At 34.2% G+C, this 143,099-nt stretch overlaps 11 protein-coding genes across 29 annotated transcripts; 8 read left to right on the top strand and 3 right to left on the bottom strand.

Annotated features, from left to right (window-relative positions):
* Window positions 1-227: 227 nt before the first annotated feature.
* Window positions 228-13,114, top strand: LOC132280063 (uncharacterized). Of its 5 annotated transcripts, none has more exons than XM_059782177.1 (10): window positions 228-558; window positions 1,780-1,845; window positions 2,109-2,168; window positions 5,674-5,768; window positions 6,914-6,974; window positions 8,476-8,603; window positions 8,742-9,365; window positions 10,090-10,169; window positions 11,037-11,289; window positions 12,434-13,114. In XM_059782177.1, the coding sequence occupies exons 2-7, from the start codon at window positions 1,827-1,829 to the stop codon at window positions 8,943-8,945; spliced, it is 567 nt and encodes a 188-aa protein (XP_059638160.1). In that variant the 5' UTR covers window positions 228-558; window positions 1,780-1,826; the 3' UTR covers window positions 8,946-9,365; window positions 10,090-10,169; window positions 11,037-11,289; window positions 12,434-13,114. The 5 variants fall into 5 exon arrangements, with proteins under 5 accessions (XP_059638160.1, XP_059638157.1, XP_059638159.1 ...); XM_059782174.1 differs by having other exon boundaries at window positions 11,030-11,289; window positions 12,434-13,112; XM_059782176.1 differs by having other exon boundaries at window positions 228-562; window positions 11,030-11,289; window positions 12,434-13,112.
* A 1,711-nt stretch (window positions 13,115-14,825) lies between these two features.
* Window positions 14,826-17,625, top strand: LOC132280062 (cyclin-dependent kinase F-1-like). 2 transcript variants are annotated; one of them, XM_059782173.1, is made up of 3 exons: window positions 14,826-15,492; window positions 16,370-16,967; window positions 17,067-17,625. In XM_059782173.1, exons 1-3 carry the CDS (start codon window positions 15,004-15,006, stop codon window positions 17,294-17,296), a joined length of 1,317 nt encoding a protein of 438 aa, XP_059638156.1. In that variant the 5' UTR covers window positions 14,826-15,003; the 3' UTR covers window positions 17,297-17,625. The 2 variants fall into 2 exon arrangements, with proteins under 2 accessions (XP_059638156.1, XP_059638155.1); XM_059782172.1 differs by having other exon boundaries at window positions 14,827-15,492; window positions 16,370-17,625.
* Window positions 17,626-26,386: 8,761 nt separating this feature from the next.
* LOC132280061 (probable plastidic glucose transporter 2) lies at window positions 26,387-35,645 on the bottom strand. Of its 5 annotated transcripts, none has more exons than XM_059782171.1 (14): window positions 35,339-35,645; window positions 34,469-34,618; window positions 33,853-33,964; window positions 33,645-33,712; window positions 33,397-33,529; window positions 31,442-31,541; window positions 31,211-31,323; window positions 30,941-31,034; window positions 29,908-30,061; window positions 29,100-29,120; window positions 28,950-29,023; window positions 28,363-28,439; window positions 27,421-27,535; window positions 26,387-27,102 (listed from the first exon to the last, which is right to left on the bottom strand). In XM_059782171.1, the coding sequence occupies exons 2-14, from the start codon at window positions 34,557-34,559 to the stop codon at window positions 26,923-26,925; spliced, it is 1,332 nt and encodes a 443-aa protein (XP_059638154.1). In that variant the 5' UTR covers window positions 34,560-34,618; window positions 35,339-35,645; the 3' UTR covers window positions 26,387-26,922. The 5 variants fall into 5 exon arrangements, with proteins under 5 accessions (XP_059638154.1, XP_059638150.1, XP_059638151.1 ...); XM_059782167.1 differs by lacking the exon at window positions 29,100-29,120 and adding an exon at window positions 29,160-29,303 and having other exon boundaries at window positions 35,339-35,643; XM_059782168.1 differs by lacking the exons at window positions 29,100-29,120; window positions 34,469-34,618 and adding an exon at window positions 29,160-29,303 and having other exon boundaries at window positions 35,339-35,643.
* Window positions 35,646-69,802: 34,157 nt separating this feature from the next.
* Window positions 69,803-80,656, top strand: LOC132280054 (protein tesmin/TSO1-like CXC 5). The gene is made up of 8 exons (XM_059782162.1): window positions 69,803-70,546; window positions 71,833-71,940; window positions 73,356-73,533; window positions 76,164-76,523; window positions 76,870-76,961; window positions 77,072-77,166; window positions 79,592-80,005; window positions 80,204-80,656. Exons 1-8 carry the CDS (start codon window positions 70,236-70,238, stop codon window positions 80,467-80,469), a joined length of 1,824 nt encoding a protein of 607 aa, XP_059638145.1. The 5' UTR covers window positions 69,803-70,235; the 3' UTR covers window positions 80,470-80,656.
* A 1,122-nt stretch (window positions 80,657-81,778) lies between these two features.
* On the bottom strand, window positions 81,779-85,633 carry LOC132280053 (protein PEROXIN-4-like). The gene is made up of 6 exons (XM_059782161.1): window positions 85,549-85,633; window positions 85,221-85,277; window positions 84,409-84,528; window positions 84,192-84,320; window positions 82,596-82,725; window positions 81,779-82,156 (listed from the first exon to the last, which is right to left on the bottom strand). The coding sequence occupies exons 2-6, from the start codon at window positions 85,224-85,226 to the stop codon at window positions 82,068-82,070; spliced, it is 474 nt and encodes a 157-aa protein (XP_059638144.1). The 5' UTR covers window positions 85,227-85,277; window positions 85,549-85,633; the 3' UTR covers window positions 81,779-82,067.
* A 215-nt stretch (window positions 85,634-85,848) lies between these two features.
* Window positions 85,849-89,179, top strand: LOC132280052 (protein NUCLEAR FUSION DEFECTIVE 6, mitochondrial-like). Its single transcript, XM_059782160.1, has 3 exons — window positions 85,849-86,023; window positions 86,136-86,254; window positions 88,845-89,179. The coding sequence occupies exons 1-3, from the start codon at window positions 85,872-85,874 to the stop codon at window positions 88,862-88,864; spliced, it is 291 nt and encodes a 96-aa protein (XP_059638143.1). The 5' UTR covers window positions 85,849-85,871; the 3' UTR covers window positions 88,865-89,179.
* A 2,457-nt stretch (window positions 89,180-91,636) lies between these two features.
* On the top strand, window positions 91,637-98,316 carry LOC132280051 (aspartate aminotransferase, cytoplasmic). The gene is made up of 12 exons (XM_059782159.1): window positions 91,637-92,208; window positions 93,232-93,303; window positions 93,461-93,522; window positions 93,600-93,683; window positions 94,344-94,443; window positions 94,611-94,731; window positions 95,097-95,260; window positions 95,337-95,474; window positions 96,029-96,150; window positions 96,807-96,901; window positions 97,279-97,399; window positions 98,071-98,316. The coding sequence occupies exons 1-12, from the start codon at window positions 92,149-92,151 to the stop codon at window positions 98,150-98,152; spliced, it is 1,221 nt and encodes a 406-aa protein (XP_059638142.1). The 5' UTR covers window positions 91,637-92,148; the 3' UTR covers window positions 98,153-98,316.
* A 157-nt stretch (window positions 98,317-98,473) lies between these two features.
* Window positions 98,474-101,392, bottom strand: LOC132280050 (rho guanine nucleotide exchange factor 8-like). Its single transcript, XM_059782158.1, has 7 exons — window positions 100,923-101,392; window positions 100,520-100,636; window positions 100,214-100,368; window positions 99,999-100,073; window positions 99,623-99,889; window positions 99,209-99,529; window positions 98,474-99,112 (listed from the first exon to the last, which is right to left on the bottom strand). Exons 1-7 carry the CDS (start codon window positions 101,143-101,145, stop codon window positions 98,747-98,749), a joined length of 1,524 nt encoding a protein of 507 aa, XP_059638141.1. The 5' UTR covers window positions 101,146-101,392; the 3' UTR covers window positions 98,474-98,746.
* A 4,200-nt stretch (window positions 101,393-105,592) lies between these two features.
* On the top strand, window positions 105,593-110,336 carry LOC132280049 (uncharacterized). Of its 2 annotated transcripts, none has more exons than XM_059782157.1 (5): window positions 105,593-105,876; window positions 105,979-106,056; window positions 106,564-108,316; window positions 108,420-108,539; window positions 109,159-109,493. In XM_059782157.1, exons 3-5 carry the CDS (start codon window positions 106,595-106,597, stop codon window positions 109,345-109,347), a joined length of 2,031 nt encoding a protein of 676 aa, XP_059638140.1. In that variant the 5' UTR covers window positions 105,593-105,876; window positions 105,979-106,056; window positions 106,564-106,594; the 3' UTR covers window positions 109,348-109,493. The 2 variants fall into 2 exon arrangements, with proteins under 2 accessions (XP_059638140.1, XP_059638139.1); XM_059782156.1 differs by having other exon boundaries at window positions 105,598-105,876; window positions 108,420-108,546; window positions 109,159-110,336.
* A 5,307-nt stretch (window positions 110,337-115,643) lies between these two features.
* LOC132278860 (uncharacterized) lies at window positions 115,644-116,721 on the top strand. Its single transcript, XM_059780760.1, has 2 exons — window positions 115,644-116,514; window positions 116,702-116,721. Exon 1 carries the CDS (start codon window positions 115,857-115,859, stop codon window positions 116,463-116,465), a length of 609 nt encoding a protein of 202 aa, XP_059636743.1. The 5' UTR covers window positions 115,644-115,856; the 3' UTR covers window positions 116,466-116,514; window positions 116,702-116,721.
* Window positions 116,722-117,074: 353 nt separating this feature from the next.
* Window positions 117,075-126,456, top strand: LOC132280048 (uncharacterized). 9 transcript variants are annotated; one of them, XM_059782153.1, is made up of 10 exons: window positions 117,075-117,295; window positions 118,383-118,501; window positions 118,596-118,757; window positions 119,086-119,151; window positions 119,861-119,904; window positions 120,028-120,118; window positions 123,951-123,995; window positions 124,146-124,265; window positions 126,015-126,074; window positions 126,161-126,456. In XM_059782153.1, the coding sequence occupies exons 4-10, from the start codon at window positions 119,093-119,095 to the stop codon at window positions 126,267-126,269; spliced, it is 528 nt and encodes a 175-aa protein (XP_059638136.1). In that variant the 5' UTR covers window positions 117,075-117,295; window positions 118,383-118,501; window positions 118,596-118,757; window positions 119,086-119,092; the 3' UTR covers window positions 126,270-126,456. The 9 variants fall into 9 exon arrangements, 3 of the variants coding, with proteins under 3 accessions (XP_059638136.1, XP_059638137.1, XP_059638138.1); XM_059782154.1 differs by lacking the exon at window positions 117,075-117,295 and adding an exon at window positions 117,941-118,255; XR_009471445.1 differs by lacking the exon at window positions 117,075-117,295 and adding an exon at window positions 119,367-119,429 and having other exon boundaries at window positions 117,319-118,501; window positions 120,040-120,118; window positions 123,946-123,995; window positions 124,081-124,265; window positions 126,015-126,456.
* The last annotated feature ends 16,643 nt before the right edge of the window (window positions 126,457-143,099 follow it).

The following is a 143,099-nucleotide window of genomic DNA, read 5'->3' as shown; positions in this document are numbered from 1 at the left end:
GGATAGGGGGTACATTTAGCTGGGCGAGTAATGGTATTGTGGTGGCATGGTTGGTGTCCTTGAATTGTATGGAATATGTGGTTATATGTGTGTGTCGGATGCTTTTTTGACTGTCCACTGCAATTGACAACTGGAACAGCTGTAGCCATCAACGTGTCGAACAACCATTGGATAGGATCTGCTTCTCATCCTTTTCTAGGGCAAATCATTTCAGCCTCCCCCATCGCCTCCATCGCTATTCTCGTTCTCAAGTCTGAACTTGCCCCCTCTCTCTCTCTCTGCAACTGCAAACTGCAAACTGCAAAATCTACAAGAATCAGAAGTTCAAAGCCCATATATTTCAGTTTATCTATCTGTCTGCAAGAATCAAAACCTATTACCTATATCAAAACCCATATCGGCATATCATTTCAGATTGTTCAAAAAATCAAAACCCATATCTTTCAGTTCCCATCGCCTGCTGTTCCAGTTCGGGTTCGCCGTTCGCAAGCTTCAGCCGCTGTCCCGCTGTCTCTCAACTCTCAAGCTTGCCCCCTCCCTCTCTGCAACTGCTAACTCGTATGTATGGGTTTTGTATTAAATTTTTTTCTAAAATCAACTGATCAAGGTCTGTAATTCTTGTTTTGCAGACTAAATCCTTTTTAGTGAAATTTTTTATGATCTTTTTTATATAATTTTTATTTTTTACAATATAAAGTAACAAAATTTGCATTCTATTTTGAGGTAATCATTGCATTGTATTTTGAGGTAATCACCGTAATCTACATTTTTGTTTTGCTAATCTACATTTTATTTCAGCAAAACAAATATATTTTTTAATTTCTATAACTTCTATTTTTTTTTTTGTCAAGAAAATCTGAATCTGGGCATGAAAAAAGAAAAAAAAATCTGAATTGGATTAGAAATCTGCAAAACAATTTTTATCAAACATGCCAAGGCTTTTTGAATATGGAAATCTTTTCAGAACTAAAAAAAATAAAATCATAACAAGAACTTTGACAAGCAAAAGTACTTAATATAGGGTAAAGCGCTAAAGTTACTTATTGAAAATTAAAATACTTGCAAAAAGCATGCTTTTGAGTGAATTCCATAGTGTTGGGAGGGGCTTGCCATGAACTACCTCACGCTCTGCTTCCACTAGTAGATTCTCAAATAGGATTAGTAAATTGGTGAAAAGAAGAGATAGGGTATTGAGTTTTGAATTGTTCAGAAATAAATTGGTAATTTTTTTTGTTAATTACCCAAATAGGATTTTCTATGCCTTAATCAGTCAATTGTCTAAAGAAACATTGTTAGTTAACTAAAATTGATTTAAACAACAGTTGATTTTGGTTGAGATATTTTGATTTAGCCCACAACATCGAGAAATCCTGGATGTTTTGTTTCACATAGAAATACAATCGGTGTAATCCACGAAGGATATATTCAATCTTTCTGCCATATTTTTATTTTCAAATTTTGGTTTTTGATTTTCTTTTGTTATTAGAATGCAGAATATCAGGATATTGATTTGTTAATTTTGAAGATTATTCCTAAACTGATGCATTGTACTTTGTTATTAGATTAATTTAACATAAGAGCTGAGTATAATATGTGCTGATCACACCTATCCGTAATCACACCTCTTTCTACGGATAGGTGTCCAACATTTTGACTAGAAGCATAATTGGGTTGTGTTAGATACATGATACAGATAGTACTTAGATGGTGGTGTTTTAATTGTTATGAATGAGATTGTGAAACCTCTTCCTTACAACTTGAGCGTTTTCTTATTTTTAGGGTTAACATCAGGCCTTAACATTTAGCAAGAACAAGGTTCAAGAAACATGCCTCCTCAGTCATCGGGTAACAAACTTACTTTTTTTAAAATTTTAATTGACATTTTTAGCTATTGGTTATGTTTATTTATTCATGTTTTACATACTGATTTTTTTTTTTTTTTTTTTTTGTTTCTACATACATATATATAATATTGTTATGATGTGATGCTTGAACAATTTATTAATGGGAATTAAAGACTTGGAAGTTTAGTTTTCAATTTTAGAATATATGTTTTACAAGTTTGTTAACGCTTTTAAAACTTTTCCTCTTTTGTTCTAATAATATAGGTCTCTTTTCTGAAAGAAGAGAGTTGATGGGAATGGGTGGTGTGGGCAAAAAGAAAGTAGGTATGTTTTTTTTGCCTAACTAATTGAATTATATAAATCCCCTTACCATTGTAGCAGTGATGTTGGTTTTATAGGAAGTCTCTTTTCAATTTATCTTAATCAAATGTATATCTATGCAAGAGGATTATGTGATTCTAGATGAGTTAATGTTAACGATATGAGGATGTTGATGTCAATGTTGACTCTACTGATGATGTTGATAATATGTTAATGCACTCAAATTAAGTCAAAACACTTAGAATTGAAGGAAATTTAGAGTTGAAGACCTACTATTGAGCATAGCGTCTAATTCTTTTAGTTACAAGAATCTTTGGTCACTTTACACACGATTTTTCAGTTATTGAAATTTTGAAACAATGGTGTGTAATATGATTCATCTACTTGGGCTCTCTTCTTTTTCATCTCTCTAAATTCTAATTTTATCTGCGAAAAAAGAAAAAGAAGAGACTATGCAATTTTAATTTAACCATAGGGAGATCCTTCTCTTTTGACACTCTCAAACTCCATCGTCTTTCCCTCTATAGCATTCTGATCTGAAATTCTAGGGACAAGACGGAGAACACCATAGGGAGATCCTTTTCTTTTGACTCTCTCGACACCATCATGAAGGGTCAAAATAGCTTGATCTCCCTATGGTTCTCAGTTTTGTCCCTAGGGAGATCCTTCTCATTTATTTAGTGATTGGCCGGGGCCATGTAGATGGTCAAGTTATTTTTCCAGCACAGCTTCAGGCATATAGCGTATTCCCCAAGTTAGCAAGTGAGTTCTCTAACAATTTTTTTTTTTTAACTAAAAATCTTAAAAACAATAAAAAGAATACCAAAATGCAGCAAAACAAAATCTCAGTTTAACTAGGACAAATGGGTTCATCAGCTATGTACGGTAAAATTTTACGATATATAGTCTAAACGTTTACTATATATAGTCTCTACTCAGCTTTTTCTTACGTTTACGGTCGCTACTCATTCTTTAGGGTTCTAAGAGAGTCCTCATCTTCTTGGGTTCTAGGGTTCTGAAATTTTCGCAGCAATGGTTATATTTTCCAATTCTTTTGTCCGCAACTTCAATATAGTAACAAAACAGGCAAGTTTTTCTTCAAATATTCAATATATATGGTGAATTTCTTTACAATTTTAATGTTTTTCTAGATGCCATTAATCTATATGGTGAATTTATTTGCAGTACAAAGAGTACAAAGGGGCTAGCCGTACTGTGGACATTCAGTGATGGCGACAAGAATATCTACCCCTTTCAAGCGTCATGTTGGCAAGACGTAAGTTCTTTCACTTAATTTTTTTTTTTTTACTATTTCATCCTGTTTTCTATGTCACTCACATCTAACATTATTTTCTAGCTATTGAACATTTTTTGTTTTTTGAAAATTGAAAAATCTTTTTGAGAACTTTTCTAGTCATTGATTTCTGTTTATTCTTGCTTCACAATGCTTAAAGAAAGAAACCAGAGACAAATAATGAGTTTAGGGTTTGTTCTGGAGGTGATTGATTCTGTGTTTTCTTTTTCTGTTGGGAACTCAGCTGGGTTGGATTTTTTTTTTTTACTATTTCATCCTGTTTTCTATGTCACTCACATCTAACATATTCAAGTTATTGAACATTTTTTGTTTTTTGAAAATTGAAAAATCTTTTTGTGATCTTTTCTAGTCATTGATTTCTGTTTATTCTCTTGCTTCACAATTTTGGAAATGCTTAAAGAAAGAAACTGGAGACAAATAATGACTTTTGGGTTTGTTCTGGAGGTGATTGATTCTGTGTTTTAGTTTCTTTTGGCTCGGGATGTGTTGTTGGACAAATGGTCTTAATTATTCTCTATCTATGTGAACCACCTTTTAGAGAATGGGATGGCCTGGCTTCACAAAATAGTCAATTAAAATGGCATAAAATGACCTTGGGAAATGGTGCAAAATCTTTTTTCTTTTTTTCATTTTTTAGATGAGGTTTGGAATTGGATAACTGTGTAATCTTGGATCCCAGAGGAACCTTATCAATAAGGAATAGCTAGAGTGACCAGAGCACTTCGTTACAAGCTTCATGGCGAGTCTGCCTGTGCTTTAACGATCAGAGATCTTACGCCTGGATCCACCCTGCTACTCCCACCACTTTGTGCTCCCCCAATGATAAAGACCGGCCCTTAACCAGCCCAGCCATTGCCGCAGCAACCTTACTGATGAGTTGCTTTTTTTACCAAGCTGCTTGAGTTGGAATAATCTCAGGTTGGTGGCTCAAGGCATGATAAGTAGTTATAAACAAGAAAACAGAGAAGTACTCTCTTATTGGGATTTGCTCTGCTCACATTCCAGGCTTGCTGCTTCCATCTTTTTAATGTCGAGTTGTTCTTTGAGCTCCATTTCTTGTAAGCTCTTAACGGCCACTGCATCCCTATTATTATGGGTTCTAAGCGGAAATGACACGCCATAAGTTCCTCGATGGGATGGTGAAGGAAAAGTGGCTCTGTTGAATGAAAATAACTTGCTCTCTGTTAGGTGGTATGAAAGGAATGGCATCGTCCCGTTAGTACTATCTAAAATGGTAAGAGGGAATGACAAGAAGCCCCATACGGCCACTTATCAAAAAAAAGAAGAAGAAGCCCCATACGGCCATCAGACGAAAGAGAACTTGTTTAATTTATTATTATTAATAAGAAAGAGGAAGAAGCTGAATAGCCATATAGGTAAACAAGAGGCGGTTTAAGACAAGCTTCTTGATTCGAAAGTGAGTAGGAGAGCTAAAATCCGCCTATCTTATGCATTTTCTTTCCCTGTCGAACACAAAACCGGTTGAGGTTGTTGACGAGAAAAAGATTTCAATTGCTCTATCTCAGAGTCCCCCGGGCTTGGCAATCGTTTTCGTTTTGAAGCCTGTATTTCATTCCCAGTCCCTCACACAACTGGATTTTGAAATCTGCCTCTTTTTTGAGGGTTTTCTTGTTTGATCAAATATAGTATTAGCTAAGTGGAAAAGGAATGGTGACGAGTCCCCCTTCCCTTAACGTTGTTAAAAGCCTTGCTTTTTGTAGAAGTGAGCCTCTTGGTTGGATATGCACAACTCTCTACCAGCCAAAATGATCACAAGGAATATCTATTGAAAAGGCAATCTAAAAAAGAAAAGTAAATCACGTCCAACAACATAGGTCGAACTCTTAAACTAACAAAAGGATATTGGTCCCAAACACCCCAAGGTTAAAAGAAAGTGAGAACTAATATACAAAGAAGGAAGGCCGAAATATAGTCAAGGTCTAAAGGTGCTTGAGGCTTCGTAAGGCAAGGTTTGTAATAAGGGCTTCACTTATTGAGGGTATTTCAGGTCAGGAAGAATTCATTTTTTCTACCACTCAGACAAGAATGCTGCCACACACACACGGTAAATCAACAAAGAGAGTTATTTTTGATTAAAGTTGATTAACTAATAGGATGATGTGAACATGTTTAATTAAAGTGATAACGATCTTTAAATCTTCATGTTTTAGTAAATGTTTAGATTTGTGACAGATGACGTGAAGGATAATGTGCTGAACCTTCCTATGATCTGCTTCATGGGCTTCACGCTCATTGACTTTGGTTTGCTCCTAAGGTCAATGACTCAGGTATGGCTTTCAGAATATGCATCTAACTTTTTGTATAAAGTTTTGATGATGTTAATTCTCTTTTTTAGACTTTATTTTTTCTTTTTTGGGTAAATAACATGTATGTATTGATGATAACAATAATTTTTTTATTAGACTATTTTGGTTGCATTCGTGATCTTTTAATTTGTTATGTTGGCATATTAGATGACAATCATGATACATTCCACCTTCTAAGAATTATAACTTAATAATTATAACAACTGATTTTTGTTTGGAAGACCCTACTTACTTCCATAATAGATAATTAATAATTCTGTGTTTTACCAGTTGATGAATTTTTAAAATTATTTTTTATTATTATTAACAATTGTAATAAAAAAATATACCTATGGGATATAGACACATATGAATGAAAATTTGATAATAGTCTCACATGTCTTATTTTGAATAGTGATACTTTTAACTAATGAAGAATTAGTTGCCTATTAATCTAATATTTTAATTCAGGATTTGTCATTCGCTTCTGTTTCAAAGTCTATTTAGTATAATTAAAAAATATATTGGGAATGAAATTTTGGAATGTTTCGAACAAGGTATACCTGCTTTCTTTTTCATCCTGGAAGTTAAAACACAATTTCACTAATAATAATTGAAATTTTCACTAATTATGATTAAATGGTTACTTTGAAAAATGAGATTCACCAAAACGGCTTTTTGTTTATAAAGTCATTTCTCCTTTCTATTTAAATTGGTCAACACCTTAGTATGTTTGACACTACTGGCAGTGATTTAATTAAATTGGTCAACACTTTTCCCACCCAAGTTATGAGTTGAAATTTTTTAATGAACTTACCTGTTTTTTGCTTTTATATCTATTGCTCGAATCATTTCGTGAAATGAGTTGATAAAACATAATTCAAATTTCTAAAACAATAATATGGGCGACAAGTGCACATTATGAGACCAGCTCATGCAATTTATATCACGTGTTCTTGCTCTCGACAACTACTTTATCTAATATATATCTATAGTTTTTGCTAAATCCTCTCCATTCAAATAAAATGTTTGTGAATAATTGGGCTGGTGTAAATTTACTTTCATCCATGTCTTCTTTGGTTGAAATTATGCATGGATAGTTTATTTGATGTACTTAAATTTTACAAAGGGAGCCCTCTCCAGCAGAAATGAAGATTTATGCCATTCACAATATAGTCAAGGAGAGAGGTAGGCTTATTTTTGTCATTGAATTCCTTAGTTGAACTTCACTCGTTGATTTAACAAATAATTCTACTTGATTTTGTTTTCACTTGTTGTACCTAGGATAGATAATACAATACTAAACGATGGAGAGATAGATATCGTTTTGATTAGAAGTGGCTTGGGTTGGACAAAATGCAGGGCAATCTAGCGTGACTCCTTTTATTAGATTAAGCAAGGGATGAGGATGATTTCCATTCTCAAATATTGTCATGCTACACATCCATCCACTTTGATCACTTTGATTAAGTTAAGGCTATGCGTCAGTAAAAGACCTGTTTTACAACATAAGAAGCATGGATATGGGCACGGGCCCTGACACTATACAACACTGATGGGTCGATACGTCCAGTTCAGGAAAAAAGTTGTTGAAAATAAATATAAATCTGTAAATATCTATTCTTTTTATACATTGTTTACACAACTAATATATATATATACTCTCACATTTATATATTTTTTGTGTTAGACAATTATAGATCTTTAATTTATTTATAATTTCTATACTAATGTTACATAAGTTAGAAGATAAATCTATTTGGATATCAAAAAGGAATACATTATAATAAATATGATGTTACTATCCTATTTACTTAGTAAAATTATGTTTTACGTCATTAAATGTCATTTTATTAAAGAAAAATAGGTTTGGTATGGTCATAATGTTGTTTTGAGACGAACAGTGTGGGATGTGCTATTAAGTATCTGAAATTTGTTGACCGAGTGTTCGATATGTGTCGTTTTGGTGTAAAAGATTTGTTGGCCAATTGCCTGAAATAAATTTAAAAAAAAATTAAATTATGGACACATCCTTAAATTGTTGTAATGATAATCTTCTTTGTTTGATTGATTGATTGTAATTTGAACCATATATTTAGTATCTTCTAAGGGATGTGTTCCCCTTTTGAAAGCTTCTTTTATACAATTTTACTTGTCAAAAAAAAATTTGTACAATATATTTATTGTTTTGTCTGCCATAATTTTGTTCTGTTATTTTCGAATTTGTTGCATTGAGCCTTATTATATGATTCCCCTCTGTAATGATAAAGTAGTTAGTTTCTTCTTAGGAGATATTGCAAATTAACAATTAAAATATCATTAAAGTTTCTGTTAATATTTCTGTATTCTAACTGAATATTTCTGTATTCTAACTGAATATTTCTGTATTCTAACTGAATTGGGATGACTCTATATAGAGTTGAATTTCACCAATGAATGACATTTGTATAATCGGCTAATTTTGCAAATTTGTTGTTACTTTTGTTACTTATTTCGTCTTCTGTTCACCATATATCTATATCAATGTTAAAACCACTTTTTAAGCTAGGTGAAATGTCAAGTAGAAACCTGTTCTAACAAACCAATGCTGCTTACTTCTTCTCAAAAATGCTTTTCAATTTTTTTTGGCATTCTGTATTTGGATATTTGCTGTCGTTGCCAGGGTAAATGACTTTCTATTCCAACTCAGATGAGACCGCGGGTCAACAAATTAAAACCTGTTTTAACATACCATTGCTGAATGGTTCTCAAAGGTGGTCTGGTTTTGGAAATCCATCCTCAGGATTTTCTTTTGCTGTTTCTCCTATGTTAACACAGGTACCTTGTGTTTCATTTAGATGGAGTTAGTTGCTTGACATATCACTATTCTGCTTAATTATTTAATGTGGAGTATGGTTATGTTCTGTTTTATGATTTGCTTTTGCTTAATTTCTTTGAATCTGTTTGTTAATGCAGCTTTTGATTGCGAAATGTTATCACGGTGATGGCAGCTTTTTTGACCGAAGCAAGCTTTTTCCTCTACAACTCAAGCAAAAATTGCTTGATTTGAAATGTTTTTTATGTGAAGACTATGGCGATCTTCGAGCTTGGGGTGTAGTGAATAGAAATAACAATTATGCATCAGTTCCTGATTTTGTCAGGTTGTTGAATAAATTTTGACGTGCGAGAGACGGACAAGGTTTTTCAATTCTTTGACAATAGGAAGCAGCAGCAGAAGGATGTGAAATCATTTGTCGTAGAATTTTCTTGCGACACTCTTCTGAAACGACCCATAATAACCCCCTCTGGAGAGAACCATAAAAATTAATGTTGATGCGTCCTACGTGCATGGGATGCACCGTGCTGGTTTTGGAGCATCCTACCGCAATTTCATGGGTTGCTTGGTTAATAAAAAATATTGGTCGATGAGGGGTGTTCATTCAGCGTACGAGGCTGAATTATATGCAGTATACCATGTCCTTCTATATGCCAAGTGGTTGAATTACGAACATGTTATCTTGGAATCTGACCCTTGAATGCGGTTGTTGCAGTTAATGGGGGAAGTCACCCAAATGACTCCAACTTCATAATCAAGCATAGGTATGATTTCTATTTTTATTTCAACTTTTTTATTCCAGCCAAATTGTTCACTTCTCGGTAGACGTGCCTCACAACACAGGATTTGAAAGAATTCTTCAATTCTTTTACTTTGCTACAAAGTAATTCATTCATCAGTTTCAAACAGTTAGAAGGAATAAAAAAGTTGAAATAAAAATAGATATCATACCTATGCTTGATTCTGAAGTTGGAGTCATTGGGGTGACTTCCCCCATTAATAGCAACAACCGCATTCAAGGGGTCAGATTCCAAGATAACATGTTCGTAATTCAACCACTTGGCATATAGAAGGCCATGGTATACTGCATATAATTCAGCCTCGTACGCTGAATGAACACCCCTCATCGACCAATATTTTTTATCAACCAAGCAACCCATGAAATCGTAGTAGGATGCTCCAAAACCACAGCACGATGCATGCCAAGTGGTTGAATTACGAACATGTTATCTTGGAATCTAACTCCTTGAATGCGGTGCGATTGTTGCTATTAATGGGGAAGTCACCCAAATGACTCCAACTTCAGAATCAAGCATGGGTATGATATCTATTGTTGCTATTAATGGGGGAAGTCACCCAGATGACTCCAACTTCAGAATCAAGCATGGGTATGATATCTATTTTTATTTCAACTTTTTTATTCCTTCTTTCAGAATTTTTTTCCCATTACACTTGTCTAATTTTGTTATGTTTTCTTTTACACCAAAGGGAGAACAACATTTGGGTCTCATTCAAAGGATCTCTACATGCCACTTGACTCACTGTCTAGCAGTTTTCCCAAGGATAAGGTTAGAAAAATAGCAGTAATATGTCCTTAATGTTTTTCTCATTGGTGATGGTAGATGCATCTTTTGGTGCACTATTAGGAATTATATTTATAGATACGCGAGCAACTCATATCTCTCTCATCCACGCTTCATTCCTCCCAACCTTGCAGACACTCGTTCTTTGTTTGGAGTAGATGATATTTGAAGAACCCTGAATAGTATTTAATATGAAAGAGCTAATGCTGTAGTAACTCCATATTGTTATGCATTTATTCAGTCTTTTGTGTTTTCTCACATGAGGATGCTATGTCGGATGATAGGAGTAACTAGAAGAGATAGATAAATATGAATGTGTAAGGGGTACATTAGTTATAGTGCCTATAAAAAATAAAATTAGGGAAATTAGACATAGGTGGTATGGCTATATTCAACGTAGACTCGATGATGCATCTATTAAAAGAGGAAGAGTTGTTTTCCTCCATAGCAATCGACAATGAGGCCGACCAAAGCTTACGTGAGATGAAGGAATTAAAAACGATTTCAAAAAAATTAGGAGAAGGCATGGTGTATAAAGGGAAAGAATGAAAAAAGAGAATTCATGTGGCCAACTCACCCATATGGGATTAAGATAAAGGCAATGATGATGATGTATGCCGATGAAAGGATTTATGCACATCAATTTACCTAATCCTCTTAGTTTGATATATCAAGAATCTCATTTTTAGAGATTTTTATATTAATTGTTTTGCATATCTTGAATTGTTCCAAATGTACTTTTGATTTTTTCATATTGCACAGTGTACTTGGGCTCCAGAGGACCTTTGGCGCATTAGTGCACCTTGAGGCTTTAATAACTAAATTTTTTCTGTATTTTTTAACAGAGTTCAGTTCCAAACGGAATAAGGCGATTGAGGTCTGTTCAAACATTCCTCTCAGATGGACACTTCGTTTTTCAACATCCGCTCCAGCCTTACACGTCATCTCCATCATTCTTGGGTGATGCTTATTCTGTGGGTTCTGGTAGACCCAAAGCAATGAGAGTGTCTGGAGGATATCTTCTATCAATAAATCAATTTACCTCCTTCACATTAGCAATCAAGAAAGGGATAACTCGCATTTGATTGTTTAATAATCTTTGAAGGTACTGATGATTGCTTTTCCTGCCTTTTAAGTCTTTATCTATATATTTCAACTTTATTCCTTGAGTTTAATTTCTTAATCAGTATATTCTACTTGTTGCAAGATTGATAACTCAATTGTGGCATATCATCTTGCTGTATCTTCAGCGCTTACAAATAATTATGGTGCAATATGTTTTGATTTTGATTAATGCAAATAATTTTTTCATGTGCGTGTGGAACTTTTGGAGATTAAATTATTGCCTGTTCTGATTGGATCTTTATGTATAATAAAATTATAGTGTCTTACTGTACACAATTGAACTCATCTTTGTATGATTGCATTCGGGATTGACTTGGCCGCTATTTGGACTGTAAATGGAAGCGATTGTAAGAGCAGTAAAGGCCATGCATTTTCTTCATAAAATTTTGTCCCCCTTTTTATTTTTTTTTTCAATTTTGTTACATTTTGTATTTTGCTTCTTTGTTCTTCTCTTCTTGTATTTGATCAGTAATGGAACAAATGTTGCTGTCCGGTTATTGAGCGAGCTGTAAGAAACCCTCGTGTTTCATTGAAAACCTCTAATGACTTAATGGAAATGCGATTTATGAAGATTTTGTTAAAAAATAAAAAAAATAAAAAAAAAATCCTAGTAGTGTTTAATTGAATTGAAGAATAATGGCCAGGTTCAAATTTTTATCTTTAGATAGCTTTGTATTGGGCATTTGATCATATCAGTTGGTCCATCTTATGCTGAAAGTAATTTTCTCCGTGATGAATAAGAATAAGGAATCTGCAACCATCTGAAAGTTCCATCTCCATGGCATGAATGAGTGGTTCATTGTTGGGTCTCTTAGTAACATCATTGGTATGGTTTTTTGACTTTACTAAATTGAATTTTTTTTTTTAAAAAAAAAAAAAAATTCAAATGTCAAATCTGTGGCACCATTATTTATTTTGTTGCTTGTTTGGCATCTTGATAAACGGCAAAATCTCTTGTTTGTTGATTGTTTCTTTTCCTACTAGGCTGTCTAGCTCATTCCCATCATTTTCAGGTCACAATTCACACAGTAGCAAATAATACAACCTATCACTTCGACAGTGATATGCACTGACATTCTACTATTGTGTGCTAAACATAGAAGTATTTTTTTATTTTATTTCAGGAGGGGCGTGGTATGTGGAGGTTGTGTTGTTCAGGACGTCCCTAACACCATAGCTGATCAGAATCGCCACTTCTGATCATTTTGCAAGTGCTTTTGGTGCTCAACAAGTGCTGGATTGTTGACGGTTTGAATTCACCTATCTATATGGCTATGCATGTATTATAGCTGCAGCGACATGGTTTGATGATCTAGAGAATTTTGTTCTACAGACTGACCAGAAGAAGAGCATAGAATTGTGTTGATTTCATTTTTCTGCACTGTGATTTATGTTCTTCATCCGATTCTCTAATTCTTTTGTAAGCTTTGAAGAAATATTCTGAATTCTTCTTGTTTAAGAAATTCATGGGTCGTTATACTTGTTACCGTTTGACGTATAAGAATTCCAAGTTTTTTAAGTCTTAGAATGCGCTTGATTGATCTCTGACATTGGGGGTTCTTTGTTCACAGTGGAGAAATTTTTAGGAAAGGCAATTTGCAACTAGTACTTTGAAGCAGGGGGCGGAGGGAAGGGGGCTGGGGGTGGCCATGGGCCCCCCTGATTTTTTGATTTTTTTGTTTTTGATTTATTTATTTTTGTATAGGTAAAAAGTAAAAATAGTATACCTATGGTATAAAATCTATACTAGGCCTCCCAAGAAAAAATAAATTTTTTTTCTTTAATTAGCATTTAACAAAAGATAGTTTATATATAATGGAAAATAATTTAATAATGTTTATCTTAAAATTTTAAGCTTAAACATAGTTCTTTTCATAATGTGATTATTTAAAAATTCATTCAACTCAAGCACGATTTTTTTAATAACCTTATTATTTTAAATTTCGTCTCATACATGACTTTCCATCACTTTTTATTTATTTTTATTGGAATGTTTTTATAAGAATTCTATAAGAAAATAATTTTATAAAATCTAAAACAAAAATTTCATTTGAAGTTTTGAATATCAACAAAAATTGAAGATTGAAGAATCTAAATTCTTATTTTATTAATTTTTTTTGTGTTTTTTTTTTGTCCTAATTATTGTTTTGTTAAATTTTCAATTGTTGTTTTTTTTAATTAATTTATTTTTTTCTTATAGGCAACTTAAGAGAATTATTTTTGTTAATTTATTTTTGGAGAGTTTCTTTTTTTAAAGGCATTTTACATTTTGGTTTTAAATTACCTATTTTTACACTGTAAGTCGGTGAAGTATGGTTTTGTATTTATCGGGCGAAATAACACTACTCTAATCTAAATTAGTTTATATATTATGCGTAAGCCATTAACATTTTATGATTTTTCTAAATTATTTATTTATTATAACGTTTTTTTGTTTTTTTTTTAATGATTTTCATCCACACTTTTGACCTTTTTTGTTTTCTATTGTTCCCTACTTAAATTTATTTTGGCCGTTTTTCTCTAGAGAGTCTAGAGAGACAAGTTATACACACAAAGAAAGAAAATTATATCCTTACAATTCCTTATTTTAATGTATCTCTGAAAAAAATAAAAATAAATAAATAAATAAATTCCCTTATTGAGTTATTTCACTGCACACATCCATGATTTGACCTAAAAGAATCACTTTTTTCTCATCAACATAGATGATTTTTATGCATACTGTAATCCAGGTTAATCTCAAATTTCTTTTTTTTTTTTCCTCTCTTAATAATATTATTTATAATTTTGACTCTTTCAACCTCAAAATCCCCGCGCGGCCGTTTGAAGCCTCTGGTAGTGGCAGGCTACAAAGAAAGCAAAGAACTACAATTTAATCCAACCCAAACAATTACAAGTTACAATCATAAAATCAGTAATCAATAGTTTCCCACACAGTCTGTTGTTGGCCAACAAAGTACACAATAAACAGAAGATCTGGTTTTAAAGATTTTAGGATTCTTGTTACATATTCCAAAAGTTGAATTTATGGACAGGGTTTGTTGAACCCTCGGATGGAAAACTTTTTGGTGAAGTTGGCACTAGATAACCACTTTCTAATTCTTTTTCCTCTCTTTGCTTCTAATTCTCTGCTGTAGTGGTGGTGTAATTTCTCTAACACATTGATTTTATTTTTTAACACATTTATTTATATTTTTTAACACATTAAATTTAATTAAAATAGGTAAATTTAATAAGTTCAGCCAAGCAGTTAAGTTCTTCATCTATGTTCTGGTACTAAGCACAAATGTAAAATGAGTAAACATTACTTATATATAAGTAAGTGAGGCAAAAAAATTAAAAAGGAATTTTTTTTTTAAAAAAAAAAACAATAGTTGAGAACTCGAGATAATTGTAAAATGTGAGTGTTTAAGAAAAATTAAGTTATTTTATTTTATTATTATTATTTTTAGAAACATTAGAAGGAAAAAAATAAAGTGGAATGGAACAGAACAAAGGGTAGTAGCACGGAATTTGGGAAAAAAATAAAAAATCTGGCCACTTGGCTAGTGGGATTAGAATGGTATATCGGTCATTTAAGCAGAATCACGTCCTTTTCTTCTCAGTAAACAATCAGACAAACCCTAAACCCTAGAATACCACTATCACCATTTCTGACCCTTTCTCTACCTCCCAAATTGATCAGCAAATGTAAATGGATCCACCACCGTCGAAGAGCTGGAGCATACACACTCGCCGTGAGATCACCGACAAATACGAGATCTTAGAGCGAGTGGGGTCGGGCGCGTACTCCGACGTCTACAGAGCTCGCCGTCGCTCCGATTCACTCATAGTCGCCCTCAAGGAGGTTCATGACTACCAGTCCGCTTTCCGGGAAATCGAGGCCCTCCAGACCCTCCACAACACCCCTAATGTCGTCGTTTTGCTCGAATACTTCTGGCGCGAAGATGAGGACGCGGTGCTCGTCCTCGAGTTCCTGCCGACCGATCTGGCGTCGGTGATCAGGACCGCCAAGAGGGAGTGGGAGGGTGGGATCACCGTCGGCGAAATCAAACAGTGGATCGTTCAGATTTTGTGTGGAGTCGACGCGTGTCATCGGAATTCGATCGTGCATCGGGATTTGAAACCCTCGAATCTGTTGATATCGGCAGATGGTGTTCTCAAGTTGGCTGATTTCGGACAGGTGATGATCTTCAAGCTCTTCTTTATATATAATCGTGATTGTATATAAATATACACTCTTGTGCATTAACACATTATGGCGTTTTGTTCATATATTTTTATATATAGCATGTGTAGAAGCCCACTTTAGGTGGAATAAATTAGATTTTGAGTTGGAAAAGATAAAAACAAGCGAATAAAAACGTTTAGTTTTGCGCCATAGCATGTTTAGGGGCTAATTTTAGTGATAGAGTGGTGCTTTCTCACCTCACAACTTAGACTATAGGATTATTGAAAACGAATTTTATTTGTACAAACTGACCAAGAAGTGATTTCAGATTGAACTTGAAAATTTAAGTTAATATATTTTTTTTCTCAAAAGCAATTATATCTCTCATTCTAACCTAGGCATCCCGCAGCTTCTGCCGGATGCTTGAAGTGGGATTCACATGACCCCATCCTTGCTGGCTTTCGATCCTCTGGTTTCAGAGGAAACCAGAGGACCTATCATTGCTATTACTTATTAAATAATGTTGAAGGGTGAAGATGATACCGGTTTCGGATGACCTATAAATTAATATATCTCTCAATATAAACCTTGATAAACATAGTTCCCATAACGATTATTGATGTTTATTGTATGAATAATCCATCTAATTTAATTGGCGTAAATTATGGATCTTCCCTTCAAACTTAGCAATGAAAGTCCTTGATAACTTGGAGAAAATTTTTGTTAGTTCTCAGTAAATGGGAGTTATGAAATTATCGAATGGATAAATGAGGGAACTCCTTTCTTTGCTTGATTAGAGTGGAGACTGGAAACAAATCCCAAGAATGAATTTTGTTTCTACATTATTTGTTCAGAACTGAATATATTTGGCGTGATTGTTTCCTTACAGGCAAGGATACTTCTAGAACCTGGATTTGTTGCCGTTTGTGACAATACACACCCACATGAGGCCGGTGTAGTTGAACAAAATGAAGTCATTCCTGAAACAGATAGTGCCTGCCTAAGAGAAGTTCATAGGAATCGAGATCAAGGAGCCACAGGTAAAGAAGAATATCCTAGAGAGTTAGGCAAGCTTGGGGCTAAAGACTCTGTGGATGCAACTGATAAAGAATGCAATACTCGTGATGGAGATACATCTTGTCTTGCTACATGCACAACAAGTGATATGGAAGACGAACCTTTGAGGGGTTCTTATTCTTACGAGGTTGACGAGGGTGGAAATGGGCAATGTTGTCCCCTCACATCCTGTGTTGGAACTCGTTGGTTCAGGGCCCCAGAGCTGCTGTATGGATCAACAAACTATGGGACAGAAATTGACCTGTGGTCGTTGGGCTGCATTTTCGCAGAGCTTTACAGTTTAGAGCCCCTTTTCCCTGGAACTTCCGATATTGATCAGCTAAGCAGAATTTTTAGTGTTTTGGGCAACTTAACTGAGGAAGTTTGGCCTGCTTGTTTGGAACTTCCTGATTACAGAATAATTTCATTCGGTAAGATAGAAAATCCAATTGGTTTAGAAGCATACCTGCCCAACAGGTCCCCTGATGAAATCCATTTAATCAGAAAACTTCTTCGTTTTGACCCAGCAGGTAGAGCTACTGCAATGGAACTACTCCATGACAAGTATTTAACTGAAGAACCTGTTCCAGTTCCCTTATCTGAGCTAAGGGTTCCTTCTACGCACAGTGCTCAGGATGAGGGTTCTCCCGGTGAGTGGTGCGGTGATTGCAGGTACATGGATTCAGATTCTGATTTCGAGGATTTTGGCTCTGTCAAGGTTACCACCACTGATACTGGTTTCTCAATCCGGTTTCCTTGAGCTCAACGTGCATGGAGGTTTTGACGGTCCACAATTTTTGGAGAAGTCTGATCTTAGCAATGGAAAGTGCCGCTTGAAATACATTAAAATATCATACTTTGTATGTGAAATACTTTGTAACATTTAGTTTTGAAAAATCAAACATTGAGTGCTCTCTTCACATGTTATATATTGATTAGGTTAATGGCCTAAAAAAAATAACTAAGAGAGTTGCAACAAACTCCCTAAACTACAACTCACCTCGGTCAAATTGGATATGTAATTATTGGAATAATTGTTGGAGACTCAAATGATGGATATGCAAGCATGATAACTTATATGTTGTTCTATATCTCCATGATTCTAGGAACTTTTGCTTGCATTGTATTATTTGGTCTACGTATCAAAACTGATAACATTCGCGAAAGATCTGTTTTTTGGCTTTCTCTTTAGCCCTATGAAACATGCATTTAAGGGCATGACCGTCTCCTGCAGTTAACGAATATGTTCTTATTCCAGATGTGGAATCAAGAAATCTCCAAAACTCTGCCAACCTTATCACTTCGACTTTTGATCCAAATCCAAACACAGAGTATTCTTCGACTTTGACTTTTGATCCAAAACCTAATAAAGGGCACTGATTTAGGACGGAATGATCGGGGGGCGGTGAGCTGCATTAGATGACGTCAAGGTGACATCACTCACATAATTTAGGGCAGCAATATTCACATCGATTAATAATAATTCAGTAAATTATCTAACTTAATAATTTTTAATTAATTATTTATATCAAATATAATTAAGTGAGACATCGATTAATAATAATTCAGTAAATTGTCTAATTTAATAATTTTTAATTAATTATTTATATCAAATATAATTAAGTGAGAAATCTAACAATTTACTACAGGTATTTTTTCATAAATTAAAGAATAGGGGACGAAATTATGCCTCCAACCGGAGCCGTATGCCAAAAACAAGAAAAATTTCATCCCTCTTTTTTTTTTCTGTCCCCATGCCGCCACACGGGGGACATGGGACGTAAAAAAGGAGATTTCGTAGCTCCTTTTGGGGGCCATAAATTAAAGAGTAGTGGACTAAATTAGGAGGGGTGAGCTCCATATGATGTTGACATCACTCACATAAAATGTTTGAACTAAAAATAAAAAATTAAAAGCCCTAAATTTGAGAGAACCTCCATAGTTTTGGCATTGATTTCATTTTTAACTAGAGCGGTGATACAACGTCCGATTAAAATGTCCGAGTTTTCATCCGACTCCTACGTGGCTATGCCAGAATATCAATTTAACGGCCTCTCTTCGATTTCTCTCTCCTCTTCTTCACCCTTTCTCTCTCCTTCCTCTCTTATTCTTGGTCTCTCTCTGATTCAGCAAAATCAAAAGCAGAAGAGAAAACAGATCATAAAATTGAAGGAAAAAAAACACATATTCTTGGATTGAAGGTATGATGAAGCCAAAACCTTCATGAGCACGAGCTCCAGCATAAGTGGTTGTATTTGAAATTTTATAAAATGAGAAAAATAGAACATTATGGTGTGATGGAAAATACATTGTTCCCATTATTTGAAGTGGGAAGATGCTTAGGCAAGATAATCAATTAAAGAGAGATAAACGGAAGCTGAGTTTGGTGGCCGGTTCATTCAAGCGCTTGCCGTCTCCGGTGGCGCCGACACCATCAAGATCTAAGACCTCTCAACCTCCTCGAGATCGGCAACCTCACCGAACATTCCTCCACTGTCACAGCCCTCTCCTTCTGCACCCCGCCATCCCTCTCCTTCCCCCGCAACCACTTCTCCGCCTCTGACGACGGTGCTGTCGTCCACCCCAAAACCATGAACTCCCACAAGGGAATCAACGATCTTGGCTATCTTGACGCTCTAACAAATATACACTATTCAATGAAATTGTTCCCATCCATGCGTATAAAAACTGATCGAGCACTCCCACACTCCCTTGCGAGTTCCGAGTCACGGCCTCACCGTCAGCCAGCGGGGGCGGGGTTGCCATCCCTAATCACGGGATACTTGAAGTTGTTTCCATAGAATACAAGAATTAGGGCTCAAAATTTTGTTCTGTTCTCGCGACTGAACAAGTGCCAAGTCAATGGATAATACTTCAAAACTTCAAAGGGCTTCAAACATCTTCTTCCGTATGTAGCTTTAACAGGAGTGAGTACACTCACACCTATAAGCATGCATCAAAAACGAAAATTTAACATCATCTTCATGCATGTGCACAGGGCACCATGCATCTGTATGCACTAGTCTGTCCAAAAGTGTATTGCGTGTGCATGCATCTACACTCACACCTATAATTGTGTTTGTGGAGTATATTTATTTGCATACACGTAAGAATGTAAGTACATCTAAACACAATTTTGTTGATATGTGAGCTAATTTTATTATTTTATACACACATGCACACACCCTTTTGTGTATGCGTTGAATGTTGGGATTCTATTTTCAAGTAGTTATTTTGCACTGTAAACTAAATTGAAATATATAATGTGAATGCCCACTCTATTGCGATTTAGTTGTTTATTTGAAAAACTTTCAAAAGATGTGTTTTTCTGTTTATGTAGTTTATTCTTACAACAGAGCGTCTTGTAAGGAGTCCAGAGTGTAGCTACTGTAATTGAAGCAAAAGATGTCTGAGGTATCTATTTAAACTTGAATGTATTCACACTCCTTTTTCATACTTGTCTGACTGTCTGTGCATTTGTTAAATCTTGACTGCATTCCACTTGGCCCAACAAAGTGGTTTACATGGGAGCTTCGCATCATTACTACTGATTCACTTTATTGTATTTCCTCGCTTTTCCCCCTCATTACGAGTACTATTTTACTGTTAATATTATCCACATTCTTCCATATTGTTTACTTTTCTTTTAAGCTGTATCTGCACTTATAGAAGAAAAAAAATTCTGAAAATTTAATTGATCTGTGCTATTATCTTTTTGGTCATCTTCGCGTGTGCTGATGTTAGTGTTGTTCAATTAATGACAGATGGGATATGCTCATCTTGAGGAACGTTTTGATGTTGATTTGATTAAAAAAATGGCAGATGTTGTTATTTCTGACAAGAAACCTGAATTTCTCTCTCTTATGGAGCTTCTTTATCGAGACGAAATAATTTCAGAAACAGGAAAAGTTGGAAAGGAGGAATTAGATAGTAATGAAGCTAAATATTGCCCACCACTGATTTTGGATATGATTTGTCAGTATGGAGCCTTAGATTGTGCCATCTCTTTTTTCCAAGGAGAGACTGGTTTCATCACGGATCTTAATGTTCCCTTTGTAAATGGATTATATCCATTACATTTAGCGGCTAATTTTTTTTTCATATGAAATGGTCGAGTTGTTACTTTTCCACGGAGCTCGGACTGATGTCAGAACCATAGAAGGTCGGTTGAGGGGCAACTTGTTTCCACTCAACGTGTCGCTTGAAACAGTAAGGTAGAAGATGCTATAACATAAATTTTTTGTTTCTTGGTTCTTTCATGGGGACCATGATATAAACTTAGATCAAGGCTTAATACGTTCTTAGTTACTTCTTTTCCTTTTTGCTCGATTGGATTTTTTATGTGGCTGATGCAGTTACCATCGATACTTGATTGATTGGACTCCAGAACAATCTATCTTCAAGTTGATCATTGTTCTCTGCCTGCCTCAGATGGTTTGTTGAAATGAATTTTTTGTGTATTACATATACTGTTTAGTTCTATATGTGTGAGTAGGTTTAAAGGCCTGATATTCTTTCTTTCATTGCTTATTATGTTCAAACAATGCTGGTGGCAGAAAGTGCCATTAGAAATTAATAGGTTGCTTGCATTGAGAACAAACGAGGTTGATAAAGTATTCAACCATTATGCTATGGGGGGAAAACTTATTGAGATGGCTACTATGCTGATGGTTGCTCGAGAAAAGATAAAGCCTCTGAGCATGTTTGAAAGCAAAGATGGTCCTAATATAAATGGAAGCATGTCAATCTGCAAAAGCATCAATGAAGAGATTGAATCACTAATGGATGATAAAATCAAATTGATCGGAAGTCATGAGAATGGTAAGTTGGTTTGGCAGCTGAAGGATATTAAGGCAGTGATGACGCAGGGATTGCTGTTGCTCAAAGTGTTTGAGAAGGTTGGTGCTGCTGTTGAAAAATACAGGCAGTCAGTACAAAATGAAGTAAGTTGTCATGATCTATGTTTTTTTTAATGGTTTTTGTGCTTGTTTCTTGCAATTTATCGTAATTCTCATATTGGTTGCGGCATGACTTGAACTTTTTTTTTTTCCCTGAAATTGTGCAGAGATTTATTTGATTATGATGATATCTTTACTTATTTTTAACTTTTACGTTTGAGTGCTAGTTGTTTTTTCTTTCTTTCTTCCTTGAAATTGAAATGATAATCTTTCAACCCATATTATTTCCAGACTCATGATTTTGAGTTTTGACCCAACTCTTTCGCAAAGTTATTCCCCCTCCTGTTTCCTTATAGGTGCCAAAAGAAAAGGTGGTCAATGACATTAAGGAGCTGCTTGAGAGTTCCGGGTTTGTTTTGAAGGACGAAGACCTTGATTGAAGTGACATAGACTGGTTTGGTTCCTAATTACTTTGTTTAATTGACCAATGAAAATTTTGTATCTTCCTATCTTTGTTTCTTTAGGTGATTTGACTGTGATTTCTATTTCCTTTGTTTAATTCAGTATTCTAATGCTTGCTTCTTTTTTTTTCATTAAAATATAATAGTGAAAGTGAAGACATCAATGTGGCAACGAAAGTATTAGGTGATTGGTTGAATTCTGCTTCAAGTTTCTCATGCTTCAAAGAAAATCTTATTTTTCAGAATTTTTTTCCCATTACACTCGTCTAATTTTGTTATGTTTTCTTTTACACCGAAGGGAGAACAAAATTTGGGTCTCATTCAAAGGATCTCTACATGCCACTTGACTCACTGTCTGGCAGTTTTCCCAAGGATAAGGTTAGAAAAATAGCAGTAATATGTCCTTCTTAATGTTTTTCTCATTGGTGATGGTAGATGCATCTTTTGGTGCACTATTAGGAATTATTTTTATAGATACGCGAGCAACTCAGATCTCTCTCATCCACGCTTCATTCCTCCCAACCTTGCAAACACTCGTTCTTTGTTTGGAATAGATGATATTTGAAGAACCCTGAATAGTATTTAATATGAAAGAACTAATGCTGTAGTAACTCCATATTGTTATGCATTTATTCACGTAGTCTTTGGTGTTTTCTCACATGAGGATGCTACGTTGGATGATAGGAGTAATTAGAAGAGACAGATAAATATGAATGTGTAAGGGGTACATTAGTTATAGCGCCTATAAATAATAAAATTAAGGAAATTAGACATAGGTAGTATGGCTATATTCAACGTAGACTCGATGATGCATCTATTAAAAGAGGAAGAGTTGTTTTCCTCCAAGGCAATCGACAATGAGGCCGACCAAAGCTTACGTGAGATGAAGTAATTAAAAACGATTTCAAAAAAATTAGGAGAAGGCATGGTGTGTATAAAGGGAAAAAATGAAAAAAGAGAATTCGTGTGGCTAACTCACCCATATGGGATTAAGATAAAGGCAATGATGATGATGTATGCTGATGAAAGGATTTATGCACATCAATTTACCTAATCCTCTTAGTTTGATATATCAAGAATCTCATTTTTAGAGATTTTTATATTAATTGTTTTGCATATCTTGAATTGTTCCAAATGTACATTTGATTTTTTCATATTGCACACTGTACTTGGGCTCCAGAGGACCTTTGGCGCTTTAGTGCACCTTGCGGCTTTAATAACTAAATTTTTTCTGTATTTTTTAACATAGTTCCAAACGGAATAAGTCGATTGAGGTCCGTTCAAACATTCCTCTCAGATGGACACTTCATTTTTAAACATCGGCTCCAGCCTTACACGTCATCTCCATCATTCTTGGGTGATGCTTATTCTGTGGGTTATGGTAGACCCAAAGCAATGAGAGTATCTGCAGGATATCTTCTATCAATAAATCAATTTACCTCCTTCGCATTAGCAATCAAGAAGGGGATAACTCGCATTTGATTGGTTAATAATCTTTGAAGGTACTGATGATTGTTTTTCCTGCCTATTAAGTTTTTATCTATATATTTCAACTTTATTCCTTTTGAGTTTAATTTCTTGATCGGTATATTCTACTTGTTGCAAGATTGATAACTCAATTGTGGCATATCATCTTGCTGTATCTTCAGCTCTTACAAATAATTATGCTGCAATATGTTTTGATTTTGATTAATGCAAATAAATTTTTCATGTGCGTGTGGAACTTTTGGAGATTAAATTATTGCCTGTTCTGATTGGATCTTTATGTATAATAAAATTATAGTGTCTTACTGTACACAAATGAACTCATCTTTGCATGATTGCACTGGGGATTGACTTGGCCGCTATTTGGACTGTAAATGGAAGCGATTGTAAGAGCAGTAAAGGCCATCCATTTTCTTCATAAAATTTTGTCCCCTTTTTTATTGTTTTTTTCAATTTTGTTACATTCTGAATTTTGCTTCTTTGTTCTTCTCTTCTTGTATTTGATCACTAATAGAACAAATGTTGCTGTCCTGTTATTGAGCGAGCTGTAAGAAACCCTGGTGTCTCATTGAAAAACTCTAATGACTTGATGGAAATGCGATTTATGAAGATTTTGTAAAAAAAAAAAAACCTAGTAGTGTTTAATTGAAGGGAAGAATAATGGCCAAGTTCAATTTTTGTTTAGATAGCTTTGTATTGGGCCTTTGATCATATCAGTTGGTCCATCTTATGCTAAAAGTAATTTTCTCTGTAATGAATAAGAATAAGTAATCTGCAACCATCCGAAAGTTCTATAGCATGAAAGAGTGGTTCATTGTTAGGTCTCTTACTAACATCATTGGTATGGTTTTTTGACTTACTAAATTGATTTTTTTTTTTTTTAAATTCAAATGTCAAAACTGTGGTACCATTATTTTATTTTGTTGTTTGTCTGGCATCTTGATAAACTTGGCAATATCTCTTGTTTGTGCCAAGTCTTTTTACTGTAGAGGGTTTTATAATGGGCATGTAATAGTGAGTGTTAGCTTAAGATCAATTTTTAATGGACTTGACAATTAATTGGATATTTGTTAAAATTATTAGTTCGCGTGTGCGTGAAGGTTTTTTTGTTAGTGATTTAGTTATATAGGTAATAAAAAGAAAATTTTACTTGGAGAATAGTTGTGTGATTGGTTATTGTTTGTTTTTAAACACACACTGAATGCTGACGTGATATTTCTCCATAGGGCCTCCTATTTCAGGATCAGTCTTGTGATAAAATGGGGTCATCACTGCTGGAGTGTTCAGTTCAGAGGATAATTTTATGTTTAACATTATTATTAATTAATAATGGAATTAATAGCATCATATATCCATAACTGCATGCAATAATCTAAATACAACTTCAAGACATAAACAACTGAACAAGAATCCCTATGCTCAACTCTAAAGCCTGAAAATTGACCAGAACCTTCCTCGGAGGTCGTACACAAACTACCTTCTTTCCATCAAATAAGATTACTCTAGCCACGAGTAAACTCAACAAAAGCACTACATTTTCCTTTTCCTTATTCTTGTTTTCTCTTCACTTCCATCTACAATCATATCATCAGGAAGGACAGAAGCAGAAGCTCTTTTAAAACAGAAGAATAGCTTGTTATCTTCTAATTATTCCATTACTTCATGGTCTGTCACTGACCTAAAAAATCATTGCAACTGGACTGACATTGTCTGTCACAGTACTGAAACAATATCCGAGATCAACCTGTTCAATTCAAATTTGAATGGAACACTTGCCCAATTCAATTTCACTTCATTTCCATATCTCACCCATTTCAACCTCAGTGGGAGCCAATTCAATGGGCCAATTCCATTTACAATTGGCAATATCTCCATGCTCCTTGTTTTGGACTTGAGTGGCAATAATTTTGAGGGCATTGTCAATTTCTATAAATGCAGGGTTAGCAACGGTTTATACCCAAAATCAAGGGTTCTTAAATCACTAAAACACACACCGATTTATGTTTTCAACTTTCCATGACGCACATCATGCCTCCATAATATATATGTCCTAAACTGATGTACTGAATACATACAACATTTGAGTATACTGTTCCATGTTTTAGGATGGCCTTTAAATTAATTAAATGAGATTTTTTTTTTTTTTTACCCTCTTCATCATCTCATCTTGGGCACAAGTTAAATTTTGGGTTGTCTTTTTTCTCATGCCATATATAAATGACCTGTATAAAGAATGTCCTCCAAACCTTCATTCTTGAATGAGTTGAATGGGGGGAATGGCCCCACCACGGTAACTTTTAATTTAAGCCTAGCAGCTTTGCATCAAACATTTATATCATAGTTAGTTTTTTATTATTATTATTATTTATTACTATATTATAGTTGAAAAGCCTCATTATTTCTTGTGAATCAAATATTATTGATTGCTCACTCAGTCACTAGCTTAATGAGTTAGTTAAACATTCATCTACGGTAAAAGGATAATAATACTGTGTTTTTAGATAGAAAAAAAAAATTCCAAATCCTAGAATTGAATTCTAATTTGTAAAAAAACTTAGGCTATATTGGTGGTATGAAATTGGAGCTTTAGAATTGAAAAAAAAAAAAAAAAAAATCAAATAAAAAAATAAATAAAATAAAAAATCAAATAAATAAAACAAAATTTTCTCAAATTCTAATTCCAATTCTATGTAATCTAATCTAATCAAATTGGATTCAATTTTCACCGATTCGTAACGATCAAATTTAATGTCAAAACTAAATCCAATCCATAGTCAACCCTACAAGTATTTAGAGATCAAGGATTCAACATTGGCTCGAATTTTGCAATATTGACTGGCCAAAATGGCTAATATATTATTTACCCAAAATAAAGAGGCTAATACATTGGCACAAGCATAATGCACACTAAACCAGGTCAACCAATCACCTACATATCGGTAGCTATTATTCAAAACATAAGCCACACATAACATAAGATCGGTCCTGCGCCTTGACACAAGTGAATAACATGCAATGGTATACTGTATTATATGCATGCTGCATTCAAGAAATACATGTAATGCCACGTTGGCAATTGCAAATGGGCCAAATTTAACTTCATACAAATCCCAATACAACAACAGCTCGTATGGTAGGTAACAACTATACCTTCACCATACTAAGATACTGAAATCTCTTACTATTCATTGGCTTTCTACATATGAAATGCCCTCCAATATACATTGGCTTTAAAATCTGTTGTCCACGGGAAACCATGCTCTCTCTCTCTCTCTCTCTCTCTCTCTCTCCACTAAAAACTTAAATAAAGCTCACTGCGCTTTCCCTAAATTAGCAGTCTCCTTGCAAACGAACGAATATGTCATGCCAGCCGAAATGGCTTAAGTACTTCGTTCTTCAACAAAACTGACCCTATAAATAGGTTTTACCTCTATGGCTGCTGCACCAAAAATACAAAACATACACACATATCTTAAACCTGTGACCACACTTGGCCAGAACAGATTCTGCCAGTGAAAATCCTAAAAAGGAAAAACCTAATGTTACTGTGGAAGAAGAGCTATCTCAATTTCTTGGAGTGATTTTCCTTTAGTTTCCATGACATTCCTCCTCACAAAAGCCACTGCCATAAAGCAGAAGGTCATGAACATAGAATAAAGGAGTTGTGGTCCAAGTTGCTCGAGCAATCGCAAGAACAGCAAACCCACTAAGAAATTGAACACCTGAAAAAAGAACCAGTCAAAACACCCAAATGAAAACAAGAAAAATATCACAATGCCTTTCTATTTCTCAAATCATTCCTAACAAAATCATTTTATTTCTTGATAACTACTGCACGCCTCCATATCCTAACCGAGACTTAAACCCTGCACCTTCCCCTTTGGGATGGCAAAAGACACCAGTCAAGGGGATTTCTTAAAATTTCATAACCAGATACATATGAAGCTTTATAACAGAACTTCAAAGCCTTGCACTTGATAATAAATAGACGAAAGATTCATGACGAATAAATTTAAGAAAGAAAGGGATAAGTTTACTACCCAGTGGACTGACATACAAAATGCCATTGCTTTTGCCCTAATTCGGCTGGGGAAAATTTCTGGTAGGAGGAGACCAGGAACCGGACCAGCTCCTACCGCAAAAGTGAAGACAAACCTACACAAAGAAGTTCAAGTTGTCAATCCAATAAGCTCTACATGTACCTACAAATGATTCTAAAAAATTTATCATGATGGCATATGATGCACCAACAAACTAAAATGATAGTAGGATAAAAAATACACCAAGGATATCACTATATATACACACTCAATACATGTGTATATACAAATTTCAAAATGATTGTTTGTCACAATATATCAACAAACAACTAATTCTGGCAACCATATCAAAGATGCAACTGAAGTTCAAAAAACTTGCAGATATGTCATGGATGTTGACTTCTGAATATGACATGATTTTTTTCGTTATATCCCAATTATTCTTCTCTAAAATTAGTCCAAGTCTTAAAACCCTTGTTATATTTCCCCAAGGATTATACTACTGTAATACACTGGAAACGCCTCATCACAATGTACATTCTCCAAAAAAGGAGAGAAGTATCCAAAGAATCCTGTGTCCAAATTAGAATTATTTATTTTTGAGATATGTATATATGTGGGAAATACCAAACATGTAATCAGATTCTAAATCAGTTCCAAGAATTCAAGCAACGTCTTTTACAACATCAGCATATATTTTAACCATCTAACGCATTATGCCAAAAGATACATTTGGATGCTCAAATCATATAGATATATACATATATCCTGTTGAATGGACACTATGAAATGAACTTTCGCCTCATTTTATCATGCACCATACTGATGAGGATAGAAGTTATGGATTACAGCAATTCAAGCCAAAATTGCATTTTGCTACATTCACCAAATAAAAATATGCATCCTCAATATTCATCAACTGCAAGTCAAAAGAGAACTTACAGCAACATGCCACCAACAGATAGGTACAAAGCTCCAGAAATACTTGCTGCAGTGATTTGAATGGCCATAGATACTGCCTGAATAGATCGAATGCACAAAGCAAATACCAAAAGTGAGGTCATACGTTTCCCAAAAATTATATATAATTGAATGAGATGTGTATGAAAAATGTGGCAAAGATGATAAGAAAGAAATGCATCATATATGATACTAAGGAACAAGTATAGAAAGCCTGTTCTCCAGAAAATGACTTCCCACATAAGAAAATCCTCCTTACTCATTCAGGACAATTTAACAAGTTCTTTCATTAAAAAAAGTTTATGTTTTGTTCCAGAACAAACAAGGAGAAACCTCTGGCCCATTCCCGGGTCTATTTTTCTTTGGTAGCAAACACATCAGTGCCGCAATGTGCATAAATTTCAGAGAAATAAGCATGATAACAAGATCTTATTAATGTCTGGGCACGCATGATGTCGGTTATGCTTTTTAGTTTCACTTTGGCAGATGTATGATTTGCAGCTTCAAACCATAATTACAATTATAATAAGAAATAGGTATCATCTCCCAGAAAACTGAAGACTATTTACCATGCCAAAGAAGCTCCACAGCAGAAGGACCTTCCTTCCTAGTTTATCCATCAGAATTAATGCAACAATAGATCCTGGATAAAATTTGTGGCACAGTAAGAAAAGGAAAATAAGAAAGAAAAAGAAAAAAAAAAGAAAAAAGAAAGATACCTGATACATGCAAGTGAGCACCTGAGGAACAAACCTTCACTTAATAAATTTGCAACTTACCTAATAAATTTGCAATTCCAACAAAGACGTTTGCAAGATTGGATGATACTCCCGCACTTCTAAATACAGTTGAAGAGAAATAAAACACGGCATTTATTCCAGATAGCTGTTGTAAAGCAAATAGGGTTGACCCAATATAAACAACTGCAAAAGGGACGAGTGAATACAAAACAATTTGGGGGAAAAGGAAGAATGAAAGAGAAGCAGTAGTAAGAGCAAGAGTGGAGTCAGTATAGTAGGGCAGCAGACACGGGGAGAGAATAAAAATACTCCATCAATCCTAAGGCTATGTTACATGGACTTCGGTATCAGACGTGTCTAACCATCAGATTCATTAAATCCCCAAATCCAGAGAGACACAAACATGGCTAAACATCATAATTTTTAATACTTTTCTTTCTTTTCTAAGGTAAATGATATTTTCATGTACCATAAAGCATTCACCATGGACAATTTAATCATTTGGAAACAATAACGCAACAGAAAGAAGATAATAAGAGAGCCGAGCCCAAGTAGTTAGGAAAAAGGTTTAGTTGTTGTTGTTGTTGTAAGGAAGATAATAAGAGAGTTTTATGTACATTCACATAATTAACTTGCATTTCGAATGTACATGCTACTTGCACGTCCGACCAGACGTCAGATACATATCACATATTCCTATTCCCATATCCAATAGAGGTGCTTCACTCATTTAGAAGATTCCATGTAACATAGCCCTCAGGAATGTAGACGAGAAAAGACAGTTTACCTCTGAAATGCCGACCGTAAAGCAATTCTGAAAACTTTACAGTATCAGTGTCATCCCCTCTGTCTGTCTTAGACAATTCTGCCATTGCAGATTCAACATGAGATCCTCCCAGAAGCTTCTCAAATTCAGCTTCAGCTTCTGAAGTTCTTCCTTGCTGTATCAGACCAATGAGAATTTCTCAGCATTTTACCTTCTGCATAAGCGCATATTACAATAGCGACTAATAAACTTAATCCACTTCTTGTGAAATTTGATTTCACATTAGTTAATGAATTGACGGCAAAATTTTCCAAGGAAAAGAAAAGCCATTTCTTGATGAAAGAAAAATCAAATATAGATCAACAAAAGCGTATAACTCATGAACAATGAAAGAAAATTGCAAAACAATGAATGAAAATTTCCCTAAATCATGAATAGCAAAAGAACATTAAAGATTTCTGCATTTTCTGTTGATGCAAAATGTTGGACACAATCTTACACGACGAAGATCAACAAAAGGCATATCGAAAAAGATCACCAAGAATACAATCGGATAGAAGACCGCGCGAATTGCAAAGTGTAGGCAACTCAAAATCGGAGAATGAATAATGGTTAAAAAACTTGTCAAGCTTAGTAGAGCAGTTGTTTGCCTAGCATTCAGGAGTATTGTCAAGAAGAATGTGGTGTGTGTGAGAGAGACAGAGACAGAATTTACAAGGAGATCAAGGATAATTAGTTAAGAGGTATGGGAGAGACCATTAGCAAGCAGATTGTACAATCATGAGAGAACAATAATATTAAAGGAGAGGATTATTCACACAATATGAGTAGGAATCTGCTTCCCTTATCAAGGGCTCAACAAGTTTAGTTCTCAAACAATTCAGTTCATTCTTTTTAACATTTTAAAATAAAATATTAAAAAATTAAATATATATATCTTATCAAGAACTTCAGCCATTTAGGACTGCAGGCAATAATGGTACAAAGTTGCACCCCAAGAAAAAGAAAAACGATCATATCAAGATGCAGTAGGCATATAAAGATGACACCAAACCTTGTATAGCCAATGTGGACTCTCTGCACAGAACGCCATGGCAAGAGCAAGTATTGCAGCTGGAACTGTCGATACCCAGAAACAGATACGCCACCTAAGCACATACACAAGGAAGTATATTTAGAAAGTTAAATATTAACCATATTTTTTCCAAGATGCAAACTACATCAGCAAAATAAAAATCCTCGTGAAGCACACTGTTGCATCCTTTTATTTTTTTCTGTTCTTTCTTCCTCTTTCTTTATAGATTTTATCCTTCCATTTTCTTACCAGCCAGCAATACCCTTGACAGGGATTCCAATTAGTAAAGCCCCCATTAGTCCAAGACATGTTGCAATTTGAATGAAGCTTCCATAAGTACCCCTCACAAAGGCAGGAGAAACCTGATCACGAATAAAAGAGAAACTACATGAGAGAAAAGCAAACCCTGTATTGCAAACCTACATATATCGCGATATAATCAACGAGGGAAAAAAAATAAATAAATAAGAGTCATTGTACCTCTGCAACATAGAGAGATGCAACAGGTGGGCCTAGACCCAATCCAGTCCCAACTAGAAACCTCCCTAGAAGCATGCCAGCCAAATTGTTGGTTGTTGCACTGAAAATGCATGTGTTAATAATTTTAAGACTAGAAGACACTAACTACTCCAGATAGCATTACATTAAAAATAATAATAATAAATAAATAAAAGCTAAGAACTGATCTCTAAGCTGTCATACATGACAAAAGAAAATAGAAATAGAAAGAAGTTGCTGGAAGAATGAACCGGAGCACATTGGACATGTGAAATTTTTAAACAGGTAACAATGAAGATATAAACAATAAAAATAAAAAATAAAAAAGATAACACTCACGCACAACACATGTCAAATAGAAAAGTACAAAAGTGCTCAAATTATATAATTATAACTTTTGGGGATTGGACTAAATTTGAGGAATACATCATTTTCCTTATATTTGCTGCAAGCAAATCTCATGTCCTTCGGAAAAGCTTGGACTGACAGTGACACAGGTTTAAACTTGAGAGCAGCCGTGTTATGCAATATAATACTAAACATTAGGTCTGTCCCCAATCCTGCCCTAAAAGCATCCCAATTAGGTGGGGCATACAATGGGAAATGTCCATCTTCTTTTTTCCCGGTAGTTTCTTCAGCCTAAAACATAAGAATTTCCCATTGAATTTGGATGGTATTTCACCCAGAGATGTATTATTCTTTTAGAGAGTGCACAAAATGGCATTTTCACCCAAACAAAACTACCCTCCACCCAAAGAAATTGGAGGGGTTTAGAAGAGAATTTGGTTTGGGGAGTGGTTACAAGTCAAAGCAAGAGAACTCATTCTAATGTCCTATCTACTTCAGAGAAAAGGTATAACATGTGAAGCAGGTTGAAGATTATACATACATATAAAAATTAAATAAAATAATAATAATAAATAAATAAATAAAAAAGCTTCTCAAAGTGCAGAGATCACACGGGCTCAACTTGAATAAGCAGATTTTCTGACACAATAAAATATTAATAGCACAAAAATGGAACAACCAAGTGCTATCAGTAATTGGGAATGGACAACTAATACATGTATGTGAGGAAGACAAATCTGACTTCCAAGAGAAATAAAAATGAACTAGAGGAACATCACGTTGAACTTAAAGATGATGATGCTAAAGATGATAACAGTGGTGCTGACAAATGGAGAATGTGAACCGATATAATGTGATTTATTTTCTCAAGGAACAAAACAATGTAACTAAATTTGGACAATCGGGCATCAATCGGCTAATGAGGTCAAACAGCTGACTGGTGACATTATATAATATTAAATATACATAACATATGACTAAAAATAAATAAATAAAGACCAGATCTAGAAATAGATTTCTGACCAACCCCACCTCCCAAAAAAACAAACAAACAAACAGAGAAAAACAGAAACAAAAACAAAAAAGAAAACGACCATCACCTCCAAAGAGTTACAGAAACCTGAATGTTCAGTACAAGTGGCTAGGGGGTAGTTCCGAAGGGAGTAGTCGAGCTCCAAATATGAGTGTTTCCCCCACCCCACACCCCCAAAATAAAAAACAAAACAAAACAAAAATGAATATTGAAATGGACCAGAAGAACAAAACTGATAACATTATTGTTAAGCCAAATGTAGTGACCCACGAACAAAACAAGAATTGTGATAAAAAGTAAACACACTACAAACAAAGAACACAAAGATTTCCGCAATTCAGCATAAGCCTACTCCGTGGCGAACAGCCGGTTATGCGAAAAACAGGAGATTACAATTTTCGGCCCCCAAACCCTAGACCTTCATTAGGGCCACAACATAATGAATCCCATGCTTGCCACATAAAAAACTTTTAAATGCTATTTGGAAAGAGATAAATGAGTGTTAAGAAAAAGCAGCCTATAAGTATGAACAATGGTTACTGATGAAACATATTACCTGATAGAAGCACCTATAATCATAGGCAAAGCACACAACTGAAAAGTCCTGCGACGCCCAACCCCATCGGCAACCAAACCACTGAACAGAGATCCAACAAGAGCACCACCCAAACACGTGCTAACCACTAGACCTTCATTTGACAAAAATAGACAACTTTTTCAGATCAAGATTCAAATGCAGAGAACACAAATCAGATCAGTTCAAGTAAATATATATACATATGAAATATCCAATTTTTATATTACCTTCGGCCAAGGTATTCCCATTGAAACCAAGGTCGATAGAAATACTTTCCAGTGGCTCATTAACTACACTGTAGATAAAAGAATATAAACCATAAGGACTTCAACTTCCTTGCTAATTAATGAATATGTAAAAATAAAGAACGAACTCTGAAAGAAATGAAAAGGAATAGAAAAAATTAAGGTTGCAATTTCAGGATAGAGAACAAACCCAAGATGGTAACCGAATAAAAATGAAACTGTGGTAGCCACAAGTACATGTGGAAAAGAAAGTTTCCATGAAGGATTTGTATTCTCTTCTCCCATACCGTTCTGTAAAAAAGCTAAAAGATACGCAAGAACTCAGTCCAGATACATTATCAAATGTTCTTTACCATTCACAATTTGAAATACATACAAAGAATAGACCATTCAATCAACCAAATTAAACACTAGTGATAAAAAATTCATTGTCAAATTCACCGGTGCATGTAAGGAATTTGCTTTTGTTTCTTTATTTATTCCTTTTTATCATCGCAACGCTTAGATGACTGAAAGAGAAACTAGAGAGCCCCAACAAAATACATGTAATACCCCAAAAAGGAGGGGTACAAGGAATACATAATTGCAAAATCTGCTTCGACTCCATTGTCATAGTGGAACTTCAAAACCCAACTTAACAAAAACAAATTTAGTACTACGCAAGACCACTTTGTGAAAAATTATGTCAAAGGTTGGGTCTAGCACCCAACTTAGGCTAGACATATATACTGGGTTCTTGATGATTTGAAATTAAATATATTTCTCTATCGCTTAGGCCGGATAGCTTTGAGCATAAATTGATTTACCTGAATTTTCCTCTACGTCAACTGAAGTTGGAGAATCTCTCGATGACATTCGCTTGTACATCGAGGATGTACCACGTAGATTTCCCAACATGCCACAGCTTAACCTACCCTCCCTCCAAATCACCAAACTTGGAGAGATTTCGAATGAATCTGCCACACCATTAATTCCAAATCATTAAAAGGGCATGCAATGCAGAATTCCACAACATTAGGTTTCAATTTTTTTGCAACTTTGACTCGCTCTACTTAATTGCTGATAAAATATAGCCTTCTATAAAATTCTCAACCATTAAAAATTTGGATCTTACACATTTCTTTACCTGTTTGACTGCTGAGAAATTATAGAAAAATGGACTAGGTTGAAGTACAAAACTTCAGGACCTGTTTGGTTCACTTTTTTCTGATACGCTTGTTCTGTTTTCAGATAACTGAAAAACTGAATTTTCTCATTTTCAGAGTCCTTGAAAACTGTTTTCAATAACTAAACCAAATAGTTCTTAGAGTTTTCATTGAATAAAGTCGTATAAGCAAGGGGAAGAAAACCAAAATCAAATGTCTCCACCTAATAAAAACCTATATACAAGCTGTTTTCCTTATTTATTTTTCCACAGTACTCCTTTTTCAACATGCGGATTTAATATCACGAATGCCATTCTGTACTTAATTTTCACAAGTTTTATATAAATTTTACAGCAACCAAACAGTTTACAATCAAAATTCTAGTCAGCAAAATCTCGAAATCGTCCTCAGCAAAGAAAAAGTAACTGCATATAGTACTGATCTTAGATCTAAAAAAACAACTCCAATTAGATATAAATGCAAAAAAAAAAAAAAAAAACAATTAAATGACTCAAAGCAATCATTGATTACCTTGTTTTATGTGTTGATCATCTAAGCGATCGAAGAACGAATCTCAAAGTAAAGAGATCTCGAACGAAAACGCGCGAAACCTCACTGTTGAATCCTCCTCTGAAGCGACCACTCGGGAGACAAAACGAAACTTCCCGAAGCCCTTGAAAGTTTGAAACTGCTTTATGCTACTTATATATAGAGAGATGTGACAAAGAGGGATCGGTGCTAAGATGCCCCAGGCGTTGTGGGAATTAGGTGTCACTGTTCAGTTGTTGGAGTGAAAAAAAGTGTCATTATTATAGGCAGGAGGAAGACATAACAACCACAGAAGATTTAACCAAAAAAAAACCACAGAAGAGAAAAGAAACAAATCTAACTATTCAGTTGGTATTAATAATACCAATTAATTAACTCTGTGATTTTTAGTTTATTAATAAATATAAGCTTTTTTAAGATGCTGTGAGCCTGTGATCTCGCTGTATTTCGTACGAGGTTCTGGGTCTTGGTTGTCTACAACTGGACGTATTATAATCAACCACATGTCAATAAAAGCGATCTGAAATACATATAGTCACAAGATCACATCCATGATCAACCTTACTAATATGTGTATATATATATAATAGGGAAAAGTGCACAAAATTCCCTTAAAATATCAGCTAATTGCATAAACTCTCCATATACTATAATTGCCTCTTTGAAGTATTAAAAAATTACATTTAAGGACATAGTGTTATGTTGCCGTTAACGAAAATAAAAGATTACCAATTTGCCCTTTAGTAGAATGGCACTGTTTATTACTTTGTTAGTGTCTGTTGCTGACGTGTCAAATGAAATCCCTGAGCAATATAAGTCCGACAGCACACCAAATCTCACTACAAACACCACCTAATAGTAACTAATTTTATGGCAAAACAACACCCAACACTAACTCATTTTTAACCTAAACCCTCCGTATACCAGAGCACAGTTTGTACCCACTATCCAAAACCAATCATTTCCTTCTTCTTCTGTACATTCATACCTCACTTTCTCTCACCTCAACCGGAAATATCAACCAATTTTTTCATCTGGGTTTCTGAAATTACCCCCAAGACCCTATATTGTTTTGTAGTTTTCAGTCTCTTAGAGGGGTTTGTCAATACCCAAGTTAGGGAGTTGATTCGTCTAGTAAAAATACCTCATCAAAATTCAAACAATTCTCTCATCTGGGTCTTCCTCAATTGCTTAAAAATCTTCAATTCTTGTGGGTCTTTCGTAAAGCTCTAATTGGTGATCCATACTGGTTACAATGACAATCATAAGGATTCGTTAGTGAGTTAACTCAGCAAGATGCCTGAGTGCGTTGGTAATTTGGTTCAAAAAATGAAGCTATTGAGCCCTCCGTTTGAGGAATTGAAAGACGGCGAAGAGCTTGGCGACTAAAGTGCTTCTCTGATCAATGAAGGCAGTAAGCTAAAATTTAAAACACAATCTGTAGCTCTCTCTGCAAACGTTTATCTCCTCTAATGGCTATGTATGAAGCTTGTATTCAAACCCTAGAGGAAATTTCATTAGACAATAGATTGTGCTTTTGCTAAGCAAAACCATATTGGAACTTCATCAAATGATGGCCTGTGTACTAGTTGTGAAGATGAGTTCCGGCCACTGGAGTTAATTTATCTTGAAAGTTGAAAGGTAGAGTTCATGGTGGAGAAATTCATGAAAAACATGGAGTTGTAGGATTTGGACGATTAAAAAAAAAAAAAAAAAATGACCATGCTTAGTCCTCATTAGCGAGGATCTGCAACATACTCACAATTGATGTGGACCAATAATAAATAAACATGTCATTTTTAATTATCAAATTAAAATGGTGGGGGTAGATACTCAATTACCAAATAAGATATATTGATTTGATTATCATTTATGATTTAGTAATTAAAATATAATGTGTCCCATTATTATTGATCAACATCAACTACTAGTATATTATAAATCTTTACTAGTGAGGACCTAAGTATCGTTTTAAAAAATATATATTAGTGAGAGAGATCTTGAGAGGTGAATGTTGTGAAATCCTAGGTGTCTTTTACGTTTTACTTTCCTCTTTCACTTTTAGTTATCCATCAATTTAGGATTAATTAATAGACATAAAGAGGAAAACTTTCAGCAACAATTTTTTTTTTTTTTTTCTTTTCGGTTATCCTTCAATTTAGGAGATAGAGGAAAAGATTGAGTAGTTAGGGTTCCGAAGAAGTGCAAAGTATCATGGACTTCTGAACATGTTTAAGGTTTATTCCTACTGTGCACATGAAAACGAAAATGGAGCAAAATTGGTTTAAGAAATTGTATGACAATCAAAAGGGGCATAAGCATCATTTAAAATAATGTGAGGTCACATGACTGCATACTGTTGGGAATTCAATGGATGATTGACGGTGTGGGGTTAATTACAAAAAAATGGAGATAATTTAAGGGGTTAAGTGTTCATTTAGTAGTTCAAGGGGGTTTCTTGAGAGAGAAAAGATAATTCGCGCGGGGGGTTGTTGTGCACTTTATCTTATCTTATTATATTATATTTTTTTGGATTAATTTTACTGATACCCCCTCAGGTTTGGCCAAATATCACTCTCAAATATCTTTCGAAAATAAATATCACTTAGGTCTACTTTTATTGTTTTGTCACGTACGATTTCCATTAAAAATATGAAAAAATACAAATTTATCCATAATTTTTTAATCACATTTTTTTTCAAAATATCATATTACTTAAAAAACAATTATACCCCTGACAATTATACTCCTCTGGACGGCAGCCTTAGAGGTATCGCCGAATCGCGATATTCTGGCCAAAGTATATATCAGGAACAACACTTCATAATATTACAAACTGTGCTCTGGTATACGAAGTGTTAATTTATGGTAGGAGTGTTTAATTCATGGAGTCTTAGGTTAATTGTGAGTTCTTATGTATTAATTATATATATTAGTATGATATGAATGTCGTAATTTGATCGTTTGCTTAGTTATGTGGAAGTTCTAATTATAACATGCTTATGTGATGTTTAGTTGTGTAGAAATTATGCCATACATGTGAAAAATTTGAAAAGCATGATTTGTATGATAAAATATGACAATTTTATATGTTAAAATAATTATGTGAAAGCGTGCTCTAATTGAGGAAATTATCAATGCTTTGTGATGATGAAATTGGTAAGTTATGTATATAACATGATTTAGATATATTCCTCCTGATGTAAAGCATATGAATGTTTGATAAATTGATTTCATGAAATTATTTGTTGAGTTTTTGTATTATGAAAGCATGTTTGTGTGTGAGTGACTTTGATGGTTTTTAATGGTATGTTCATTTCATATGGCTAGATAGGGGAATGTCATGAAAGTACTTTAGCAAATGTATTGGGTAAAGAATGTGTAAGTAAAAGGGTGATGTGAGAACGATGGAATACTAGTAAAGGAAGGTATGTGATGGACGGAAGATAAACGGTAGTCTTGTTTCCGAAATTTTGGTTACTAAGCCCCAAATGGCGATAAGCTGTGGTCGATCTTATGTTAGAGACAGCTAACCGATAAGCCAAATGGTGGATGAGCGGTGGGTTTGTGCCATTTGGAGTCTGTGGGCATTGGTTTGATTGCGTGTGGAGAGTTGGATTAGCTAGGCAAGTATCAAGGATGAGGTCTTGGGATTGGTTCGGGAAAATACATGGCTTGAGCATTCATTGCATTGACGGTGTTGTGATGGACTTGTGTGTGTGTGTGAATGTGATTTAGTTGATATATATTAATTTGTATTGTTGCTACTGCCGCCATGTGTTATTGATTCCATTATTTCCCCGTAATAGCATGATTCTCTCATCCTCATCTCCTTATAATTGTGTTATAGCAAATTGCTTATAGGACAGAGATAATAGTGGACTAGTGTATTAGTTAGTGGTTGCTTTGATTTATTTATTCAGTGGACCACATAGTTCTAAAATCAGGGGTACTTTGGGTAATCATCAAGTATTACATTTAGTTTGAACAAGTATTCTCCAGATGATATCTATGTGAGGTCACTTATTATTGATTTGATTAAGTTTGGTCGCTAAAATCAACGATAATAACCTTTGACGAAAATATTTTGGCTATATTCGGCTATATGAAATTGGAGCTTTGGAATTAGAATTGGTGGAATTGGAACTCAAAAAATTGAACTAATTTTTTTCTCCAATTCCACCAATTCCAATGCTTCAATTTCATGCAGCCAAACACAACCTTATTATATATACTGTTTTTACAAGGAAAAAGTTTTCAATTGATCAAAAACCTTTAATCATAGAATCAATCATAAAGTCCTCTCCCCTCTTTTACACTCTTCATTAAAGCATCAAAAGTGATCATTTAACTCAATTTCAAGACGAAGCTATTAAGTAGGTTGTAAAATGACTAAATTAACCTTGTTTTAAGTTTTATTTAAAATTTTAAAATAGAAACAACTATTTTTAAGGCATGAAATGAATCAATTGAAATAATTAATAAGAACAAATCGCAGACAAAACAAGAACATTTATACACATAAATATGTTTATATATATAAGAGCCACCGACATTCTCAACCCTAGGGCGTTTAGTTTCGTGTTATGGAATTTAATATAATTCTTTGGCCAACTAATTGGGTCATAGGTTTTCATCAGTCCTAAAAAAGGCCTGTTGTAAGCCAAGTTATGGATAGGCCCGTTTAAATTGTACTTCTAGTGTAACTTGTATAACAAGTAATAGAGTTATGAGGAAATTAGGAATGAAAAGGAGATGAGGATAAGAGAAAGTGGTTGCTCTAATAGTCCTTCTAGGAGTGGGTGGCGAGAGCATTATAAATGTGGTATGAGTTTCTCATATTGTACGTACGAAAGAAAAGTTATACAATTAAATTTCTCTATAGAATTCTTAAGGTTTCCTGCATTATCTATTCCGGAAATTACAAAAATGGTCTATATGACCTGTACAATGCATTAGAAGTCTAAATGAAGTCTTAGAAGTCAATTCTAACCATTTTAGATTGCTTAAGAATGAGAAAATCAACCCCGATCACTATTTAGGTCACTTAGGTTTACAAGGGTAAATCAGTATTTTTGGACCGTCCATTGCATTGGGGATCTTCTAATTGTATTCTAGGCCATGTATGGTCATTAAAGGTCAATTCAAATTGAAGAAAAGCGAATTGGCTCGAGGTTGCCCGTTTTAGGCTTAAAAGGGTAAAAATGTCATTTTCGGCCACACTGCTCGTTTCCCGGCGGGGCCATAGTGATTCAAGCCTCTCACATACCCTGTGGGACCCATACGTTGAAGCCCAGGACAATCGAAAAACCTTCAAAAAAATTAGTGCCTAGGATCTAATAACGAGCACTCATGGGGTGTCCTACGAGCGTTCGTAGGACACCCACGGGCGTCCCTATGCGCGCGCAGTGGCATGCCGCACGTAACACCAGTGCCGGACGAGACTTCGAAAAAATTGGGGCTTTACGCCCAAACTTGATTCTGAACACGCCCTTTGTCATTTTTTACCTATTCGCCCTTGTCCCAACTCACATGCATGCATAGATACAAATAATGGAATGAGTGCGTCAATAAAAAGCCTTGGATAATACTCAAAAGGATGCTCCCGTCGACTTTAACTACACATGTGAGGGTTCGTCATCAACCACGTCATCGTCATAACCTGAAAAATGTTAAAGGAAGGGGTGAACACGAAGGCTTAGTAAGAGATGCCTAAGGCACCAACTTTGGACTCCCTCGAGCCACACATCACATATACGGGATAAGAGAAAACTGGGATTATACTTGGTAGGGGTGCACAAAAAATCCGGTCAAATTGAAAATCCAAACAGACCGAACCAGACTGAACAGTTTGGTTTGGTTTACTAACGGTTTGGTTCGGTCATTGTTCCAAATTTGTGAAACTGTAAAAATACTGTTTGGTCACGGTTTGTGATCCTTTGAAATCAAACTTGACCAAACCGAACAGTTAAGATATATATAGATAGATAGATATATTAAATTATATATACAGTACAATATAATCTTAGTATCCTACAGTCCAAATTACTTAGTAATTTATTATATTATGAATCCTACGGTCCACTCTAAGAGTCTCTTAATTCTTATCAATTTATCGATGATTTAGAATCTCATAGCACAAAATATAGACCTCACCTAACCTAATTTCTCTTTTACCTTTCTCATAATCTCATCTCATTGCCGCGATCTCTTCCTTTTTTCTCTCTCAAGCAGCCTAACTTCGCCGTCAATATTTCTTCACCGCCGTCAGGTACGTATTGTCATATTCTTTATCTCAATCTCTCTTATACTCTCACTTTGTACGTATCTTTGCATCACATGAACCTATATATTTTATTATTTAACTTTTTTTATAACATATTGGTGATAACTTCAATAAACTATCAAATGGGTAATTATATTACAACTATCACTTAAATTGATTTTAAATTGATAGAAAACCAAGATTACCATCACCAGATGTGGAGGATTATTCCCCACCACAAATGTAAGTGGTGGGTCTCAATCAATTTCATCTGTCAAGTTTTCTATTCTTGTGAATGGCTCTCCTGCTGGTTTCTTTGGTTACATCCGGGGCATAAGACAATGTGAACCTTTGTCATCTTTCCTCTTTCATGTTGTTATGGAGGGATTAAGCAGACTTATGCGCAGGACTGAGGACCTTGGCTTTATTAAGGGTTTCAGAGTGGGTAGTGTAACGACCCACTCCACCATATGGTATGATATTGTCCGCTTTGGGCCTGAGCCTGCACGGTTTTGTTCTTGGGCTTCACCCCAAAAGGCCTCATACCAATTGGAGATGATACACTTACATATAAGTACTTCACCTTTCCTCTACCCAGGCGATGTGGGACTTATGCACCCGTAGCTCGCCAGTGTGGTAGCCCGACAGTGTCTCTTGCACTCGCCCACGACACACCCGCCCACAAGGTCATCACAATCCACCCCCCTTGGAGGCCCGACGTCATCGACTGGGTCAGGCTCTGATACCATCTGTAATGACCCACTTCACCATATAGTATGATATTGTCCGCTTTGGGCCTGAGCCCACACGATTTTGTTCTTGGGCTTCACCCCAAAAGGCCTCATACCAATTGGAGATAATGCACTTACATATAAGCACTTCACCTTTCCTCTACCCAGGCGATGTGGGACTTGTGCACCCGTAGCTCACCAGTGTGGTAGCCTGACAGTGTCTCTTGCACCCGCCCACGACACACCCGCCCACAAGGTCATCACAATAAATGTAATACCCCTAGATTTAAAAGGATATTCCTGGTATTTAATGTATTGTTTAAATAGTATTTTAATTTAATTAATTGTTTAAATTATGTTTTTATTTGATTAATTGATTGATTGCTGTTAATTTAAATTATTTGTATGCATGTTTATTAAATTAATTGTTTAATTGCTTATTTTGTTTGATTTATTTGACCTAATTGGATTTTGTTATTTTAGTTGATTTATTTGGTAAATTATTTTTTTTATGATATGTATTTTCTGTCTTTAATTATTTAGTTGTATTTTTATTTGGCTTTTATTTATTTAAGGAAGTTAAGTTAAAGATTTTAGTTATTAAATTAGGGTATAGTTTTAATTGTATAATGGAATTCACGATGTAGCCGACACTGTTTTAAAACGTAGGTGTTGTTATGGGCCGACTACATTAGGGCTCTGTCTATAATTATACATGGATTAGGGTTTTAATGGTAAGCCTATAAATACTCTGTTGTGTCTTAGCCTAGGGTTTTAAAATTTACCAAAAGCTCTGTCACGTCTCAAAGTTACAGAGTGAAAACAGAGAGGAATTTTGTAAGGACAGAGCATTGTAAGGTTTGTCAAGGGAAGAATAGGGAGGACCAAGGAGGTGTGGTGGTGGTGGACTACCTAGAACCAGAAGAAGGTTGGATAGAGGGTTGTGTTGCCGGAACAAGCAAGGGCTGAACAGGCAAGTTCTTTTCTTCCTCTCTCTCTCTGACTTATGTTCTGTGCACCTAGATATACTCTAGGGTTTTAATGGAATAATAATTGAATCAAGCATGTTTTATATGTTAAATTAACCTAATCTTTGCCGTGAATTAATTCGATGATGGGTTTCTGAAAGTTCATTACAGTACTTGTGTTATAAGCATGCGTGGTCTGTGGAACTTGTTGATTTGTAATTTGTTTATAACTTTTGTAAACACATCTTGGGACTATACTGGATTGAGTTTTACATGTATCTTAGATGCTATGTTGATAACCTAGATGTGTTGGAAATCTGTTATTAATGGTTCGTTCTTATTTGTTCCAGTTTTGTTCCTTAAAGCATGATCAGTTCTGTTGTAACTTGGTTTGCTGTGCTTGCTTTTATTTACTTTAAACCAACCATGGAGATGTTAATGGGGGTTAAGAAGACTCTTAGAATCAGTGTTAAAGCCAAACAGAAAGGCTGGTAGAAGTGGAAAGTGACCGGAAGCAAAGCAGAGAGTCGCAGGAATTGCAAAGGTTGGAGACGGCTCTTAGAAGGGGAGAGAGCCGGCTCCCTCATCTTTTCTAGGTAAAGAGCCGGCTCCATGAAGTAATGGAGCCTGCTCAAGGCTCTAAAAGAGCCTACTCTTTCCAAAAATTGAGCAGGCTCTCTTCTAATTTCATTTTTGATTTTTTTTTTATTATTATTTACCTGCTACTGTTGGAGCATTGGAATTGTTTTGAAACCTCTGGGAATTTACAGAGGGATTAAATAGTTTATTTCGGGTTTCATTAAGACCATAAATTGATTAAAATTGACCTCTAAGTCTATGGGACAAACAGTAGAAAATTAGTGAACTTTCTATGCGGTTGACGGCCGGAAGGTAATAAATTGTCTAGTTTTAATTTGACAATTTAGGGTGCTAAAGCATGATTCTAAATTAAGTTTTAGATGTACGGAGAAGTATTTTAGTTAACAAATTAGACTTATGGATTAGTGTATGGCCCTGTGTTAAAAGGAATAAAACAGGGTACAAGTATACAACTTAGTACGCTGTTACCGGATGGAAGGAACTAAATTGCTTAAAATAATTTTAACAATTTATTGGACTATAATATGATTATAGAATGGATTTTAAATGCGTGATAGAGTCAATGCTATATTAGATTTGATCTATGCATATCTGGATGTTAATTGTTGAGTTATGAAATCACAATCTGCAACTATATGGTTTAATGCTTGAATTTAATTGCTGAAACTTTAAATGTTTTCCCGCAATTACTTGGATATTGGTTTTGGATTATATATATGTGGAATTTTAATTGCTGAATTAATAGATTCTGTCAATTACATGATTGTGGAGGATGGTATGAACCGGTATGGGACGGTGTCATACTAGGGATGGTTTAGCTCAAAACGCATAAACCTAACCTATTGGATTTAAGTGAAGGTTGTAAAATATTGAATCCTAAACCTTGTTTAGTCAGATCGACTGATTAAGTTGGAAGACTATCTGGATTAATTGTGTTTGTGTGTAGTCGGATCGACTGATTAAGTTGAATGACTACCTGGATTAAATGTTGGTTGTGTTTAAGTCAGATCGACTGATTAAGTTGAATGACTAAACTGGATTAAAATTCTTATGTCAGTTCAATAAACAATAAAATGGCATACCTTGGGTTAAACGGACTTTATATATATGTTATGGCACCACGATATGGGCATGAGTCTCAGAGTCGTTGGTTAGGGAGCGTATATGCATTGGGATGCATAGCTGGATATGATGGTTGAGGTGTACCCTGTTAGGTCTAGGTATTCATGCCCACCTTTGGGTGCGTTTTTGCATGTTGCCTTCTACTCAGGTTGAGACCCCATTATAGTCCAGTGAAGGTCCTCTAGTGTGGATATATTTATGTATGGACTAGATAGATATTGTGAGGTATTTAGGTGTATCTGCGTATTGGGTCACTGTATGGATTGCAGTTAGATTAGAACTTGTTCGTGGGCCTGACCCACTCTTATTTTTCAGGTATCGGACGGTTCCAGTCTTAGGCTTGATCGTGCTGTGCAGGGATTATCATTCATTCCACCGACGACGTAGGATGTCCTTCCATATTTTAGTATTTGGTTTTATGTCAGTTGTTTACGTTTCGGTTGAGATTTTTATTTAGGGGTCCACTAGATGGATTCCCGAGTTTTAATTCATGGAAGTTTTGGAAGTTGGATTTTATTAAGTTTTATCAGGCTATTGAGGATTTTATATTAGTATTCTGTTCAGCTTTTAATAGTTATTCTTATTTCATTTTTTCATCTGTGTTCATTTTAAAATACTTTAATTGTTTGATTTCCCTCGGGTTTGGGCCTAGGCCTGATCAACCCATGTCTCGAATCCGAGGGGTATCTCAGGTAGAGATTTAGCCCATCAGATGGAGATTTCTCGTTTACTTTTCGCAGACGATACCCTGGTTTTTTGTGATGCCGATATGTCTCAACTTCATTATTTGAGGTGCATCCTAACTTGTTTTTAGGCAGTCTCCGGGCTAAAGGTCAATGTGGTTAAGAGTGTGCTTGTCCCAGTAGGGAATGTTCAAGATATCTCCTCCTTAGCTGCAGTTCTTGGATGCAGAGTGGGTTCTTTTCCTATTCCTTATTTGGGGTTGCCCTTAGGGGTCTCTTCAAGGATAGTGGGGAGTTAGGATTCAATGATTGACAGGTATGCGAAGAGATTAGCAGGATGGAAAAAGCAATATTTGTCCAAGGGGGTAAAGTTACTCTTATTAAGAGCATGTTATCGAGCCTTCCCACTTATTTTCTTTCTATGTTCCAAATCCCTTGTTATGTTGTGGATAGGATTGAAAAAATTCAAAGGGATTTCCTATGGGGAGGAAGAGGAAATAAGTTCAAGTATCACCTTGTCGAATAGGAGCAAGTTTGCAAGCCTATGAAATTGGGTGGACTTGGCATAAGACGAATAGTTCCTTTCAATCAAGCCTTCCTAGGTAAATGGTTATGGAGATATGGAAGGGAAAGACACCGTTCTTGGCGCAGGTTAGTTTCCTGTCGGTTTGGGGTAAAAGATGGAGGTTGGTCTACACGTCCGGTTACTCTTGTAAAAGAAATAGGGATGTGGAAGTCTATTCGGAATGGTTGGGATGTCTTTTCTGCTCATATCAGATTCAAAGTTCGTGATGGACGTCGCGTTCGGTTTTGGGAAGATCTTTGGTGTAGTGATCAGTCACTATCTCGTTCATTTCCTAGATTATTTAGTATTGCACTTAATAAACACGCATTTGTAGCTGATTGTTATCGTCTTAATAGCAATAGGATTAAGTGGGATGTGCACTTTCGGCGCTCTTTTCAGGATTGGGAAATAGATGAGGTATGTATTTTTTTGGATCTTCTGTGTCGGCAAGAGGGTGTTGGCAGAGGAAATGATGATTTAATTCGGATTCCTTCTTCCCACAGTCGTTTCGAAGTAAGATCCCTGTTTTTATGCCTGTCTCATTTTGTTAATTATGTTTTCCTGTGGAAAACTATTTGGCTATCCATGGCTCCAACTAGGGTGGTTTTCTTTGTTTGGACTGCTATTTGGCGAAAGTTTTTGACAATTGATAATTTAAGGAAAAGGGGCAATTGTATTATTAATCAATGTTGTCTATGCAAGAAAAATGGGGAGTCTGTTGATCACCTCCTTATGCACTGTCCTGTGGCGAATGACTGTTGGAATCTTATTTTCGGGTTGTTTGGCATGTGTTGGGTAATGCCATGATCTACTAAGGAGTTGATTCATGTATAGAGAGGATGTCGCGTGAGAAGGGATGTACGCGATTTCTGAAGAGTCATCCCACATTGTGTTTGGTGGTGTTTTTGGAAAGAGAGAAATAGTAGAATATTTGAAGATAAAAAGTCGTCTACGGCAATAGTGAAACGTCTCATTCTTCGTTCTTTTTTCAATTATGTGAAGAGGAGTTCTTACTCTTCTTCTGATGATTTAATTATTTTTTTGGATTCTTTGGAGCCTTAGCCCCGGTTCCATTTTTGTATAAGGTACGCATCCCCTTTTGAACGCCTTTTTATGTTATTATTACTTATAAAAAAAAAACTGCATTATGAAATATAAATCATAATGCAGTGACATGTTATTGATTTCTTTATCCATGAAGAATATGTAGCAATATCCTGTAACACAATGCCAGTTCCCCCATTGATTGATGCAAAATCTTGTAATATTGCATCACAGCATAGGTGGTACCACTCAATATGTAAAACGTTCCAAGCAGATAAATAAATCGTCTTAAATTAGGAGGTTAAAAAAAATTAACTCATCTTGGATATTGATTCATCGTCCTTTACAGATTTTCATTGTTTTTTATTTTAATTTTTTGCATTTGTTCTGTTATTTGTTGAATTTAGATTACATGGAAGAAAACTTACAGTGAATTACAATGTTGTTTTAGAGTTTTTTTAGTGTACTTTTATATTTTTATCGTCTAATTAGGTTTTTTTTTTATTTTTTATTTTTATTAATGCTAGATGTCAAGTATTGAAGATGCAAAAAATCCAATTGAACTTCCTAAAGAACCCAATGTGTCTAAGGCAAAGGTACATCCTCCTAAGAAAAACATTGAAAGATCTGATGTTTAGGATCATTTCATAAAGATTGCTAAGAAAGAGGGAGGAGGTAAGACATGTAAATATTGTGATAGAGTTTATCAATGGGTGAGTGGCAATGGGACTAGTACCTTGAGAAGCCATACTACAAGGTGTTCCAAATACCCTTACAATAGAGACAAGAAACAAAAGCTTTTATCTTTCCAATCGGTAACTGAAGAAGGTGGTGTAATACCCCTAAAACTTAAAAAGAATATAATCGAAAATTTATTATTTATTTTATTGTTTTCAGTATTTATTTTAATTATGTTTGAGGTGCTTACGTGGCTAGGTGTTGATGAGTTTAATTACAATAATTGATTATTGATTTGCATTTATTATTTGCGATTTGAATTAATTAAATTGTGAATTTGTATTTGTTCTATTTAATTTCCACTATGGTAGGATTAGGTTAAGGTTTTAGTGTTATTATCACCTTCAATTATGCAGCCGACGTTGGTATAATATAGGTTGGTTTACGGGCCGGATAAATCATTTAGGGTTTAATGGAACCTAGAATTGGTGGTCTATAAATATACCAGTGATGTTCTGCCTAGGGTTGAGGGTTGTATTCACGATATAGAAAAGGCAGAAGTAATTTGGGAGAAGTCTGGGAAGCAACAGAGAGGGAAGAAACAGAGGGTTGGCCGGAGACTTTAGGACGACGTCGGTGTAAGGCAAGTTCTAATCCTAACTCTATCCCATTGATTCGGGTTCTTTGCATGTCTAACACAACTCCAGGGAACTATTAAGGATTAAAATTAAACTGGATTTCTTGTACCTCTGTTGTTTTAAAACTAATTGTAGTTGTATTATGGGTACTGGTTGTTTTAATTGTCTTCCTTGTGTAACTTCTGTTTAATTCGTGTAATCTGATGAGTAAGGATTCTAATTAGTTCTATAACATGTTGGGAAGCATTAGAATTAATTTAGGTTGCAAGTTTGATTTGCTGCAACAGTCGATGCTCAAGAATGCTTAAACTGCTCGTATTAAATTCTTTTTGCAAAATCCATGTATTAAATTGAGTTTGGTAATTGAACAGAGAATTCAATAGATTCTGGAACATGTGGAAACTTAGTTTAAACATCTAAGAACCTTAGGATTGGAAGACAGTTCCTCAGAAATTCACCGGACGTGGAGACGATGAACACACAGGAAGAGAGACGGCTCAAAGATTAAAGAGCAGGCTCTTTGGAAACAAAGAGCAGGCTCTTAAAATTAAAGAGCCGGCTCTTAGGGGACTTGGAGCCGGCTCCAAAACTAGGAGAGCCGGCTCCTAGCAAAAGAGAGCAGGCTCTTCTTTTAGAAGAGCAGGCTCCTTCAAGGTTTTTCCAGTTTTTGATGTTTCGGCGACCGTTTGGGCTACGAGGGTTGGATTTTGGAAATTTCAGATCCTGTTAGAAGGTATAATTGGGGTTTTCAGTATGTTCTAAGGCCATATTAAAGTTTCTAAGGGTTGGTTAACTGGATTAAAACACTGGTGTTTATAGTAAAACAATGCATAAATTTTTAGAGGCCAATCTGGTTACCGTTTTTGGAGATGTAGAGGTTTAATTGCCTTTAATCTAATCTAGCAGATTACTAAGGATGGTTACACCATGTTAAACATGGAATTGTGGTAGGAACAAGTATGCCTAAGCTTTAATTACTGCTAGCTATGGATTAACTGTTATATAGAACTTAATTCGTTTCAGTTTTGAGCATAAAGACATGTTAAGTCGATTGTTGTTTTGATGTCGTATTAAATTCCTACTGTTATAACAATCTGATGGGATGCTATTGGGTGTAAATTAGACTCCTATGATTAGTTTTAGAAACCAATAGAGTGATAGGAATGATCCGGTGAAGGAGTAGAGAAGCTGAAACAGAGCAGAACGGAGAGAAGGCTCACAGGGGGAAGGAGAGCCGGCTCTAGAATGCCAAGAGCCGGCTCCCACCTGATTAGATCCGGCTCCAAGGTTGTATGGAGCCGGCTCTAGGCTGTTTTGGAGCCTGCTCTACTTTGCCAAGAGCAGGCTCTTTCCAATTTGATGGAATTTGACAAGTACTGTAATGTTTTTAGCTACTCTTTGGGCACTTGGGGTTCTTGAACAATTTTGGAATTTTAATGGGGTTTTCATTAATTAGTTTAACCTATAATCAAGGTATTTAATTGCATAAAATACCCATTTTTGTGTTAATGGAATTAATAGTACGCTATTTAACAACTATGCGTACGGTTAACGACTGGAAGGCAATTAATTGTCTAGTTTAATTTGACACTTTAAGATGCTATAACATGATTCTAAATTAGGTTTTAGATGCACGGTGGAGTCTTTTAATTAGTAAATTGGACTTGGGGCATAGAGTATGGCTCCGTGTTAAAGGATAAAACAGAATACGAGTATAGCACTTAGTACGCTGTTACCGGATGGAAAGAACTAAATTGTTTAAATTAATTTAGCAATTGTTTGGATTATAACATGATTATAAAACTGGTTTAAATGCATGATAGAGTTGTTGATTTATTAAAACTGATCTGTGCATGCTCTGGATGCTGGTTGTTGAACTATTACACCGTTTCTTGCAAATACATGGTTTAGATCTTGGATTTAAATTGCTGAAATTTTAATTACTTTTCTGCAATGGTATGAATATTTGGTTTAGGACTGTAAATTACTTGCTTATTATTTATATATTGTAATTTACACGGATATAGAGGATTGTATGCACCGGTATGGGATGGTGACATACTAGGTATGGTTTAGCTCAAAACGCTAATTCCTACCTTATGGATTTTAATTGCTGAACGGTTTTACCTTTTCTATCAATTATATGAATTTTGTGGATTGTATGCACCGGTATGGGACGGTGGCATACTAAGGACCGACTGATCCAAAAGACTCAGTCCTACCTATTTTGGAATAAGGATGCGAATTATAAAAACATAATTCTCCTTATATTTAAGTCTGTGCGGTTGAATAAACTGAACGACTTATTGGATCTCTTGTATAAGTCTGTGCAGCTGAATAAGCTGAACGATTTATTGGATTTCCTGTGGATGGATATGTATGGATTTTAAATATATTTTTATGGTACCACGAGATGAGCTTGAGTCTCAGGCTCGTTGGTTAGGGTGCGTATATGCAGTAGGATGCGTAGCTGGATATGAGAGGTTGAGGTGTACCCTGTTAGGTCTAGGTACTCATGCCCACCTATGGGTGCGTTTTCGCATGTTGCCTTCTACTCAGGTTGAGGCCCTCTCCATAGTCCAGTGAGAGTCCAGTAGTGTGAGTATACATATCTACGGATTATTTAGTTATTATTGAGTTGGTTAGAATGTATATGCGTATCGAGTCTCTGCTTGGATTGTAGTAGGTTAGAACTTGTTCGTGGACCTGCCCCACCTTTATTTTTCAGGTACTTATCAGTTCCAGACTTAGACTTGATCGTGCTGAGCGGAGACTACTACTCACTCTTCCGACGACGTAGGACTTTCCTCCATGGTTTACTCTGGATGTTCTTTAAGTAGCTTCCATTTCAGTTTGGATTATTATTATGGGTCCATTAGAGATGGATTCCCGAGTTGTATTAGAATTGGAGAAGTTGGGTGTATCAGACTAATTATTTATTTATAAAATTTTATTCTGAGGTTTCCAGTTTTGGTTTATCATTCTAGTTTCTTTTCAGCAATTTATTTATTCCTATTTTTAATTATATTCTGTGTTCATTTATTGCTAATTGGTTTGATATCCTCGGGTAATCGGGCGTGGGCCTGGCCAATCCGCATCCGGAAATCCGGGGGTATCACAGGTGGTGATAGTAACTTGGGTATGTGGAAGTTTGACCAAGAGCTTGGTAGGGAAACAGTTGTTAAAATGGTAATCATGGATGAGTTGCTTTTTAATTTTATAGCGCCTGAGGGTTTCCGCAATCTTCTTAATGTGCTGCAACCTAGGTTTAAACTCATGTCACGTATTACAGTAGCTAGGGATTGCTTAGTTTTGTGTACTAATGAGAAGAATAAATTGAAGAATTCATTCCTTAAATCAAATCAAAGAATTTGCCTTACTACGGATTCATGGACCTCACTCCAAAACCTTTCTTACATATGTGCCTTAACGCTCATTTTATTGATAAGGATTGGAAATTGCAAAAGAGAATTCTTAATTTTTGTGTAATTTCTAGTCACAAAGGTGAGGCAATTGGTAAAGCGGTGGATGTATGTTTGAAGGAATGGGGTATAGATAAACTTTGCACACTTACTGTTGACAATGCAAGCTCAAATGATCTTGCTATTGCATATATGTGGGACAAGTTCAATAGAAAAAGTGACTTTTTTATTTTAGACGGTGACTTCTTTCACATGAGATGTAGTGTGATACCCCTCGGATCCGAGACATGGGTTGATTAGGCCCAGACCCAAACCCGAGGGAAATCAAACAATTAAAATATTTTAAAACGTACACAGATGAAAAATGAAATAAGAATAACTATTAAAAGCTGAACAGAATACCAATATAAAATCCTCAATAGCCTGATAAAACTTAATAAAATCCAACTTCCAAAACTTCCATGAATTACAACTCGAGAATCCATCTAGTGGACCCCTAAATAAAAATCTCAACTGAAACGTAAACAACTGACATAAAACCAAATACTAAAATATGGAAGGACATCATACGTCGTCGGTGGAATGAATGATAATCCCTGCACAGCACGATCAAGCCTAAGACTGGAACCGTCCGATACCTGAAAAATAAGAGTGGGTCAGGCCCACGAACAAGTTCTAATCTAACTGCAATCCATACAGTGACCCGATACGCAGATACATCTAAATACCTCACAATATCTATCTAGTCCATACATAAATATATCCACACTAGAGGACCTTCACTGGACTATAATGGGGTCTCAACCTGAGTAGAAGGCAACATGCAAAAACGTACCCAAAAGTGGGCATGAATACCTAGACCTAACAGGGTACACCTCAACCATCATATCCAGCTATGCATCCCTATGCATATACGTTCCCTAACCAACGACTCTGAGACTCATGCCCATATCGTGGTACCATAACATATATATAAAGTCCGTCTAACCCAAGGTATGCCATTTTATTGTTTATTGAATTAACATAAGAATTTTAATCCAGTTTAGTCATTCAACTTAATCAGTCGATCTGACTTAAACACAACCAACATTTAATCCAGGTAGTCATTCAACTTAATCAGTCGATTTGACTACACACAAACACAATTAATCCAGATAGTCTTTCAACTTAATCAGTCGTTCTGACTAAACAAGGTTTAGGATTCAATATTTTACAATCCATCCCTTTCATCCCATAGGTTAGGTATTAGCATTTTGAGCTAAACCGTCCCTAGTATGCCACCGTCCCGTACCAGTGCATACAATCCTCCATAACCATATAATTGACAGAATATATTAATTCAGCAATTAAAATTCCACATATATATAATCCAAAACCAATATCCAAGTAATTGCAGGAAAACAGTTAAAGTTCCAGCAATTAAATCCAAGCATTAAACCATATAGTTGCAGATTGTGATTTCATAACTCAACAATTAACATCCAGATATGCATAGATCAAATCTAATATATCATTGACTCTATCACGTATTTAAAATCAATTCTATAATCATATTATAGTCCAGTAAATTGTTAAAATTAATTTAAGCAATTTATTTCCTTCCATCCGGTAACAGCGTACTGAGTTGTATACTTGTACTCTGTTTTATCTTTAGCACAGTGCCCTAGCCTATCCATAAGTCTAATTCATCAATTAAAATACTTCTCCGTGTATCTAAAATTTAATTTAGAATCCAATTTTAGCACCATAAATTAGCAAATTAGAACTAGACAATGAATTACCTTCCAGCCGTTAACTGCACGCAAAGTGGTTAATTTGCGCACTGTTAATTCCATTAATAAAAAGAGGGTATTTTATGCAATCCAAGACTTTGATTTCATGTTAAAGTATTTGTTTAAAACCCCCATTAAAGTTTCAAAACTTTTCCTGAACCCCAAGTGCCCAAACAGTAGCTGAAAACCCACTGAACGCATCAACTGGAAAGAGCCTGCTCTTTTAAAACATTGAGCAGGCTCCAAAATGGAGTTGAGCCGGCTCCTTTAAACCATGGAGCCAGCTCCATTGGGTTAGAGCCGGCTCTATGTAACCTAGAGCCGGCTCCATTGTAGGAGGGAGCCGGCTCCTTCTCCATGGAGCCGGCTCTCTCCCTCTGTGAGAGCCCTTTCCCCCGTCTGAAGTTTCTGCAACCTTCTGCCTCGTCTCCGGCCAGTTGCAACCTGTCTAATTAGGTTTAAACTTTTCTTAGGAGTCCTAATTATGTTCAGTATAGTCCCCAAGATGGGTTTACAGTAGTTAAAATCAACTACAAAACTACAAGTTCCACAGACAAAGCATGCTTAGGTAACACAAGTACTGTAATGAAACTTCAGAAATCCATCCCCTAACTAATTCAAAATAAAGATAAGATTAATTTGACATATAAAACATGCTTGATTCAATTATTGATCCATTAAACCCTAGAGTATATCTAGGTGCACAGAACACAGGCCAACGGGAAGGAGGAAGAAAAGAACTTGCCTTTGATTTCAGTTATGAAATCCCGGCGTCGTGTCTACTGTTCCGCCAATACGAACCACTGTAAAGCCTCCTTTGGTTCTAGTAAACCCACCACCACACCTTCTTTGTCCTTCATTCTCCTAGGTCCGACCCTGAAGCCTCAGTCAGAAACCTCACAAACTTGCTCTGCTCTCTCAAAACCTTACTCTGTATCTCTCTATGTTTTGCAAAACTAACACTTTGTTTTTCCCCCAAACCCTAAACCAACGTGATCACTGTATTTATAGGCGTAAACACTAAACCCTAATCCTTGTTTAATTACAGCCCTATCGTATAACTCCAGTCGATCGGCCCATATAGCAGTCTATGTTAAGATACTCACGTAACTTCTTAGGGAACCCTAGTTAAGTAACGGATCATTTAATACTACAATTACTCAATTAATATAAAAACACAATTAATCAAATAATTTAAAACACTTAAAATAATTAATTCAAAAATTATCAGTTAATAAATAAATAAATAAAACAAATAATCAATTAAATAAACAAAATTAACAAATAAACAAGTAAAAATGCAATTTAAACAATACATTAAATACCAGGAATATCTTTTTAAATCTAGGGGTATTACATGTAGTGCACATATCCTTAACTTAATTGTGAAAGATGGATTAGGTGAATTAAAAGATTCAATAACTCGAATCCGTGAGGTTGTGAGGTATGTTAGAAGTTCTCCACAAAGAGAACAACGTTTCAAGGATTGTGTAGTGGCGGAGAATATAACATCTAAAAGTTATTTGTGATTAAATGTTAAAACTAGGTGGAATTCCACATATCTCATGCTAAATGCCGCACAAAAGTTTCAAAATGCATTTGAGAGAATGGAAGATGAAGACCGACATTTTAGTAGGGAACTTGATGGTGGGCCTCCTACCAAAAGTGATTGGAATGATGCTCAAATTTTTAAGGATTTTTTAAAAAAAATTTGTGATGCCACTACTCACATGTCCAGTTATTTATATGTTACTTCTAATGTATATTCTCATGAAGTTCGTAATATTGAAAGAGAGTTATTCGAATGCACATCGAGTTCGGATCCTCAATTAAGAGCCATGGTTGTCAAAATGAAGAACAAATTTAACAAGTATTGGGGTAGCATTGAGAAAGTGAATATGATGTTAGTGCTTGCTGTTGTGTTAGATCCTCGTTTTAAGTTAACTATGTGAGTTATTGTTATCCCCAAGTTTATGATTCTAACATAGCGAATGATCTTACTAAAATAGTATTAAAGGCATTCAATCTTATTTATCTTGAGTATGCAAAGTTTGAGTTGAGCACTTCAGTATTAAAGAAAACTTCTAATGTCATAGAGGTTGATAAACCAAGTAGTGGTGCAAATAGTGGTGCAAGTAGTGGTTTAACAACTTTAACGGTACTCAAAATGCGGTAAAAGACATACTTATAACATTTGGAAAAAGTAGTAAGTGGGGGAGATAAATCAGAAGTGGATAGATAATTAGAGGAAAGTTGTGCAAAGGATGAAAACTTTGACATCTTGAATTGGTGGAAAGTAAACTGTTCAATGAATGAGATACTTTCCAAAGTTGCACGTGATATTTTAGCTATTCCCATTTCTACTGTTGCTTCTGAGTCGGCCTTTAGTACGGAGGTCGTGTGCTTAATCAATTTCATAGTTCTCTAACTCCTAAGATTCTGCAATGCCTGATTTATGCACAAGATTGGTTCCGTGCCTCGCCACAGCCAATTCAAGTTGAAGCAAGTTTGGAAGAAATTTAAGCTCTTGAATCAAGTAAGTTTCATTTTATCATATAATTTACTTGTAAGTAGGTAAGAATTTGTTAATAGTTCACTTTGATAAAATAATTTATTTTGCAGCCATAACCACTGCTTAAGGTTTTTTTAGATCACCACTGGGACAATCGAGTAGCATAAAGTCAAATTAATGGTAAATAATTTTTTTATTTTTTATTTTTGATAGTTTAGTCATTTCTAAATACATTTATACTTTTAAATTAGCAACTCATCCATGCTTCCTTTGTATGTATTTTATTCACACAAATACTTAAGCAATATATTTACGCCTAGATATTGGTTGTGTGATTTAAATAATTAAATCATTATTGGGTTTTAAATTAAATATAATATTCCTTTAATTATATTTTATTATTTAAATAATTAAATAACTACCTAAGATGGGATTAAGGATAAAGAAGTTTCTTTTTTTTTTCTTTTTTTTTTTTTAAAAAAAAAAAAAGAAATTATGGATTGTGTTGGCCTAAGGATTTTATCTAAAGGTCAATCTTATATTTTGATGATTACAAACCATTAATGATGTTTATGTACCAATATTTTCCTTGAGTGCTATATAGTTGATCAATTAATTCAATCCTCAATATTGAGCCAGAAGCATTCCAAGTACTCAAGCAATGGATTCAAGGAAGCATTGAAGTTGCAAGAATTCAAAGATTATTCAAGTACTCCATCAAAGGCTAACCGATCATGGTCAAAGATTGAAGAAAATGGTAGATTAGATGGTGAGAGCTTAAGATTTAATGTCAAAGTTAATTTGAATATATTTGAAGCTCAAAATTCAATCCATGCATTGCATTCCCATTTTATTTCTCAAAGAAAATAAAATCAGCTCATGATCACATTCACAGGACTTAAAGAATTTGATATTAAGTATCATAATGTGAGATGGAGAAGGCTCCATAAAATAAAGAGAAGGCTCTTTTCTCTTATTCAGTGAGCTCTGAGAAGATTCTTTTCTTTAACTCCAGTAAGTCTTTGAGAAGTATTTAAGAAAAAGAGAGGGCTCAATCAAAAGAAAGAGAGGGCTCTTTTTGTTCCAAGAAAGCTACGAAAATGGATCTTCAAAATAAAGAGCAGGCTCACGTTTTTATTGAGCAGGCTCTTTCCAAGGAAAATGAACAAAGAGCAGGCTCTTTGGTTTTCAAGAGACGGCTCTCTTTAGGGTTTTGAACTGTAACGTAAACATTTTCATTAAATGTTCTCAACAACCTCTAACAGCTATATTGAACTCTGTTTATTCTATAAATACTGAGGTTGGTCTTCAAACTAAATGATCTTTTTTAACAGAGAACATTCTATCATTCCTTGAAAAGCATTAAAGAAGTTTTCTGAGCTTTCATTCCCTCTCTGTTATTTCATATCACTGTAGTAATTCTGAGCTTCACGTATATTCATCTTTTCTATAGTTGTGAGCTAAACTCTGTAATCTATCTTTGAGAGATTCTTGTACACTTGTTTCTTCAAATTTCAAAGCTATTGTAAAGGGTTGGTGTAACCCAAAAGAAAGCCTAGGAGAAGGGTGTTCTCCTAGCAAAGAAGAGAAGCAAGATCTTGTTTCAAAAGTGAAGGTTTGCTCTCCACCATTAAGGAGAAGCTCTAGTGAATTTGGGAAGTCTCAATGAGGATCTTGAGCCGAGGAGTAGGAGTTTCCGAACCTCGCTAAATCACCGAGTCATTGTTTACAATCTCTTATCTCTATCTCTCTTATTTTTGTGCTTTATTTTGCTTGAATATTTCAATAAACTGATATTCAACAGTTTGGTAGAAATATAATTTTTAAATTGAAAAAATTGCTCCTTGACTCTATTCACCCCCCCTCTAGAGTCAATTAGTGACTAACAGATTGGTTTAGGAATGATTATTGCTTTAATCATTGTTTAATAGGTTTAGAAATTTAATAAACCTATTAATGGATGTGATTAGTGTAGCATGTATAATTATTTATATATATGTATATCATGTTATATTAAAGTAAAAACTTTATTAGGTTTGGTTTTGATCAGAGATAATCTGCTTATTAGTTTTCAGAGGCCTGATAGAGAAAACTTGCTCGTGGGTTTGACCCACTTATTTTTATTTTCAATTTATTAGAGGTTCAAGTCTCAAGGTTGAGGATCCATAGCTGAAGGACTTATCTATTCTTTCGGTTTATTCAAAAATAGGATAAGAGACTTATTTTATTTATAATTGATTGGATTATTGGGTAGTGTTTTTAGGGTCCTTGCATTACGGGATTTCTGAGTTGTAATTTTGGAGAAGTATTAATAAAATTATTATTTATTAGTTTTCTTCAACGAATTATTTATTCTTTTTGTAAACTATGTTTGTTTGAAATACTTTAATTGTTTTGATATTCCCTGATTTTGTGTGCGGATTTGATCAACCCTTATTTTGAAATTAGGGGGTATCGCACCTACTTTGACATAAATAAGAGTAGATGATAAATAAGCCTCCCAAGCTGCGGATCCTCAACCTTGAGACTTGAATCTCTAATACCTGAAAAATAAAAATAAGTGGGTCAAAACCACGAGTAAGTTCTCTCTACTAATCCTCTAAAAATCAATAAACAAATCATCTCTGACCAAAATCAAAGCAAATAAAGGTTTTATCTTTAATAAACAATGATACATATGTATATAAATAATTATGTATAATACACTAATCACATCCATTAATAGGTTCATTAAATTCAAAACCATTAAACAATGATTAAATTAATAATTATTCCTAGACCAATTTACAATTTATTTTTTTCTTTTAAAAAGAAACTCCCTTAACCTTAATTCAATCCTAGACAGTTGTTTAATCATTTAAACAATAAATTATAATAAATAAAATATTATATTTAATTCAAAACCTAATAATGATTTATTTATTTAAATCACATATCCAATATCTATGCTTTGACAAATCGACTATGTCTCTACCAATATTATTTTATTAATATTATAAAATAATAACTAACTTGTAAGTACTGGATTGTTCTAATATAAGAATATCTAATTCTAATCCAACTTACACATCAAATAACTTTAGATGAAATTTTAATCATCTAACACATAACAATTCATTTACGGTTTGGCAAATCAACCATTCCATAATAAATATATTTATTTATGGCAACTCAACTATGCATCCTTAATTAAATATAAATATTTATACTTTTAAATTAACAACTCGTCCATGTTTCCTTTGTATGTATTTTATTCATACAATATCCATAGATGAAATTTCCATCATCTTAAATAATATATACATATACATATACACATACACATATATTATTTAATATATATATATATATATATATATATATATATATACATACATACATACAACATTCCATACTTATCCTAAATTAATTAAACCATGATTATTTTCATAGCATAATTAATGTGGTTGGTGATCTTGACATAAATGCTACTTGTTGTAAAAATGTCTATATTATAGATTTTGATATTTTTGCATGAAAGTAGTTTATTTTGGCATATGAGTTATGAACATGTTAACACAAAATGATTTTCTATCTTTCAAATGATCTTTAGATTAATTATGCCCAATATTTGTGAAAAATTTATTTTTTGGAAGATATGTCATCAAAGGAAAGCATACACTATCTTATGTAGACCATCAATGCTATTTCATTTGAACCTTATCAAATCTATCAAAGTAGTAATGTCTAAAAAGTCATCTATATGCTTTTGTGATCTTAAATGCTTTATCCACTTTATTGTGTCACTTCCATGCATATAGGAAACGAGGTTGTTCATCTTGAAAAGGTTTAGATGAACTTAAAGTAATGAAAAATCAAATAAGTCCCTACTTGAAAACCTAAAGGAATAAATCTCATTGGAAGAACCATCTCATGAAAAATAAGAATGAGAATTTCTAATGCCTTCCTAAGAGACTCAACTCATGAAAACTTCTTAGAAGATCCATTTTATGAAAATGAAAAATAAGAATTTATATTGCCTTCATAAGAGTTGATGTATTCATCACCATCAAATTGATCATTTATTGATGAACATCCTATATGTTCTAGATAAAGGAACTAATTCTTTCTTAAAGTTGTTATATTTTTATCCTTATTCCCTTACAATCACATCATGATAGGAATCATGTGTCATCATTTGTAATTAAGTTAGAATACATCCCCAAGTCTTCAACCATGAAGAAGGATTTAAATGAATGACCTTGCATATGTTTTTTTTTTTTTTTTTTTAATATAAGCAATAAAAATGTTACATGTTTTTGCATGTATTTTTTACTTGACTTCATTTTAAAATGCTATGAAGAATAATCACCCAAGGTTGAAATGTATAAAATTTTGAACTATATGTTTAAAATTATCTATAGCCTTATGTGATTAAAATAAGCTTCTAAAGTTCTCTTTGAAAAGCTTAGTGATTTCCTTAAGATTTATGGTTTTTAACAAAATTAATATGTGTGTGTATGTGTGTGTGTTTTCGAGACCATTAATGAAAGTATGTTGATTGCACTTATATACTATCATTGAATCAACATTTATGATTTGTGCAAAGAAGTTTACTACTAGCATGCAAAATGAATTGAGACTAGCATGATGAGTAAACTTGAATTCTTCTAAGGATTAAAACTCTGTTAGTGTCATGAAAATTAAAATTCATATATTTATTTGACACTTTAATTTTGGGATTATGACTTTTAAAGAACATTTTTCGTTCTAGCTTATATGACAAATGTGATTTTACGAGTGCTTTATTATTTGATGCATCTATTTTTAACACTTTGGAACTATATGTGATATTCGTACATCACTTCTTAAAGAATGCGTGTAAAAGAGAGATTAAGCTCATTCATATGAAAAATCATGTAACCAATCTTTCACTACATCTCTTAAAGAAAATGTTTTGATATTAAGACCTCATTCTATACCCTTCATGAGATCTCTTGACTTCATCTCTTGAGAAATATGTATAAGAGAAATATTGAGCTCATACAGATGAACAATCATGTAGCCAATTATTTCTAATCATACATGTCCAAAAAAAAATATGTTTTTGCAAAATTGAAAATTTATTGCATATAACTTGGTGTATTGTCACTACTTGTATATGTTTTGAGGTGTATCCATTAAATGATATATGATGCAAATGAAAGCACACTCATATAGGGAGGTTATTGATAATCTCTTATGAAAAATTTGCATGACTTGTTTTGCCTAATTGACTTATCTTGGAAATTGAAAAACATGCTACAAAATCCTTTTGTTTATTATATTCCATTTTTATGAGCCTTCATAACTTTGAAATTTTTCCCTCATTATTGAAGATATCAAATGAGAAACATACATTAGGATTGAAGCACATTTAAATTCCTAAATTTACCTTACAAAGTTTTTGCCTTTTGGTTTATTCTAGTCCATGCTTCGTTTTTTTTTTTTTTTTTTTTTTTGTTATGCTTCATTATGTATACTTTTGTATACTTCTTACTTTTAAGTTTATGTCTCATTTTGGGTTTATGATTTATGTATACTTTTGTATATGCCATGAACAAAATAATTACTTTTGTATAATAATCTATTAAACTTATGCTATCATTGAAATTGGCTTCTTATGATATAATTGCTTACATATTTCATTCCAGAGCATATTATAGTTATTAATACTACTGTTGCCAATTCTTCATTGCCATTACTTCTCTATGCTAAATGATAAATGCTTAATGAAGTTGTTTAGGCCTCCATCTTTTTAAGGTGCCAAATGAGGAGAGATATGTGATATGTGAAATAATCTTAAATGTATGTTTATGTCTAAAATATTTTATGATATATCAAACATACTGTTTTATAACATTATGTTCATTAAATACACTTTGATAGGAGGAGCATTTTTTAAATGCTACTCCACTTGCTTATGAACACATCAATGTTTTGTCATCATCAAAAGGGGAGAAATTGTTGACCTTAAGGATTTCATCAATGGACAATCTAGTTGTTTTGATGATAACAAACCATTAATGGTGTTTAAGAATTAATGTTTACATTGAGTGTTTTATAGATTATTCACATTCAAATAATGCCCTCATTGAAGTTATAAAGATTATTCCAAATATTCCATTATTCAAGACCACATCAATGAAATAAATGAATACAAAGAAGAGTTGAAATTGCAAGAAATCAAATGCAAAGTCCATCCAAAGATAACTTGGACTACAATGAGTAAGAAAGCAACTCAAAGGAAGAAAGAAAGCAAGACTACTTCAAAGCTTACACGATCATGAATAAAACATGAAGAAAGGGGTACATAGGATGGTGAGTGTTTCGGATTCAATGTTAAAGTATTTATGAATCCATTTGAAACTCATCTCTATAGGACCATGCATATCATATCATCATTTATATGTTCCTATATCCATTAGTAATAGACTATGATCCACTTCATTCATATATAATTGACATACGGAGTCTTTGCTAAAGAATGAGTTAGTTCAAGTTTGCTTAAGTTTTGAAAGAACTCATCACCTGTGTTAGAAATGTTAAGACCATGTACATCAATCACATAATTCATATTGGTCAACCATGAGTTAGTAATGGACATTAGCACCCCATAATGCGCGTCATGAAAAACCGTATTTTTTGTTAAGTGTGAAAAATGAATTTTTGAAATAATGATTATTTCAAAATAATATTACTGTAAGTTCATAAAACTTTTCAAGAAAATAAAATAAAATAAAATAAAAAATTCTGTATATTTTAGAACATAATAGTTTTTTCAGATGAGGTGGTGGTGCACCATTTAATCATTTACTTTGCCTAAACTTGTACATGTATATTCCTTCCATGTTTAAAACTGAAAGTTTGTTAATTTGAATTTGGATGGGTTTGTTTTTTATTTTGAGGTGATGAGTGGGTTAGGATCACCAAGAAAATTTTCATTTTTTAGTTACCTTTCTTCAAGCTCTTCTTTTTCTTTTCCTTTCTTTTTTAATTAAGGTGATGCAGAAAATTTAGTGAATTAAGTGAGACTTTGATTGTGTTTGAGTATCTGATATTCTCCTGATCTGGTATTGTGTTAATTTTAATCTGATGGATGTGAGTATTGAAGGATAATGCCTACTTAGTAGTTTTACAATTTTTTGTCTCATCTACAAGTTGAGAGGAATTATGAACTTTAATCATCATGTGAATGGTTTTATTGCTTCTTTTTCTACGGATCTGTTTCATCTTTGAGGATAATGCCTACTTAGTAGTTTTACAAGCCGTTGGTTTTCTTCGCCGTTTGGATTATCTACGTGGACATGGGTGTCGCCGAAACTTGGAGTGATGCTGCAAGCGTGTGAGCTTGTAGTTGCTGAAGCTTCGAGCTTGGAGGTTAGAGTTGTTGTTGGTTGTTTTCGCCATTTGGATCAGCTAGGTGGGCATGGGTCTCATGTAGAGCTTAGAAGCTTACTGTTGGTTGTCTTCCGAAATGATGATTGATTAATAGATCGGAACTAGAACCGAAGTTTTGCTGAAGTTGGTCCAGTTTTTTTTTTTCCCCCTATGAAGTGGGTCTAGTTTGCTCAAGGCTTCACGCGGTTCAAGTTGCTCCCCGGCCTTTCTCTCTCCGGTGGTGGTGGTTGTTGGCAGATATGAAAGTTACCAGAAAAATGTTCAGGGAAAGAGAGGGATACATGGTGAGAAATAGAGATGAGAGAAAACATTTTGTTTATTTATTATTGTTTTGTTTATTTCTTTTATGGGGGGTATTTTAAACATTTCAATTGTTAAATTGATGTAATGTCTTTATTTGCATAAATTGAAACAACGTGAGTTTTTTTTGCACATCTTATGTATAATGAGGACGTTTTTTACACTTAATCTTGTCTAAAATTATCTCTTTATTTCTTCTTTATTTAACTCTTCAAATTTCTTAAATTTCTCAATTTTCCTTAACTTTTTATTTTTTAAATTCTCTCCTTTTTTCTTTCCTTTTCTTTTTTTACTTCTTAAAATTCTTCTTTTTAATATGCATATTTGAATAATTTTTTTCTTTCTTCTTTTGTATTTTATGTTTATTATGTTATATATATATATATATAATGAACCGTGACCCAGCAAATTCACGTGAAAGTGTCTTCTGATGTATGTCCTTCTATCACTTATTTTACAAAATTCTTCGGCATGTTTCTTTGCTGACTCGATCATCTCAAATTCCCATTTGGCATGAATGGTTTATTGGTCTGGGTCTGGTTGTGGATTGCATTTATCTGCACATATGATTTGGACTTGCTGAATTTCCGTTTTCAAATTTTATAGTGTGGATATTGACACTTGACAGGAGTCGGTTGAAACTTTAGCATGAGTCCATCGACATAGTCTTTTGTCCAATTGATTTGATTTTATTGGGGGAGAGAATAAGTGTCCCTTTCTGTTCCAAGAAAGATTTGATGGATTAGCCCACTTTTAATTCCACCAATAATACTTTTTGGAAGATGTAATTTTTTACCTTAACTAAAAAAAAAAATGTATCAATGAATGATTGATTATTTTTATATCTTTTTTTAGCAGTGGTGGTAAAGGACTTCATGGCTAATTTGAATTTTGTGCAATGAGAGTTTTAATCAAAGTCACACAATTATTTTCATAAAATATCACTCTCATGCTCTGCGCCTAATCTCGCTTAAATTCTCTCTACTTATAACTTAATTTTACTACTCTCATGCGCCTACTCTGGAATTCGCTTTCGCTCCCGCTCTCATTTTATGTAACTTAGATTTGAATCCCTCTTACAAAGTTACAATGAAAAATATATTATTGACGCTATATTTGCACTACAATTTTATATAAAATGACAATTATATCATTTACTTTATAAATAAAAGATTATTACTTTTTAAATGACACAACTATCCTTTCATATTTTTTCTCCTTATCTATAATCTTTAATAGTTTAGGTATCTTTTGGCAAGATAAAAATAATAATAATAATGAATAATATTTTGTTTCGAGGACCAAAATAAAAATTTATATTGAATAAATTCTCTTTTGACCAGGCCAAAAAAAAATATTTATCGAAGAAATTATTTCTTTTGTCGATATCAACACAAAAAAGTAGATTAAAAAATATATATATCTCTATTGAATAAATTATCTCTTTTGATAAAACTCCGATATATATATATATATATATATATATATATATATATATATATATATTGAATAAATTATTTCTTTTGACGGGACCAATAAAAAATTACAAAAAAAAAGGTTATTTCTTTTGACAGGACTGAAAAAAAAAAAAAAAAAAAAAAAAAAAAAAAAAAAAAAAAAAAGAAAAAGAAGAAGAAGAAGAAGTCATTATTGGATAAATTATCTCTTTTGACTACCAAAAATAAAATTATCAATATGAAATACATTATTTTCTTTGAGAGGACCTCCGAAAAGAAAAGAAAGTATAGCGCTGAAAAAAAAAAAAAAAAATAGTAAAGGAACTAAAGAAGGTGAAAAAAATATATATATTAAGTTGTATCAAGGATAGTTATGCCATAATAAAATAAATCATAGTGCATTAATGAATTTAAGGACCTTCTTCTTATTTCCTTTAAAAAAAAAAAAAAAATATAAGTGTAATGCAATTGAAGAAAAGTGGAGTACAAATATCCCTAAAAAATACACTATAATTATTAATAAAGTATAGTTATCGTTAAATAACTGTTAATTGAGAGAAGTTTTCATTTAAGAATGTATTTTCTTAGACTAGGTATACGGTATACCGTCTGACACAACCAATATGTTGATCTTGAAGGTGTAGCAACAGTAGCATTAACCCAATGAATGGATTGGTTTTCTATTCGAATCCAATTTATTATTATTATTATATATGGATAAAAACATTTATTCTACAATATGTTAACAGCATAAACTTCGTAAAATGTTAGCTAAATAATTAAGATATGACTTGTAGTCGAACAAATTTAATAATGATTCAATCCAACATGGTATGATATATAAAATTTATATATTATCAAAATGTTTTTATCATTATTTTTTTGTTCTTCACTCTTTTTATATTTTTTTATTATTTTTAATCCTTTAACAAAGAGTTAAATATCTAAATTTCTGATTTTATTGTGGAGTATGATCCGATCCAAGCCTCCTGACCTAGAGAGAAGTAAATAGAGCTTATACGTACATTTATTTTATTTTTTGGTTCGTTTTGCTCTAAAAGTTAATTTACTCATTTTTATTAATAGTAATTAATTTCGGTATCATGTTCAAACAAACAATTTAATGTTATAATATAAGGTTAAGTGCAAAAAACTCCTCTCTACTATTGATATAGTGTAAAATAATCCACGTGTGATATAAGACTCCCATATATTATCAATTTGGTGCAATTACCCCTATCGCATAAAAAGACATTAATACCCTCTCTAATATAAATTTATGAGTTAAGTGTATAAAATCCCTGATATATAGGGGTTGTGCAGAAATAATCCATACTTTTTGAAAATGTACATTTCAGTCCATAAAATTCAAAAAAGTTGCATATAAGTCCCTGAGACCACTTTTTGGTCAAAATTGACATAAAATAAATTTTTTTTTTTTTTTAAAAAAAAAAAACAAAAGACATGACATTTGAGTAAAAGAAAGTAGGACCCATAACATGGTATAATATTGTTCGCTTTAGGCCTGAGCCCACATGGATTTGCTTTTGGGCTTTACCTTAAAAGGCCTCATACCAATTGGAGTGACATACCTACATATAAACACTTCATATTTCCCTTATCTAGGCGATGTGGGATTGTGCACTCGTAGCTTGCCAGTGTGGTAATCTGTTAGTATCTCGCACCCGCCCACTACACACCCGCCCACAGGGACATCACAATCCACCCCCTTGGAGGCTTAACGTCCCTTTGTAACACTTCTCGCTCACGAATATCCCCATACCCGGCGGGTCCCTGCCCCTGTTATGGCGGGTTTGGGGACCCATTTATGTAAATGGGGAAGTGATGGGAATTGTATTTGAAATCCCAGAGGGGGACGGGGCGGGGCTGGGGGAGGGTAACCCCACCCCTCCCCGCCTTGTTAATAGTGCATTTTTACAAATCTGCCTTTACATATTATAAAATATTACTAAATTACATAACTATATATATAATATATTTACTTCTGAAAATCCTATATCTATTCCCATGCAGCATACTTGTTGTTGGAAGAATGTTATTTGTTTTGATTGATCATGGTGAAAATTTCCAGACTATTTCAAAAAATGTTATATGTGGTTTTGCTATAAGTTTGATCAGTTGAAATGATATGTTTTAAATTGCTATAATTGTGCTGAAACTTTATTAAATTATTAGATTAAAAAATATTATAATTGTGTTGATTTTGTTGAAGGTGAATTGGAATTTTAAAAAAGTTATGCGGGGATTGGTGGGGCGAGGATGGGGGCTAATGTGGCGGGGCAGGGACGGGGGAGGGGGTTGAAATTTAAATGGGTATGGGGGCGGGGATGGGGGTAAAAAATTGACCGGGGATGGGGAATGAGATCCCCACCCCACCCCGCCTTATTGACATCCCTATTTCCACTGGGTCAGACTCTGATACCATTTGTAATGACCCACTTCCTCACATGGTAAGATATTGTCCGCTGGGCTTAAGTGTTCCGAAATTAGGGTTATTACACAGTGATTGTAATAAAGAACAGTGATCATCCTTGAAATTTATCATAATTACTGTATAAACCAAATACATTATTTATTAGAAATTTATCAGTTAGTTTTACTTCACAGTGGGTAAAAAAAAAAGAAAATCCACTTTACTGCAATAATCAAGAGGAATAAAAGTTCTATTTTTTAATATATCTTTAATTTAGTTCAGAATTCATTAGTAATTAAATTTTTACTGTTTTGTCATTACTTATTGAATATCTTAAATATATTTATTTTAAGTTTAATGATCTTAATTGGATAATATTGAATTGTAACTATTAGTATAAAATTTATGAGAAAAAAAATTAAAAAATAAAAGTTAATGGTTTTAAATTAATCAAAATTTTTGAAATTTTTAGGTTCAATCTGGTTAGATGAAAATTAGTAGTGGTTATATTCTATATTTGTTTAGCATGATTTTTTTACATTGCCTAATTTTTTTTTTTTTTATATTGTTTCATTTATATTAGAGAGGGTATTAATGTATTTTTATGTAAATAGGGGGTAATTGTACCAAATTGATAGTATAGGGGGGTTTTATACCATACAGGGACTGTTTTGCACTATATCGATAGTAAATGCGGGTTATTTGCACTTAACCCAAGGACAAAATAGGATTTTTGAATTTATTTTATGTCAATTTTGATTAAAAAAAGTGGTCAGAAGGGCTTATTTGCACCTTTTTTGAATTTTATGGATTAAAATGCACATTATCAAAAAGTAAGGACTATTTTTGCACAAATCATATCTAGGGTTTTTTTCGCACTTAACCCTAGAATATATAGGTAGTAAGTTAGTAACAAGTAATGTCTTCTTTGATTTGAATTCTTTAACCTCCATTTGGTTAGATGAAATTTGAAAGTAGAAAGTAAAAGTAAAAGAAGTAAAGTAAATGAAAAAAACAAAGAAAAGAAAATTCTATTATGTATTTGCTTAGCATGAAATTTTAAAAAAAGAAAATTAAAAAATTACCATTTTATAATATTTTATGATAAATTTCATGTTATTAAAGAAAGAATATTATTATAAGTTCATAAAACTTTTCAAGAAAATAAAAAAAAATTTCTGCATATATATATATATATATATATTTTGTAGATTTTTGTTTATAAACAAGTTAAATAATTATGGAAAGTAACTTTTGCTCAATTTTTTTTTTTACTAACCAAACTTTTAAATTGTTCTAAAAAAATTCATAATTTTAATTTTATCACTGTTTTCATATAGCCCAAACGAATGCACGTTCCGCTTTACTTTAACATTCGCGTTTCAAATCTCGTCCGTCCATTGATTTCCTTTGGTATTAACATAAAAAAAACTTGCACCCTACATCGAATTACTTGCCATTTACCTCTCAAGTCAACGTCGTTGGAGGACAGACTCTTTCAGCGCCAAATTATATTTTTATATATTTATTATAACGAAGCAGAATCTTCAGAAAACGCATTCCGCGACCACAGATTTTTCTTCGCCACATGGCATGATTAATGTGGAAAGCTGTACACTTTATTTCTGGTGGTAAGAGTACTGAATAATTACCCCTTCATAAGCTATCACTTACACTGAAGACACACCTCTTACCTAATCCGACGGTGGTTCAAAGAACTTTGATCGTTCTATGAATTCCAGCCGTTGAATTAATTCTTTCAGTATGCGGTGGAGATGGGATTATCAAGCGCATCCTACCGTCCAATATTTACAAAATTGAATTTCAAAAGCTCGAGAGGGAGTAGTGAGAGAAGCCTATTTTGCTCTTCTTTCTCTCGTTCCCCTTCTTTCGATTTCTCTCTCTACATCTGAGCAAACCCTCTTTCTCTCCTCCCTCCTTTTCTCTCTCTTTCTCTGTTTATCTATATACGTATGTAAGTTTATATATATATATTTAGGGATCGAGGTTTCGTTCGAGTCAATCCTTGACAATTTTCGCACAACAGTTTTGGCGGATTTCGTCATAAATCTGAGCAGCTAATGACAGTGTTTTTTATTTCAAATTGTATCTTCTGGAGATATTGATTTGAAAATTGATGAATTTGAGGGGATTTGTGAAATTTCTTGTGATTATTGGCGAAGAATAAGCGAATTTGAGTTCATTTATTGGAATATTTAGAAATCGTTTGAATTTGTTTGGTATTTATTTGATTTTGAGTTTGAAGTTGATGGAGCAAGGTGAAGGAGGGGATTTCCCTCCAAAAAAGGCTCAATTGGAAACCCAAGTGTCCACCGCCATGTCGGATATTCCTCAGAAGAAGCTCGCGAGGCAGCTGGATTTCACCGGTTTTGGAGGTGCGTTGCCGACTGTGGTGTTGCCGGAGCATCCTCAGCAGCCATCAACTCCTTCGATGCCACGGCCTCCACAGACGCAGACAATTACGCAAGTGCAGCCGCCACCACATCCACTGCCTCAGCCGCAGCAACTGCTGTTGAAGCCAATGCAATCTCAGGCGTCTCATCCTTCTATACGGCCTGCGTAAGTGTCTATAATTGCCTATAATGTTCCTGTAGCATTTTTTTTTTTTTTGAAAGATTCAGTCTTGGAAGTTGAACTTTTCAAATCTTGAATAAGGGTTTTGATTCTTTTGATTGGCTCTTTCTGATTTGGTTTTATTTGGATGGTTCTTTACGGTCAATTTTAACTATACATTCCTATATATTTATGAAGATAACTTGGGATGTTTGAGTTATCAGGGGTTTAAAATCTCCCTCTTAGAAGACAAGTTAATTATGTAATAGTTAATATGATCTCACAGTTCAAGTTTAGAACATAATAGTTTTTTCAGATGAGGTGGTGGTGCGCTATTTAATCATTTACTTTGCCTAAACTTGTACATTTATATTCCTTCCATGTTTAAAACCGAAAGTTTGTTAATTTAAATTTGGATGGGTTTGTTTTTTATTTTGAGGTGATGAGGAGTGGGTTAGGATCACCAAGAAAATTCTCTTTTTAGTTATCTTTCTTCAAGCTCTTCTTTTTCTTTTCCTTTCTTTTTTCTTTTCTTTTTTTTTTTTTTTAATTAAGGTGAAGCAGAAAATTTAGTGAATTAAGTGAGACTTTGATTGTGTTTGAGTATCTGATATTCTCCTGATCTGGTAGTGTGTTAATTTTAATCTGATGGATGTGAGTAACGAAGGATAATGCCTACTTAGTAGTTTTACAATTTTTTGCCTCATCTACAAGTTGAGAGGAATTATGAACTTTAATCATCCTGTGAATGGTTTTATTGCTTCTTTTTCTACAGATCTGCTTCATCTTGCAATTTTGTGGGGTTATTTTGTTTGTAGTTCCATATTTTCTGTTACATAGCTAATATAATATCATAAAGCCAACTTATTGGGATGCGGTTGTATTATAATTTGATCAACAATCACTTCAACTTTCAAAAGGAGGTCATCAGATCATCCTATTAAGCGAGGGTTTATTTCTCTCTCTCTCACTTTCTCTCTCACAACACACATTCGGAGACGTAAATGCATTGACTTGTTTCTGTTCTTGGAAAAGACAATGTACAACAAGAACTAAAATCATTTCGTATTTTTCTGTTTTTCTTCTTATAGTTGATCAAAAATTGATGCAACTGATATCCTATGACTAGGTATTTATATCTCTTGAATTTTTAATGACTTTGGTTGAGATATTTTTGTATGAACTTGAATATATCCAAGATTTTTGAGAATTTATTATCATGTGCTAACCTTTGTTTGGAAGCTCAAAGCATTGTCATTAATTTTACCAAAACATTGTTCTTCTTTCTTCAGCAAACAGGAATCTCCAAGACCACGGCCAAGGCAAAATGTTGATGTAAAAGATGGTACTCCAAAGAAACAAAAACAATGCAACTGCAAACATTCACGATGCTTGAAGTTGTGAGTACATGTATTTATGTGCATTTTCAGTAATTATAATTGTTGGGAATCAGGATGATGAAGTAAACCTTTAACATATATTTCATAAGGATTTACAATTACAGTAATCGAAAGGATTCATATTATTTCATAGTCGTGAGAGCTTTTGAACCTAATATATGCTGAGAAGTGTTTTGATGAACTATCTCTGTTATGTATTTATTTTAATTTATTGTGACAAGAGTGCCCTTGAGTTAAATGTCATAATTTATAGTGTACTAGGACTAGTGAAAAATATTACTCTGTGTTTTTACTTGTTTCATTGCATATACATATATTTGTTTGGCAGATGTAGTTATTGTGCTGAACTTTGTTCACTTTGTTGCTGATTTACAACTAATGCCTTCTATTTTCTTCTCTTGTTTGTTTAATAAGAGATTCATATAAAAAGTGTGTATTTGTGTTGTACAAATATTTGTTTAGAAATGCAGAATAAGATATGGATTTTGCAACTTATTGCTATATGATAGGTAACTAAATCTGCTTAAGAGGCTTCACACTTCCACTCTCAATTTCTAGAGGAGGAAGCCGTGACAAGTATTAGATGTGTGACCTGCGAAGGACTGACAGAACCAATCAACACTATGCCACAATAGATTTTTTTTCCCTAGTTGGTACCCCCACACCCACCCACCCCATCCTCCTCCAAGGAATTCTTTGCACCCATGAGGAGTCGAACCAACAATACCTTTCCTTTTTAGGTCATTCGCATACAAATGTCAGAATAGATTGGTTGTTGATTTAGTGTTTTCTTTTGTAAAAAAAGCTGTAAAGCTACCTGTAATGACATTTTTCCTTAATACCTTTCCTTTTAGGTCATTCACATACAAATGTCAAACATCTTTTCTTTAAGAAGGATATATGCATCAAGCATTATGAATTTGCATGTATCTTATCCATACACAAGAGTTCATACTTATGCATATATGCATATATGCACATATGCTTTTATGTATTTGTTCTCTTAATATTACGTAGATGATCTGTGGGTTCTTCGGACCCACAATATTTTCAAACCTGATGCTTTCATGCTCTCTTTCCGTCGTTCTCATTCTCACTCTGGCGCTAGCCGCGCCACGATGTGGTCTCTTAGGCTACAATCTACATGTACTATTTATGACATGTTAATTTGTTAGCAATGGCAAGTACATTGGAAGGCTATTGCCTCTGCTCATAAGCATTTTACCAACAGTGAGATTCACCTTTTGGACTTCTGTAAAGCCAAAGGAAATAGTTTATTTTTACTGATATTTGGATTTCATGGTGGTTCCAAAGTTAATTGTCCGGCAACTTTGTCTTTTGAACTACATGCAACATATTAGCTATGATAAATCTTAAATATGATACAAAGCTAATTCTGTTAATGTGTTAGTCAGGTATTGTGAGTGTTTTGCATCTGGAATATACTGTGATGGGTGCAATTGTGTAAATTGTCATAATAATGTTGAAAATGAGGCTGCCAGGCGAGAAGCTGTTGAAGTTACCTTAGAGCGTAATCCAAATGCATTCAGGCCAAAAATCGCTAGCAGTCCACATGGAACTCGAGATACTAGGGTATGTATGTCTGTTCAAATTTAAGTACAGACTACATTTCTGAAATGCATTTATCATATTTCACATATAAAAGATACTAAGATGATTTTTTTGTTCAATATTGATTTAACAAATTAAATACTAATTGTCTTAGCTATTATTTATTGCTGATGCTGTTAGTGCTCTGAGAGGGCTTTTACTAATTTTTAGCAGATTTAGTGCAAAAATACTGTTCCATTTTCTTATACAGCTTTGTTCTAAAACATTTAATTAGAGTACATGGCTTCAGGATTTGATACAGCAGTGCCTATAGTCAACTTGGGTTGTGTGAGAGATCACAAGTACCTCAGATTTTATGCCTAACTTTCTAGCATAAACAAATATTATTTCTGTTAGGTTTCACGCTTTGAAAATGTCATATTTTTTTTTCCTGCAATGGTGAAATTTTGTATTCAGCCTTCATGAAAGGATTGGTTATTATTATGTTCAATACCTACGCTGTTCAGAAGGAGTCTGGTGCCGTCAATGTCATTTTATGAGTTGAATACATTAGGATTCTTTCTTGCTTGTAAATATGCAATAATGTTGGTTTCATCCGTCTAAATAAATTGTAAATTCTTAATTATTCCTTTTCATTTCCTTTTCTTTGAGATAAACCATTGAATCTCTAAACTTGTTCAAGAGTTTGTGTCATAGACTTATCAATAAACATTTCGTTGATAAAAATATGGAACAAGATCAAGAAACGCTCCAAAGAATTATTCCTTGTGCACGTTTGGTCCAAACCTTGCTGCATATTTCATCCAAAATCTTCACACAGCATAAGTGTGTTCTTAGCAATCTAAATATTCATGAATAGTCAAATTGGATAGATCATAGGAGAACCTGGTTGCTAACAATTATCGAAGACAATAAAATAATCCTGGAGTGTTCTAGTTAGAGATCCTATCGGTGATATGGATTCTAGTTTCTTTAACTTATATTGTAGCATTTTCTAGGACGTGCATTTGTTTTGGTGCTGGGGAAGGGGTAGAGGAGGCGAGAGTAATTGTTGGGTCACCATGGATCAAGGCGTACTTTGTTGGCTTTGCAAGGGATGCTTTTGTGTAGTCCCCGCCACTACTCAGCTGACCACAATTTAGTACCAACTTTCCTGCCCAATCCTGCCCTGTACACATATTCAGAGGGAAGTAAGCTGGACTCAACACAGTAACACACTATTAAAACCTGTAGTTTAACCTATTAAAAAAAACAAAATCACTGTCATAATGAAGTTTGAACAGATGGAAGAAAGGGTTCTGGAAAACACATTTTCAAGCATTGCTTCAAATGTGCAGTATGGGAGAGACAGACCAATAGTTATTGGCTTCATTTGTTAATGGTCCTTTCGTCCTGGTGTGATAGACTGTGTGATGTGGTTTGAAGCACATGTTTCTGTTCAGATCCAGCCACCAGTTAGCCCCCTAAATCAGTTTATCAACATCCCTTTCCTCACTTCCCACACCACTTGGAAACTTTGATTTCCCTCTCTCACACACACCCACACACCCACCCACCCACCCATGCATATGCACACGTATACACACGCACATGTGCATGAGATTTTGGACACCAGTTGGCCCTTCCTGATATCAGGAGAGGGTACCATGCTAATCGTGGTCAATGAGACTTCTTCTACAGTTCCTTTACTCTCTTTGCGCTCAGCTTAGGGCTGAAATTGAATATTACATAAGAAGTCCATAATTTGGTGCATCTAAGTGATGAGTGGGACCATCTTATGGGGAATATAGAATGTGGCACTTGCATGTTCACATGGTTTTCTCTCCTTGAAAGTTTCCAGGATATCAAAGTTATCATTCAACAATCGAATTTTACCTCCTAATAATCAGTTTTCTTATTTTATCGTTTGACTTTAGTAGTTAAGAATGGCAGTTTTTAAGAAAAGAAAATTGTAAAATTTTGAGATGACAGGTAAAGTTGGTATTATCTTGACATTGTAATATTGACTCGTATACATGGGGGCTTTTCTGAATTAAGGCCTGTTGACCCTTAATGAGCTTCAGCATACACTGAGAGCAACAATTGCAGTTCATCAGGCACTTTTCATTTTGCATTGTTGAGTGTGCCAATTGTTGCGAAACATGAAGCACATGTCACAAAAATAGGGCTCTGTAAGACAATTGGATGCTTGTGTCCAAATTAGAAACAAGTAAAATAATCCTCAACTGCAATAATTTCAGGATGCAGCAATACATATAAGTTGTCAAGTAAACCCTTAGAGAAAGAAGAAGAAATATTCAATTATCTTGGTACATATATTCTTCTTCTTCTTTGTCTTTTCTGAGACATACATTTAGTGAAAGGATATATAAATGGTTGATATTACTGCATTAAATTATGTATACTTTTTTTCAGTAGTGCAAAACTCATTTGTGCAAGATGGTCTTTTTCATTTTTTTTATACTTTTATCTGAATATACGTGATTAGAGATTATGGAATCGAAAAGTCCTAGAAAGAGTGAAACTAGAAGTGGTTCTCAACTAATGAAATTAAATGGACTTTGCATTAGAAATATAGTTATTTGTTGTTGTATATCCTAAACATTGCATGTTTTCTGGATGATGCTGACAATTACATCTTGCTTTGAAAGGAGGAGGCTGGGGAAGTTTTAGTGGTCGGAAAGCACAACAAAGGATGCCATTGCAAGAAATCAGGATGCCTTAAAAAATACTGTGAATGCTTCCAAGCCAACATTCTTTGCTCTGAAAATTGCAAATGCATAGACTGTAAGAATTTTGAAGGAAGTGAAGAGAGGCAGGCTCTCTTCCATGGAGATCATGCCAACAACACAGCATATATTCAGCAGGCAGCAAATGCTGCCATTACTGGTGCTATTGGATCCTCTGGTTTTGGATCCCCTCCATTATCCAAGAAAAGAAAAGGCCAGGAACTCTTTTTTGGGCCAGCTGCCAAAGATCCATCCATTCACAGGCTTGCACAATTCCAACAGGTAAAGTTGATCTTGGCACCCTTGATTGAGAAATATTTCTGGACTTATTTGTTGGCGAAAAATTAGCAACTATGTAGTAATAATTTTCAATGTGAACTGAATCAGCTGAGCCTAGCTGCTTGCTTGTTTCAACAAAGATGGGTACACTAATAGCAGTAACTTAATAATTTGGATCTTGGAAACATGAATGCAATCTATTTGGAGTGTTTTAGAACTTTTTTCATTTTGCTTTATCTTGTGTCTGGTGATATTTATTTATGTGGCTTAGCATTGAGAGACTCATTCTCACTTCATAACTCACGAGTCATAATAGTATTTGAAGCATGTGTTTTCTATCTTCTAACAGGCAAACCATATTAAGTCTTCTGAACCTTCTTCAATCCCTGTTACTCGAGCTAATAACACAGCAATGCTGGGCCCATCAAAATTTACATACAGGTATAAATAGTTGTTTCCACATATTTTTCATTTAAGTACGTAATAAAAAACTATCAGATTATTCATCTAAGTACCTTGTCACAAAACTAACTAGTGTAGCATGGTTGAAGATCTCTTTTAGCAGACGTCATCCAACCGCAGGACTTAAAGTATCTTTGCTCGCTTTTGGTTGTATATTCAGGAGAAGCTGCCAAGACACTTGCAGGTATTTGCAAAATTATGTACATACACTTTCAAAATTTTTTTTTTCCTAAAGCACTTTCAATTTATATACTTATAATTAATTTGAGGTACTTAAATGGTCAATACATATTCATGTGGGTATGCACGAGCGTGCGTGTAGACACTAAGGGAGTAGCATTTTCCATTGCATTTGATATATATATATATATATATATATATATATTTTCCTGTAAACAGTAGTAGTAGATGATCTTTTAAAAGATTTATCATAGGTAGTTTAGTTTCATAGAATCATTTTAAAGGTGAAAAGAAACAGCAAAACTTTAATTAATTAAGAAATTTTCTGAAATTAAAGATTTATCAGAAAACGTTATTAGATGTAAAAAATTATTTTTCTTTTGACATCGATAAAGAACTATGTTTTCGGTTTTAGCCTATGATGATGAAGTTGGGTTTTGGCCTATGGTAGTAGTGATATTAATTATTAGATAGTTCATTTTGAACACACAAGAGGGCTAACTTTAGTACTATACTGTTGCTGCTGTCTGGAACCAATTGCATAACAATCTATTCAGAAGTATCAAGTAACTCATCAATAACATTCGAATCATGAAACTATTTAACATGCATTTTAAGTTTTCATCAGTCAGTATTAGTAAATAACTGTTTAATTAAATTATTTTAGGGCCCAAGGGCAGCCAAGTTTTTAAAAGGGGGAGGACCTAGGCAAGCTTGGGTCTAAACCAACTACCACACACCCGCCCGCCCGATTCGGGCTGGGGCTTGGCTTGGTTGTTAAATCCGGTTAATTTTTTTACTTATCAAAAAAAAAAAAACATTCGAATCATGAAGCCCAAGTATTAGAGAACACAAACCATGTTTCCGAAAATTGAAATGTAATATCATTAGATAGTGTTCATTTTGAACACATAAGAGGGCTAACTTTAGTACTATACTGTTGCTGCTGTCTGGAATCAATTGCATACCAATAACTATAAACAGTCTATTCAGAAGTATCAAGTAACTCATCAATAGCACTTGAATCATGAGGCCCTGAGTATTAGAGAACACAAACCATGTCTCCGAAAATCGAAATGTCAATACTTCCAGCAAAATAAGTTGAATTCAATGGAAACTTTTTCTTTGCATTTTGAGATTAGGTTTTAAGTTATCAAGTGACATCAAACCTGAAGCTATTTTACCAGAAAATGTAGCAAACAGATTTAAGCAAAATTATGTGGGTTACCCCTCAGTCCATTCACTGTGGATGCCAATACAATTGTTGGACAGGTATGTATGACTTAGTTGGGTGGCTACAAGTTGTCTGGTGATGCCATTCTAACAGGATCCAGAATTATCTGGACTGATGGGGAAAGGAAAAAGAAGAAAAGGGAATAAGAAAAAGTAAGAAAGAAAAGAAAAGGCTAGGATTAGGATTAGGATTTGGAATTATGGACAAAATAGAGAGCCAGATATAGATAAAACGTAAGGGATGAATGAATCACATGGACTACTCTTTCCATAATCCATATCACGTTACAAGAATATGTGTATAGTAAAGAATACCCCTCAACCTCATTAAAAATATTACTTTTAAGCATATCCTTTTATGGGAATAATTTATGCATGGCTATGTTATTTAGAATTAGTTTTGTATCGAATAATATCTTTAAAATAATATATTTATTGAATTTCTTTCCAAAAATCTTGTGTAGGAACATAAATTTACAAATACCCTTAGGTTCCATTTGGATCGATGGTCTTTAAAATCATATGTAGGAACATAAATTGTAATTTGAATTTAGTTTTGATTTTTATTTGAATATAATAACATTATGATTTAGTAGTTTAGATTTTGATTTTTAACAAGTTGTACCGATTGATTTGAGAGCTTTACCTGTGTGGATTTCAAATATTAAGATGTTAGAAGTTATTTGAAATCCATGTCAACAGGGATCCTGGTTGCACAATAACCTAATAAACGACATTCTCATGCCTCCACTCTAACATCCTCTTTAGCTTTCAATAGAATTTCAATAGCCAATCTTTCATTTAAACCTAAAAATCCTCTACTTCAAAATCCAATAATTCATCAAAATGTACCATTAAGACTCCTATTGTTGTCTAACTTTAGTATATTCCTGTAAGGGAGAGATGCGGGGTTCAAGTGTGTCTGTGGTACGTGTCCCAAAAAAAATAATAAACAAATAAAAAAAAACAAAAGATTTCCATATGATAAAAAAGGGGAACATAGAAGGAACATTTATAATTCATTTATTAGAACATGCTAGAATACTCATATAAAAAAACACAACTTTAAGATTTCCAAATTAGTTTTTTAGCACATATAAGTCTCATCCTTCATAATAGACCTGTTCAATTATCAGCAATACCAGCTTCCAACTACACAGGTCCTTCTATTGATTTTTTTGTTCTAATACATCCAGACAAAAGAAATGCAACGGAGAATCAGGCAGAAGATCGGACCGAAAATTCGGTTGCTTCATCAAGTCAAGACCGGTTGCAAAACCAAAAGGAATTTGATGTTGAGAAAGCTGTGGCAGATGATTGTTCAAGTGGGAACCAGGCTGAGAAAATGGGTCCTGATGAGTCCAGTTCAGATGGTGCCGATGTCTCAAAAGGAAGGCCAATGTCTCCTGGAACGCTAGCATTGATGTGTGATGAACAGGATACAATGTTCATGGCTGCTGCTTCCCCAAAGTTAATGGACCATGGCTGCAACCCGTCTCATTTGCCTTCTGGGCAGGGCATCACTGAGGCCTATGCAGAGCAGGAAAGGATTGTCTTAACACAGTTTCGGGACTGTCTTAATAGGCTCATCACTCGCGGAGAAATAAAAGGCAGGTTTCTCTCGCTTATTCTAAATTTTCAGAAGCTATACAAGTAAAATTGCGAAGGAAAAAGCTTTGCAAGAGGAATTGCAAAACTAAAAAGTTGAACATTTTGCTGGCAAGATCCACAATATTATTGCTCTTTTATATTCTTGACTTATCTGAATATCAGGGTAACTAATGACGCTCACCTTTTATATATTACAGAAACAGAGTGTTCTTCATTGGCCAGAACTGAATCAGGAGGTCAAAGAGACCTGCTCAGCAATGGCAATGCAACTGCCAGAACAGAAACAAAGATTCAACAAGAATCCTTTGGCAATGGTGTTGAAAAATCTGCTGTACCACCTACACCCAAGATGTCTCAAATGGTTTCTACAGCAACTGCTGCTTTTAACAATGACCCGCTTTCAAAGATTCCATCCCTTGCTAAAAATGGGGATGCAAAACCGACGACTGAAAACAAGATGTAAAGATTTAGGAAATAAGATTGACCCACAGGTATGCTACTGCAGCTCTGTAATATTAGGCCATTGTTCATTAGGGCTTGTTTTCCATGCAGCAGCAAGATTATATTTGGGCCTCATTGTTAGAATTGATCAAGATCTGATCTTTTTCATTATTCTTTAATATAATTTTCTAATCAATTTTGCAGTCTCATTTACAGTTAGTTAATTGTCGTGACCATTTTAGCTTGTACTGGCAAGATACAGGGATTATTTTTATCCGTCCACGATGTGGAGAAAAATGGACCAATTTCATAAATTTTGTTGTTTATAACTTAATCCCTTGCAAGAGTAATTTTGGGAGTTTTGATTTGTTTGATGTGTTCTGTTTGGTTACTGCTCAGTTCTTGTGACTTCTGTCATACTGTTGATATGAATATGTATGTATGCATGCAGATATCTCTGTCAAGTGTATATTTTTACTGACCGCTTCCTCCAGATCCTCATCACATTCATACCCTCACTGTTGATAGCCATATAACCCATACCTGTCCAAGTGGTTACAATTTAAAGGCATGTTTCTGTGTCGATTGTGCAATGTGCAGCCCTGCTTATTAGTAAACATCAAGGGACAGCAATATATCTCCATATATAAAATATGGTGAAAATGTGAGAATAGCATAGAGATAACCAAATGTCCCCATTGACGCATATTCATGAATCAATACAATTATCATTTGGGTCAGGCTCAAACTTACCCTCCAGTAAGAAACAGGGTGTCCACTATTAAAATCAAAACCCAAAATTTATTTTTCTTAAAAAACAGGCCTCAAAGAACAAATGTTCCACCATGTTTTCTCATGGATCCATTACAGTGTTGTGTTTGATTGCCAAAGTTGGAATCTTCCCATTTCATTAACATCATAAAATTTCTCTTTTAAGAACAGATGCATTAAACTCAATTTCGCACCAATGTTGGCAGCCACTTCTATCCACCTCAAGTAAAACGGTGTAGGCATAATGGAAAATTTGGACCAATGTATTGCTTACGAGACTCTCCTCATTGTCACATATACTCTAATGAAAAAAGCATATTTAGGAACAATGTATCTAATCACCAATACCATAACGGTCAAGAGTTCAAGTACCCGTAAGGACAAGTGGGTATGTGAGTGTTTCTTGCCAATGGAAACAAAAAATCACAAATACCACTAACTGTCTTTGACATGCCCTTGTAGTCCTGATAAATATTCAAAGAAAAAATCTCTCACACACACACATCAGCCATTTGGGAATTTGCAATAACTTGGTTGAGCTATCAATGCGTTACAAAAACTGGAGAAACAAAAGATGAGATTGATATTAGATATAACATTAGCAGGTACTTGAGAGGATTCAATGCAATGTGATCATGTGGATAAGTCTTATGTTCAACTCTACGGCTGATATTTTTATATGCAACAGATACCTGAAAATGAAAGGGTGAAAGAAGGTGTGATGATACAACCAATTGAAACTTCAGTTTCAGAGTTTTAAGGATAAATTAGCAAAATACATTTCATCTTTAATACAGTAGGTAAAGGGGGCAACTCAAGAATTTTAGCCATTCGTTCTTTTTTCTTCAGTCACCCTTTCTTTGGCATAGCCGCAAGCCTGGTATACATTCTCGCCATTGATTGGTATCCTCTAAGATCACCAGAGCGCAGAAGATTTCCTGCACAGAAGACGATTCATACCATTCAGGAAACCACAGATGAATTAAAAGAGAGGACAATGCATCTAGGTCGAATTTCATGGGAATGACTCAATGAGGCTACTACTTAGAAGCCAAAAAATCATAATAATTTAAAGCTGTGGTCAAAACGCTGCACATACTTTCTTAATTCATGGCATCTGTTTTAATACATTTGTCCAGTGGATGGCTTTCTCCTTTTATACTTCTATGTGTGCGGTGTAAAAGTTCATACAAGTTAAGTCGTCACAACAAATAAGCTGAGCTAAAAACATCTCAAAACCACCAACTTTGGTAAAGTGAAATTGACATATTATGATGCCCTGATTCACATAGACAGTTAATCTGTTTTACAGCTGTCTTGTCCTGATTCACATACACAGTTAAACTTGGAACATGAAATTGCCTGAAACCAACCAACCTGAATCACAATTGAGTGGGCTATCAGGTTCAGGATGGGCCATCAAAGCTATTATAGCCCTACACACAGACTGGAGCGTCCAAGCTGGGCTCCATGCATTCTTCAATATATCTAGGCAAATCTCTCCTGTCTGCAAGCAAAAAAGATAATCAACAAGAACAGTATACAACCAGATTCTTTTTGGGGTGGAGGGTGGAGGGACCAAGGGAGTTTTACACAACAGGACCGTCCCACTTCCTTACCAAAAGAAAAAGAAAAAAGATGCATTAGATTTGGTTTCCAAACTCGTGACATATTTTGCAAAATCCAACAGGTGAGATTCATAGAGTCGCTCGCCCCTAAAGGAAAATTATAGGTATGACAATATCAGTAGCAAATTATGCTTTATCAAATAGGGGATGGTTAATTAAGAAGTTCTTGATCTCAAAACCTTAGCGTCCAAAATAACTCCAACATTCTCATTTAAGATATGAAAATTATCATTTTGTAGAAAGTGGAGATATGGTAAGATTTAAATTAACCTTGATGTCATGATTTGGTCCTTCATGATAGAGCTGCTGCTGCTTCTTCTTTTTCTTTTTTAGACTATCGAAATACGCCCGTAATCATGTCCCAAATTTTCAGTCCCTAACCGCCACTTCCAATCCAGGTTCACCACATTCCACTAGACTAAAGGTTAATGGTCAAGATTCCGAGGTTCATGACAGCATTCAAAGGAAAATTTCATGGACCACACAGTTTTGAATGAACTTACAAGATATTCAGAATAGTGAAGCAATTTCTATCAATCATTGACCAGCTAATATGCTAAATCTTTTGAAACGAGAAGGTCTTGTTGGTTCTAGTTCCAAACTTTTGTTCTTAGTTCTTATTAAAACTTAAAAAAGTCTTTGCAAGAAGTAATCAATGACATCGAGGAAGTTTCCCAAAAGTCAATATGAAATCCACGCTCCTGTTTAACCAGCATTGATGGAAAAGGTTGTTGACATGGAAATACCAAAGCCAAAACTAAAAATCCTAAATGGTAGATGATACACAAACCAAAATTTGGAATCTGTAAGTCCAAATATTCATTTGCTATGCTTCATAATGCTATTATTTGCTGCAGTTGGAGATAAGAGTGTTTTTCTCTTTTCTTTTGTTTTGCACATGTTGAATGTTTAGGCATCTCAAAGTTTAAAGATCAAATTCTAGATGTTATTTCTTTTTGTTAACAAAATACAATATAAAGTTTAAAAATTCTGTAGAATTGGCTGCTAAAAGAGTTTGTATATAGCTTGATACAAAACAAGATTTTAACTTGAAGCCAAAACTGCGGCAGGCTAGTGATCAGAGTGCTGGTATGGCATATAAAAGGGTGAGGTGCCGTCAAGGGTTCATTTTCTTCCTAATGTCATCAAAAATATATTTTAACTAGTGTAAAAAGAGGGTTCAATTTTCCATGTTTACTTTTACAACTGTCGACCATATAATACAAGGAGAGCTGTACCAGAAACACCACATATATATATATATATAAAAAGAGTATTAGTAAAGAGAACAAACACACATCTATTGTCTGTGGATATAATCAAGAGCCATGGCAGAAGTTCTTACCTTAAAATGCACATTTGGATGAAATATTTTTGTTAAGAATCGCACTTGAGGAGGTTGCAAGGGGTAGTGCTCAGGAATGGCAAATGCAAGCTGAAATACACCACCTTCAAAAGGAGTTTCTGATGGTCCCTTAATATATAAAAGGAAACAACACCTCAGTTACCCAGTACACTGGCAGCATTAAATATTAAATCCATTTCATTGCAACAAGACTTACTTTGACAAGAGCAGTCCACTTTAATATGTTGTTATCATCACAAAATAGCTGGATATCAGAATCAACTGCTTTTTCTCGCTGTATTTCCTTGTATTCCTTAAAAAGCCTTGCCCTTGATGTCTGTAAATAGAAGACAATCAGTAATACAAAAGAAGCGATTCAAATTTAAATATGTTGCAGAGGAGCTTCGTGTAAAAATGATAAGATATATATCTGGAAAAGAGGTATTTTTGGATTTTCAACGGAAATATTTCAGTTATTTTCTTTTTCCAAAATTCATCCTCTAAAATGGAATCACAACTGAGAATGGGACCCTCATCACCAATAATGATAAAAAAGGAAGCTCAATCATTTAACGAAATCTTATTCTGCCCTTTCACAAACCTCTTTTACATGCTATAAAACACAATGAGCTCATTCTTCTATGTAAGCACAAATGCTGCGTTTGGGAGCACCGAATCGGCACCTTGGATTTGGTGCTCCCAAATATAGCAAAAGGGCTAGTCAATCGAGTGGATATTGGGGCATAATGTGTGCAAGCTAATTCTGAAACTGCCACTAAATAATTGATCAGTTAGCTATGGCCCTCTAAATAGATCAAGGAGGTGGAGGATTCATACAAAAACAATCAAGTAATCAATCACTTGATGCATGCTATTGAACTTATCAACTTCCAATATATCACTTTTGGGTTACATTCACATACATACATCAAAGAAATACTAGAGAGAATTTACTCTGAACCCATATTTTGATTTGATGTAATATATAAAAGCCCCATAACAACAAGTCTAAAAAGATCAAAAACTAACCTGCATATTAACCGCAATCCCGTGATCCGGTGCAACTCAAAACCAATTAATCCCAAACTGCAAAATTGCCCAAAGAATGAAATAAAATATATTTAACATACATATGATTCTTCATATAAATATCACTCTGAAATTTTCAAGTAGTTGGATAACGAAATTGACATTTTACGCAAAGAATATCAAGCAAAACAGAACCTAACTAAAACTGTTAATTTGCTAAAAGAAGAAAAATCACAGATTATCAAAACAAGAATTATTACTTTAACAGTTAAATCAGATACAAAGATTAATAATATTATAAAAAACGCAGACGAAATTGAGATCAGACCTGAAAGGTTTGGACTTTGGAGTCGTCCAAGAGGAAGAAGAGAGACAAACAACACCCTCCTCGAGTTATTAAAAAATAATAATAATAATAAAAAGCAGTTCTTTTGTTGAAACGACGCCGTTACGTATGATTATGTAGTTTTCACAACACGTCGTCGTGTTATGAATCAAGCAATTTTAGGTGGTCATGGAAAACGGGCGGGTTTTGACCCATATTCAATATCGGGTCACGAGATCTGTGGAGACGACGCCGTACTGGTATTTGTAGAACGGCTCGTACTGCATAAACCCTTGGAATTCGATAGTTGAAAAGCGTAGGCTTCAATGGCGTCTTCGACTGTGCTCAGTAGGTTATCGTCTCGTCTGCAACATGTGGGGATCAAACTCAACAAAGGCTCACTCTCAGCTGATATATCACTGATGAAATTGAGCTCTCAGTCTGCCTCTTCCGCTAGACGCATTTCTCGCATGTCACGGTGGGATTTTAAGCTTTTATCATGAACCCCTCTCTCTCTACATATATATATATATACACACACACACTGATACATACGCATCTATATATTTATATATGTTTTGTGTGGTTAGGTTACCTTTGGAGTTGAGCAGCGTGGAATCAATGATGCCATTGCACAGTGCTATAGCCTCAGCTCGATTGACATCGAGCTTGTCGATTGAGTCTCAGAGCTGGGGATTAATTCCTCAAGGTGCGCTTTTATTTTCTTTTCGATTTTTTGTATTTGTTACAATTTTTTGTGTCTTTAATATATGAAATTTTGTTAGATAACTTATTTGATATTTTGTATCTGTAACCTTCAGTTTCATTGTTTTATTACAGTGTTGCCCAGTAAATTGTTGTAGACTGTTGTCATGTGAGGGTCAATTGACCCTAATATGCATATATTTGATTCCAGAAATGGGTGCATGAGATTACTTTGGAGGTGAAATTTCGACATAACCTTCATCCTTATATAAAACTTTAGGGTACTACAAATTGTAATGAAATATTTGGTTGAAACAAATAAAAAGTGTTGGAAACTGTATATTGATATCAAAATTTGACCAGACCATTATGATAGTATTCTGTGAGGTTCAATTCTCTTGAAATACTATTGAACATCTTTCATTTCTTATTTCACTGTGGCTTAAAATGAATTAAATTAAGAATTGGGATATGAGTTGTTTATGCTTTAAGTGCATGGTAAAATGGTGCACAAAAGAGTGGTTTCTCACAGCCTTATGAAAGAATGCAGAGTTGCTATTACCTAAATTCAACAAAGACCTTTTAATATTTTGATTCGGATAAGTGAGAAGACTAAAAAAGAAATGATTAAAAATATGCATTTTGGGAATCTTTGGAGTAGCTTCAGAAGGTCTTTTTTTTTTTTTTTTAAATGACCGCCAAATAGCAGCAGAGCGTGGAAATTTTAGATGCAGTGATGTTTGTTTGTGAGTTCTAGGTGCAAATAAGGGGGAGAAAGTGTGAAATCGCCATAATAGAATTACTTCTAATCTATCGTTGAACAAAGTCAAAATATTTAACATACTGAAAGGGGGGGATGTAACTTTTGTTGCCTTTCTCAATGGTTGGGATAGGTTTCTGTCTTTATCATTGGGCTACACTGTTGTCATGTGATGGTCAATTAACACTAATATGCATATGTTTGATTCCATAAATGGGTGCATGAGATTAATTTGGAAGTGAATTTTCCATATAACCTTCGTCCTTATATAAAATATTAGGGTACTACAAATTGTAATGAAATATTTGGTTGAAACAAATAAAAGGCGTTGGGAAAATGTATATTGATATCAAAATTTGACCGGACCATTATGAAAGTATTCTGTGAGGGTCGATTCCCTTGAATACTATTGAACATCTTTCATATCGTATTTCACTGTGCCTTAAAAATGAACTAAATTAAGAATTGGGATATGATTTGTTTATGTTGTGAGTGCATGGTAAAATGGGAAACAAAATAGTGGTTTCTCACAGCCTTATGAAAGAATCTAGAGTTGCTATTACCTAAATTCAATACAGACCTTTTGATATTTTGATTCTGATAAGTGAGAAGACTAAAAAAGAAATGATTTAAAATATGCATTTTGGGAATCTTAGGAGTAGCTTCAGAAGGTGATATTTTTTAAGTGACCACTAAATAGCAGCAGAGTGTGGAGATTTTAGATGTGATGATGTTTGGGAGTGAGTTCAAGGTGCAAATAAGGAGGGGGAGGAAGTGTGAGGTCAACATAATAGTATTACTTCTAATCTATGGTTGAACAAAGAAAAAAATTGAAATACTGAAAGGAAGGGAACTCAGGGAAGTAACTTTTGTTGCCTTTCTCAATGGTTGGGATAGGTTTCTGTCTTTTTCATAGGGTTACTTCTGGTTTCCTTCTAATCAGTTCATTTATGTTGTTTATGTAATGTATTGTTGCTCGTACATCTTGAATTCCTCATCTTAATTGCTAAATTTGATTAATGTTTTTGGGGAACATAAGCTTTGAATGTGTTGCTTCAAAATAGCATTTAGTGTTACATTACTCTGCTCAACATGACTTGTGGGATTTTATTTTGCTCTTATAAGTATTCCTTCAATTTGATTGTTGTGGTTGATGTTACCCACTTCTTTAAGTCTTTGCAACACCTTATTTTCTCTCTTCCTGTAATGGTAATTGAATCAAGAAAATAACATTGTTAACATAGAACATCTTTCGGCTACTAGCCTTGATTATCACCTCCTCTATACTCAGCAAATTTGCAATCTATAGTCATTTTTGGCTTCAATTATCAAAAGCATGTGGTCTCAAATATACCCTTCTTCATCCTTGTGTCCAAGATTGGATGTTTTGGGATCAAATATTCTTCTTAGCAAGTACTGAGGGGTCTACTCACCTTACTTTATAGTGGCTTTGACTTTTAATGGTCATAAGAATGGCGAAACACGAAAAATGTTACATGAAATACCTGTTTATGATTCAAATAGTACAAAATCTTGTGTATTAATAGCCTCCCCCATATTGTTGTCCTGGATCTTCTCTTACTATTTGAGAACTTTACAATCCTTGTTTAAATCCTCTGTGAAACTTGTGTGGCTTCTGAATCTTTGAAGATTAAATGATCCATGGACCAAAATGGTCCACTGCTAGTAATCGGGTATGTGCTACTATCATTACATTATAAAGTATATGTTACTGAGTTGCTCTTATTATTTGTATATATCAAGCATGCACTATATAATGTTCCATGTGACAACAATTATATATCTTTAATAAATTCTCTCATTCATGTTGCAGGCATCTCAATGCCTTTATGACAAACCGAGATGCAGCGAGTCATTGAGAGGCAGATTTTCTTTTGAGTAGGAATGTAAGTCGCATGTAGTCTTATTTTCATTTTGACTTCAAAAGTCCCGGAATTGAATGGTTTGTTGGTACTCTGAAGATCTGCCTGTGCTGGTGTTGTTTAGCTCTCTGTTACCTTCCATCTTTTAACTGTATTTTTCTTTCCAAAGGTATGATGAATTGTTATCTGACTGTAAGAGGTTCCATAGCACTTTGTAGCTTGGCCTTCTTTTCTTTTTTTTTGTTCTCAGTTACATGTTTCTTACTTTATTCCGGATTTTTCATTACGTGCATTGTTCATCTTCTTTCATTAATATGGCATTGGATGATTTATGCTATTCTGATAACCAATAAAATTCTCTTAATTAACTAGCCTTTTCCTCAGATTACTTTGGCAAATAGGTCGGATTTGGTACATGTTATCCGACCAAGGCTGAGATCATGTTTAATGGTCTTTGTTCCATTTAATGATGCCTGTTATTTATTTGTGCTACATCAAACCTCATGGATGTCCTTGTTTCAACTTTCAAATGAGAACTTGGCTAACTGGCATGTTTAATTTGTCTTCCATGTGAATGGTGGATGCCTTTTGCTTCTTTTGTTTGTGAATGGATAAATGGCCTTTGGACCCCATGTCAAGAAGCCACAAGTCCTCAAAAATAGCAGCAATTGTTTATGAAGGCCAGGGGTGACAATCAGGTCATGTTAAATATGTATGTATTTAACCTATGAATGTACACATGTTTAGGGATGTCAATTTTTACCGCCCCGCCGGGGCCCCGCCCCGTTCTGCCCCGTTAATAACAGATATGGGAACACTTATTATACCGTTGGGGCGGACATGGATACAAATTTTGTACCCGTCGAGGGTCACGGGGCGGGTAAGGGTTCAATATACATATCCTAGGGGCCCCGCCCCGCCCCGCATATAACTATATTTAATATATATATATATATATATATTAATAAGTTATTTTAGCGGCTCTTACAATCCTAATTTGGGATGTAAACTTGGTATTAAATTTGCTTTTGTTTTGGTTATGGTGGAAGTTGGAGCTTAGAACTTCTTGTGATTTGGTTGTATTAAATTTTTATTTTTGTTTATTATGTTCTTTGAATTATGTTATGTGCATGTTATTTTTTTTATTTTTGTTACATAATTTTATTTATGTTGTGTCATTCCTAGGCTTTGCACATTTAAATAGCAGGAGTTTAAGTTCCAAAAAGTGGGAGAAAAAAGTGGGGCGGGCACGGGGGCACAGTATTTCCTAACGGGGCGGGGTTGGATATGAAAATTCAACCCGTCGCGGGTCTCGGGGCGGGTATGGACTTGACAAAAATTAAAAGGGGCGGGGCGGGATTTAGGGAAACCCGCTCCAAACCCACCGCGTTGCCATCCCTACACATGTTATCATTAATTTCTCAAAATTTTGGTAAGATATACGACCTTCCTATCTTTTATTAGTTTACAAAATTCCTCTGTTGATAGGTAAATTCATGTCACATTGTATGTGTTAAACGGCTAGACTGTATTATTTTTCACAGAACATGAATATTATTACATGGGTTTATTGATGTTAAACAAGTTGATTATCAGAATGTTTACGTGGCATGTTGTTTCAACATGTTAATTTTGTTGTCCTATTTACACCCAGAATCTCTGTGCGAGATCAATTTCAAATTTAAACTCATGTACTTCCGTATTTGGTTCAAGTCATGACATGTCAAGAATTGTCACCCTATTGAAACCTTCAGTTCTAGCAGAAGCTGCAGAACCCATTGTGGTGTTCTAGTTGGCAGCGAGAATTTAAACTGCTTCAGTATGGTGGTAATTTAGATTTAGCAGCATGTTATGATTCTTACCATGAGGTCCACAATTGTGCTGTTTGTCCCTCGATCATGCGGTGTTGCAACTGCACTAATGCTGTGTTTGGATGCAATTCCGAAACACCACTTCCAATATGTCCATAGCATAAATGAATGAATAATGTTGTCACCAGAGTCAATGAATTGAAAAATTCATTAGACTAATTTGACTTTTTATATATCTCAAAATATCTGTTTTAATCTTGTAATTAAAACAAAAAGAGTTCATGAATGAATGAGAGGGACCATTCTTCTGTTCACATCGTGCATGTAGACAAAACGAACACTTACCGTATAAGTGCCTATTTTGAAAACTTGAGCATCTCCCTTGCATGGACCACTTCACTTGGTTTATATCAATTAAGAGAGAGTGAAAAAAAGTCCATGATCTGATTTCAAAAAATCCATCATCTTAGTAACATATAAAATTATAAAAATACCCTTCTTGATTAAAAAAAGAAAATAAATATTTTCAGGTTTGCTTTACTTGGATGATAGATTATTTATGAAATAATACTAAAATCTATTATCTATCTTGTCACAGCCTTTTTTTTTTTTGTTTTTCTTGGCGTCTATTTTTATGGTGAGTGTTTTTTAAGTTGTATGCGAGTATTATTCAGTAGCCTTGACATGTATTTTCACGGTCAGTGTATATTTTAAGCTGTATACGAGTATCACTCAGTGGTCTTGGCGTCTATTTGCACGGTAAGTGTACATTTTAAGTTGTACACGAGTGTTATTTAGTGACTTTGACATCTATTTTCACTGTAAGTGTGCTAGCGTTTGAGTGAAAAAAAAAAAAAAAAAACAAAACAAAATAAAACAACGAAAATAGTAATATTCTTTTTGTCTCAAAAAAAAAAAAAAAAAAAATCTTTTTTGAAAATGTGAAACATGACATCTAATTTAAGGGGAAAGTAGTAATAAAATAAGTTTCGAGCTCAGTACTTTAATCCAATGGTCATAAAAACATTATTAGAGTTTCTTTCTTTAAAACAGTACCACGTGGCAAAAAAAAATGAAAAAACAAAACCACTGATTGATTGAGACAGCCAAACAACCCACGCCTGAGTGATTACCGCGTCAGCTGAGACAAACGACCACGAACGGTACGGTCAAATATTTTATAATTATACGAAGCCTTCTGAAATACAATACAAAACCGAGATTGCACCCACAGTTCTCGAATCGGTCGCAAGCATCAACCGCCCACTGGGACTTCACTCTTTCTTTTTCACCACACATACACACCTGTTATATATATACATAATTACATATATAATTATATATGTATATTGTGTAAGTGTAAGAACGATCGGATATAAAAAGGGTGATCTTGCAGGAGGCTCACGTTATCATCGTTTTAGAATTACAAAACCCTAGTTACGCAATGTCTACTCCCTCTGTCTTCGCCAACGTCGTTCAAGCACCTGAAGATTCCATCTTAGGGGTACTCTCTCACTCTCTCTCAACATCAACATCTGCATCTATATCTATATTTGTATCTTAATTAAATTTGTAGCGAAATACTTGTATTTGCGTATCTGATCTTACTAATCTGTGTTGTAGCGGTTGACTTTTGTTTTTTTTTTTTTTTCATGTGATTACAACGAATCCGATGTCAATTTTAAATTTCAGACTTGGCTCTAATTTATGATGTATTTTATTTGTTCGTCAAATCAGATTGAGAGAGAGAGATATTGTGTATACTGAAAACAGATAAAGCCTTTGGATTTATTGAAAATTGCAAACAATGCTATAAATGTAATTCACAATCAAACATTAATCATTCACTTGAACAATTTTTCGTCAATTTTTATACCAACTTATTTCTCTCTCAGAACACGAGTTGGACTGGTTTTTATTTAGAATCATGTGTGCTTCTAACAAATCAAATGTATAAATCAACCAAAAAAAGTGTTCACTTCAAAAAAAATTACTGGTTTTTATGATCCTTATAGCTATCCACATCTAAAAAATGTGTCTTGTCTTTTTCTGTATTGTCATACTTGATAACTTGATGAGCAGTACGTCTACCAAATATGAGAACATCAAATTGTTCAGCTGCGGATGTAACTTTATGCATGTTCTATACTTCCATTTTTCGTGCTTGGCATATGCTCTTTTCTCAAAATGTTATTTTTCTTCTCATCTTTCCACAAGACGTGGGCCAAAGGCCAGCATAATTCATTCCACTTCATAGGCTATTTGTGGCTCTTATTGGAACAGTTCGAGCACAAACAAAAACAAACAATATAAGCTTATTATGAGGGCATGCTTTTGCTCAGACTGAGCTAAGGCTTGGGAATATGCGTATATATGTCATTGAAAATATATGGATGCATTGTATTTGATTTTACTGCTTGAGTAAAACTAAAACCAAGTTGATTCCGTGTGTTAGTTATATTTGTATGGTGAAGTGAATCTCAGTGCTGCAATCTGTTCTGATTCTACTGTTATGTTCTATAAACAGGTCACTGTTGCTTATAACAAGGATTCAAGCCCAATTAAGCTGAATTTGGGCGTAGGTGCTTATCGAACTGAGGTGTGTTTGTTAGAATCAATTATCTCATTTTCATCCCAAAAATACACATACACGCTCACAAAACTGATTTAGCTACAATTATAAATTCAGATTCTTGTATATGTGTTTGTGTTCCGATGCAATAATTTACTGGTTTGACATATCCATGGTTTAACAGGAAGGAAAACCTCTTGTTCTAAATGTAGTGAGACGAGCAGAGCAAATGCTTGTAAATGATCAGTAAGTTCTTGAATTACTGTTGGGGCTACTTGTAACTTAAGGAATTGTGACTGTTGATCTCCTTGTTTTTGATTCAGGTCCCGTGTCAAAGAGTATCTTCCAATTATTGGACTAGCAGATTTTAATAAATTGAGTGCTAAGCTCATATTTGGTGCGGACAGGTAAAAAGGTCATGCATTTTATTAGCTTTATTTGCAGTTGCAGATAGCGGCTTGAAAAATTGGGCATGGATTGACCAATAGCACGTAAATTTATTGATTAGTGTCTTATGTTATAGGATTAGACAATCAAATGGTTCTCTTGCACTTCCTCATATATTACTTTCAAGAGCTACAATATCATAATTTCGAATTCAATCAAATGAAATGAGCATGGTGCAAGTTTTGATGGCAAAGACAAATTCCATCCCTCATAAATTATAAAATTTATTCTAATAAATAACATGATTCATGCTACAAATCTAGACTGGAGTAGCAGCTAGTGCTTGACTCAGGGATGTGGCAGATGCCAATTACTCTTGAGCAGTAACAGTTTGACGTTTACTCAAATTTTGTTTGTTTACAGTATGTCATTCCCCCTCCTCTTATTTGAGTGAAAAGAGGAAATAATTTTTCTATAAGGCCTACTAATTGTTTGATTGTTTTTTATGTTATGCAATGTTAACACCTTATTCTATTTTTTTTTTTTTTTTGGTGATTTTGTAGATAGAAGATTTTTTGGTTCTTAAAGTGTCTTCACAATCTATACAAGAAAAGATTTTTATTTGTAAAAGTTAAATATGTTATGTTATAATGCAATATTTTTGTTTGTTTTCATTACAGTCCTGCCATTCAAGAGAACAGAGTGACTACAGTCCAGTGCTTGTCTGGTACTGGCTCACTTAGGGTTGGGGCTGAGTTTCTGGCAAGACATTATCATGAAGTAAAATAGCTCATTGTTTTTACGTTATTCCATTTGATAAGTAATTAACTAATAAAGCTTTCATAGGACCCACCCCCCACCCCCCCCCCCCCCCCCCCCCCCCCCCGGGGTCCTCCTGCCTCCCAACAAAAAAAAAGAGGAACTTATTCATCTGCCTTGTTTGGCAGAAAGCTATATACATTCCGCAGCCAACATGGGGAAACCATCCAAAAGTTTTCAGTATAGCAGGGTTGTCAGTGAAGAGTTATCGCTACTATGACCCAACAACGCGTGGACTGGACTTCCAAGGTTTGAGACCACTGATTTTCTATGAACAAGCTAGAACAGTTTTACAATCAAAGTGTTCTTTTTTTTTTTTAGTTTGCGTAATTTCACATACCAGTGATATGTTCCTGTGTTATGGAAAGATCAAATCATACAATTTGACAGTTTGAAGTACCAGAGTGGTTATTAGTTGCTCTTTAATTTCTCAAATATTGTCATCCACAAGGCCCTTCCAGAATGCCTACTTTATTTTGATTTTTCAGTATGCTATCTAATTGTCGATTCAGCTTCCCTGAATTTATTCCATTTTTTTTTTTTTTTTTTTTTTTTTTGTGGTGATAAATTTGCATGAAGATAAAATTCTTGGTGATAATGATATGTGCAAACAGGCTTGTTGGAGGATCTTGGTTCTGCCCCATCAGGAGCAATTGTGCTTCTTCATGCATGTGCTCATAACCCGACAGGGGTTGATCCAACCCTTGAGCAGTGGGATCAGATCAGGCAGTTAATGAGATCAAAAGGGTTGTTACCTTTCTTTGATAGTGCTTATCAGGTAATAGCAGATAAATTGGAGCCCCTAGCTGTTTAGGTGTATTGTATATAATATACTTCCAATTGTATTATTCTAGGGTTTTGCTAGTGGTAGCCTCGATGCAGATGCACAGCCCATTCGCATGTTTGTTGCAGATGGTGGTGAATGCCTTGCAGCTCAGAGTTATGCAAAAAACATGGGCCTCTATGGCGAACGTGTTGGTGCCTTCAGCATTGTGAGTCTCCTATCACTTATTGAAGCAGCAGCTTTCCTGTGTTAAGATTAAACTTTTAACCATTCATTAGTAGACAATCTGCATTTGATCGAAACCTGGTTGATAACAATGATGTATAAAAGTAAGAAATGTCCTCCAAAGTTTACTAACAGTGTCACTCACCAGGTTTCTAACAGTGACTGACCTTTTTGTCAGGTCAGCTGCCTTGAAATGAGATTAAAATGACAATTTGGTTCTCATACAGATATATATATATATATATTCATATCAAGGCAGAATTACCAATAAAGTCAATTAACTGGCTCTCTTCCTTACAGAGAGAAATTTTTTGATACCACAGCCTCAAGGTAGGTCAGTGATACCTTGTAGACCAGGAAGAGGCGGTTAATGTTATCAGGAAAAAATTTTACTTGCATTTTCCATTTTTGTTATCAGGAAAATTTGTTAATATGTTAGCAACTAGCATTTTCCATTAATCTATTGAAAGCCGAAAAAAGGGTCCATCTAATATGCCCTGTGAATACAAATTCTGATGGGAGTTCCGTTTTTTACAGGTCTGCAAAGCAGCAGATGTGGCAAGTAGGGTTGAGAGCCAACTGAAACTGGTGATCAGGCCTATGTATTCTAATCCGCCTATTCATGGTGCATCTATTGTGGCAACCATTCTCAAGGACAGGTGCAAGTTTGAAGTTTCATTTAAATATTTTAGGAACAACATTCTGCAGCATGACAAAGCCAAATTGTTCGGGTCAATTCCTTCCCTTAGAACCATGCTTGAGTTTCCTGCCTCGTACGGCTCAGAAGTCAATTCTTTTAGTGTCCCATTTTAATCTACAATATCGAACTGAATGAGATTTCTCTTAGATCTATCCGTTTTGGGTTAACCAGAAGAGGTTAATTACACGAGTTTCAGACAATTTTGATTAATCAGTTTTACCAGAAGAGGTTAATTACATGAGTTTCAAACTTAATTTTGATTAATAATCAGTTTTAGTTATGTTTCACAATATAGACCTTTAAATGTAATATGTTTAATAGAAGAAAAGTGGAACAAGAATATCTTTTAGTTAAATATTATTAAAAAAAAAAAATAGCACCACAGTACAATGATTTATTGGATCTCCTTGTTCGGTCTAGAAAAAATCTTGTATTTGATGGGACAATATCAATCAATTGTACCACTGGGCCCTTTGCCTGGGTGGTATGACCTTCACCTCCCATTAGGGAGGTCAAGGGTTCAAGCTCAAGTGAGGCAAAATGGGTGTGTGCAATCAGTCATGGATTCAGACTTTTGAAATTCTGCTCCTAAGCTTGAGTGCCTATTGCCTGCAGGGATATGTATAATGAATGGACAGTAGAGCTGAAAGCAATGGCTGATCGCATTATCAACATGCGCCAGCAACTATTTGACGCTTTAAAAGCCAAAGGCAAGCCAATTTGGATCCTTTTCTTTGTTCTGTTTTCCATTTTATTTCGTTTTGGTGTTTCAATTGGCGTTAAAGAGAAGTTGCTGGACTAGAGTGTCACTGGCCTCTATTCAGTGTATATATACGTTCTTTGGTGCTCTGACTGCTAATTACACATTGGAGAATGGTTTGCCCTTGCTGTAACTTTTAACAGAATTTTAAGGGCCATTATCGCGGTCATGTTTTCCATTAAAAATGATAATGAAATTTTGTAATGGGGATGACTGGCACAACCTTTCCCCCGTCCATTTCACGTCGTTTTGCGTTTTTGTTAACTCTCAAGTTTGGTTTGAGTTTGACTTGTCTGTCTGAAATTACTTTATATTTCTATCTGCCAGGCACACCAGGCGACTGGAGTCACATTATCAAGCAAATCGGAATGTTTACATTCACGGGGTTGAACACTAATCAAGTTGCTTTCATGACTAAAGAGTATCACATTTACATGACATCTGATGGGTAAATAGATTTCTTCCCAGATATTATATCCTAAAGAAGATAGTTTTCTCAATTAAATAAATGGGTGGTTCCTCCCTTCTTAGCTCTGTTTGTTGCTGGGAAATTGATTCACAGCTGAAAATCTGCTATAAGAGGTTTATGTGCACAAGTATCTCATCAGCATTCAGTATTATTCAATTACACATCATTTTATTGAAAATTTCTTGTTAACAAGAACGATATTGTATATCACATATTTATTAAACATGAGAAAATTTATTATTTACAGCAGTAATTGTTTGTTTCCATTGGCCCAGCAACATATATGTTGCTTATTTCTATTTCTAATCAACTCTGTTACTGCTGCCTCACCAAAGTCATCTAAGAAGTCCCTCATGCTATCGTTTGAAATAATGGTAGTATGATGTCAAAGTAGAAGTCAAAAGGCTACTGTCCAGTGTGTTATTATATATAAACGTCAAGAAATTTATTGTCAATGCATTACACATTCTATGATCAACAATTTGTGAATTGTGTACCGTCTTTCCCATATTAAATTCAGCTCCTTCAATTTCCACTATGCCAATCTATGTCTGTAGTTCCAAGTTTGAGCATTCCATATATTCCCAGTAGATTTTAATGATACCTCTGGTTAAAACTTAAGTACCTTTATTCAAATTCTTTTTGTGCAGGAGGATTAGCATGGCAGGTCTTAGTTCTCGTACAATCCCTCATCTTGCAGATGCTATACATGCTGCTACCAGTGTTGCGTAGATCAGTACTACTCCACATGAAAGTTATGTACTGAAGCTTTTTGATTTTGATTTTTCATATTGCATGATACTTCGTATGAAAAATCGACTGAAGTTTGTTACTTGGATCAAGACAACTGCCTTGATATTTTGAATACAGATGTTTTTTAGGTTCTCACCAATCAAGTCAATATGTCGTTGAAATAAATGCAGTAGCACTTTCATGCAAGAGAAATGCACTTTCTTCTGTTGGTGCAATGGTTTTGAATATACTTGATTTCGTTGCTCAATTTTGCTTGATTTACTAGGACACCTCAAATACAATAAGTTAAAAATCAGCAAAGCTAGAAAGGACATCTCAGATGTATATAATTAGTATTTAATTACTCATACTGTCCTACAAAGAATAGGAAAGAACAGTCAATGGACTCTAACCCAAAGACACCTTAATGTGTCTGAATATTTACATTCAATAGGTAAAGCTCCCTAAAACTTGTCTTTTTTTTCTTGGTTATCCGAGTCCCATTCACCTTCTCTTTCCCTTTCTTCCCATTTATCATTTCTCTTTCCACTTCTACTGTTAGCACTATTATTGGCAAGCATTTGGACTCTTAAATCACACCCAAGAAGTGTATGAGAATTTTCTGCTGGTCTCTTTGGCAGGTTTGCTAATGGTCTTCTCATTCTCATCGTTAGATAAAATGTCTAAGTTGCTTTCTGAATTATTCTTTTCCATCTCTGCCTCCCCTTGGTCCAACTGCCAACCCATGAAATCCGATAGTGTCATTGTCTCTGCAGTAAAAGAACCCCTTGGTGTTGTTACTGGGGAGGAATTTGTTGAGGGCTTCCTCTTGCTTACTATCAGTGATGGATCTTGAGCAACAGAGTCCGCGTAAAGGACATCCTCAATGCGAGACATCACTGTGTTGGCTAAGCTTTCTAGTACCCTTGAATAGCTCTCTAAAACAGAGTGTCCCACATCCTGTACAATTAAGAAGGAAAGAAAAAGAAGTTAACATATGTGTATATAATGATTGATTTAAAAGAACAGCTGTTGGAAGTGTTAATTTATTCTTACCCTGTTATATTGGATCTTACTTATGTCTAGAGCAGATTGAGGAAGTCCAGGGTACCGATGTTTGAGTAGGAGTAAGATGGTTTCTGCTCTCTCTTCAAAGAGCTCTCTCTTCTCCATACTCACAGCTGAACCCCAAGAAGACTTTCCATCCTTTTGGTTCATCTTCCTTCTCCAAATCACTATAGAAGCCTCAATTCTGTTCTTAAGGTCAAGAATTTTGTGATCAGTTGACAAGTCCATGCTTGCAAGGAATTGACCAGGTTCAAAGAATTCATCTGTAATGCTCTTATAGATTATATCACCGAGGCTCGCTCTCCCATTCTACCACCAAAAGTAGAAAATGCAGAAAATCAGCCCAAGTTTAGAACTAAGCTTTCTGATAAATAGTCACTCTGAGCAATTTTTTTCTATTACCTTGGGGAGTGATTCAATGTAGTTTTCAGGGATCTCCATTTCTGATAGTGTTTCAGCATTTATGGCCATGGAGGCTTTAAGTACTTGGTTCACAGATTCCTTCTGAAATTGCAACCATTTTCGCGACATTTCTGGTAGCCCATTGGATGGAACCTTCACAGTAGGAAGCCACCATTTCTCGTCTCTCTGGACACCTTTCTCAGACTCATCAGCATCGTTCGACACATACCAGAACTCGTTTTGGTTTTTGAAGTTATCTAGGCAGTCCTAATTCATGATCTTCCCATGAGAATCACAGATAATATACCATAAAGAACAGTGATACTCTGTGATAAGAAAATAAGTAAATAAAGGTAGGCAATTTGCTGGTTCTTACAAGAAGCATTGCGTCGAGCTTGCGCAAAGCTGGTATGTTCATTAGCAAATCTCTTCTTTGTTGTGTCACCATTATCTACAAAACCAGGAAATACCATTAAGCTCTCTTGTATAGCAGAATGACAGTCAAATGTGAAGGTGCAACAATGTTTATTAGATTCGAGTTTTAGAATACAAAACAACACACACACAGACACAGTATGACAGAGTATTCACCTCCATATTTGTTCCATCCTTGGATTTTTGTTGAGAAGGGACGAATTCAACAATATTATCTGTTACAGATAAAAGCCAATCGATTTCTTTTCTCCACCTCGCTTTCCTATCTGCAGCCATGGGCTCTAGCTTCCGTTGTTCTCCAAAAACAGAAGCTGCATTACAGTAGAAGATGAAGAGAAAATTAGCATTTATGTTTCCAGAAACGATAAATTTGTATTCTAAACTTTAAAAGAAAATGAAAATATCCCAGATTGATGAATTTATAATAATGTATTAATCTTTCTCATTCTTCATCAAACTTACCAGCAAGATTTGTAATGGCATTTGACAAAGCCAAAGCAGATGCAACGCCCTTCCCGCCACCAGACATATCTTCTCCCAGAAGTAACTTAGCAAACCTCTCCTTCATCAACTCCATATCTGAGCCAAACAACAAAAGTGAAATTTTAAGCCACAATCATACAATTGATTAACATGTTGAGACATCCCAATACTGGTCAAAACATTATCTTCCCATTTCTTTCCTGTTTTTCAGGTAAGTCCATTTCTTGTTACTATAGATTGGCTAAACAATAGAACATTTTTACACATTGCACCAAATGTAGATCAATTTACTCACCAAAAAAGCCAAAATATATGTGTGTGTGTGTGTGTGTGTGTGTGTGTGTGTGTAACCAAAACAATGCATATGGCATGATATATGTACCTGAAGGCTGCTTGTTGCCTTGGGGACTTCCTGTGCTGCCTCCATCCTTGCTCAAGCGTGAAATTGGACCGTTATCATTGGATCGGTTAAATACGGATCCTATTTTCTGGACTGGTGCGTTATTTGCACCATGACTTCTAAACTGTATATTATCATACTCCGCGACTTCGTTTGAACCCTCAAGGATCAAACTATGAGCCTGTCGTCCTGGAATCTCTACCATCCTCTTTACGAAATAGAACAAAGAACCAACATGCCAATAATGAAATGCATGTACAGAGAAAATCAAACAAACTGTATTGTATGTATATGATGTTGTAAAAGAGAAATGAAGGAAAATAAAGAAAAACCCTCTTCTACAATGAGTACCTAGGGTTGGAATGGAAAAGGGTTTTCTGGATTTTCCAGAGTGTAGAGAGAGGTTGGTAGTATGAGTAGTTTTTGTAGTTTACTTTTTTTGAGCAATGGAACGTGGGGTGCATGTTTAATTAAGAAATTTAGGAAAAAGGAGAGGTTGGTATTAGAGAACAATAATTAGGCTTCTTTGAGGAATGAATGGTTGGATTTGTAAATGCCAGGCAAAAAGTCCGGGAAAGATATATAAGAAGACTCTCTCTCTATAACTGTTTGTTTTTTTTTTTTTTGGATAAATGGAGAAGTGAAGAATTTCATATAAATAAGAAACTTTGATTAGGAGGGTAAGACGTGTCAAAATACTGAATATTATAGAATTTCAAAATAAATGAGAAACTTTGATTGGAAAAAGTATAACGTGTTAAAATACTGAATATCTGAAAAAATTTCGATCATAGATTCATAATATGTATCGAATTAGAAATACATTATTGTGAGCTTTAAAACAAAGTCAACAATGTTTTTGAGTTGAAAATAAAGGGATTGCACATGGCTTCTCATTCGGTTCTTTGACTTTCTATATGAAGGAACAAAGGAGTACCCATATGAAGAAGCATAATCAATCAATAAATGTCACTGTTCAATATAGAAGACAATGTCACTGTTCAAAACGCAAGAAAGAAAACATAGCTTGATTCTGAGTGTTTGGAGTACAACTACAAATAAATGACCATCTCTCATCATTTTGTTACCATTCATACCTTGCACACAGAAAAGGAAAACTCTAGAACTCATTCCATGAAAGAATGTGACCTCTACAACACACTGCAAACTTCAAGAATGAAAGAAACAATACAAACCAGTGAGTATATATAAAGTATAAACATATATACTTTATTATGACATAAGTACAGCAGTAGGCATGCATGAGCCACAAGAACCCTTTACCTGCAGGCTGCTAACCCTTCACCAAACAGGACTAAAGGACTTGATGCAGCAGATGCGTTGACTGCTTATTTATGTTCCCTTTCCGGTGTACCGCGTTTCTCGACATTCAGTACTTCTGTTGTAGATGCATATTGAGTTCATGAATTAAGTTTTAAAAGGTTTAAATTTTGCAATCACATAGAAAATATTGTTAGAGATGTAATTGCTCAATTTTTACAACTCACACTGTAAAGCCTATTATTGATAGTGAAAGGAATCTATATTGTTCCTTAACCTCAAACCTCAAAAGGGTGAGTTAAGCATGTTCCTGACATCCAAAGATTGACCTCATTATTGGGATTCTGTTGTTTATTTTATGGTTGATGATGTCAATGTGTGCCTATATAATTCATTTTACACACCTCTAATTCATTGATGATGCCAATGAATGCTATAATACATAAGTTGAACAAATGCATGAGGAAGGGCCAAAAAAAATAAATAAATAAAAGGAAAGGAAAATGATATGTAAACCGAAATGGGTCCCTTGTTAAACTATCTGGTTGCAAAACTTTCGGTTTAAATAATAGGTTTGAGGCTTTGGTAGTATGGCAGGGTCCAAAATAAAAACATATCTATTCGGAAAAATAACCCCTCCCAATAAACAAAGTGGCAAAATCTCCTGTTCATTATCAGGAAATTGAATTGTCCTCTGGGGACAAATTTTGGAATGTTAGTGAAAGTACACAAGGATGAAAGCAACCCAAGGAGGGAGAGTGGTGAAGCATCCTGAGAAAGTTCCCATTGAAGGTAAAAAATAATAAATAACAGGTAGGAGGTAAAAAAAAAAAAAAATGCTGCTAAATTTCTTCCAATTTTACTGCGGTTTCAAATATAAATGTTTCCATTCCACATGCTGAATTTGGCATTGAAAGTGACGGGGGCGTGCAAATTGAAGGAACATTAAAACAGGCCATAAATAGTTGGCCTAACTAATTAATTAATGAGTTGGAGTTGTGACACTGATGACTTGATGAGTATTACTACAACTCAAAATTAATGTAAACACAGGCTACATCCATTGTCCAATTTCCTGCATAACCTTTTCCTTAATAAAATATAAGATTATTGTCATTTTTATTTATAATTAATAAATTACTACCATTTTTTCATTGTCAGTTTCACCTGCCATTGAAGCTAGTCTGCCAATAGAAAATTAATGCTTACCTAACATATCTGGTGAAAAATATAAAAAATTCAAAACTTATGGACTGAAAGTTTGAAAATGGAAAATTAAACAATTTTATTACAACCCTGAATACTCTGCCTCTCCAATAATATCTTAAGCAGTAGATGCAAACACCAAAAATTGAAACAGGAGATGTACACACTTAATACAGTACCATTAATTCAATTTACCAACCAAAAACATTGAATGCAAAAGAAGAAAATATATCTATATCTATATATATGTGTGTGTGTGTGTGTGTGTGTGTGTGTGTGTTAATGCACACATGTGAAGGCAAACATCAGGCACCTCCTAGTAAGAAATACTGCCTTTTCATGGTACTTAATTTGGAGGTCCCAGAGCTAGTGAGCTACAGCTATGGAATTAGAGCAAGCATATCCAGCATTTAATTGCAGTAGACGAGATTTAAGGGCCACAACTCCTTAACATTCCAAAAGCCCCATAAGATAGATCTCCTACAGTAGCACAGTCAATGGAGTAGGGCACATGATCTGAAAAACTTCTTCTGAATCTTTCAGGTTAGATTTTCTCCCCCATCATCCAACATATTGTTATAAAACTATGGTTGGTACTTGCGACTTGGTACTAAAAAAGATGATCGTGTGACATACCAAAAGATTCTTATTAAATCGTACCGAATCCTCTTCAGTGGAACAACATGATCGCTTCTGTCCAGTTCGAAATGTATCTTACAATATGTAAGAAGTAATTTTCTACCCATTAAAAGTTAACGTGGTTCATCCACTGCATTTTGTTGACAATGTTAATAAGTATTCATTTACCTTTAAAAAAAAATAATAATAAATAAATAAATAATGTTAATGGGTGTTGAACATTAATGGCTGTCTCACTTTTATGTCAATTTATTTACAGAACCCACAAACAAAAATTGCAGAAATAGTACCACAAGAAGGCTGGGAGTTCACAAGTTTTGAAAATATTTAATTGTTGGTTTAGTTCGGAAAATTAGGATTGCACTAGGTCAAAAGTGTACAGGAAAGGATGGAGACTAAACCCCACATGAATTGTTAAGTCCGTGATTATTAATTTAGTGGATAAAAATCTTGATTTTCAAATGTGAGTATTTCTTCTAGTCAAATGGATTGTATAATATTTAATTTAACCATGTTCATAATAAGATACCCTAAAAAAAATGTGGAGTCGGGTAGCCAAGCTTGACATAATTGACAATTAAAATTTCAGAATTTTAATTTCAAGCGTGAGTTGTACTCCTAGTAAAGTAGAAATTTCAAAGGATGACTCGTTACATGCACTATTTATGTTAATAGCCAAAAGTTCAAAAAAAAAAAAAAAAAAAAAAACCCATTGGTGAGGATTAAATTACACACTTATGATAGGCACCAAAAAGAGAATCAAAGCAGGGTGTTGTGTTAGTCTTACAAACGAGCGTCCTGTGACTGCATTTAAACATTTCATTAGGTAGCTTTGGAGCATACACCAATATAACCCATAAATACTGAATTACTGAAAATATATATATATATACACACACATTTAATTTAGGTAGCTTGGGAGCCTACACCCTTTATTTATGAACTATTTAATTATCTAACGCACTTCATTCTTCTTATTTACAGAAATTTGAGATCTAAAAATCAAACAACTCTTAATGATTTATGCTAACGACATTATAATATCATTAATTTCTCTGAACCCTTTCTCACATAAAATTAGTATAATTTGTCGGACTATATAATAACTCGTACGTTAAAAAAATATTCACTATTGATAAGAAATATATTACATTGTCGGATATGTCTAATAATATTTTTTATTTTAATTTGAAATGGTTGGGACGAGTGGGTAAGTCACTTTGCCTTATAGTTCCACTTCTCTTGAGTTCAAATAATTACGAATATTAAAAAATATTTATATATATTTCTTATTTTAATAGGTGATTTGAAAGTTTGTCATATGTTTAGTTAGACCAATCCATTCAAAGGGCATGAAAAGGAAACTACATGTTATGGGGCTCATTTAAAACAGTGATTGCACTTTCATGAATTTGGTCCTAATAATAATAATAATAAATGGATGGGTAGTTCCAAACAGTCAAATAAACACATGTTTATGATTTATTATTTTTCTTCATTGATGGACATTTTCATGGTAGTTTCCTCATCATGTTTTTAAGTGGATTTAAAAAGATTGCAGCTCATACGCTTCAATAATTAATCTCATCATTAATCACACACCAACAGTGATCACTCAACCATTTCACTTTTTGTACCCATCACCCATCATAATCCATTGGATTATTATTAAATAAAGAGAAAAAAACGAACTCAAAACTCTGTTTCTGAAAATAGATATACAGATACAGAAGTGGGCAATCAAAAGTCAAATTTCTCTGCTATCTTCTTCTTCCGTGGATCTGACGTCTCTCTCCAACCTCACATGCAGGTCAGATTTCTTTGAATTCGGTTCTTGTTTGTTAATTACATTGAATTCGTTCTCTCATCTCATCTGGGTCTCTCTTTCTTGTTTCATTTGGATTTTGAGTAGAGGCTGAAGGAGAGAGAAATGGGCTTGTCAATGTTAAGAGATGCTGTTTGTTAATCCAGAAACTACCCAATAATTTAGGTAATCAAGCTTGTAACTTTCGTGGAAATATGATAATTTTGCTTTTTATTTGTGAATTATATACGTGTGTATGTATGCATTTGTTTTTTGTGGATTATGTTCAACTATACCTTTAATGTTTAGATCCATTCATCCGAATATTATCATAGCATCTCCTCTGAACATTTTAATTAGGGTTTTGAACATTACATTGTAATTTAGTGAGAATTTGGACTTCAGTGATACCCAATAGCTTTTTTGAAAGTGCCAAGGAGAGAGTGATGTTTTGATTTTTTTAACATTCACAATTTTTTGTTTCTTTTTTGGCGGCAACAGATTGTCTATTTTGCTTGTTCTTCCATTGACAAAGAGGTGAACTAGTTTGTACTGTTTATAGACGGTCCTTGAAATTTTTTATTCGAAAATAAATAATTATGTCAGTTGAATATGCAAATTTAATTAGATTGGTGGTGACTTTGTTTTCGCGAGCATTGCATCTGACTTTGTCAATGGCATTTTCTGTCATAGGAATATACCTCAAGACAATTTGAGATCAGTTATGTACAGATCGTTCATCACATGTGATGATCCGAAAGGTGTGGTTGAATGTAGTACAATCAGAAAATCCAAAAGTGGATCTCAGAAAATGGAGAGCACTGTTGTAAGTCGTAGATCGAGGAAGAACTCGAGTGCATCTTCAACATATAAGGAAGAAAGCCATATGGTATCTAAAGGTGTCACAAAAGAAATACAAAACCCATCTTCCTTCCAACTCATGGAAGTCTCTAAAGGAGCTCAGAATCTGAACCGGGTGATTGACTCATGGTCTGATGGGATGACCTTCGATGGGCATTCTGAAGATGTTGCAAAAGATTTGTTGAAAGGAGCTCTTGATCTGCAGGATTCTCTAGTCATGCTTAGCAAACTACAAGAAGCTTCGCATTATATGGCTCAATTGAAGAAAAAGCAGGAAAAATCCGGGAAAGGAAGAATTGGCGAGATGGGAAGTGAAAGAACGAATTACAATCAATTTGGAGATACAAAATGCCAGATGGGTTTTCAGATGCCAAAACTTTCTACTGATTCAAGGGACTGTTTTGAGGAGCTTAGGCAAGTGATCAAGGATGGCCTTGCTAGGCAAAATCTGTTGCCAAACAGTTGCACTGAAGAAGAGGCTTCTTTTAGTAGAAATACATCAGTCTCAGCTCGTGATACCCCATCCACCAGTTCAGGCCAATCCTCAACTGTTCACTCCCATGAATCTACCTCTTTTGATTGTCCCCTCCCATCAAAGACTCCGCAGAAGAAGCGAAATGGCCCAAATTTGATTGCCAAGCTTATGGGTCTGGAAGAAATCCCCTCCAAGCAATTGCAGTCCATTCCTCAAAAACAATCGGAGAGAAGACCTATTTTTGATTTGGATATGCCGAAGACTATGAATCCTCCGCTTGTTGTTCAGAAGGGGGATCCAGCACGGAGGTCACTGAAAGAAATACTTGAAACTGTGCAGTTTGAAGGACTTTTGAGGAGCAGTTCACTCAAAGAGTTTAAGCCTTCATCCCGTCATCCTAACAGTTTACCTTCCAAAAAGAGGTCTATCGATGATGCTCCACCCATTGTAATTATGAGACCTATGTGTTCATGTCTAGCAGCAGAAGAGCCCTGCAATCAAATGTATTTTCAGCAAGATGGAGCTCCGGACACTAAAGAGATGTTCAGAAAATTGATAATAAAAAAAGTTGTTCCAACTGAAACCACTGACTGCAGGAAACGAGTTTTGAAATCCCATGGGAAATGCAAAAACCTGGAAGCAGAAGAAACACCAATTGAAAGGCTTAGCCAGGATGAAGAAGTTAAAGACTGTAAAGAGGTACTTGCAAAACCAGAAGAAAAAGAAGTCAAGGCCAAGGAAAAGTTATCTTCTAACAAGTTGAAAGCTTATGTTCCTGTAAATCACAAAGCACATAAAGAGTCAATTGATAAACAAGTCAACAAGATTCAGAAGGTGACACACACTAGAAGGAAACCAGTAGAAGTGGAGAATTTGAAATCAAAAGGTGTTTCTAGATCTCATGATCATGCCAAGATGGGCTCCAGAAAACTACAAAATCCTGAAAAAGGATCGAACATCCCAAAGAATCGGATTGCCCAGAAAAAAGGTACTGCACCAAACCTCGATTCAAAACACACATTGCCGACCATATCTCATAGATCAATTGATTGGAAGAAGAATCCCAGGAATATGAAGCCTGTCAGGGAGCCCATATCAACTAATTTTGCTGTGAGTATTTTCTTTTAATTTACCTTTGATACTCTTAATCAACTGAATTTTGGAACTTTTTTCATTTGGTTGTGAAAATTTATACAAATTATGTCATGACCAGGCTGAAACTATAGGATGCTGGGACGATACCAAAGGAATCAATAGCATGCCTGAAGATGAGTCTGATCTGATAAGAACTGACACTGTACCTGCAGAAGGGATGGATGCCTCTGTAATTCAGGTTAAAGGTAGTGCACATTATTAGATACTAATACTTCTGTGATGACCTAAAATTGACCATCAATTATAGAACTTGTAAGTGATTAAAGTGGATCCCATCATTGGTTAGCAATAAGAATAAAATTGTCCCCCATTTACCATCACTTATACCACTATGCTACAATGGCTTCAGTAGTGATTTAAGTGGATTTGAGATCCCATTTCTTAATGCACATTTGCATTTTGTAGAAGTTTGTATGGATACTTATTTTGGACCAAATTTTCTTGTTCCCTGGGGGACCATTGGGCAAGAAAACCATTTTCTAATTAGTTTATAATTTCAATATTGTTTAAGATACACTTGCAGAAAGTGATCCACCATAACTTACAATTGCTTTGATCCCCTTGGCACAGCCATAAATGAATATGATTTACTGATCTTTTCTGAAAGAGAATAATTCGTATGAATACATATATAAGTAGTGATGCATTCCCGTAACTGCCATTTTAGAAGTGGCTGTGTAGTGGTAATTTATATTTATAACTGAATTAAAAAAATTAAAGAGAGGTGGTATTTGACCTTGTATAGATATGTACTTTCATTGCAAAGGTGCTGAATGATAATGTCTCTTATATTGCAGATCATTGCAATAACAGCCAGCATGCTCTATGTGAGGTTAGACTGCAGACTATCCAACATGAAACTGGCACTGAATTTGCTGAAGAAGATCAATGCATTAACAGCCAGAATGCCTTATGTGTGGTTAGACTGCAGACTATCCAACATGAAAGCAGCATTGAATCTGCTGAAGAAGCAAATTATTGCATGAGTCACAATAGTACTGAGAAGAATAAATTCTTCAGAACTGAAACAGATCTTAGAGATTTGCTTTTGAGAAGTCCATTATTTCTTAGCCATGCTGAGGAGCTCTTCTGTATCAGTGCACATCAACCCATACAAACAGCAAGGGTAAACGACTTCAGAATAGCAGATCCCAAGATCTTATTGGACTGTGCTAATGAATTTATGGAACTTAAAAGCCTCCAATGTCCACAAACTGCGCATCCATTATTACAAATCCCCATGCAGAGCTCGAGAACTTGCATCTCCTTAGATCAATTGGTGGGGGAAGTTTGCGACGGAATTGAAAATCTGAGATGCTATCAGAAGCTAGCTGATGAGAACCTTCCTATAGATAGTATTTGTGCTGTAATGGACAGAGATCTAAGGTGCAAAGGAGCGGCTGGTGCATGGGATTGGGGTTGGAGGAACGGATTTACTGTGGATGAAGTTGAGCAAGTTATGGATGACATAGAGAAGTTCGTTTTAAGTCGCTTGATTGAGGAGTTGCTTACAGATGTTGTGCTTTAGTATCTCATACATGCTTGAATATGTGAATTCTAGAGCACAATATCTGCAGATAAAGATATCTAGAAAAGAGAACACTGGAAATGGTTGCTTGCCCACCACAAGGGTGGTTTTGTCACTTACGAGATCGTGTTGATTTAAGGTTTGGCTCGATCAGGGATTGGATCTTGGAGGTGAAGTTCTCACTGAAGGAAGCAACATGTTCATATCATTGTTGCCAAATGAAATATATGTAACTTTGATTTTGATTCCGTTTACTGGGTAGGACCTTATTGGTCTTTAGCAAACTGTTCGGACAAAAAAAAAACGAAGAAAGTATACTAGTGTAGTTAGTTACATTGTGAACTTCATGCACTGAAGTAAATTATTGACCAGGTACATTCCTGATTTTCGCAAACTTTTAACGTTTTGTCATATATGAATACATGTATTTTGATTTTTGTATGCTAAGCACTCTTTTTGGGTGATATTCTGTTGGCTGATCCTATTGTTGCACATAACCGCCTAGGCTATAACAAAGTTGCAGATAAGCCACGGTGTTAACAGTTGCTTAACTAAGGATTTTGACATTTGAAAAGGAAAAAAAAGTAAAAAGTGAAACAAGAATGACTTAAATGTGACCGTTGGATTTGGAACTCGTGATTCATTTGGGAGAGTGAACTCCTCTTAGGATAAATTTAAAAGATGAGAGGGGAAAGGGGTGGGCTTGCCCAGGTTTTCCTCGTCTTATTTGAGCCTAAGCACTTCTGTTGGGTTGTGATGTGTTTGGGTGCAGTATACCTCTCTTATTGAAGACAACTTGTCGAAGTAATCCCTATGTTAATCTGTTAATGTCTATCTGATCCTTGACATTGATATGCGTTGTTAATGCACCTTGCCCTTAATAATAATAATGTAGTTTTATCAAATTACTTCAAGATCATTTATTAACATAGATTCTCTTTTAATTTTTGAATGCTTTCTCGTAGCCTCAAAACTTGCTTGTGTTATGTTTGCATGGATTCTCTTTTAATTTTTATCTACATGTAGAAGCTTGATTTTAGGTTTTTTCAAGGATATAAGACACTAATGCAAAGTAGCCATGGATGATGGAGTTGATTTTTCCGTTCCCCTTCTATTTTTCCCATTATTTGGTTGCACTTCCTTAAATTTATTTATTTATTATCTTATTTGTTCCCTCTAATGCATTCTCTCTCCAGTCCCCCATCTCACAAATGGAGTAAATATACTTTGCTGCAGTAATATTTTGTTCTAACTTTTTGCATTTTTTGTTTTCACTTGCTATATTGCATTAGGCCCATTTATCTTTTATTTTGGTTGTTTGAAATGTCTCCCAGTTGTTTCGCATCCAGCAAGAAGATTATGGATTCACTTATTTTGCTTGGGCAAGCTTTTGGACCATTTATTTTTGTATTTTGTTAATGACATGGCATTATTTTAAAACAACGGTATTTGGGCTTATTTCTCCAATCACTTTGTGCCGATGAACAAATTTATATATGTATTATTATTCCAAAAAAATTTGGATTTATGGAGGTGAAATGTCAAAATTATGGAGTGAAATCTATTCTTTAAAAAAAAAAAAAAAAAAATAGATTTATGGAGGTTAAAGGCCTACTAAATCAGGGAATTTTACTGGACATTGTATTCTAATTCCCAACACCTTTAAAAATTTCTCAAAATATCTTTTGAAGTGGGTCTTCTTCCCCAACTCACATTTCTACCAAACCTTACTTTTATCAACCTTGAAATTATTAATGCTAATTAAAAACAAATTTCAATATTTTGAAAAAAATGACTTTGATTACATGATTTTGGCCTTGACCTCCATAACTCCATTTTTTTTTTTTTTTTGGAATAATCCCATTTTTATATCTCTTGAGATTTAGTGGAATATCAGCTTGAAAAATCAGTTTAAAATTATTTTCTATTAATTTTTTTTGGTTATGTCTTCATTTTATTGAACTTGTAATGTTTCCATGCTCGGTTCGGGCATACTTCTGTTTTTGGCAGGTTGAATACGGATCGCGAAGTCAAACCGATAAATATTTAAGCTATGGGTGGAAATGAATGGAAAATTTGCTCCAAACTTTTTTTGCCTTTTTTAATTTTAAAAGAAAAAAAGACATTATTCTTGAAACCTACATTTTTTAAACCATAATAAATTGAGGGAATTAAAAAAAGAAAAGAAAAAAGAGAGACCTTTCTTTGTGTTTTAAGTTTTAACCATTAAAGGACGTTATAACCACATTTGAAACGCAATCCCACCAATAAAGTCTGATAAAATTGGAAGCATCGATCAAATTCTTAATCATTCACTCTACAGGTATTGATAAATAATAAATTGGAAGGCATTATTCTGAACAAAGGTTTCATTTGAATAAATAGAAGATAAAAGAAAATAAATGATAATATTAGTTTCTTTTTAAAAATAAAATTAGTTGTGAGAATATAGCACTTATACTCTATATTAATGTTTTGATAAATTAAGAAAATAAAAGAAATGATATTCTAACTTTAAAATATATATATTATTGGTTAGTTGAAAACACTATCAATTTATTTTCAAAGAGCAGTTGAACACTTTGTTCATTATATATAAAGTAATAAAGCATAGATTTCAAAATAATAATAATAAAAAAAGAAGGGTAAATTCCTTTTTTTATTTTTATTTTTTATTTTTTGAAAAAGAATAAAGTCCGTTCTGAAGTCCATAGCTTGTCCCGTTTCAAGCTCGTAGCCCACCATCTCGAAACCCAAGTTCTAGGCCTTGAATAATTAAAATACGATTACGCCCCTCCCCGCCCGGTCTGTTGTGCATGTAAAAACCTACGACATATGACACCAGAAGGGCAAAAATCCTCTCCATGGCACCTCTCACTGGAGGCTGTTCATGGAGGATCCTACGGTTGTGATGAAGCCAACTCAGCCATACTTGTCTAGTCACTGCCTTGTCACTGTCCACTAAGCGCCACCTCGGCAACTGAAGTAAAAAAGTTACTTTGTCAAATTTTCTTTTACAATATACATATACAGTATACACAAGTGATATACAATATTATTTTATTTACTTATATGTGAGACCCAATTCACCTTTATTTTTTGTCAAAATCAAATTACTTTTAACTTATTCATCTTCTCCTACGCTATGCCATTTTTCCTCCTCTGGTTCTTGTTTAACTTATACATCTTTCCTTTCTTTTTCATTTTTCCTCCTCTGATTCTTGTTCTTTCTTCTCCTCTCCAAATTGGTATCGTCCCTTTTCGAAACCAAAAGTCTAAAATAATTTTTCCCCCACAATTCCTCTCTCTCTCTCTCTCTCTCTATATATATATATATAATGGAAATATGAAAATTCAATTGAGAATTGGGTAAAGAGGACTTTGGATGGTTGAATTGGGTATGGGCTGACTCCGATGAGATTGTTGGCAGATTCAATTTGAAAACCTCTAGTTGGATGGCATTAGAAAAAATGGTCCTTGAGCTATGCATTATTTGTGATGGATTGAAGACTTGGATAATAAATTTTGTTGCTTACTTTGACCGGGGAGTTCAGAAAAAACATAAAGGAAAAAAATTATAAAAGAACATAATAGCAAAGTTTCTCGTCATTGAGATCTATTTTGAAAAAAACTCCATACATTCCGGTGGTAAGCTAAATCTTTTATCATTCTAAGTGATAGATTGTGATTTAGAATTTTTTGTAATTTTATTCAAAGTCTTACAAGTTTTTGCACCTACACAAATGAACGTACATATTTTACGAACAACTGGCACAAATTAAATGTAACATGTTTCAAACCTAAATTATATGAAACATTTTAACCTAATTGTAACATGTATCATATACTATTTTGATGAGACTTGTATTACATAAGTAACATGAATTAAATGAAACGTCAAACAAAAATATTTCAGAATGACATAACAACATTAAAACATGTTAAGTTTAAGTTGTGATGTCATTCTAAAAACGTGTAATAGAATTTTAATAACTTTCTTACCCAATTATAATAGAATTGTAGTTTGATATGTAAATTTAGAATTTTAAATTACAATAAATAAGAATCACAAGTTTTTACAACATGTATCATGTATGAATTGAATATTGTATCAGAATATTTTCATAACACATATAAAAAATATACTTTACAAAGTATCGTCTTCCCTTCGGCTATTGATTAATAAAATTTGATTTTGAAAAAAAAAAAATTTATTTGCCAACAATGAAGTAAAATTGCAATGTTTAATCAAGATATGTATAGGTAAGTATTCATTATGTTTTATACATTAATTTATATAATAAGTGATACGTGTTACAACTAATTTGTGATGGTAGATATAATTTACATTTGAAACATGTTATCCTTAAGTTGTGTAATATGTTTTCACTTTTAACAATGGGACAATCTTTCACTCGTAAAAGAAAGTTGATGGATTTATTTTCTCTCATTCCTTTTTATATTATTGTTGTATTATTAAGTTCATAAATGATATAGGCTACAATTAAGTTGAGATGTATCATATAATTGATATTTGAAACATTGTACTTTAAAGTTGTGATGTCTTGAAGATATATTTATTTAATATTACGTTTGATTGGTGCTATGTATCTGATACAAGTCATATAAAAATAACAAGTGATACATGTTACAAGTAATTTGGGATGCCCGATATAATTTACGTTTGAAACATATTACGTTTGTGTTGTCATTCTAAAACAATGTTTGTTTGTTGTTACGTTTGATTGATTTTACATGTTACGCTGTGTCCTGTTAATAAATAATTCACCCAAAAAGAAAACTTGACGGTACAGAATTTGTAATACAAAAACCGTGATAACCCAAAATATTATTCACTAAGGGAAGAGATAGGAACGAATAATAAAACTACAATTCAAGTTCTTGATTCTAAATATAATCAAATACATTATATATTTCATTTGAAATAGGAAAAAACTCAAGGGAAATACCATTAGAAACTTGTACAAACATACAAAGTATTGACTTACAACACTGTAATCAATTAACTCCAATAAAATGACAACATTATATACAATACAAATTATATACTAATTATGTTTTTTTTCCCCAAAGAAAATAGGAAAAAAAAAAAAAAAAAACTCTGAAATTTCTTCCACACAAGTCATTTGGTTTGAAATTGATTGCAACAAATTATATCCGCTTGCCCATTTAAACAAATAATCAACATTAACACAGGGCGGCGGTCCTATTTACATTTGCAAAGTATATACATGCCCAAAATAACTATATATGTAAATATTATACAATATATATATATTTATTGTATAATATTATGCACTATGCAGACCCAAATACAGTTGAAAACCATATACAATCACCACCACCACCACCACCATCATCCTAAACATAACTTACATTTACAAAAGATATAAGTGCCCAAATAATATACGTATATATTATACACAATATATATATACACACACACACACACATATAACCCTAATTTGTGAGTATCAATGAATTTGTAAACAGTAAAATAGAAATTGAAAATCCATCCTAAACCAAATTGACTGGTCTCAAATTGATTGAGAACCAAATTGAAAACCCATGAAAACAATTGGTAAAACCCTATGTACACACACACACACAATATACATTTAAATCTTAAATTAAGATAGAGAAGAGACCTAAATGGTTTTCTTTACACCACTGATAAGGGCAGTACCATTGAAAGATCGGAGCTTGATATACGTGTATGGAAAAACATTAAGGCCTCGTTTGGATTGAGGGATTTGGAGGGTTTTGGAGAGAAAAGAAAGGGAAGGATAGGGATAGGTGTGTTTGGATGGAGGGTTTTGGAGAGAAAAGAAAGGATTGGGAAGGATTTGGAGGGATAGCCTATCCCTCCAAATCTCTCCTAAACAGTAAAACCAAATCCCTCCAAAATTGACAAGATTTGGAGGGATTTGGAGAGAAAGGGAGCTAATGACCTTTGGAGCCCATCCGGAAAAGTCGCCGGAAGTTGCAAAGATCATCGGAAAATTCGTCGAAAGTTGCAGAGACTGTCGGAAACTCGCCGGAAGTTGCAGAAATCGTCGGAAAAGTCGCCGGAAGTTGCAGAAATCGTCTGAAAATTCGCCGGAAGTTGCAGAGAACGCCGGAAAATTCGCTGGAAGTTGCAGAGATCGTCTGTTGCAGAGATCGTCTTTTGATTTTGGTAGATTTTGTAGATTTTGTAGTTGGCAGTTGGAGAGAGAGACAGCCGATATGGGTTTAGGTCCAGAGGCGGCGGTTCTGGAGCTGCCGAGCGCGTGCGCCGATGTCGACCTTGTTGGGACGGACCGGTTTCCGCTGGGCGGTGGAGAAGAAGCGGAGATCGGAGCGCTGAGATTGGAGGAAGGAGATCAACGATGGAGATTTGGGGATGGTGAAGATTGGGGGTTGGTGGTGGTGAAGAGAGGGTTGGAGTTGGAGGAGGGTGGTGTTGCGGAGGAGAAGACGAGATGCGAGTCGCCAGGGGAGCCTGGAAGAGGCCATCGGATTTTCTCGGGAATTTTCCGGGAAATGAGTGGGAAAGTCCGAGAATTTCTGTAAAGACGGCTGAATGGCACTCGAGAATTGTGTTCTAACCCTACCAAAAAGGGTAAAGGGTAAGATAGTAATTTTATTATTATCAATTCTTTTCTTTTCTCTCCTTTTTGTTATCCAAACAACAATATTATCAATTCTTTTCTTTTCTCTCCTATCTATCCAAACATGAATATAAACATTTCCTTCCCTTTCTTTTCTTTTCTTTTCTCTCATAATCCTTTCTTTTCTTTTCTCTCCAGTGTATCCAAACGAAGCCTAAAGATCTAACAAGAAAATAATACAATAAAAAAGCCTAAGAGATTATGCTCTACCAATAAACTAAAAACAAGCTACCAATTTAGTTCTGCAAGTAATAAAAATAAAAATAAACTAATCCAATCCAAACATATAACTTTGTCTCCTTGCTCTGCTTTTTTGTTCAATTTTGAAACTTCCATCTTCTAATTTGAATCTTAGAAAGAGAGAGTTAAATATATAGAATACTTTTGGAGGGAAATGAATTCAGACTTTTGGGGGGAAATTTCAATTTCAGCCAAAATTTTTGTATAAATTACATATACGTGTGCATGTATATACAGCTCAAGTAAATATTTTTTTTTACACAATCAGTCATATCAGCAATTTACCCCTCCATGGGCAACCTCCGGTGAGAGGTGCCTTGGAGAGGATTTTTCTCCCACTTCTGTGTTAATGTACTTTTTAAACTTTTTCTCTCTCTAACCCCGAGGTACTCTCTCCCTCTCTCTCTCTCTCGCTCTCCCCCAGCGGAACCAGTTTGAACGTGTAGATCTACTTTCTTTCACTCTGTTGTTTCTCTCCCCCATCGAACTAAGGTATGCTTTTCTTCACGATTTCTTTGCATGTTTTTAAAACTCCAACTTCTCGATTAATTTCCAACTCTCTCTGTTCTCCTCATTTTTAGATTTATTTTGTGCATGGGTTGAACAATCCAGTATTTTCTTCTTACAATTGAAAAGCCCAGGTTTCAATTCCTCCATAACATGCCTTTGAGATTTTTTACAATTGAAAAGCCCAGATTATTTTTTTTTTAATTTTATTTCTTGTTAGCAGAAAAATTCCTTGAGTTTATTTATTATTTTTTATAACGATTGAACCACCTATTATTTCTTCTCGGCAGAAAATTTTCTTTGATTTAATTTTTATATTTTGACCAGATCCAGTATTTCTTCTTACAATTGAAAAGCCCAGGTTTCAATTCCTTCATAGCATGCCTTCGAGATTTTTTACAATGGAAAAGCAGAAAAATTGCATGAGTTTATTTATTATTTTTTATAACAATTGAACAACCTATTATTTTTCCACGGTAGAAAATTTTCTTTGATCTATTTTTATATTTTGACCAGATCCAGTATTTCTTCTTACAATTGAAAAGACGGAGTCTTTTAGGTGGTTTACAGCTTCACACCACCGTATCTGGTGTAGATTTTGTAGACTGACCAACGGCGCTGCCGACACCTAATTAGGGTTTGGTTAAGTTTTTTGCCTTTTTTTTTTTTTTTTTTTGCCTCTGGCCCACTAATTTAAAAGTCCTGGGCCCACTAATTTAAAAGTCCTATATTTTTCCATAAATGTCCTTCAAATTTTAGTAATAAATATTCCGATCTTAGAGGATAATTTTGTAATTTTATACCCAGGATATACTTTATTTAGTCTTTTACAACTATTACAGTCTGTAAATGCTAGACTTTCAGTATTAATAAAAGTCCGTTTTTTTTTGTTAAGATCCATAATTTGCCCCGAATCTTCATGACTCATCACACTCTCTGGACTCGGTACTCACACAACTTTTTTTTTACCAACCCTTCCTCTCTTCCTTTACTCTCTCTCAACAGATCTCCTCCAAACCCCTTTTCGTCCCCTCCATCTTGTATTTTTAATTTACTTGGCTTTTTGTTTCAGTTCCACTGCAACTTCTTAATAACACTGGTTCATAGAGTTATGGAAGGCCTCCTGGCACTCTATTGGTCGAGAGAAATAAAGAGAATAATGCAATCTCTACCAAGGGGAAATCGAAAAAGGTTACCTCTAAACTCCTAGTTGTATTTTAGCTTTGTATTATTCACTCGTGTTGTGGTTTGATATTTCTCACACATTCTGTCTCTTTCATTTCAGAGTCCGCATAGATCTGGGTTCCCAAAAAAAATGGGTTATAAATTGGAGGAGCATCATCAGAACTCGCCGAACTTTTACCTAGGTTTTCATTCATGATCCAGGGGTGGGCGAGCCCACCAAAAAAAAATGGGTTAGAGATTGGAGCAGCGGAAGCCCAATATGGTTTGTTCCTTCTCCTTATAGATATATATATCTATATTACTACTACAATACAGACACAGCCACTAGAAAGAGCTTATAATAAGCGACGTTTCTTTAGGACACACAGAATTTAGGGCAAGAGTCTTTAGGGAAGTGAAAGAGTTACGCGCAATGAAATCGTTCATTCCTTGTCTTCCAAAACCAAAAGCACAGAAAGCATCTTGTATAATTAGATTTCTTCATTTGAAATTTTGTTTGATATAGTTTCAATTCTGTAGATCTGATTAGGACTCAATTGGTGACTATATTTGTAATTTGATTAAGATTTGAATTCTGTATCGTAATGTAGGATTTAAATGGTGTGTAAAATCTCCTGGCAAGGAATCTACTGGAAATTCTTTATATGGAAGAAAAGGTAATTTGTTGATGAATAAAGCAGTTGTTTGATATAGTTTCAATTCTGTTTGTAGATCTGATTAGGACTCATTGGTGACTATATTTGTAGTTTGATTAAGATTTGAATTCTGTATCCCAATGTGTAGGATTTAAATGTGTAGATCTGATTAGGACTCAATTGGTGACTATATTTGTAATTTGATTAAGATTTGAATTTTGTATCCTAATGTGTAGGATTTAAATGGTATGTAAAATCTGGCAAGGAGTCTACTGAAAATTATGTATTTGGAAGAAAAGGTAATTGCAGTATTTCATATTTTCATCTGTTTCAGAATATTAATTTTGAAGCTTTCCCTCGTTAGCAACCTAGTTAAAACATGTGTTTTATTCTGGGAAAATATGTACATATTACAAAACATTTGAATTTATTTCGTCTGATTTCAATAAATCTAACATTGGTAAATAATGATATGTTTTGCGGGCCAAGCTCACGTGGTTTCCACAGTTCCTTATGGGGCTCTCAAGTAGGTTCATTTATGAAAAAGGAGGTTAAATTATTTGTAGAAAATTATTGTCTGATTCTTTGGCTTGTAGTTTGTGTGTGAGAACAAGTCTGTTAGGACTTTTGATCATAGCTCATTTATTAATTTCGTGTAGCCAAGCCACAAAGTGGTGCCTAGTGGCCAACTTGCTAATTGATCCTCTAATTTCATCTCAAATCTTTTCAGCTTCGTGACTCGTGCCCTCCTGAGCAAGCGACCAGTCGTAGAATGTACGTCTTCTTCATCACTTGATACATCATAAACAACTTCTAGTTTCTTGAACTTGGTCTGATGTTGCATGTCAAATATCTGTAATGAGTAGCGTGTCTGGTAAATTATGCAATTTTTTCAAGTGTGTTTTGCAGGCCAAGGACATGGCATTTTTACTACTCTCAAGGTACCGACGAAAAATACTGAAGTAGTTCGTCATGGGGCTATTAATAAGTAAGTTCAGTTATATAGCCAGCTTTTTCGGATTCAGTTTGTACTAGAATAGTTGTTTGAATGTTGCAACCATTTCTCTTCAATTTATTCAATCTTCCCTTCTTGCTGTATGACTACAAATTACAAAATCGATTTTTTTGATGTTAATAGCTCGAAAATAATCCATGGATATTTCAAAGTATTTTTGCATTAGTCCCGAGAACCTTATCATCAGTACCAACTAGTGTAATCACTAAGTGATTAATCTACCATCACAATTACTGACTTAGCCTTTTCTAAAGTTGGGTTAAGGAATTAAATACTAAAGTAACACTCGGTTTGCATTTTATATGAATGATAGTGACTTATCAAAAAAAAATATGAATGATAGTGAATGATGGTTGAAATTATATCTGAACCTTTGAGGTTCTTTCAAAAGTTCAGTGTCATCATCATACTTGAAGGGTTGCATTAGATGATTTAAAATTCACCCTTCTATAATTAATTTTTTTTTAAAATTATTTTTTAAACTTTGAAATAAATGAATGGCTGACCTAATGGTTGTCTAGGCACTAGGTGGTCAGGCCAGATTGAATCATATCTTTATCTGAATTGGCAGTTTAATGGTAGGAAATTATAGATCCTCTATTGTAGCGGCTAGTTCATTTTATCCTTTTATGCAAAGAATGCTTATTGGACACTTACATAATTTAAGCTTATCAATACTAAGTATTAGGGTCCATATTGATTAATACTGGAATTGAAATGATTGATGATTCTCTCTTTTGGGAATTCATGATCTCGCCTTTCTTCCATTCTATCGTCTAAAGCTAAAGGTAAGGTGGGGATAATCGAACTCACTAATTATTCAATTTTGTAAGTGCTACAGAAATTGTATGATAATAAATAAATAAAAATTGTAATAAAGTGACCTATAGCGCACACCACTGTCATCCAGACTATTAACAATGGGTTTTCTTTGCACTGGGGTGAATCTAACTTGGGTATAAGCAGTAATTGTAGGAATATAGGTGTCTTTTCCTGACGTTAAGGTAAGTTGGGTAGAGTTGGGTGTGATTCTGATAAGTAGACATTCGGCTCCTCCTTTCTCTCATTCAATAGATTTCTTAGTAGCCCCGCATTTTTGCAAGAGATTACTAAAAGAGGTTCTTACCCCGGTATCGCGTGGGAGAGTGAAAACAGCTTCCTAAGGGAGTGAATTCGTATTTCTACCAATATTCATGATAAGACAATGGTGAAGGATATGCTGGTGTGATTGGAAAAATTTAACATGACCACTATTTCTCCCAGCAATGAAGGGATAGTCCAAGTGAGTTTCTTTTTTTGCCTCCCCTTATCAGGGAAATTTACTCTGTGGGTAAATTAAGAAATGCTGAAACCATCTTCCAAATAGTTGAACCCCCCTAAGTACAGGTTCCAGTTTTTCTGGTCGGTAAAATACTAGAATAGACTAGGGTTCTCTTACTAACATATTGACTTTGTTGGATACGCGATGATGACCTTGGGATACAAATAATAAATTAAAGTGCCACTAACTAGAATTAGTTACCTTAACCGTGTTTGCTGTAGCGCTCACATCATGTTGTCGGAATAGATCCTTTGGGAAAGGCCCTTTAGAAACCCATTGCTCGAAGGTTATTGAATCCAAAAGGATGAAATTGATTAATCAATTTCTTCAAATGCTGTAGTACTCTTCATTCCTACTGCCCTAAATCGTCCAAATAGAAATCTCAAAGTTGGTGACCCTTTATTAAGCACATCCTCGAGTTTCGCCAAGAGTGATCCCAAACCTCTGCCAGTCTATTACACCTTCGGATTGTATAAACATCAATCCAATCCTTCGTGCGGCAGAATACTGATTCCTTTTCATATAAACTTCGTAACGCTGTAAAGGACTTTACAACTGAGAATTAGTTTCCACTCTTTGCGCTCATCTATCTCGTAGTCGGAGGATGATAATGGAGGCAAATACTCTAAGTACTAAGAGGCATTGTATTTACAAACTGTTCAAAATCAGAGACTCAGCTGAGTTCTAGTTTGGTCAAGACATGGTTCAAGGTAGAACTGAAAGCAGTACAAAAGCTATAATCTGAAGCTCTTTCGGCATCCATGATAATTCGTTAAATAGATATATCTGATCAACCTGTCGTGAAAGGCTTACCCGGGAACTCACTTCCTCATTCCATGTCCCTAATAGCCTTTATTATTAATATATCTAAGAACTATAGGAAGGGGGTCCTCATATGGAAGTACGCATTTTCTTTATCTCGGTTCAGCTATCAGTTTTCCTGGTTTCTACTCTGTGTAAGGGGCTAATCTTCTCCAGTTAGGTTAGTTTCCTTTGAATATTTCTGTTCTTGTTGTATTGTGAGCATCTTGCTTTTTGGGAAAGGAGCAGTTTATACTTCAGTAGCTTCCATTTCACTGGCTCTAGTAATGATTCACTATAATGTAAACTGAAGATTAAAGCTTGACCACCCTTGATATGGGGATGACTTGTGGCTAAGGGTGAAAGGTCATGATTCAATTCAGGTCCACTTTTTTTTCTTTCTTTATCATTTTCGGAGCTTTTCCAATTTGATTCCTTCCTTTAGGCCCCTTCATAGTTGGAGTGATCTTGCTCTTCTGGAATCAGGTTCTGTTGGAAATGAGATTCTTGCTACCTTTGTTTACTTGTGTTCGTTGGAGGTTCACTTTATTCCATGGTGAATAATTCACTAATTCTTTCAGATCTGCTTTTCCTTGAAAAGGAGGGAACTAAATAATGTTATTGGTAGTTTTCTAGACAAATAGTGCTATTTCATTATGCAGGCCATATAATAAGTGACTCAAGCAGAAAAAAGAAGACCACATAAATGGGTAATTACACGTATATGTTATAATATTTATACATATATATAACCAATAGTACATTGTTTGTGAGAATTATGCCAGATTGATTCATATCTTCATCTTAGTTGGCAGTAAGGTCTAGCTACCTCGGATGGTGTAGTTGAACTGTTGGGAGAGATTGATTATGGTTATTGGTTTAAATAACCCTTTATAACAAATTTATGAAGGACCTATTAAACATTATGTTAAAAGTGTTAATGGTCTGAAATTATATATCCTCTGTTGTAGAATTCTGAAGTGGCCAGTTCCTTTTTATTTATTTTTATATAAAGCATGGAGGGCGCTAACATAATTTAAGCTCATCAATACAATTATTAGGATTCATATTGATTAATACTGGAATAGAAATGATTGTTGATTCTCTCTTTTGGGAATCCATGATCTCATCTTTTATCCATTTTGTCATCTAGTGCTAAAGATAAAGTGGGGATAATTGAACTCTTATTATTCGATTTGAGAAGTGCTATAGAAATCGTATAATAATAATAAATGTTTACGTATGTTTGTTGTAGGTTCTCTTTATTCCATAGTGAATAATTCAATAAATTTTGTATACCAAAATTTCCTTGAAAAGGAGTGAATAAAATATCAATACCTCCTGATAATGTAATTGGTATTTAATTTGTGAATAAACATTGCCGAATTATCACCTGTGGAGACAAGTGCTAATTCATTATGCAAGCCGTATAAGTAATACTAGCCGAAAAAGGAAGAGCACATAAGTGGGTAATTACATGAATATATTATATTATTTATCCCATTCTCTTTACTTTTGCAGAAATTATTTCTTCTTAGCAGTGTTTTTCTTTTTAAACCATGTGATTAATGGTTGATTTATATTATTGATATGTTAGTTTGCAACCATCCTGTGTCTTCTTATTTTCCAATGTTAATCTAAGTTTTATTAGTTTCTGCTCTAAGGAATCTTGTCTTAGTGCAGGAAGCACGGAAGCGTTTCGACAAGGCGAGCCTTCTTTATGACCAGGTGCATCTCACATCTCAGATAGTTAGAAGTCTCTGTGTTGATTTAATGTAATTCTCATGTACTGACAATTCTCATGTACTGACAGACGGCATTGTCATTGTTCTTATATTGTAACTGAGGTATATGGCTCATGTAACACCTTTGGTGCAGGATCAAGCCCATGAGTTTATGGACTAAAATAAAAGGCAAGGGTTTTGAGTTGACATGCCCAAACGGATTTATTCTACTCATAGAATTGACAAGGATGATATATATGATGAAGATGATGAGGTACGTGTGTTTCTTTCGAACATCCAGTTTTTTAGTTAAAGGTTATCTGGATTATGACCTTTCTGCCTGCTCTATATTCATGTCGAAATTCGAATATATGAAATGGTGGTCGGAGGCTGCAGGTGACACCGAAAAAAAAACCCAGAACCATCATCCATCTCTAGCCTCCACTAAGACATAAATGTCATCAACTTATTTCTTCTGCCACTTCATCTTGCCAACTACTCTTTTTAACCTCTTCTTCTCATTTAGCCACTTCTTGACATAATCTTTTTGACGAAGGACGTGAAAATATTTTCTCCCCTCCTGTAATGCTAGATTATCAACAATGAATTGCGGGCAAGAGTCACCCTACATAGCCCTATGGGCACAAAAATGTGCTAGATTATTACCCCTCTATGGATAAAACCAATGTGAAAATAGGTAAAACCACCTACGTCCTGGCGCAATTTCCTTCACAAATAAAATAATTAATATTCATAGATTTTAAAGTATATGATTAAAAACAAGAACAAAACCTGAAAGTAGAGAAACAAGTACAAACTAACTTGTATCTACGACTAAAAATGTTGTTGTTGGCCATTACTTCATCGTTCATGCAATTGATGACATTCTCACAATCACCGAATAATTCGAAGTGTGTATTTCTGCTCCAACGCAGAAGAAATTGTCTCTTCTGTGGAATAGAGCTCTTCTTCCTCAGTAGAGCATACTCTCTTAGTTATTGGCTTACTCAAAAATCTTTTCACAGCCCATGAATTGTCCCTTAATATCAACTCTACACTGCCTTTACGGGTAATATAGTTATATCCAGCATCTGTAGCACCCCTCACAAACCCTCTTTCGATAGGATGTCTTCTAAATGTCTTTGCCTCTTCTTTTAGTAATTTTTTTTTCGATTCCCCACAAACTTAAACACGACTTTCTTCCAAAAACTCCCTTATTGATTTTTCCTTTTCGGTGTCACCTGCTGCCTTCGACCACCATTTCATATATTCGATCTCTTATGGATTTTTCCTTTTCGGTGTCACCTGCTGCCTCCGACCACCATTTCATATATTTGATCTCTTATGGATTTTTCCTTTTCGGTGTCACCTGCTGCCTTCGACCACCATTTCATATATTCGGTGACTGGATTTTTCCTTTTCGGTGTCACCTGCTGCCTTCGACCACCATTTCATATATTCGGTGTCACCTGCTGCCTCCGACCACCATTTCATATAAATATATGAATGGTGGTCGGAGGCAGCAGGTGACACCGAAAAGGAAAAATCCATAAGGGAGTTTTTGGAAGAAAGTCATGTTTATGTTTGTGGGGAGTCGAAAAAAAAATTACTAGAAGAAGGGGCAAAGACATATCCTATTGAGAAGGGGTTTGTGAGGGGTACTACAGACGCTGGATATAACTATATTATCCGTAAAGGTAGTGTAGGGTAGGTATTAAGGGACAGTTCATGGGATGTGAAATTTTTTTTGAGTAAGCTAATAACTAAGGGAGTATGCTCTCCGGAAGAAGCAGAGCTCTATTCCACAAAAGAGACAATTTCTTCTGCGTTGGAGCAGAAATACACACTTCGAATTATTCGGTGATTATGGGAACGTCGTCAGTTGCATTAAGGATGACCAAGAACAACAATTTTGGTTGTAGATACAAGTTAGTTTGTACTTGTTTCTCTACTTTCAGGTTTTGTTCATGTTTTTAATCATATACTTTAAAATCTATGAATATTAATTATTTTATTTGTGCAGGAAATTGCGCCGGGACGTGGGTGGTTTTACCTATTTTCACATGGGTTTTATCCATAGAGGGTAATAATCTAGCACATTCCTGTGCCCATAGGGCTATGTTGGGTGACTCTTGCCCGCAATTCATTGTTGATAATCTAGCATTACAGGAGGAGAAAATATTTTCACGTTCTTCGTCAAAAGGATTATGTCGCTAAAGGAGAAGAGGAGGTTAAAAAGAGTAGTTGGCAAAATGAAGTGGCAGAAGAAATAAGTTGACGACATTTATGTCTTAGTGGAGGCTAGAGATGGATGATGGTTCTGGTTTTTTTTTTTTGGATGTATGTTTTGGTGGTGGTTTTGTTATCTTTTTGGTTGCTTTTGATATGATACTGGGGAGCTCTTGATATTAACGTGTGAATGGTGGTTCTGACTTCTGATATGATATGGCTATATTTTTGTTGCTGCTGCTGGTTTTGTTGCTTCTGGGATTGATAGTCTTTAGCTAATCTGATGGAAGTAGAGGTCAAAGAACATCGTGCTAGTGTTGTGCTACGTGTGTCTGTTGATTTGTATCTATATTACTGTAGTGTTGAAATGGGTTGGTTTTGTTGGAATGCTTTAGCTTTAAATTGTTTGCTCTTATAGAGTTGTCGATCATGCCCAGTGATAACATGGTAGCTTTGGAATGGGTTTGTTTGTAGTGCTATGTGTTGATGCTCAATTTTTGTTGTTTGAAAGCTTTAGCTTTTGGACACATGGGACCTCATGTAACATATACAACATCGTATGGTCAGGTCTTGTGGTTATGTATTTTGCTCATCTAGAGTTTTCGGTGATGCCCCTCAGCTGATTTGTATTCATATTACTGTAGTGTTGGAATGGGTTTGTTTGTAGTGCCCTGTTTTGATGCTCATTTTTTTTTGTTGGAATGCTTTAGCTTGGACACTTGGGACCTCGTGTAACATGTCCAACATCTTATGGATCCAACTTCTTATGGTCTTGGGGTGATATTGATATTGTTTGCTCTTCTAGAGTCTTTGGTCGTGCTTAGTTATCAGACTTAAAAAATAAAAAAGGTTCGACCTGTTTTGTGTAATTATCCTATGATATCGGCTTGAAGGACGTTCATTTTTGATCTGTTGCAAATAGTATCCCCTGCTGAACTAAACAAGATGTGAGATGCCGTTTCTGTAGGAGGAAGGAGACATCACCTTCCTTCCTACATTTCCTTTATTTCAAATTTGCACTACTTGTACCAAATGAGCCTTAAAATGGTCCAAATCCAAGCAACCAAAACATTTTTCGAGACTTTTTGCGTGGTGGTTGATGCTTCCAACAGAAATTTTGAGAGCATAACAGATATTTCAGGAAAAGGAAAAAGAGGGCTGAACTACTTCCCGAATTATTGCAAAGTAGTTGTTCCAAGACTATTAGTTATTGCCAGTCTCCCATTTATTTTATTGAATATTGTATTGAGTATTTAAATTAAGGAAAAACTAGGAAATTCTCTCTTTTTCCAATAGACAGACCGGGGGTTTCAGATTCATCTGAAGGAAAAGAAAATACAGAAACATACAATATAGAACCTTAATTTTATTTTTAACTCTCTACCAAACCATAATTCTCTCTTTTTCCAATAGACAGACCGGGGCTTAGCTTAATTATAAAGTTGGTGCAAGGAAAGATGTCGTAAAATCGTAGACAAGGCCACCCTAGCTTCTATCATGGCAAAATATTGGCCGATGCAGCTCCTTAATGGCCATAAATAACTAGTATTAATAAGAATTCTCACAAAAATACACCGTGGTCGTTACCTGAAGTTCTGGATCACGATGAACGACGCTTTGTTGCATAATCTTTATATTTGGTACAAAAATAAAAACTTCCAAACACATAATTAAAAATTATATAATAATAGTAGGGTTCACGCTCAAGTTAGATTTTATTTTAGATTCAAAACCTCAATTTATGAGAAGAAAAATATTTTAAAACAAGTTTTTGATTTTTGAGTAATGAAACTAAAAGAACAATTAATAAGAGTAAATAACTTTGATAAAGTGATAGGAAGAAAATCTCAAGAAAGGGAATCCACCACCATAGATCTATATAAATAATGCAAAATAAAATAATAAACAAAATGTTCTCACGAGGAAAATTAATACATGAAATAAAAGAATTTTTTATATTTCAATCATCGTGACTTCATTTCTCCCTTAAGAGAAGTGCTTACACTGGCATATTAACAAAAAGATAAAAGATAAAAATAAAAATATTTTTCATTAAATAAGAAAAGAATTTCAAGAAAAGATGCAAGACAATACAACTAACTCTGTGTGTCCCAACTCCCCTTCGGTGAGTTGAGTTCAGAAGGGGAGAATTTGGAGGAAAAAAGAAGGCATATAAATATTTATTAAAATAATTGTGTATTTCTTTAAGAAGCCATAAATTCTAATATTTTTACCATTTTTGCATCTTTTCTTCTCGGTCTGAAATTAAACCTCTATGAAACATGAAAAACAAAGATAAGGGCCCACGAACTTCCAAGATCAGAAGTCATTCCACAAAAAATTGTCTTTGGGGTTAATTTTTTTAAAACGGGCTTAAAGTGCGGTGGGCTGAAAACCCGTTCAGCCGAAGCTCCCCAAACTTGTTTTAGATCGGCTTCTCGAGAGTTGGATCACGTTTTAAGAGACTAAAATCTTATTAATATTTGACCTCATTAATTGATTTATGTTGTCCATATTAACCTTAGAAGTCCACGAGATCTCGTTTATTTATCACTTCAGTTTTTCTCATTATGATGAAATCTCAAAGCATGAACGTCTCTAAATTCGAGTGTTATTGGATGTGTTTCTCTTATATAAAAATAAATATATTATTGCTAGACTCGAAAGAGATTCTTTGAGATAAGAGTGTTGAAGGAGATTAACAAATTCTATTGGAAGTATGAGACTACCACATTTCTGTTATCTTTTGCATGCCATGAATAATCTCAATGAACTTCTAGTCTTCTACTTCTCAAAACAGGAATGAATACTTGCAAAAGCTAATACTCAACAAGGGCAATAGGAACGAATGAGATTGTTTCTCTTTGCGCCGTGTAAATAAAAGTAAGGGTAAATTGGAGGGTAAAAGTCATGTGGCTACAATTTAGGTATTTTTTAGAAAATGACATGCCCTAACTTTGGTAAATTGAACGATGGCACTCTCAAATCAAAAAAGTACTTTATTACCTGTTAGCTTATGAATTGACTTATTTGAATTATTAATTTACTAGTTTAACATTCTCAAATCATTTTAATGTACAAAATTAACCTCTTCTTCTCCACACAACAACAACAAAATCTGTAAACCCAAACTCCATTAACACAAAATTCAGAACATAACCACCAATCATAATGTAATAACTCATGATTTTACAGAAATTTTTAAAGAATTTATTAATTTATTTTATGTAGATTAATTATTAAATTAATGGTTTATGGGTATTTAATTATTTATTGTTTATTGTTTGATTAATTTGTTATGTGAATTTAAATATTTCTTGTTTGATTAATTGGTTATGTGAATTTAAATGCATTTTATTTATTTTATTGGGTGAACTAATTGATTATTTGTTAATATTTTATTTATTTTATTTAATTGAAGTGAGTTGGGTTGGATCCTAAGCAATGTATTGGACCATGGGATTAAAATGCCTAGTTGGGCTCTAGTAGGCTTGTTATTTATTTTGGCCCTTGTGCCATTTTATATTTTTAATTATTCTATAATATATTATACTAGCCTATTATTGTAGGGTTAGTCAATTATACATACGTATAGATTTAGAGAGTGAGAAAGAGAGAGTGAACTAGAAAGAGAGAGAGAGAGAGAGAGAGAGAGAGAGGCGACAGAGAGAGAAGACAACGAACCCCAAAGTTGCCGGTATTGGAGAAGAAGAATTTGGAAAGGCTTGTGATTCCGTTTTACTACGAAATCCTAAGGCAAGTCACCATTCTTCTCTCCCCCTTTGAGCTTATAAACTTTTCACCTTAGATACCAAAATCATAGGATTACTAACTATAGTATAAACATGATTCATTTGGAAAAAAATATGGATTTGAACCTACATGTATGTCTTTATTTTTCTAAAATTGTTAACTTAGTTTTGAAAACCCTAATTTGATTGATTGTTGTTATTTGATGAATTTGAATCTTATTTATGATTTGATTAACTGTAATTGCATTATTTAATCTACTTTGTTATGGATATGTATGACAGAATTCTGGACCGAATTCTGAACAGCAGTTCAGTAAGTTTCGACTAGATCATACTATGGAGAAAAACTCACTAGCTTCAGCTTGTACACCATGTCAGTTTTTGGCCGAAAACTATCATTTAGGGTATGAAGTCGCATTTTCTAATCTGTTAGGAGACATCAGAATGCCATTTTATATTTTTAATTATTATGTACTATATTATATTAGCCTATTGTTGTAGGGTTTGTCAATTATATCATATTAATAGAGAGAATGAGAAAGAGAGAGTGAACCAGAAAGTCAGAGAAGAAGGCGACAGAGAGAGAAGGCAGCAAACCCTTAGGTTGCAGGTATTAGAGAAGAAGAATTTAGAGAGTCTCGCGATTCCGTTTTACTGCGAGATCCTAAGGCAAATCACTACTCTTCTCTTCCCCTTTCAACTTATAAACTTTTCACCTTACATACCCAAACCATATGGTTATTAACTATAGTATAAACATGATTAATTCGGGGAAAAAAATACGGATTTGAACCTATATTTATATACATGTATGTCTTTGTTTCTCTAAAATTGTTAACTTAGTTTTGAAAACCCTAGTTTGATTGATTGTTGTTGTTTGATGATTTTGAACCTTATTTATGCTTTGATCAACTGCAACTGCATTATTTAATCAACTATGTTACGATTATGTATGACATAATTCTGGATCGAATTATGAACAACAGTTCGGAAAGTTCGTTTTCGACTAGATCATAGTATTTTTTGGGTGGAAACGATTGATTGAGAAAACCCACTAGCTTTAGCTTGTGGGTCATGTCAGCTTTTGGCCGAAAACTATTGTTTAGGGTTCCGAGGTCAGATTTTTTAATCTATTAGGAGATATCGGAATATTTTTATGATTTTTGTTAAAAGCTGAAACGAAGTCCGATTGTTCTAAATTTTTAAATTTGGTGGTTTTTGTTGATTATGTTTATTATTATATTTTTCTATAATTTTTAGTGAAACTTTATTTTTGGACTTATTTTCGGAATTGCTTCGAGCACACTAAGACTCGATAAAGTTTAAATGATGAATTAAATACAGGGTGTATGTTTGATAAATAATTTTAATCATATTAGAAACATATTGTGTATTGTATTAAAAGATAATAATCGTAGTTGGAGTATATGTTGTAGTGTGATAAACAATATTAAGCATAATTATTCATTCCCGTTGATAAATGATACTTATCATATCGGAGTTATTATTGGGTATTTTGATAAATGATATTATTCATATTAGAAACGATATTAATCATAACTGAATTTATTGGGATTTATGATATTAATTATTTTGAGATTTTAATTAGGAATCATAATATTAATCATGTTATTAAGCCTAATAGATATTAATTGTGATTCATGGTATTAATCATGATATTTATGATATTAATCATAGTAGGGTGGTAATTGTGATTTATGATACTAATCATATTGAATTATTATGGGATATGACGATAGATGCAGTTAATCATGCTTCTTTATTCTTAAATGATGTTCATCATATTAATGATTTGTATTATGCACAAGGATGAGCTTATTTAACTTATAAGTTGTAAATGATAATTATCATTCGTAAGGATATGACTATGATATTTGTATATTGTGTCATTGTAAGGATATGGCTATATTTTCTGTATATTGTGCCATTGTAGGGATATGGCTATATAATTTAATTGAGCTGTATATTGTGTCATTGTAACAATATAGTTATACATGAGTTGACTAATAAGTTTAGACTCATATATATTGTGTTATTGTGGGGGTAAGCTGACTAATAAGTTTAGACTCACTTATATTGTGTTATTGTTAAATATGGTTTTGTTGATGATTTATTTGTATTTATATGCCCTGATACGAGTTGATTTGTGGCCTTGGGATCAGTGATTAGGACTGAGGCGTATATTGCCGGAGGTGAGTAGCTTGTGTAGGTGATTTGACAGCACTGGTAGTAACGGGGACGGTTGACCACCTTATGTGTAATTTTTTGAGTGATACACTCTATCAGGTTAAGACTGTCTTATACATTATAAGCGTCTATTTGTGTGTATATGTATGTATGATTGTATTAGCTATTGGGATAGTTCTGGTTAGAGATGATTAGTTTATCGGTTCTCTGTAGGCTATAGTAAAAATAACTTGCTCGTGGGTTTAACCCATCTTTTTTGATATTTTTTAGGTCATCGTCGAATCTAGTTACATGGATGATAACTCAGTCATTTAGAGATTTTATTCATCATCCACTCTTCCGGACTTCTTCATACTAGGAGTTTTATTTATTTATTTTTTTTATTTATTTCCTATGCATTAGAATTATGTATTTGTAGTATTGGATTATGAGATTTGGTTTAGGGGTCTTTGGATCATGGAATTCCCGAGTTTGTATTTAATTGAAGTATTTATGGAGATATAAAAATTATGGATTTTATTTATTAATTTGAAATATCTTTCCACTTATTATTACTTTTATTATTATCATTTTGTATTTCGTGATTGTTTAAATATCAATTGCTTTTGATATTTTTAAATTTTCGGGTGTGGATCTGGTTAACCTACACATGGGAATTGGGGTCATAATTAATAATAATAATAATATTATTATTATTGTTGTTGTTGTTGTTGTTGTTATTATTATAAGATCCTCAAATTTTGGTATCCCTATGGGTCTGTTTGGCAACCACAGTTGCTTTGTGCTTTTGTTTTGACCCGAAGCAATGATGATATTTCCACTTTAGAGTGTGTTCAACACTATTTGAAAATTTGTTTGGTAACGTAAATTTGTTGCAAGATTCATGAAAGTAAAAACATGAGATCATGTTTGGTAAAAAGTGTTGCAAGTTTGAAAATTTGAATAGCTAGTTAAAAATGTTAATTTTAAAAGATTTTATTTTATTTATTTATTTTATATTATTTTATTTTTTAAACAGTGCTTTGCTATAGAGCGGAAACAAATAAAAGCATCATTTTGATGCTTCTAATTTTGGCCTCAATTTTAGAAGCGTTTTGATACTATTAAAATGATAACAAACGTTACTAAACATGTTTCATACTTTTGCTTTGTTACAGAATACTAGCAAAAGCAAAAAATACGAAACAAAAGTATTAGCCAAACAACCCTATGTTTTTTAAATTAAACGAAAATTGTGTGCTTCGACAAACATGGATGGATCTATCCTTGATTCTTAAAAATCATATAAGAGTAGTTAAGAAAAATCGAAGAGTTATTTTGACTTAAAAACTATTTTATTGCTTTTATATATACAAAATGATTATTTTTATTATTATTTATTATTATTATTATTATTATCCAAAGATTGCCGGCCTCTATTAGCATAACAAAATTTTCAATTTTATCCTTTGTTCGTGTTCTTATTGATTTCAACTGTGGAGGGACCATACACATGGCTGGCTTGAAACTCTTAAAAAAATTTGAGAGGCCCTAGGCGAATTTTCAAATGTAAAGTCCTTTATGTATAAGGTTTCGCGTGTGCCAAAAATTTATAAGAGTGCAAAATTTTTATTAAAAATGAGACGATAAATACAAAATATATTAATGTTGAAAATACACAAAAACCCGATCTTGGTGCTTTACAGAGAGCATGATCCAGTTTACATCAAAAAAATTTAAAGAACATAACTTAGCCATAAAAATTAAAATTCAACTTCATATTAGAATAAATGTGATTGTCTTTCATTTTAAGCTGCAAAATTGTCAATTAAAGTAAGAAAAATTTAAAATCTCACTACTTAATTTTACATATTTTAAAAAATGTAGACTTTTACAAAGTATTAGATTTGACTGCTAACTTTTTAAAACTAATTACAAATCTATACTAAAACACTATTTAAATATTTGGGTAAAGTACAGTCACACCTCTCGAAGTTTGGCAGAAGAATACTCGGATGAAACTTATCTGTTTTTTTGGACAAAGACACCCCCTGGAGGTTAAAAAATGGACAAATGACACCCCCTTACATGAGAAATTGACCAAATTACCCTTTAACCGTCACAAAATCATTTTAGACGTCTACATTTTTAAAAAGTTGAACATTTATAAAGTAAATAACAAAGTAAATAATAAAAAGTTGGACATTTTTTTTTTTTTAAAAACTTTTTTTTATACATAAATTATTCATGAGGGTAGATTGGTCCAATTTATTGAATAGTAAAGTTAAAAAAAAAGTCTCCTAAATGATTAAAGGATAATTTGGTCAATTTTTTATGTAAAGAAATGTGTTTGTCCATTTTTTATCCTTAGGGAATGGAAGTTGGGCTAAAAACCCCACAAAATCGTCTAACTGTCCTTTTACTTAAGAAGACTAAAGAGAAAACAGCAAAAATGCTGTCAGATATAGCTGGAAAAGCTGTAAACCCAATTTCTGCACTTACACGACCAAAGAAAGGAAAACGTAAGAAGAGAAAGTTGAATCATCAATTCCAATACAATAATGTAGTAATTCTCAAGGGAAAAAAGAAAAAGGAAAAAAGGAGTATTGAAGACTAAAGTGATAAAAATGTGAGCAAACCGCATCACACGTAGAAGGTTTAAAGTAAATTGGTTAAAAGTATGTAGTGACAAATAAATAACAAAAACTGATGCAAATTAAAGTTACATGGTAAGCCAACATTTACAATATCAGATTATCCGCGGCCCCTGCCCAAAGCTGATTTTTTGGCCACTTCAGTTGTTTTAATTTGTGAATTTAATGGGAAAAACAAATATAGTCTGGGCACACACTGGAGTAGAACAATCAGTGCAAAGGCATTGCTATTGTGATCAGCTCTTGGGCTTCTCGTTGCTAGTATAATGAACTAGAAAACAATTTGCATAAAATATATTCAGCCAACGTTCACTAAAAAAAAAAAACCATTTACTTTCCTTGTTACCTGCCCTCCATGCATGGCAAGGATATAAAATTAGAGTTACAACTGTAATGAAATTTATATGGACTGTTAGATTTGTCTCTTATGTTCTTCAAAATTTGAAATCATTGCAATTGGTAGTCAGTTTGCTATTGTTTTCCTATAAAATTGGGTTTTTGCACTAAGCATTGTTACGGATTGGATTAAAGACGAAGATTAATACGGAGTATTTCTTTAGACAAAAGGGAACTTTTTGGTGACATAGGGAGTAGTTTTTAGATAACAAAAACCAACATGTTGGGAGGCCAAACATCGGAATATTAGGTAAACTCAACATGAATTTTCAACAAATGAAATTGCGGAAGTTATAAATGAAAATGAAGTTCTACTGAAATCAAAGAACATAAACTCCAATAGCATCCTCTTCCGACGTTCTAGTTTATGAGCCACTATTACATTGACAGTTTTCCAAGTTAATTTTCCATCATATTCCACTAATAATAGACATGTTCAAATTAATGGAAATCACATAGAAAACAAAACACAACCATATCTTTTCCTGAATAAACACTGAACCATATAGATCTATAAGGAATAAATTTGTCTTATATTTTAAAAACTTCCAAGAATTTACTTCCACTTTGATGCAGAGCAAACAAATTTTAAAAACTTCCAAGAATTTACTTCCACTTTGATACAGAGCAAGTGGAAGAGGATTATCTTCAAATAGTTGAACATCCTACAAAGACTAGACTGAGTTTCCATAAATAGGGGCAGCTGATGATGAGTTAGATTGTGTGATTGTTTATGGGTCCAGAGTCTTTTAGACGAGTCTTAAGTCTGTTAATTCATGTTTGGATAATATTGTCATTCTGATTTTATTTTCGGGAAAAGTGCAAAAAAATTCCTTAAACTGTGATAAAATTTGTAACTAACTCCCCTAAACTACCAAAAATATAAAAAAAACCCCTATAAACTATACTTTTGTTGCAGTTTACCCCATCCGGCGAATTGCCAAATATTACCGTTAAAAACCCATGTGTTGTGACATGATGCAAGTTCTAAGGTTATAGGACCATAATACCCTTATGAATGTGAAAGGACGGCAACGCCCTTTTTGTTACCCTTATACCCAAACACCTCATAATAGACCATGTACTTAAAGAGACAAATGGATTGCAACTGATCGCCACAGTGAGCAAAATCCTTGAGGACGAGGGTTAGGGTTGGTGGGTGCAAAGGAGTACTGAGGAGAGAGAGTGATGGTGGCATTAGAGGATCAGTTTCGGGCATTCAGGTGATGATTTAATGGTCCGCATAATTGAATGGTAGTTATGGTTGAGCTTGGAGGTGAAGAGGGACTGGATTGAATATATATATATATATATATATATATATATATATATATATATATATAGAGAGAGAGAGAGAGAGAGAGAGAATTAGTGAACCAAATTCCTATCTGCACTGGATCTTCATTTGGCCGGTACGGTTGTTTGATCTAGATTGATTGTATGTTATGTAAACAGCAAAATGGATTTAAGAGGTGAGAGAAAGGGAAGTTAGAGAGAGAGGCTTGCGGCGATGTTTGGCGGGATGGAACGGTGGTGCTTGCGGCGGTTCTGAAATCAACAGGTATGAGCGTAGAGAGAGAGAACGTGGGATCATCAGACTGCCGTAATTGCCCTTCGCCTCAGCCACGCCTGCTCCGGCGGCCGTAATTGCTCTGCCTCAGTCATTTGAGGCAGAGCAATTGGGTCTCAATCTGAAATTAATTCGGCCGTGAGTGTGAAGACGGTTAGGGGGTGTGTTGCCGGCAAAGTTAGGGTTCTGACGAGGAGTGTGCACGTCGGCCGACAGGAGTAGTGTGGTATTGTTTGGGTTTCTCTGTCGTCGCCGGCCATCACCGTAGAGAGATAGATGGAGGGAACCATAGAAATTACAGCCTCGACAGCCGTCGAACCGCTGTGCCAATTCCGTCTCTTCCCCCAAGCTCAACTCCCGTAGTTGCCGCCACACCACCACCACCCCATCTTCTCCTCCGACTTCAATGGCTTCCTTTTCTGCACTGCCGTCCATGATTTGGCCAAAGGTTGACTTACCCAAAAAATAATAATAATAAAAATAAAAGGAAGGTTGGGTTACCTTCCAAAAAAAAAAAAAGGTTGGCCTAGGGGTTTGGTTATTGTGTGGGTAATGTAGATAAAAGTGGTAAGATTGTTGTGTTGTCGTAATCTTATTGGTTGGTTTGATATTGTTTTGCCACATCAATAACTTAAACTGAGATTATGTGAAACTACATCGTTTTATTGGAAGGGCAATTTCGTCATTCTTTGTTCCAGTTGGTTAATTGAGGGTAATGTTATCTTTTGACTTTTCCGGCACCTTATTGTTAGTTCAAGGGTTTAAATGCAACATTTTGTTAGTTGAAGGGGATTTTTTGTAGTTCAAGGGGTTAGTTGCAACACTCCAATAAATCAGGGGTTTTTTTTGCACTTTTCCCTTTATTTTATAAGTCATGTGCATCATGTGACCATTTAAGGGTTCTCTTGTCATTTTAGCAATTTAATTCTGCTGGACAAAATACTAGCCTTTAGATTACATTGACAAGAAGGGCTAGGCTTTAATCTTTGCTAGGCCCTCCCTTCTAATAAAAAGTTCGTGTCCAAGTTTTTTTCAGCTTTTTACGTATCATCAATATAATCAGTCTGTTGTAATCAGCCTCAATTTCCAACAATTTGCTCCAAATGTTGATGATACAAGGATTCATATGCTGCAAAAAAAAAAAAAAAAAAAAAAAAAAAAAAAAAAAAAAAAAAAAAAAGGAATAAGGTGATTCTTGCATAGTTTCAATACGTTTTCCAGAATTGTTTGATTATTGTGCAGAAGTGTTATGCCCTCAATTATATTTTATTTTTGAATTGGATCAGTTTGGGTTTCATCACTATTGCAAATAATTGTGCTTTTTGATTTGGTATAGATCTGATTCCAGCAAGCATATAGCGTTGGCATTTGTATATATAATTTTGCATAAATTTGATGTGTCAGTATATTTACAGAAAAAAAATTTGTATTACCTACTTTTACCTCTAGCGATTGTTTTGTAATTTTTATGTCAAAAAATATTCCCCAGTAACAATCCACGTATCATAACCAAGGCCTTACATAAGTTTTACAAACCTATTTTACATAAGTTTTACAAACCTACTTCATTTTACTTTTTTTCGCAATTAAACTTTACGTCCCAAACCTCCTCAATTAGAAAAATAATAATAATTTCCTCCTATATTTCACTCTCTCATTTTGTCAATAGCAAACCTTTCCTGCTACCATCCTAATTTTAACTTAATAACAAATAATAAAATAAGATTAAAGTATGTAGAAACTACATAATAAAAGGTTTTATATCAACAATTATATAAAAACGTGATAAAAATATATATCTAATCTTTGGCTAGTTATTACATATTTATCTCATTATAATAGAATATAAAAGAATAAAAAAAATCTAAAAAGAACCCTAGAATTTACGGCGATGATTGCAGAAGATAAGATCAAACGAAAGTGATGAATCAAACTATGTTTATTAAAAAATAATAAATAAATAAAATATGATCGAGCAATTCTCTATGGCACTCTAGAAAAGTGAGAAACAAAGAGAGGTAAAGGAATGGCCAGTGGAAAAGGGAGAGTAGATAGAAAATATACTTATGTGACCGTAAAATATACAACCCTTTTACATATTGCTGATGTGGCAGTCTATCTTAACAGCTGCTGGAGATGAAAAAAATTACAAATCATATGTGGCAATATATATTTTACACACAAGAATTTTAACGTATCGCTTGAGATGCTTTTAAGTGTCTTGTTTTGTTTGTGAGCTTTTTGTTGCTTTTTGTGCACAGGTGACGAATGTTGGGATTCTATTCTCAAGTAGTTATTTTGCACTATAAACTAAATTGAAGTAGATAATTATGCGATTGCCTCTCCATTGCAATTTAATTTAAAAATGTTCCATATGACGTTTCTTCTCTTCATGACGGTTTTTCTTAAAGTTGGAGCGTCTTTTAAGGAGTTCAGGAGTGCAGATACTATAAATGGGGCAAAGATGTCTGAGGTGTCTATTTAAACTTGAATATATTATTCGCTAACAGATATTGTGCTATAGCATCTCATACATGCTTGAATATGCGAATTCTAGAGCACAATAACTGCAGAAAAAGATATGTGACTAATTCTAGATAAGAGAATACTCGAAATGGTTGCTTGCCACCATAAGACTGGTTTTGTCACTGAGATCATGCTGATGAATGGTTTGGATCATTTACGGATTGGATCTTGGAGGTGAATGGTTTGACTCGATTACGGATTGGATCTTGGAGGTAAAGTTTTCGCTGAAGACAAGTCTCCTCTTGTAATATTCTTTTCTATCCGAACATGCAACGTCTTCATTGCGGACCTGCAGTCGGGCCACTCTGCCTACCCGAGTGGCACACTCGGACACCTTTAAAATCGGGTGTTTGGCGTGGCACTGAATTAAAGACTCCGTCTGATTCTGATACCAACTGTAACGAGTGGAGGCTTGTCTGTTAATTGAAAAGGTTAAGCTATTGTGTAATTTAGTATACCCATTCATTTATACCCGTTTCATCCGGATCCGATATGGGGGCAAGTCTTCCCTCGTAACTTTAACCGCAATTGCGCTTATGCAAACCATTATTTCCAATTGAAATTATAAATATTATTAAGACATAATAAATCAAGGGTAAAGTACAGCCACACCCCTAAGGTTTAGGAAAATGACACTCAGAAAAAATTTACTTATTTTTTGGACAAAAACACCCCCAAAAGGTTCAAAAATAGACAAAGACACCCCTTTACATGAGAAATTGACCAAATTATCCTTTGACTGTTTAAGAGACTTTTTTAACTTTATAATTTAATAAATTGGACCAATCTAACCTCATGAACAATTTATGCATTAAAAAAAAAAAAAAAAAAAAAAACTTTATATTGTTCACTTCTTTTTTTATTTATTTTTTATTACTTTATAAATGTCCCAATTTCTTATAAATGTAGACGTCTAAAATGATTTTTTGATCCAATACATATATTCAAATAAATTATATTTTGTTATTACTTCTCTTCTTTTTCTTTTTCATTTTTAAATTAAGATGTTTAATTCTTTCGATAAAAAAAATTAAACCAATCTATGTATCTTAAATTATATATCAAATATTATTCATTTCCCAACATAAAAGAAAATAGGTACCAGTATAACTTTATGCATCTTAACTTTATACATGCCTTTGTTTTTTTTTTTTTTTTTTCTCTTTGTTTTATTATTATTTTTTTCCCTTTGTTTTATTATTATTTTTTCTCCCTTTTATGTTGGGAAATGCATAATATTTGATATATAATTTAAGATGCATAAAGTTATACTGGTAACATATTTTTTATTTTTAAGGAAAAGAGATTGGATTAATTTTTTTAGATGAAAAAATTAAGCATCTTAATTTAGAAAATAAAAAAGAAAAAGAAAAGAAGTAAAAACAAAATATAATTTATTTGAAATATATGTATTGGTTCAAAAAATCATTTTAGACGTCTATATTTTTAAGAAGTTGAGACATTTATAAAGTAAATAACAAAAAAAAAAAAAAGGATTGAACAATATAAAAAAAAAAAAAATTATCTTTTTTTTATGCATAAATTGTCCATGAGGGTAGATTGGTCCAATTTATTAAATTGTAAAGTTAAAAAAATCTCCTAAACAGTCAAAGGGTAATTTGGTCAATTTCTCATGTAAAGGGGTGTCTTTGTCCATTTTTGAACCTTCAGGGGGTGTCTTTGTCCAAAAAATAAGTAAATTTCCTCTTAGTGTCCTTTTATCAAACCTGAGGTGGTGTAGCTGTACTTTACCCATAAATGGAATATCAAGATGTCCATTTTTTTTTTTTTTTTTTTTTTTTTTTTTTGAGGTCCATTAAAAAGGAAAATGAAAAAGAAAACAAAGATGATAAAATATAAAATTAGGCTAGAAGTTACAAAGGATAATAAAATATAAAATTGGAGTAGGAGTTCTTTTAGGAGGACAAAAACGGTAGCCAGCAAGAAGCCTGTTGTGGAGGAAGAGAGTAGGGTCAGGGATGCTCAATTTGGGCTTGTGGAGTCCACTTACTAGTCAACAGACTGGTTAGAGCATAAAACAAATTGGCAGGCCCAACCCAGCCCACTTTCAAGCTTTTTGGTGGGCAGTGGGCTTCATTTGGCTTTTCAAACATTGAATATTAAATCTTTCCATTTATTTTTGAGTTAAAATCATAAAATTTTCATCTACTTTTCAAAATCGTGCATAAAATTTTCAGTATAATTAAAAAATCTCATGAACTAACAAAATTTATCAAGTTACTATTAAACGTGTGATCGATCAATTAAATGGATTCTAAAATTTCAAATTTAACCTTATTATTTAATATTAAATTAAAAGTTATAGTTATTATTTTACTCAAAATTAAATAGAAATTTAAAAAATTCCTTGTACTTTTAATTAGAAATAAATAAATATATGATTATAAAAATATATCAAATAGAATGGAAATTCAAAATTGGATATAAACTCTAAAAATTCCTTATACTTTTTTTTTTCTTACTCATCCATTGAGGCTCGAACCTTGACCTTCATTTGGAAAATAGGGGCTTGATACTGTTAAGCCACTTATCCGTTGGTAAACTCTAAAAACTCACGATACAAACACATGTCAACGTCAAATTTTTAAAAAGTAGGACATTGGAATAACGTGAACACAACTATATATAAATATAAATTTTTAGTTATATACATCTATTGATTAATAATATTATAAAATGTTGATTATTTTCTAATTTCTATACTAATAGTTGCTTTGAAATGACGTAAAAGATAAAATTATATCACTATTGTATTATTAAATAGAGAGAGGTAAGTGCAAAAAACACCCTTAATGTATATCCCGTAGCACTTTTACCCTTATTTGAAAAAGTGTGCAAAAAAATCCTTTATTTTTTTCACATTGTGTGTAAACACCCCTCAATAAAAAATCTAACGTAAATTAATACTATAATATCAGTTTTGTCCTTTTACTCTTTTGAAAATGCCCAGAGGGTATGTATGCTAACAATATTATGCCCAGAGGATGTGTATGTTAATAATCTCATAGTATAGACAGGGACGGAGCCAGTATAGGACCGGGGGGCACGTGCCCCTCCTGGATTTTTTTCTTTCCTTATTTTTTATATATATTTTCCTATAATAGGTATATATTTTTTAAAAATGTGTAAAAGTGCCCTCCCTTAAATTTCTCCTTCCCTTATATACTCTATATGTTTCCTTAAAAAAAAATTCTTAAATTATTTCATTATATTCTATATATGTAATTTATTGAATTACCTCATTCCAAAAATATCAATCTCTATTTATATTTATCCAACTATTTCTCTTTATGTATATATATTCCATAAATATTAATTTATATTTATTTAGTGTATAATGTGCCCCCCTGAACAAAAATTCTGGCTCCGTGTGCATATTAAATATATATTTTTTTTATTATTATTATTTTTTACTCTATGGTGAGTCAATGGACTAAACAACTTACTCCTTAAATTTGTACACCCACACACACAAAATTTTACTTTCAAATTCATTTTCCCTCTAACCCGACTCTCTTTCTCTTATTTGAAGCTTTTGGTGGCCATAGCGGTACGTGATGTGTTCATGTTGGCGGCACGGAACAAGTTCAAAGGTGGACAAGGCTTGCATTCCGGTAGTATGATCCGAAATGAAATCATGTCCATTAGCAGAGCTGCTGATTTTTTAAAAAAAATTGGTCAGCCTAATCAATACAATACCTTCTATTTTACAAACAAATCGGCAGATGCTCTGATTTCTCTCTTCAATTTTGTGTAAAAAATATAAAATAAAA

Source organism: Cornus florida, unplaced genomic scaffold, assembly GCF_030987335.1.
Source record: "Cornus florida cultivar Cherokee Brave unplaced genomic scaffold, ASM3098733v1 CherokeeBrave_3.0.0_Hap2_Chr10, whole genome shotgun sequence".
NCBI lineage: Eukaryota > Viridiplantae > Streptophyta > Magnoliopsida > Cornales > Cornaceae > Cornus > Cornus florida.
This window is presented reverse-complemented; position numbering and strand designations above follow the sequence as displayed.

What these genes read in the sequence shown, in the direction of transcription:
- LOC132280048 (XM_059782153.1), top strand. Translation starts at nt 119,093, where the DNA reads ATGGTGTGTAAAATCTCCTGGCAAGGAATCTACTGGAAATTCTTTATA. An exon ending in TTCTTTATATGGAAGAAAAG is followed by an intron (nt 119,152 to 119,860) that starts GTAATTTGTTGA and finishes AAATCTTTTCAG; the next exon opens with CTTCGTGACTCGTGCCCTCC. An exon ending in CGAGCCTTCTTTATGACCAG is followed by an intron (nt 123,996 to 124,145) that starts GTGCATCTCACA and finishes CCTTTGGTGCAG; the next exon opens with GATCAAGCCCATGAGTTTAT.
- LOC132280063 (XM_059782178.1), top strand. An exon ending in TGTGGGCAAAAAGAAAGTAG is followed by an intron (nt 2,169 to 5,673) that starts GTATGTTTTTTT and finishes GATTTGTGACAG; the next exon opens with ATGACGTGAAGGATAATGTG. An exon ending in TCCTAAGGTCAATGACTCAG is followed by an intron (nt 5,769 to 6,913) that starts GTATGGCTTTCA and finishes TAAATTTTACAA; the next exon opens with AGGGAGCCCTCTCCAGCAGA.
- LOC132280054 (XM_059782162.1), top strand. Translation starts at nt 70,236, where the DNA reads ATGGAGCAAGGTGAAGGAGGGGATTTCCCTCCAAAAAAGGCTCAATTG. An exon ending in CATCCTTCTATACGGCCTGC is followed by an intron (nt 70,547 to 71,832) that starts GTAAGTGTCTAT and finishes TTCTTTCTTCAG; the next exon opens with CAAACAGGAATCTCCAAGAC. An exon ending in CCATCAAAATTTACATACAG is followed by an intron (nt 76,962 to 77,071) that starts GTATAAATAGTT and finishes GCATGGTTGAAG; the next exon opens with ATCTCTTTTAGCAGACGTCA.
- LOC132280051 (XM_059782159.1), top strand. Translation starts at nt 92,149, where the DNA reads ATGTCTACTCCCTCTGTCTTCGCCAACGTCGTTCAAGCACCTGAAGAT. An exon ending in GTGTTGGTGCCTTCAGCATT is followed by an intron (nt 95,475 to 96,028) that starts GTGAGTCTCCTA and finishes CGTTTTTTACAG; the next exon opens with GTCTGCAAAGCAGCAGATGT. An exon ending in ATTTACATGACATCTGATGG is followed by an intron (nt 97,400 to 98,070) that starts GTAAATAGATTT and finishes CTTTTTGTGCAG; the next exon opens with GAGGATTAGCATGGCAGGTC.
- LOC132280061 (XM_059782167.1), bottom strand. Translation starts at nt 34,559, where the DNA reads ATGTTGGGAAATCTACGTGGTACATCCTCGATGTACAAGCGAATGTCA. An exon ending in TGACGTAGAGGAAAATTCAG is followed by an intron (nt 33,965 to 34,468) that starts GTAAATCAATTT and finishes CGTATCTTTTAG; the next exon opens with CTTTTTTACAGAACGGTATG. An exon ending in TGGAATTGCAAATTTATTAG is followed by an intron (nt 29,024 to 29,159) that starts GTAAGTTGCAAA and finishes AATTTTATCCAG; the next exon opens with GATCTATTGTTGCATTAATT.
- LOC132280049 (XM_059782156.1), top strand. Translation starts at nt 106,595, where the DNA reads ATGTACAGATCGTTCATCACATGTGATGATCCGAAAGGTGTGGTTGAA. An exon ending in CCATATCAACTAATTTTGCT is followed by an intron (nt 108,317 to 108,419) that starts GTGAGTATTTTC and finishes TGTCATGACCAG; the next exon opens with GCTGAAACTATAGGATGCTG. An exon ending in CTCTGTAATTCAGGTTAAAG is followed by an intron (nt 108,547 to 109,158) that starts GTAGTGCACATT and finishes CTTATATTGCAG; the next exon opens with ATCATTGCAATAACAGCCAG.
- LOC132280062 (XM_059782172.1), top strand. Translation starts at nt 15,004, where the DNA reads ATGGATCCACCACCGTCGAAGAGCTGGAGCATACACACTCGCCGTGAG. An exon ending in AGTTGGCTGATTTCGGACAG is followed by an intron (nt 15,493 to 16,369) that starts GTGATGATCTTC and finishes GTTTCCTTACAG; the next exon opens with GCAAGGATACTTCTAGAACC.
- LOC132278860 (XM_059780760.1), top strand. Translation starts at nt 115,857, where the DNA reads ATGACCTTTGGAGCCCATCCGGAAAAGTCGCCGGAAGTTGCAAAGATC.
- LOC132280052 (XM_059782160.1), top strand. Translation starts at nt 85,872, where the DNA reads ATGGCGTCTTCGACTGTGCTCAGTAGGTTATCGTCTCGTCTGCAACAT. An exon ending in CGCATTTCTCGCATGTCACG is followed by an intron (nt 86,024 to 86,135) that starts GTGGGATTTTAA and finishes TTGTGTGGTTAG; the next exon opens with GTTACCTTTGGAGTTGAGCA. An exon ending in CTGGGGATTAATTCCTCAAG is followed by an intron (nt 86,255 to 88,844) that starts GTGCGCTTTTAT and finishes TTCATGTTGCAG; the next exon opens with GCATCTCAATGCCTTTATGA.
- LOC132280053 (XM_059782161.1), bottom strand. An exon ending in AGTGGACTGCTCTTGTCAAA is followed by an intron (nt 84,321 to 84,408) that starts GTAAGTCTTGTT and finishes TTATATATTAAG; the next exon opens with GGACCATCAGAAACTCCTTT. An exon ending in ATCCAAATGTGCATTTTAAG is followed by an intron (nt 82,726 to 84,191) that starts GTAAGAACTTCT and finishes TTTTGCTTGCAG; the next exon opens with ACAGGAGAGATTTGCCTAGA.
- LOC132280050 (XM_059782158.1), bottom strand. Translation starts at nt 101,145, where the DNA reads ATGGTAGAGATTCCAGGACGACAGGCTCATAGTTTGATCCTTGAGGGT. An exon ending in TGCCATTACAAATCTTGCTG is followed by an intron (nt 100,369 to 100,519) that starts GTAAGTTTGATG and finishes ACTGTAATGCAG; the next exon opens with CTTCTGTTTTTGGAGAACAA. An exon ending in AGCTCGACGCAATGCTTCTT is followed by an intron (nt 99,890 to 99,998) that starts GTAAGAACCAGC and finishes ATCATGAATTAG; the next exon opens with GACTGCCTAGATAACTTCAA.